Source organism: Populus alba, chromosome 3 (genome assembly GCF_005239225.2).
Source record: "Populus alba chromosome 3, ASM523922v2, whole genome shotgun sequence".
Classification (NCBI taxonomy): Eukaryota; Viridiplantae; Streptophyta; class Magnoliopsida; order Malpighiales; family Salicaceae; genus Populus; species Populus alba.
Window position 1 is genome coordinate 493,072 of NC_133286.1, and position 118,719 is coordinate 611,790.

Here is a 118,719-nt window from a genome sequence, read left to right on the forward strand (position 1 = left end):
AGGTGAGGAACTTGAGTCAACATTGTGAAATATTACATTATAGATGAAATATACAAGATAGTGAAATATTACATTATAGCTGAATAGACAAGATAGAGATTTGACTTTGAATGGAAAATTGTTTAAATTGAAGATACTGTGTTTGAATTATGTTTTTTAACCATGAAATATGGTTGGGGAATGACTATGTTATGAACTTTACAAAAGAAAATATGAAATTGAAACTGAATTTAATGTTAAAGAGAAACAATGAAATTAACTATGGTTTGATTTGGTCGAACAATTAGTTAAATCAAGGTGAACTGGTTGATGATTATAACTAATAGTGAACTAGCATCATTACAAAAGAAAATTGAATTGAGTTTGTAATTATGTTCATATTGTAATAATAATGATATCAACTTAGATTATATTATGTAAACTAAACATTGAATGAAAAATAATAGAATATACATATTGATACATGAGAGGTCGTATGAGCTGTACATAAACAAAGAGGTGTATTTAGAACTCACATAGCAGGGAGGTGTATATCACCTAAATACTATAGGATGAAGATAAATAATTTTAATTTCACCGAACATGCTTTGTTTTTATCTTAGTATTGCTATGAACGGAACTAGTTTCCTAGCAATAGAAATGGTGCCTCGTAATGAGTGAAGGAATTAGTTTCTCGATAATGAAATTAATACCTGGTAATAGGTGGAGAAATTAGTTTTTTGATAATAAAACTAGTACCTAATAATAAGTAAAGGAATTAGCTTTTCAGTGTTGGGGCTAGATCTTAACAATGAACTAAACACCTAAAAAATAAAAAGATTATGTTTGGTGGGATGACCAAGACATGTGATAAAACATAAAGAGAAAATTAATAGAAAATAATCTATTAATATCAAATGTACTATTATAATTGTTATATTAATTTGATGATTCATGATGCAGCTATATTTATAATGCGTGATAAATTAATTTTATATATCTCACAATCTCGTATAGAATGAGTAGATGCATAAGAAATTATTTATTTCTGCCTTTAATTATCTATTAATTGTGGAATTTGAATAATGAGACATGAGATAAGTCGAGAATATTTAAATTGTAATCATAGTGAAAAAATAAGATGTAGTGTGATGGAAATTAAGAATAGCAATCCTTGATAAAATTCCAAGGGAAAAGGACAATCTAAGTAAGATTTGGATGGTAATACTGTAAAATCAAGAAATTAAGTACCATGTTGAAAGTTAATAGCTGAATACAGGTTCAAAAACAAAAAGTATGAATTTTACCTAAGCCGGTGGACCATCTGGTTTGACAAAATAAACCGATCGATTGTTTGGTTAATTAAACAATAGATTTCGTAATCGTCTCAATCGGTCGATGAAACCGGTCGATCAACCGGCAACGAAAACATTAGATTACAGAATAAACCAGTAGACCGGAAAATGTAATCAAAGACGCATCTGTGTTAAGCTTGAAGTCCAGTCAAACATAGCAGTCTAACAAGTAACTGTGTAACTAGAAAATTCGTTTTCAAAAAGTTCCCAGTCAAACATGAACCTAAAGTCGCAACACAGCCACTAGACAAGGAACGTATTTTAGAATTTTGCTAAATATTCAAGCTCTAAGACTCGAAGAAGTAGCCAGGAATGTCCATTGCAAGACTCGATCGAGCAAGCTCAGAAACACAATATCCAAAACGATCATTAGCCATTAATGGCAGATGCATTCTCATGTGTATAGTGTCCTGGGGTTGGAAAGCCTGCCGACTGAATTTTTTGGAAGGCAACTTGAGGTCGAAACTTGGCAAGCATGATCGCGTTGATAGAGACAGTACTAGTCATGCTACGACTTTTTGTGCTCTTACCAAAATGAGTTTACTTTGAATCAACTCCAAGTGAATTCAACCCTTGCGAGTGCATATATGGTCGCAGAACCACCTTCCCACCCACCCACGAAGGTTCAAGCCTGTTTACAAATCCCGACCATAATACCTTCAATGATATATATAAGACATGCTGTGATCTCAAGAATCAAGAAGCTCTACTCCTCATATTTCATTGTTTTCTTGAATAATCTTCTTCCTTGTCAGCGTGATTCTTGGTTTCATGGAGTGTGTGGGGATCACTGTAGAGGAAGAGCAGAGAGATGAATCCCAGGAGTTGCTTCAACACCTCCCAACAGAAATAGGCATGGGAGGTAATCTTCTCTATCTATACCAAGGATTCTGGTGTCCACAGGTATCAATCAAGGGCATGATGCTGTTTCAACAACACTTCAAGGCACAAGAAACTGACCTCATACTTGCCAGCATTCCAAAATCAGGTACCACTTGGTTAAAGGCCTTGACTTATACTATAGTTAATCGCTCCCGTCACTCACTTGAAAAGAGCCCTTTGCTCACCAATGGCCCTCATGGGGTCGTGCCCTTTCTTGAGTTTGATATCAGCTCCAGAAACCAGTTTCTGGAACAAGACAAGCTTCCCGAGCCTAGGATCTTCGGAACCCACTCGCCTTACTCGGCACTCCCGTGTTCGGTCAAAGATTCCGGTGCTAAGATTGTATATGTGTGTCGGAATCCTCTGGACATGTTCATTTCCTATTGGAAATTCAGTGTCAATATCCCAAAGGAGAATGAGAAACACCTTTCACTAGAAGATGCTTTTGACAAGTTCTGTCAGGGACTTCATGGCTACGGTCCATTTTGGGATCATTTATTAGGGTATTGGAAGGCAAGCTTGGAGAGACCTGATAGGGTCTTGTTTCTGAAATACGAGGACATGAAAAAGAACAGCGTCCCTTGCATCAAGAAGCTGGCTAAATTTCTGGGGCTTCCTTTCTCTGTGGAGGAAGAGCAGCAAGGTTTGATAGAGGAAACATCAAGGCTATGCAGCGTTGAAAGCATGAAGAACCATGAAGCAACCATGACAGGCACAGGCCCTCTTGGGATCCCAGCTAGTGCCTTCCTCAGGAAAGGAAAGGTGGGAGATTCACTGAATTATCTAACACCATCAATGGTGAGCCGTGTCGAGAATCTGATTCAAGAGAAGCTCCAAGATTCTGGTCTCAGCTTCTGTCTTTCTAGCGCTTTCCAAAATAGTGCTTGACTTGAGTTCAGATATCCAGCATTAATGTTATTGCTGTATTGATCTGTATTTAATGATTGAAAAAAATAGAATAAGTGATGAAAGAATTGAAATGAGAGGAGAGAAAGTCAAATCAACGATTTCTTGTTTTATTTTCTGGATATGCATGTGGAAGGAACCTATGGAGAGAATGGAATTAACTTTCCGTCACTCAAAGAACTTTCATTTGTTTTAATTTGCATGGTTATCAAGCCTAGCCAAATTCATGATTAGATCAATTCAAAACAGCATAATTTCTAAAAGAATTAAAAGTAGAAATGACTTCATTTTATTTTATTTTAAAAGACAAACATGTTTTTATTTGGGTTTTGATTAGATCATGACTACATCTATTAGATTGACCAAATCAATTCTACCAACTTATTTTGATATAAAATCCTATTTGGATCAAATCTCAAGTTCACAAGTCACTGAATTAACCTATTAGGTTAGGTTTTATAATTATGTATTTTTGTGGTAACTATATTTTTCGCTTAAATTCATAAATTTCTGAAATTTAATCTTTTATAGATTAGAACTAGATAGGTGGCTCACACTTTATTGTAGGCAGGCTGTTTTTTTTTATAATGTTAAAAAAACAATTCTCAAGCATTACAAACATGTTTAAAAGAAGAAGAAAAAATTAATATTTATTCAATTATATGATATATAAAACAATAACAATAAACGAACTGAATCTTAAAAGAAAACATGGTAATGATAACCAGAAGAAAAATGACCTTTCTTCATGGGGGAAAAATCACAAAGCCGAATTCCAAGATAACCCTTAAAGGACAAAATAAGAAATGACAAAATAAAGTGCAGTCAGTCCAAGGTGGCATCTTAAACTCGTAACTCTGGTCTTGAGATCTCTCTAGCCTTAAAGAAAACAAATTGAAAAAAAAAATGAAAAGAAATCTAAAAAAAATAAAACATTTGCAAAACTGGGTAAAGTAGACAAAGCTTGCGAGCTGGATCATGCGATTGAGTTAGCCTAATAGAAGGCAAAACAAGAAAATGATGAAGCTTAATTTTAAATTGAACCCAATTTTAAAGGACAAAGTCGAAAAAAGATTAAAAGAAACTCCAAAAAAATAGTTGGGTTAATGACACGACCAAAAGATTGATGTCTTCTCCCAAGTGCAGGAGTGTCGAAGTAATAAATAACCCGGCAAGACCGGGGTTGAACCACAGAGAGGTTAATTGTATAAATTATAAATAACAAGAAAACAACAACAACAAACAACAACAACAAACAACAACAACAACAACAATAATAATACTCAGTACGTGGCGTTGTTATACCTGAGAATGATCTAAAAGATCGGGTCACAGGTTTCCAGCCTATATACTGAGTTTATGAAAAGATCAAAGAGATATATTATATAATATAAACAGAATGTAAATAATAATAATAATAATAATAATAATAATAATATAGTAGTAGTAGTAGTAGTAGTAGTAGTAGTAGTAGTAATAATAATAATAATAATAATAAAAGAAGAAGATGAAGAAATTAATGAGAACTTTGAGATGAAAGATTAATGTAAGGATTAAACAATGATAAAAACAAATGTCAAGGTTAGAGGATCCACTAATGGTATTTCAAACAAGTATAGTATAAACTCTTATTATTCAACTGGAAACCACACACAAAGGAGGTTCCAATCGAATGATTTGTCATTAATAGCTCATTATAAATTATTAACATGAGCATATTAATTATCTTATTTACATAACACCAAACTTTTAAATATTATCAGGAATTCATGATGTTAACAACAAATCAAGTTCCTTTCATAGCCCAGGTGTAGGTAATACCATACGGTTAGGCTATGAGAGTGCCAAGCATTTGTTGTACCAAGTATTATACAACACAAATCTAGATTAACCATTTAACAAGCAAGGTATTAAGAATTAGTAAGATAAAAAGATAAGACATGTTAATATTAAACATTAAGGTCCATGTTGAGCTTACACCATACTTGTTCTTACACCATTAGTGTAACCTTTTCCCCTTGACATAATAAACTTAGCTAAACATAATGAAGAAGAGAAACATAAATAAACAAAACAAGAATATAAATAAGATACAAGTTAACTAAGGAAAGGAAAGGAAATGAAAAGCATAAACAAGAAATTAATGAAAGCAAAACTTAAGAATTACAAAAAATATAAAGAGAGAAATAAAGAGCATGAAATTGATCTGAACAACCAAGCTCCCAAATACATGGAAAATACCTCCTTTTATAGACCAAAATTCAGAATTATTGATTTGATGACTAATTGTTGAGTGGGTGGCCAACTTTTGACTTGGTGAAAATCTTTATCTTCTTGTCTGAATAAAACAAAAATGCTACCATCCAAAATGGGTCCACTTGAAAACATGAAAGTTGTGGGAAATTGTCTTAGCTTTTCAGGAAAAAAAAATGGAGGTCATTTGGACTTCTAGAACTCCAGATATGGGCCAAACACTGAACAGTGTTCGGGTTGCAGGACAGATTCAGACTTCTCCATTGTTGCTATAATTTGGACTTGAAAAATGACTTCTTAGATCTTTATGAAAACATGAAAGTTGTAGGCCTATGTCTTATTGAATCTATGTTAAAAATTGAGGTTATTTGAACTTCTAGAACTCGAGATATGACCTAATTACTGAACAGTGTTCCAGTTTGGACTGCACCAACATCTCTTTTCTAAGCTTCACCCTCTCTTTGTCCTTTTAATTTCCATACTTGAACTCATCAATCAATCCTTTGATTTATATGATAGGCTTGCATTTAAGATGAATATTTACCATATATTAAGGCATTTTATAGTATTAGACTTGTTATTATAAAACATGCTTTAGTTAAGGAGTTATTGATACTTTAAGTGCAAAATGATGATATAAAACCTTGATAAATATACACTTTTAAGTACTAATCACACCCCCTAACCAGCTTATTACTAGTCCCTAGTAATCAAAGTGTTAAAATAGAAAAACAATTTGCAAATTCCATAAAGCAAGGCATTCATCATTCCACTTACTGTAATTTATCCAGATAAACAAACTCTCATTAAATTCATATATCTGCCCCATACCTCTTAAACAAGATATTACTAAACCTTTCTTTTGTGCTTAAAATATCAACATATAGTTATGGGACTTTACTTGGAAGAAAAACAAATTTTTGTTCTAATGTTTAAGGCTAACTTCCTTAGGTTAGGATTATTATTTTTTTTTTCTTTTTCTTTATTTATTTATTTATTTATATACACATACAACTTGAAACACAATGCATCTTTAACTCATGTAACGAGTTTTAGGCTAATGACTCCCAGACCAGTTGGTCTTAGGGCATTAGGTATTGAGACACCCCTACGAGTTTAGCAACTCGGGTTGCAGATACTGATACGTAGATAGTGCAATGTTTGATTCCCTTAAGCTTTTCTCCTCAACCCATGTAACAAGTGTTGGGCCAATAACTCCCAAGTCAGTTGACTTTAGGGTATTAAGTGTCAAAACACCCATTCGGGCTTAATTGCTTAGGTTAGGGAGGCTACGAAACCAAACTTATCTACCTTTTTATTATCATTATTTTTTATTTTTTTTTGCAAATTATGTACTATCCCTTTCCCTTAGTTGTTACCTTTAACAAAAGAACATAAATAATGTAATAATCCAATATGCAACCCACAATCATATGTTAAAGTGTGTGTGTGAAAATGAAGATTTAAAAATACTTGTTAAATGAGCATATGAGCAGAATCAAGTGCTACCAATACAAGAGTTTGTAAACCTGAATATTTCAAGAAGTATTCTGATAGACCTTGTTAAGAATGTTTACTAAGATGCGTCTCAAGAGTCACTTTAACAAAAAAACTCCTTTTACTCTGCCATCCTAGTAACAACAGTTTTGCAAATAGTTTATGAAATAAAAAAACATAGTTTTTTTTTTTTTAAATATCAACTACTACCCTTTCCCTCCAACCAAAATGAGACATTGTCCTCAATGTCTTAAGGTAGAAAGATAGAGTATAGAAGACATCACCTGAAATAACGAACACTGACAAACCTGAAACACACTTAAACAAATATAAGAAACAACAAAACACAATAATAAAACCAAAAGACGCAAAGTTTTTACAAACAAAGGCTCAAATCCAATCTAAGCTTTTTACGGCTTTCCTTAGTTGACCAATTTATGCGACTCATGGAGGGATTAATTACAGGGATGAAAGATTGTAATTGGTCAATCAATTGTTCAGCAGTAGCAATAGAGATTATGATGTGTCGTGCTGAAGATGTTAAAAATTCTTGTTCCACAGCATGATCAAGAAAAGACAACAACTTATCATAAAAACCATTAACATTTAACAAACATATGGGTTTATGGTGAATGTGCAGTTGGGCCCAAGAGGAAATATGAAAGATCTCTTCTAATGTGCCCAGACCACCTGGTAAGGCAATGAAGGTATCAACATGGTTAAACATTGCATTCAGTCGATCAGACATTGTAGGGACTTGTAATTCCTCTCCAATTGTTTTTTCAATGATATCTCCTTATGCTAAAGCTTTGGGGACAACCCCCAAAACTTGATTACCTCCTCCTAAAAATGCAGCTTTTGACACTCCTCCCATTAACCGAAGGCTGCCTCCTCCATACACTAAATGAATCTTTCGCTTAGCTAGTACCTGACCAAGATGATTTGCTGATTCTAAAATCTCTTTTTCTTTCCCAGGACTGGATCCACCAAAAACACAAATATTGTTTATGTGATGACTTGAGGAACCTGTCATTTCTACACACTTCTGTATTTGATGAATGTATGGGTTAAGTAGAAATGAAGGGAAGAAGAAGAAGGTTTTATAGATGAGAAAAAAAAAATGCAATCATATCACGTATATGGAAGCCAGTTGGAGTCTCTCTCTCTTTCTCCCTTTTTTTTTTTAAAAAAAAAAACATGTGGATGTACAGGTAGTTGTGATTGTGGCTCACATCTTTCCTTGGTTTTACATCCAATAACGGCTTAAACGCCCTCTATGGGTCGGGGATAGGCTTCCCATCCAATTTTCTTAAAAATTGGCAAACAGGGTCTTTTTTATATAGTCAGATTCCCAAGACTATGATGAGCTTGTTCTTTATGAAAATGGGGTCATAAATCATGAATTGTCCGATGCACATCTCCACTATAATGAGACTTAAGAGTCAATAGAAGATTATCTAAAGACTCTCTATGTTTTGAAATAAATCCTACCTTTTGACAATTTTCACAGGTTTTGCAGAATGCATATGAGTCCTTGAACATGGTGGGCCAGTAAAATCCACTTTGTAAGATTTTTGCAGTCGTCTTTTTTTACGAGAAATGATCCTTACATGCTTCAGAGTGACAAAATTAATGACACTACTTACCTCATTGTCGGGAATGCATCTTTGAAATATTTGATCAGGACAATATTTGAATAAGTAAGGGTCATCCCAATAAAGGTTTTGCACGTCGCTTAAAAACTTTCTTTTATCTTGGTTATCCAAATGAGCTGGCAAAAATCCTGAAGTAAGAAAATTGTTATTTTTAGCAAACCAAGGCATTGAACTAAGAGAAAGTAAAGATTCATCAGGAACGTAATCATTGATTGGTGTGATGTCAAATGTCGAATCTATTGTCAAATTTGACAAATGATCCGCGACAACATTTTCGGTGCCTTTTTCATCATCGATTGCTTCCTGTTTGGTCATGGCATGAAGAAATGGAAGTGCTGGTGGGAAATCAGTCTTTTCTTTGTAATGTTCAGATTCAACCCCTTCCTTTCCCTCAGAGATTTATTCATCATCTTTCTCACAAGGTTCAAAAGTGGGTTTTTCAATAACCTTACAACTGCGAAGAGTGATGTCTGATTTGACTTGATCCATGTGTTGACTTCTGGAACTACTTGCATTTACATTGTATTTCTCCTTTGGATTTTGTTGTGGTTGAGATGGAAACTTACCGTTCTCTTGAAAACTAAGAGCAGATGTTAACTTTGCAAAAGTATCTTTAAAACCTGTCATGCTTTGAGCAAGTTGAGTGTTGATTATCTCTTGCTTTTCAATGAATGAATGCAATGTTTCCTCAAGATTTCTTCTAGGAGGTGGAGTATAAAGAGGTGCAAATCCATGTGAATTTTGAAAATTATGGTGTGCTTGAAACGATGGCTGTGAAGTTTGTGCATTATTGTTATCACTCTTCGAACTAAAATTTAGGTGATTTCTCCAACCATGATTGTATGTTTGCGAGTATAGGTTATGATTGGGCCTTTGAAAACTGTTTAAAGCATGGGCTTGTTCATGGAGGCATTCCTTGAAAGAAGGCAAAGTTGAACAATCATTGGTTGCATGTTCATTTGTTTCACAGATTTGACACACAATGTCTTGAACAAATTTTAATTGACCACTCCTTTTCAATTCTAGTGCCTCGACTTTTCTAACTAAAGATGCAAACTTAGATTGGAGGTCATGATCTTCTTTAAGGTTATACATACCTCCATTAGATGTATGAAGTTAAGTTTTACCCGGTGCCTCATAAATGCCCGTAGTGTCCCAATTTTGAGCATTTTCAGCCAGCAAGTCTAGGTACTCCATTGCTTCATCAGGGTCTTTATCTTCAAAAGTTCCATTGCACATCAATTCCATCATTTGCCTATATTTAGGTGTTAATCCTTTATAAAAATGTGAAACCAATCTCCATGTTTCAAAACCATGATGAGGGCAAGTATTAATCAAGTCTCAATACCTATCCCAACATTGGTAAAATGTTTCTCCTTGTTTTTGAGTGAAAGTGGTGATTTGTCTTTTGAAAGAGTTTGTTCTGTGAGATGAAAAAAACTTCTTTAAAAATTGTTGTTGCATTTCATCCCAAGCACGAAAGGATCCTGGTCTCAAATTCTGTAGCCATGCTTTAGCTTTATCTTTTAAAGAAAAAGGAAAAAGCTTTAATCTGATGGTGTTCATGCTACAATTTGAGTCATTATAAGCGTTACAAACTTCTTCAAATTCTCTCAAATGCAAGTATAGATTTTCTAGATCTAAGCCATGAAAAGAAGGTAAAAGTTGAATAATGTCTGGCTTAAAATTAAAATGAGATGCATCAAGAGGAAAAAATATACATGATCGAGCAATTGTTCTTGTTGGATTTATGTAGTCTCTAAGTGTTCTAACCCGATTATTCTCATTATAAAGCGATTAATTATCCTCTTCATCCATGTTTTCTAAAGAAGATAAGGATACCCTACAAAGTTTATCATTTAATGTACGTGACCAAACTCTCATGCACGTGCAAAAAAAAGAAGAAAAGGAAGAAGAAAAGAAAAGAAAAAGAAACAAAACAAAAGAAACAAAGTTAGATACAAGAAAAGTGAAAAGAAAAAAATAAAATAAATATTATAATTTATACAAGAATTTACCTCCCCGGCAACGGCGCCAAAAACTTGACATAACCAAAAGATTGATGTCTTCTCCCAAGTGCAGGAGTGTCGAAGTAATAAATAACCCGACAACACCGGGGTCGAACCACAGAGAGGTTAATTGCATAAATTATAAATAACAAGACAACAACAACAACAACAACAACAATAATAATAATAATACTCAGTACGTGGCGTTATTATACCTGAGAATAATCTAAAAGATCGGGTCACAGGTTTCCAGCCTATATACTGAGTTTATGAAAAGATCAAAGAGATATATTATATAATATAAACAGAATGTAAATAATAATAATAATAATAATAATAATAATAATAATAATAATAAAAGAAGAAGATGAAGAAATTAATGAGAACTTTGAGATGAAAGATTAATGTAAGGATCAAACAATGATAAAAACAAATGTCAAGGTTAGAGGATCCACTAATGGTATTTCAAACAAGTATAGTACAAACTCTTATTATTCAACTGGAAACCACACACAAAAGAGGTTCCAATTGGATGATTTGTCATTAATAGCTCATTATAAATTATTAACATGATCATATTAATTATCTTATTTACATAACATTAAAAATTTTAAATATTGTCAGGAATTCATGATGTTAACTGATGTTAACAACAAATCAAGTTCCTTTCATAGCCCAGGTGTAGGTAATACCATACGGTTGGGCTATGAGAGTGCCATGCATTTGTTGTACCAAGTATTATACAACACAAATCTAGATTAACCATTTAACAAGCAAGGTATTAAGAATTAGTAAGATAAAAAGATAAGAGATGTTAATATTAAACATTAAGGTCCATGTTGTGTTTACACTATACTTGTTCTTATACCATTAGTGTAACCTTTTCGCCTTGACATAATAAATTTAGCTAAACATAATGAACAAGAGAAACATAAATAAACAAAACAAGAACATAAATAAGATACAAGTTAACTAAGGAAAGGAAAGGAAATGAAAAGCATAAATAAGAAATTAATGAAAGCAAAGCTTAAGAATTCCAAAAAATATAAAGAGAGAAATAAAGAGCATGAACTTGATCTGAACAACCAAGCTCCCAAATACATGGCAAATGCCTCCTTTTATAGACCAAAATTTGAAATTATTGATTTGATGACTAATTGTTAAGTGGGTGGCCAACTTTTGACTTGGTGAAAATCCTTATCTTTTTATCTGAATAAAACAAAAATGCTATCATTCGAACTGAGTCCACTTAAAAACATGAAAGTTGTAGGAAATTGTCTTAGCTTTCCAGAAGGTAAAAATGGAGGTCATTTGGACTTCTAGAACTCCAGATATGGGCCAAACACTGAACAGTGTTCGGGCTGCAGGACAGATTCGGACTTCTCCATTGTTGCTATAATTTGGACTTGAAAAATGACTTCTTAGATCTTTATGAAAACATGAAAGTTGTAGGCCTATGTCTTACTGAATCTATGTTAAAATTTGAGGTTATTTGAACTTCTAGAACTCGAGATATGACCCAATTACTGAACAGTGTTCCAGTTTGGACTGCACCAACATCTCTTTTCTAAGCTTCACCCTCTCTTTGTCCTTTTAATTTCCATACTTGAACTCATCAATCAATCCTTTGATTTATATGATAGGCTTGCATTTAAGATGAACATTTACCATATATTAAGGCATTTTATAGTATTAGACTTGTTATTATAAAATATGCTTTAGTTAAGGAGTTATTGATACTTTAAGTGCAAAATGATGATATAAAACCTTGATAAATATGCACTTTTAAGTACTAATTAGTTAATCAGCTAAACCTGTTGCCCGGATCATGAGATCAAGATAACTTGATTGAAAGAAAACCAAATAAAATCATGAGGTCCATTTATATATATATATATATATAAACAACGTCGAATGATGAAATTGAAAAAAAAGAGGTGAAAAAGATGTTGCCGATCCAAGTTAAATTTTTAAACACGTGACTTAAATCACTAAACCAGAAGCACCCCATTTGAAAAATTAATCATGAAGCCTAATTTTTAATAAATAAAATATAGAAGGTTAACATATCTTAATTAAAAAAAACTCAATTTTGAAAAATAAAATTGAAAAATGATATAAAAAGCTATTCTAAAGAAATTATCGGGTTAACCGACTAAACTTACTAACCAGGTCATGAGACTAGGATAATGTGATTGAAAGAAAAATCAAAGAAGATCATGAAGCCCATGTTTCAAAATAAGCAACTTTAAAGGATAAATTTTAAAAAAAAAAAATGAGTGAAAAAAATGATGGCATCCCGTGATGACCTTTCAAACCTGTGACCCAGCTCACTAATAAATCAAATGTTGAAGGATGGGAAAGCTTAATTTTTAAAAAAAATCCAATTTTTAAGGGGAAATAAAAAGAAACATATAAAAAAATGACTCCAAAAATATGATTAATTTAACCAGCCAAACGTGCTACTTAGTTCATAAAATCAGGAAAACTTGATTGAAATAAAACTGAAGAAAATAATGAAGCCTATTTTTAAAAATAAATAACGTCTAATGATGAAATTAAAAATTAAATTCAAAAACTCCATGTTAACTTTTCAAATTCGTAACACAAGTCGTTAAACCAAAAGCAATAATTGAAAAACCATAAAATCTAATTCTCAATAAATCAAATGTCAAAAGATGAAATTTTAAAACAAAAAAAAAATATCCAAAAACAAAAAACAACAATTAAGATAATGAAGATCAAATGTGAAATAAAAAACAAATAAGATGACAACTTAAAATTTTGAATTGAATGGTAAAATAAAATAAAAAAAAAAGTCCAATTCATAAAAAAAAATCAAAATTAAAAGAATAAGGATCGATCAGATTTAAAAAAATAAAAAATCACAATTATAAATTTAATGATAAAATTAAAAATAATTTGAGATTTGATGAAAAAACTAAGAACAAGAAATAAAAAAAAAACAATAAAAGTTGAAATATCAGTAAATGAAATAACAATTTTGAAATTTTGAATGAAAAAACTATTCAGGGAGAAGAGAACAATAATAATAAGTTCTTGAAATACACCATCGCCTAAACCACCACAATATCGCCATATGTTAAAGAAGCCATGGCGCTTCCACCGTCATTGCAGAAAGCGATGTTAGACGACACCATAAGCCCAGAGGGCAAGGACATTCCCTCACGCCACCTTTGTTTTAATTGTATTTATACTTGTTAAACTACTAAAATGCCCCTCGATTATAGCCATTATAACAAAAAACAATTATAGAATAAAGAGATTTTGTTTTCAGGAATAATTTAGCCATTGTAACTAAAATGCCCCTCGATAAGCTAGCAAAGTGATTTTTTTTTCTTTTAAGGAGGTAATACACTGATTATATTTAACCAGAACAAGTCCCTGGTCGGAGATGTCTCCGGCCGAGCAAAGGGCCTTGTTAATAAATACCTAAAATGGCGTGTTCCTAGTCTCGCCAAGATTGCCCATTCCCTGTCCTTCAAGTTGCGCTACGGGCCCCCCCTTAAGATTCAAGAAATAACCGATAGGAACAGCAGAGGGAACTTCACGCTGCTATTGATGTTTTTTTTTTTTTTTAATAATTATTAATAGCTAGACAGAGAGCTTCCTACTAGAAATTTGGATAGGACTAACAGCAGCTGGGAAACGAGAGAGAAGATGCAGCCATCTTCTTAGGATCTTGATATGGTAAATAACTTTCATATATTCTTGCATGGCTATCATGATCTATGCTACAGCGGGTTAGAGAGCGTTTGGGAACACGGTGCAAACCGTCTTCCCAATAAAATTCAATTTTTTTTTGTTAAAATTTAATACGGTTTGTATGTTTTGAATCATTTTGATGTGCTGATGTCAAAATGATTTTTAAAAAATAAAAAAACATCATTAGCATACATTTCAACATGAAAAATTATTTGAAAAGCAACCGCTACTACACTGCCAAACATATTTTTAGTCCAAGACGATTCATGATTGATCGACATGATTAACTCTTGGAGTGCGTTTGGTATTGTGGTAGCTATTGTGGTTGTGATTTGAAAAAAGTAGTTTCATAAAAAATGCTTTTAGTTGTGGTTGATCTGAAAAAATAGGTGTTTGGTTAAAATTGTGGTTCAAATTGAGGTTGAAAAAAAAGTTGTTTAATGTGTTTGGTTACAAATTGTGGTTCAATTTCATTTTATTGTATAATTACCTAAATGGACTTAATTCATAATATCAATGAAGTAACATTACAACCAATAAATTTTTGCAAATAGACCTAAACATATTAGAACAATAATTTATAATTATGTAATTAAACTTGCAGCAATCCCATCACGTACATAATCTATTCGCGAAGGCCTTTGGTGTCCTTGACTTTGTGAATGTGGAGCCACATCAGTTATAAAATCATCGGGCACAAAATCAGGATGGCGATCGAACTCCATAAATGCCACATCTTGCATTGAAGTTCTTCTAATGTAATTATGAATTGCCATGGATGCGACAACAATTTGAACTTGTGCCTTGTAATTATAAGATGGCATATTCTGTAGGATTCACCATCTTTTTTTCCAAACTCCAAATGTTCGTTCTATCACACAACGTAATGAAGAGTGCATACTGTTGAAAATTTCTTCAAGAGTTTGTGGTTGTCCTCGCCTCCTAAACTCTTGCAAATGATATCTCTGACCTCTATATGGACCTAAAAATCCATATTCATTAGGATATCCCGAATCAACCAAGTAGTATTTCCCTGAAAAAACATATAATTGTTTTAAACTAAAAATTGCAAAAAAAAATAAAAATAAATAACATTAATTATCATATATACACACACACATACACATATTTCTACCTTCCGGTGGCTTAGGAAATTTTATACGTGGATTGTCAATTGCCTCGAGAAAAATTCGTGTATCATGTGCACTTCCTTCCCAACCCGCCCAAACAAATGTGAATTGCATGTCAAAGCTACATGCAGCCATAACATTCTGGGTCGACACACCTTTTTGGCCGATAAATGGGATTTGCTTTTCAAAAGAAACACATGCATGGACATGTGTACCGTTAATAGTTCCAACACAATTCTAATATATGATAACCCAGCAAAATAACATCAATTCAAGCTGACAAAAAAATTAAATTTCATAAATTCATGAAATACGAATCACCATTAACAAATATGATTAATGACATTACGTTAGAATGTGGCATATACGTCGGATTGTTCATAATTTCCCTCGGTGTGTTTACAAACCCGGGATCTGCAGGTTGAATTAAATTTGTAGCGAGCAAAAAAATTGATCTAAGAACCTCATTAAAGTACCTACTAATTGTTTTTCCTGAATGTTGGAATCTCTCTTAAACTTCCCTGTTGGAAGCACCCAAAACTATTGTATAAAGAAATATTCCAACTTTTTCAAAAACACACATTCTTCTAGATGCCTTTAACTCATATTGGTTTTCAAGTTTAATGCACAGACTCTGAAATGTTGTTGCATCCATCATAAACATGTTTACACTGCGCGTCCAATGTCCATGTAATATTTCTATCAACCATTGCATTCCAGTGTTGTACGAATCCATACAATGCTCCTTATATATATAAGTATTATAATATAAAGCTACGGCACCTGCCGTGCATAAAATCAATTTCTCATCATCGAACTCCCTTTCCCAAAACAACTCACCTTCTTCATTTGAATCGTCGTCGTCGTCAATACCAGAATTGTGATTACCACTGCAATCTCCATCGTTTACAGAAGAATTACCATAATTAACATATTCAGCAACGTTATTCAGTACGTCATCATAATCCCTTCAAAAAGTGATGAAAACCAATGCGAATCCATATCTATCATGCCATACAGATTGTTTTATGAATAATTGGAAATTGTATGACTTGTTACCAAAAAAAACAAATGGATAATGCATTCTTGCAAATAAGTGTTATTTTTCACTTTCTCCACGTTTAATGAAATTTTGCTCGGCTTGTAAAATTTACAAGGCTATATTTATTTGCAATTCAGTTATTTACCTCCTTTGAAAGTGAAAATGAATTTCTTTTTCCAAAATGCCTATTATCTCTAATCAAAATTTATAATTCCACTTGTTATACACAACATAAAAAATAGAATTTCAACATATCAAAATTGGAATTCCAGAAACAATGAACAAATCACAGACAAATTGTTTTTCCTTTTCATTTCCTGCTTCCACTATTTATTTCTTGTGCTAACTATAATATGTCAACTGTACCATACATCACTTAAAATTGCATTTCCAAAACTGAGCCATACGATTAACTATAATATTTTCATTTCCCTCTTGCTTGATTCAATAAATAATAACCATGTTTGCCACCTTCCCCCAAGATTCAAATCAGTTCTACTTATGGAATGTTGCTTCAGCATATTGAACAAGACAGTGATGACATTATATAGAAGAATATACAATGATAGAGGTCTCTAACAAAGCTAACGATTTTCTACCCTTCACTATCCCAATGCACACCATAAACAAACATTTAAAAACCTAAGAAACTAAACTGACTTGTAATGCATGCCATAACATTAACCAATCGGCTGCAACCTAATGAATTAAATGGAACTTACCTATTATAGATGTATAAATAGAAGCAATCAGCAACACCAGCAATTAGAAACAACCACTCTTCTGCAGGTACTAACACATTCGGTTTCTACCCAAAGAAATTGACAGCATGCAAACCCATAACTTCCCATACTTACTAGTTTTTATATACAAATACATAGGAATGGAAGTAATATTCTAAAAACTGTTACCTAACTTGCAAAAACTACCATTCAAGAGCAAGATACCAAACATTCAAATGTGGCATACACCAACTGAAAATTTCAAAATTAGCAACCTAGACCTACCATTCAAGATCAACTAACCAAACATTCAAGGTATAATACAAACAAGCAGTAGTCTCGGTTGCGTAACTTATTATCACCAACCATTCAACTTCAAAGTAACCGAAATGCAAAGGAATACTTTAACAAGCTAAACATAACATTCAAAGTTAAGCATTCACATATTTAAGGTACCATTGAAAGATAAGCATCCACATAATTAAGGTCTACAATTAAGAAATTAACATCCATGAAATTCCAACTCAACATCACTATTTAGTCATACATATATAAGAAAACATACATGGTAGTGGGTTCCAAAAACTTAGAAATGGAAATACACCAAAACATGGGCAACTCTTTTTAATTCCAGCAACATTTACAGCACAGGAAATCTGCAAAACCAGTGAAAAATATTTCACAAAACTAAACATGTTACTTGTCTACATAATTCAACATAAATACAAAGACATGAATAGGGTAAAAAGTTAAAAAACTGACCTTGTCCATCTAAGTTTTTCTGTGTTGGTCAAACATTATTTTCAACCATGATATTTTTCTGTTAATACAATCCATTGCAGCCCACATCTCCCTCTTGCTCCTCATACAGAACAATTTAGTTGCAAAGGTATGCAGTATACTACCAAAGGCAACTCCATCAATAGAGTGCAGTTCTTCCATTACCTCTTCAATGCTACAGCCTTTTTTATCTCTACAAGGAGCTGTGATCCCTCTAGGCATGGAGACGGTCTCAAAAATGTTATCCAGACGTGCAACTAGTGCTGCTCCCATTCCAGTTCCCTTTTTTTTTTTTTTTTCTGCAATTCAGGTGTAGTTTGATGAGGACTCTTTCTCTTTAAATTGCTGGGGTTGCTGCTACTGTTTGTGACATTGCTTCCACCAACCATGTTGCTAACATCCCGACTAAAATCAGGGATTGCATCCTCTTCAGAGTTGCCACTTCCTTCTTCCATGTTAGTATCCTTATTGGTTGTATTTCTCATTCTAGTCGCCATATTATCTTTATCTGATAAAAGTCCTTGTAAGGGAGTCCAAGCATATTCTCCCGTGGCCACTATGTTAGTAAACACGATATCGTACTTGGCACACATCGAGGGCTCTATGCCGACATGCCTAAACTTCTTTGCTCCTCTCATTTCCTGTGCAATGACAGTTGGATGTAATTAGGAATGCTAATTGATTAGTACTTAAAAGTGCATACTTATCAAGGTTTTATATCATCATTTTGCACTTAAAGTATCAATAACTCCTTAACTAAAGCATGTTTTATAATAACAAGTCTAATACTATAAAATACCCTAATATATGGTAAATGTTCATCTTAAATGCAGGTCTATCACATAAATCAAAGTATTGATTGATGAATTCAACTACTGAAATTTGTGAAGATAAAGAGAGGGTGAAACTTGGAAAAGAGATGTTGGTGCAGTCCAAACTGGAACATTGTTCGGTAATTGGGTCATATCTCGAGTTCTAGATGTCCAAATGACCTCAAATGTTTACACAAATTCAGTAAGATATAGGCCTACAACTTTCATCTGGACATCAAGATCTAAGAAGGCCGTTTTCAAGTCCAAATTATAGCAACAACGGAGAAGTCCGAATCTGTCCTGCAGCCCAGACACTGTTCAGTGTTCAGCCCATATATTGAGTTCTAGAAGTCCAAATGACCTCATCTTTTTTTTTCCTGGAAAGCTAAGAGAATTTCCTAGAACTTTCATTTGGACATCTGGACCCAGTTCTGATGCTAGCATTTTTGTTTTATTAAGACAAGAAGATAAGAATTTTCACCAAGTCAAAAGTTGGCCACCCACTCAACAATTAGTCATCAAATCAATAATTCTGAATTTTGGCCTATAAAAGGAGGCATTTGCCATGTATTTAGGGGCTTGGTTGTTCAGATCAAGTTCATGCTCTTTATTTTCTCTCTTTATATTTTTGTAATTCTTAAGTTTTGCTTTCATTAATTTCTTGTTTATGCTTTTCATTTCCTTTCCTTTCCTTAGTTAACTTGTATTTTATTTATGTTCTTGTTTTGTTTATTTATGTTTCTCTTCTTCATTATGTTTGGCTAAATTTATTATGTCAAGGTGAAAAGGTTACACTAATGGTGTAAGAACAAGTATGGTATAAACTCAATATGAACCTTAATGTTTAATATTAACATGTCTTATCTTTTTATCTTACTAATTCTTAATACCTTGCTTGTTAAATGGTTAATCTAAATTTGTGTTGTATAATACTTGGTACAACAAATGCTTGGCACTCTCATAGCCCAACCGTATGGTATTACCTACACCTGGGCTATGAAAGGTACTTGATTTGTTGTTAACATCAATTAACATCATGAATTCCTGATAATATTTAAAAGTTTGGTGTTATGTAAATGAGATAATTAATATGATCATGTTAATAATTTATAATGAGCTATTAATGACAAATCATCCGAATGGAACCTCCTTCGTGTGTGGTTTTCAAATTGAGTAATAAGAGTTTATACTATACTTGTTTGAAATACCATTGGTGGATCCTCTAACCTTGACATTTATTTTTATCATTGTTTAATCCTTACATTAATCTTCCATCTCAAAGTTCTCATTAATTTCTTCCTCCTCTTCTTTTTATTGTTATTACTACTACTACTACTACTACTACTACTACTATTATTATTATTATTATTAATATTATTATTTACATTCTTGTTATATTTTATGTATGTTAAGTATGCTCTGTGTTTGATCAAGGATCCTGACATTGTTGGTCTTGCCTTGTTCATTCGCATCAGAAATCTGTTTATATTATATAATATATCTCTTTGATCTTTCCATAAACTCAGTATATAGGCTGGAAACCTGTGACCCGATCTTTTAGATCATTCTCAGGTATAACAACGCCACGTACTGAGTATTATTATTATTATTATTATTATTATTACTATTACTGTTATTGTTATTATTATTGTTGTTATTGTTGCTATTATTGTTATTGTTATTATTGCTGTTGTTATTGTTGCTATTATTGTTATTGTTGTGTTGTTATTTATAATTTATACAATTAACCTCTCTGTGATTCGACCCCGGTCTTGCCGGGTTATTTATTACTTCGACACTCCTGCACTTGGGAGAAGACATCAATCTTTTGGTCGTGTCAAGTTTTTGGCGCCGTTGCCGGGGAGGTAAATTCTTGTACAAATTTTAGTATTTATTTATTTATTTTTTATTTTCACTTTTCTTGTATCCAACTTTGCTTCTTTTGTGTTGTTTCTTTTTCTTTTGTTTTCTTCTTCCTTTTATTCTCTTTCTACACGTGCATGAGTGTTTGGTCACGTACATTAAGTGGTAGACTTTATAGGGTATCCTCATCATTTTCAGAAAATATGGCCGAAGAAGATAACCAGTCACTTCATAATGAGAATAATGAGAATAGCCGTGTTAAGACCCTTAGAGACCACATGAATCCCACAAGAACAAGTGCACCCTCATGCATAGTTTTCCCTCCTGATGCATCCCATTTTAATTTTAAGCCAGGCATTATTCAACTTTTACCTTCTTTTCATGGCTTAGATCTAGAAAATTCATACTTGCATTTGAGAGAATTTGAAGAAGTTTGTGACACCTATAATGACTTAAATTGTAGCATGAACACCATTCGATTAAAGCTTTTTCCTTTTTCATTAAAAGATAAAGCTAAAACATGGCTACAAAATCTTAGGTCAGGATCCATTCGTGCTTGGGATGAAATGCAACAACAATTTTTAAAGAAGTTTTTTCCATCTTACAGAACCAACTCTTTCAAAAGACAAATCACCACTTTCACCCAAAAACCAAGTGAAACATTTTACCAATGTTGGGATAGGTATCGAGACTTGCTTAATACTTGCCCTCATCATGGTTTTGAAACATGGAGATTGGTTTCACAATTTTATAAAGGATTAACACCTAAAGATAGGCAAATGGTTGAATTGATGTGCAATGGAACTTTTGAAGATAAAGACCCTAATGAAGCAATGGAGTACCTAGACTTGCTAGCTGAAAATGCGCAAAATTGGGACACTAAAGGCACTTATGAGGCACCAAGTAAAACCCAACCTCATACATCTAGTGGAGGTATGTATAACCTTAGGGAAGATCATGACCTCCAAGCCAAGTTTACATCTTTAGCTAGAAAAGTCGAGGCACTAGAATTGAAAAAGAGTGGTCAATTAAAATCTGTTCAAGACATTGTGTGTCAAATCTGTGAAACAAATGAACATGCAACCAATGACTGTCCAACTTTGCCTTCTTTCAAGGAATGTCTCCATGAACAAGCCCATGTTTTAAACAGTTTCCAAAGGCCCAATCATAACCCATACTCGCAAACATACAATCCTGGTTGGAGAAATCACCCAAATTTCAGTTGGAAGAGTGATAACAATAATGCACAAACTTCACAGCCACCGTTTCAAGCACACCATAATTTCCAAAATTCTCATGGATATGAACCTCCTTATGCTCCACCTCCTAGAAGAAATCTTGAGGAAACATTGCATGCATTCATTGAAAAGCAAGAGACAATCAACACTCAACTTACTCAAAGCATGACAAATTTTAAAGATGCTCTTACAAAATTCACATCTGCTCTCAGTTTTCAAGAGAAAGGTAAGTTTCCATCTCAACCACAGCAAAATCCAAAGGGGCAATACAATGCAAATGCAAGTAGTTCCGAAAGCCAACACATGGATCAAGTCAAATCAGTCATCACTCTTCGCAGTGGTAAGGTTATTGAAAAACCCACTCTTGAACCTTGTGAGAAAGATGATGAGTCAATCTCTGAGGGTAAGGAAGGGGTTGAATTTGAACATTGTGAAGAAAAGACTGATTCTCCGCCAGCACTTCCATTTCCTCATGCCATGACCAAACAAAGGAAAGTCAATCACAATTCTGAAATCCTTGAAATTTTCAAACAAGTAAGGATCAATATACCTTTGTTGGATGTTATTAAACAGGTACCTTCCTATGCTAAATTTTTGAAAGATCTATGCACTGTGAAGAGAAAACTGAATGTGAAAAAGAAAGCCTTTTTAGCCGAACAAGTAAGTGCTATTCTTCAAAACAATAATGCTTTGAAATATAAAGACCCTGGTTGTCCTACCATTTCTTGCTTTATTGGAGAACATAAAATTGAAAGAGCTTTACTTGATCTTGGAGCTAGTGTGAATTTACTTCCATATTCGGTTTTTCAAAGTCTCAATCTAGGTGAGTTAAAACCAACTTCTATAACTCTTTTACTTGCTGGTAGATCTGTAAAAGTGCCTAGAGGAATAGTTGAGGATGTGTTAGTACAAGTTGATAAATTCATTTACCCTGTAGATTTTATTGTCTTGGATACACAACCTGTTGAAGCATGTAATTCAATTCCTGTTATTTTAGGACGTCCATTTCTTGCAACTTCTAATGCATTGATTAATTGTAGGAATGGACTGATGAAACTATCATTTGGAAACATGACATTGGAGATGAATATTTTCAACATTTGCAAGCAACCTGGAGATGATAATGATTTACAGGAAGTGGACTTTATTGAAAAATTAGTTCATGATCAATTTCAAACCACTTCTAGTGAAACTGAGATTGATGAACCTGACGAGTTGCAAATGGTTTATTTTCAGGAAGAAGCAAAGGCATGTAATTGGAGACCACAAATTGAAGAATTGCCACCACAATCAATTGAGTCCATACCTTCAAGTGTTCAACCACCAAAACTTGATTTGAAGCCGTTACCAGTCAACCTCAAATACTCATTTTTGGGAGAAAATGAAACTTTTCCGGTAATAATCTCTTTCAAACTTAATACACATCAAGAAGGTAAGTTACTACAGACTCTGAAAATGCACAAAAATGCATTAGGATGGACCATAGCTGACATAAAAGGAATTAGTCCTTTGATTTGCACACACAAGATTTATTTGGAGGAAAATGCTAAACCATCTAGAGAAATGCAACGAAGACTTAATCCTAATATGAAAGAAGTAGTGAAAAATAAATTCATTAAGCTTCTAGATAATGGAATCATTTATCCTATTTCTGACAGCAAATGGTAAGTCCTACCCAAGTTGTACCCAAAAAGTCTGGAGTCACTATGATAACAAATGAGAAAAATGAGTTAATTCCAACTCGAACTATTATTGGTTGGCGCATGTGCATTGACTATAGGAAACTTAATTTAATGACTAGAAAAGATCATTTTCCTTTACCTTTCATGGATCAAATCCTAGAAAGAGTTGCAGGTCATGAATTTTATTGTTTCCTAGATGGCTATTCAGGTTACAATCAAATTGAAATTGCATTAGAAGATCAAGAGAAGACTACTTTCACATGTCCATTTGGTACTTTTGCATATCGAAGAATGCCTTTTGGGTTATGTAATGCACCAGCTACGTTTCAAAGATGCATGCTTAGCATATTCAGTGATATGGTTGAACGTTTTCTTGAGATTTTTATGGATGATTTTTCTGTTTTTGGTGATTCATTTGATGATTGCTTAACTAACTTGGAAAAGGTTTTGAACAGGTGTGAAGAGAAGAATCTTGTACTGAATTGGGAAAAATGTCACTTTATGGTAACAAACGGCATTATACTTGGTCACATTGTTTCATCGACAGGAATTGAGGTTGACAAATCTAAAATCGAGTTAATTGCCAACTTACCAACACCAAAATTTGTTAAAGATGTTAGATCATTCTTAGGACATGCTGGTTTTTATAGAAGGTTCATCAAAGATTTTAGTGTAATATCTAAACCATTGTGTAATCTTCTATCAAAGGAAACTGTTTTTGAATGGACTAAACAATGTGAAAAAGGCTTTGTTAAACTTAAAAGCTTGCTTACTTCTGCTCCTGTCATTCAACCTCCTGATTGGTCATTACCTTTTGAAATAATGTGTGATGCTAGTGATTACGCCGTGGGTGCTGTCTTGGGACAAAAAAAAGATAAGAAACCTTATGTGATTTACTATGCAAGTAAAACTTTAAATAGTGCTCAAATGAATTACACTACCACTAAAAAAGAATTACTTGCAGTAGTATTTGCATGTGACAAGTTCAGATCTTATCTTGTTGGCTCACATGTTGTTGTTTTTAGTGATCATGCAGCATTGAAATATCTTCTCTAAGAAAGATTCTAAGGCTAGATTGGTGCGGTGGATTTTGTTACTTCAAGAATTTGATATCACAATCAAAGACAAGAAAGGCACCGAAAATGTTGTCGCAGATCATTTGTCAAGATTGACAACCGATTCGAGATCTGACATCACACCAATCAATGACTACTTTCCTGATGAATCTTTATTTTTTGTCTCTATGATGCCTTGGTTTGCTAATATTGTTAATTTTCTTGTTTCAGGACAATTGCCAGCTTATTGGAGTACCCAAGACAAAAGAAAGTTCTTGAACGAAGTGAAGAACTTTTATTGGGATGACCCTTATTTATTCAAATATTATCCTGATCAAATATTTCGAAGATGCATTCCTGACAATGAGGTAAGTAGTGTCATTAAATTTTGTCATTTTAAGGCATGTGGGGGTCATTTCTCATCAAGAAAGACAACTGCAAAAATCTTACAAAGTGGATTTTACTGGCCCACCATGTTCAAAGACTCACATGCATTCTGCAAGACTTGTGAAAATTGTCAAAAGTTGGGATCTATTTCAAAACGTCACATGATGCCTTTAAATCCTATTCTTGTCATTGAGATCTTTGATTGTTGGGGTATAGATTTTATGGGTCCATTTCCTCCATCATTTGGTTTCTTGTATATATTGGTCGCAGTAGATTATGTTTTAAAATGGATAGAGGCAATTCCAAGTAGAACCAATGATCACAAAACAGTGATAAAATTTTTGAAAGAAAACATTTTAAGTCGATTTGGAATCCCTCGAGCCATGATAAGTGATGGTGGAACACATTTCTGCAACAAGCCATTTGAATCTTTAATGAAGAAATATGGAATCACACACAAAGTTGCCACCCCTTATCACCCTCAAACGAGTGGACAGGTAGAACTTGCTAATAGGGAGATCAAACAAATCTTGAAGAAAACGGTGAACCCTAATCAGAAAGACTGGTCTTTAAGACTTAATGATGCACTTTGGGCTTATCGAACTGCATATAAAACATCATTAGGTATGTCACCTTATAGACTAGTCTATGGAAAACCTTGTCACTTGCCTGTGGAAATTGAACATAAAGCTTATTGGGCTATTAAAGCTTTCAATTCAAACATTGATGATGCTAGTCAGCTGCGAAAATTATAAATAAATGAGCTTGAGGAAATAAGAAATGATGCATATGACAATTCAAGAATTCATAAAGCAAGAATCAAAGAGTTTCATGACAAGAAAATACTGAGAAAAACATTCAATGTTGGTCAAAAAGTCTTGCTTTATAATTCTCGACTCCATTTATTTCCTGGAAAACTAAGATCAAGATGGAGTGGTCCTTTTATTGTGAAATATGTGTATCCATATGGGGCCTGTGATATCGAAAATCCAAAGAATGGCAATGTTTTCAAGGTAAATGGGCATCGGTTGAAAGTTTATTTTGATAATTTTTCAGTTGAAAATGACTCTATTGAATTGAGTGATCCTATATATAAAGATTGATTCTTTTTCTCACATTTTTTTGTGTTTGTTTTGGTATGTATTTTGTTTTGCTAGTTTCTCTCACCCCGGTCAAATGGCGGATAACGGTACTCCGTGACTTTTAAGTCGGTTCTTTCAGTTTCCCATGATAACTGATATCTGTGTATATAATTGTGCAATTCTCTGCTCTTTCTTCTTTCTTTGAATCTCTCCCCCAATTCTCAGTTGAAAATGGACACCACTCTTGAAAAATTGAAAAAGTATTTTCCCGCCCTGCCTCAGAATGCGATTACAAAAATTTACCGTGCTAGATGTGCAAGATTGAGGTTGTTAATGAACCATGGAATTCCTGAAGATATTCGCTGGCTGATTGAAGCAAAGGTCCGATTATCAGGTGAGTCCTTCAATTCTTTCATTTCATACATGCCTGGAACAGGTAAAAGCACTTTTGTGAAGAAATGTCGTGCAAAACGACTGAAAGTCTGTCACCGATGTGCCAGATGGACTTGTAATATGACATGTCGTTCTTTAGGAATGGTATCTGTAAACCGTGAAGATAAAATACAATTCATTAAGGATGGCCTGAGTAAGGGGTCTTTAGATAATCTTCTATTGACTCTTGAGACGCACCCTAGTGGAGATGTGCATCGTGCAATTTATGATTTATGGCCCCAATTCTATAAAGAACATGCTCGACTTAGTCTTGGGAATCTGACTAAAAAAGACCATGTTTGCCAGTTTTTAAGAAAACTGGATGGGAAGCCTATCCCCGACCCATAGAGGGCGTTTAAGCCGTTCTTGGATGTAAAACCAAGGGAAGATGTGAGCCACAATCATAACTACCTGTACATACACATGCCTTTTCAAAATAAATAAAGAGAGAGAGAAAAAAGAGAGTGAGACTACGGCTGGCCTACATATAGGTGGTATGATTGCATTTTCAATTTCTCATCTATAAATTCTTCTCTTCCTTCCCTTCATTTCTACTCAACCCATACTTTCATCAAATATAGAAGTGTGTAGAAATGGCAGGTTCCTCAAGTCATAACATAAACAGTATTTGTGTTTTCGGTGGATCAAGTCCTGGGAAAGAAAAAGAGTTTTTAGAATCAGCAAATCATCTTGGTCAGGTACTAGCTGAGCGAAAGATTCATTTAGTGTATGGAGGAGGCAGCCTTGGGTTAATGGGGGGGAGTGTCAATAGCTGCATCTTTAGGAGGTAGTCAAGTTTTGGGGGTTGTCCCCAAAGCTTTAGCACAAGGGGACATCATTGGAAAAACAATTGGAGAGGAATTACAGGTCCCACAATGTATGATCGACTGAATGCAATGTTTAACCATGTTGATGCCTTCATTGCCTTACCAGGTGGTCTGGGCACATTGGAAGAGATCTTTCATATTTCCTCTTAGGCCCAACTGCACATTCACCATAAACCCATAGGTTTGTTAAATGTTAATGGTTTTTATGATAAGTTGTTGTCTTTTCTTGATCATGTTGTGGAACAGGAATTTCTAACATCTTCAGCACGACAAATCATAATCTCTGCTGCTACTGCTGAACAATTGATTGACCAACTACAATCTTTCATCCCTGTAAGTAATCCCTCCATGAGTCACATAAATTGGTCAGCTAAGGAAAGCTGTAAAAAGCTTAGATTGGATTTGAGCCTTCGTTTGTAAAAACTTTGTGTCTTTTGGTTTTATTATTGTCTTTTGTTGTTTCTTATATTTGTGTAAGTGTGTTTCAGGTTTGTCAGTGTTCGCTATTTCAGGTGATGTCTTCTATACTCTATCTTTCTACCTTAAGACATTGAGGACAATGTCTCATTTTGGTTGGGGGGGAAAGGGTAGTTGTTAAAAAAAAAAAACTGTGTTTTCTATTTCATAAACTATTTGCAAAACTGTTGTTACTAGGATGGCAGAGTAAAAGGAGTTCTTTTGTTAAAGTGACTCTTGAGACGCATCTTAGTAAACATTTTTAACAAGGTCTATCAGAATACTTCTTGAAATATCTAAGTTTACAAACTCTCATATTGTTAACACTTGATTCTGCTCATATGCTCATTTAACAAGTATTCTTAAATCTTCATTTTCACACACACATACTTTAACATATAATTGTGGGTTGCACATTGGATTATTACATTATTTATGTTCTTTTGTTAAAGGTAACAACTAAGGGAAAGGGATAGTACATAATTTGCATAAAAAAAAAACAAAAAAAAAAACAAAATTTTTTTTTATAATAATGATGAATAAAAACGTAGATAAGTTTGGTTTCGTAGCCTCCCTAACCTAAGCAATTAAGCCCGAAGGGGTGTTTTAACACTTAATACCCTAGATGCCTTTAACTCATATTAGTTTTCAAGTTTAATGCACAGACTCTGAAATGTTGTTGCATCCATCATAAACATGTTTACACTGCGCGTCCAATGTCCATGTAATATTTCTATCAACCATTGCATTCCAGTGTTGTACGAATCCATACAATGCTCCTTATATATATAAGTATTATAATATAAAGCTACGGCACCTGCCGTGCATAAAATCAATTTCTCATCATCGAACTCCCTTTCCCAAAACAACTCACCTTCTTCATTTGAATCATCGTCGTCGTCGTCGTCAATACCAGAATTGTGATTACCACTGCAATCTCCATCGTTTACAGAAGAATTACCATAATTAACATATTCAGCAACGTTATTCAGTACGTCATCATAATCCCTTCAAAAAGTGATGAAAACCAATGTGAATCCATATCTATCATGCCATACAGATTGTTTTATGAATAATTGGAAATTGTATGACTTGTTACCAAAAAAAACAAATGGATAATGCATTCTTGCAAATAAGTGTTATTTTTCACTTTCTCCACGTTTAATGAAATTTTGCTCGGCTTGTAAAATTTACAAGGCTATATTTATTTGCAATTCAGTTATTTACCTCCTTTGAAAGTGAAAATGAATTTCTTTTTCCAAAATGCCTATTATCTCTAATCAAAATTTATAATTCCACTTGTTATACACAACATAAAAAATAGAATTTCAACATATCAAAATTGGAATTCCAGAAACAATGAACAAATCACAGACAAATTGTTTTTCCTTTTCATTTCCTGCTTCCACTATTTATTTCTTGTGCTAACTATAATATGTCAACTGTACCATACATCACTTAAAATTGCATTTCCAAAACTGAGCCATACGATTAACTATAATATTTTCATTTCCCTCTTGCTTGATTCAATAAATAATAACCATGTTTGCCACCTTCCCCCAAGATTCAAATCAGTTCTACTTATGGAATGTTGCTTCAGCATATTGAACAAGACAGTGATGACATTATATAGAAGAATATACAATGATAGAGGTCTCTAACAAAGCTAATGATTTTCTACCCTTCACTATCCCAATGCACACCATAAACAAACATTTAAAAACCTAAGAAACTAAACTGACTTGTAATGCATGCCATAACATTAACCAATCGGCTGCAACCTAATGAATTAAATGGAACTTACCTATTATAGATGTATAAATAGAAGCAATCAGCAACACCAGCAATTAGAAACAACCACTCTTCTGCAGGTACTAACACATTCGGTTTCTACCCAAAGAAATTGACAGCATGCAAACCCATAACTTCCCATACTTACTAGTTTTTATATACAAATACATAGGAATGGAAGTAATATTCTAAAAACTGTTACCTAACTTGCAAAAACTACCATTCAAGAGCAAGATACCAAACATTCAAATGTGGCATACACCAACTGAAAATTTCAAAATTAGCAACCTAGACCTACCATTCAAGATCAACTAACCAAACATTCAAGGTATAATACAAACAAGCAGTAGTCTCGGTTGCGTAACTTATTATCACCAACCATTCAACTTCAAAGTAACCGAAATGCAAAGGAATACTTTAACAAGCTAAACATAACATTCAAAGTTAAGCATTCACATATTTAAGGTACCATTGAAAGATAAGCATCCACATAATTAAGGTCTACAATTAAGAAATTAACATCCATGAAATTCCAACTCAACATCACTATTTAGTCATACATATATAAGAAAACATACATGGTAGTGGGTTCCAAAAACTTAGAAATGGAAATACACCAAAACATGGGCAACTCTTTTTAATTCCAGCAACATTTACAGCACAGGAAATCTGCAAAACCAGTGAAAAATATTTCAGACAACTAAACATGTTACTTGTCTACATAATTCAACATAAATACAAAGACATGAATAGGGTAAAAAGTTAAAAAACTGACCTTGTCCATCTAAGTTTTTCTGTGTTGGTCAAACATTATTTTCAACCATGATATTTTTCTGTTAATAAAATCCATTGCAGCCCACATCTCCCTCTTGCTCCTCATACAGAACAATTTAGTTGCAAAGGTATGCAGTATACTACCAAAGGCAACTCCATCAATAGAGTGCAGTTCTTCCATTACCTCTTCAATGCTACAGCCTTTTTTATCTCTACAAGGAGCTGTGATCCCTCTAGGCATGGAGACAGTCTCAAAAATGTTATCCAGACGTGCAACTAGTGCTGCTCCCATTCCAGTTCCCCTTTTTTTCTGCAATTGAGGTGTAGTTTGATGAGGACTCTTTCTCTTTAAATTGCTGGGGTTGCTGCTACTGTTTGTGACATTGCTTCCACCAACCATGTTGCTAACATCCCGACTAAAATCAGGGATTGCATCCTCTTCAGAGTTGCCACTTCCTTCTTCCATGTTAGTATCCTTATTGGTTGTATTTCTCATTCTAGTCGCCATATTATCTTTATCTGATAAAAGTCCTTGTAAGGGAGTCCAAGCATATTCTCCCGTGGCCACTATGTTAGTAAACACGATATCGTACTTGGCACACATCGAGGGCTCTATGCCGACATGCCTAAACTTCTTTGCTCCTCTCATTTCCTGTGCAATGACAGTTGGATGTAATTAGGAATGCTAATTGATTAGTACTTAAAAGTGCATACTTATCAAGGTTTTATATCATCATTTTGCACTTAAAGTATCAATAACTCCTTAACTAAAGCATGTTTTATAATAACAAGTCTAATACTATAAAATACCCTAATATATGGTAAATGTTCATCTTAAATGCAGGTCTATCACATAAATCAAAGTATTGATTGATGAATTCAACTACTGAAATTTGTGAAGATAAAGAGAGGGTGAAACTTGGAAAAGAGATGTTGGTGCAGTCCAAACTGGAACATTGTTCGGTAATTGGGTCATATCTCGAGTTCTAGATGTCCAAATGACCTCAAATGTTTACACAAATTCAGTAAGATATAGGCCTACAACTTTCATCTGGACATCAAGATCTAAGAAGGCCGTTTTCAAGTCCAAAATTATAGCAACAACGGAGAAGTCCGAATCTGTCCTGCAGCCCAGACACTGTTCAGTGTTCAGCCCATATATTGAGTTCTAGAAGTCCAAATGACCTCATCTTTTTTTTTCCTGGAAAGCTAAGAGAATTTCCTAGAACTTTCATTTGGACATCTGGACCCAGTTCTGATGCTAGCATTTTTGTTTTATTAAGACAAGAAGATAAGAATTTTCACCAAGTCAAAAGTTGGCCACCCACTCAACAATTAGTCATCAAATCAATAATTCTGAATTTTGGCCTATAAAAGGAGGCATTTGCCATGTATTTAGGGGCTTGGTTGTTCAGATCAAGTTCATGCTCTTTATTTTCTCTCTTTATATTTTTGTAATTCTTAAGTTTTGCTTTCATTAATTTCTTGTTTATGCTTTTCATTTCCTTTCCTTTCCTTAGTTAACTTGTATTTTATTTATGTTCTTGTTTTGTTTATTTATGTTTCTCTTCTTCATTATGTTTGGCTAAATTTATTATGTCAAGGTGAAAAGGTTACACTAATGGTGTAAGAACAAGTATGGTATAAACTCAATATGAACCTTAATGTTTAATATTAACATGTCTTATCTTTTTATCTTACTAATTCTTAATACCTTGCTTGTTAAATGGTTAATCTAAATTTGTGTTGTATAATACTTGGTACAACAAATGCTTGGCACTCTCATAGCCCAACCGTATGGTATTACCTACACCTGGGCTATGAAAGGTACTTGATTTGTTGTTAACATCAATTAACATCATGAATTCCTGATAATATTTAAAAGTTTGGTGTTATGTAAATGAGATAATTAATATGATCATGTTAATAATTTATAATGAGCTATTAATGACAAATCATCCGAATGGAACCTCCTTCGTGTGTGGTTTTCAAATTGAGTAATAAGAGTTTATACTATACTTGTTTGAAATACCATTGGTGGATCCTCTAACCTTGACATTTATTTTTATCATTGTTTAATCCTTACATTAATCTTCCATCTCAAAGTTCTCATTAATTTCTTCCTCCTCTTCTTTTTATTGTTATTACTACTACTACTACTACTACTATTATTATTATTATTATTATTATTATTATTATTTACATTCTTGTTATATTTTATGTATGTTAAGTATGCTCTGTGTTTGATCAAGGATCCTGACATTGTTGGTCTTGCCTTGTTCATTCGCATCAGAAATCTGTTTATATTATATAATATATCTCTTTGATCTTTCCATAAACTCAATATATAGGCTGGAAACCTGTGACCCGATCTTTTAGATCATTCTCAGGTATAACAACGCCACGTACTGAGTATTATTATTATTATTATTATTATTATTATTATTATTATTATTATTATTATTACTATTACTGTTATTGTTATTATTATTGTTGTTATTGTTGCTATTATTGTTATTGTTATTATTGTTGTTGTTATTGTTGCTATTATTGTTATTGTTGTGTTGTTATTTATAATTTATACAATTAACCTCTCTGTGGTTCGACCCCGGTCTTGCCGGGTTATTTATTACTTCGACACTCCTGCACTTGGGAGAAGACATCAATCTTTTGGTCGTGTCACTAATACATGAATAAATAATACAACATGACAAAAAAATTATGATGCTATTGCAAATCAGCAACTTAACCTGAATTTTTGATTGTTACCATTCATAAGTTGCTGAGATGGTCCCAAGTTCAGAAGACCAACCAACTCCAGTTTCAGTTATTAATTTTTTCCATACCCTTCAGTCCTTTTTAATCCCATCCCATTTGTTTTTAAGCTGAGATTTTGATAATGAAAGGCCTGTCTGATCTTTGAATGACTATACGATAAATTTCCAGCCAGCTTTGTCAAAATGTGTGTTTGGTCTCATGGCTCTCTCAATAGCTGTAATGCAAATGTCGCAAAATGTGTGCAACATTGCCTTGCTTCAAGAAGCTTTATCATGTGTGTCAGACCATCCATTGCTTATGGTTGACAATGCAATGAAAATTTAAACAAACAATTAACTAATGAACAAGAGATTGAATGCTGATAAGGCCATAATACAATAGTAACAGAACAGTAAATTACATGTGCAGCAAAAGGTATACCAAAGAATAACAAAAGGTTGAATGTTGACAAGGAATGAAAACATAAATAAAGAAATTATATATAGCAGCTTGGCTGACAATGCAAGAAAGAATTCAAAGCACAATTCACTATAGCTGACAATAGCTTTAATGCTGAGAAGGGATGAAAAAAAAACTAAAGAACTAATTCAAAAAAATATTGAATGATGTGAAGTGTGAACTAAGAAACTTGAAAAGGGAAAGAACATAAAAACCTACTCACAGTGGAATAAACCTATTGCTGTTTTTCATCAATTAGCAAAGGATGTTTTAATTAGCAACTGAAATTATTTGTTTAATTTACTATTTTAGAAATCAACAGCACACAAGAACAGTTTAACATAGCAAGCAGGAGATGTTTTGTGTAATATGATTTTAACATAAAAAAACTATATATATATTGTTAATCACAGTGGCAGATATATGTCCCAACAATCTTCAACCATAAAAAACAACATTGATTCCCCAGTCCATTTCCTACTACTCTGTTGATAATATCAGCTTTAACTTTCTTTCTTTATATCCTTTTTCTTTTACGAGCCAAAAGGCTAGGGTTACTCAACTAATTTCTTGTACTAGCCCTCATTCAAATATGGGAAAAGTGAAAAATAAAAACTCTTTTATTTTGTTGATAAATGAAAACAGCTCTTTTGCCTAAATGGATGACAATTAGAATCTGAAACAACAAAGTTTAAAAGTTTCTGTCAAAAATAAACAACACATATCTCCAGCATTCTACTATAACTCCACTTAAATCGTTCTAAATAAAAAAATCTAAACATTGAAATCAAATTTTCTCAAATCACCAATAAATTAAAGAATGGTTACAAATTGAAAGAACAAAAAGAAATACAAGTGAATTAACTATTTTAGCAGTAATGGTTGACGAGAGTAAAATACAAGTGAATTAAAAAGGACATAAACACGTCAATTTCATTGCAATGAACAAAAATAAAATTAAAATTGCTAAGGGGACCAGTGAAGTAAGCACAGTACCCGTTGGAAATTACAGCTGAGGTGTTTGAATGAAGCACGATGTTGATATATGTGGTGGGGTTGTTGCTTGCAAGAACACGGGTTGCTCGTCGTCTTCTTTTTCTTTTAATAAGGAGAAACGAAGGAAAAATTAACATATAAACAAGTGATTAAATAAAAAGGAATAAAACAGATTTGTGCTGGAATAAACAAGAAATAACTTAAAATTTCTATAAGAACAGACCAGTGAACTAACCCTTTGGAAATTTGAGCTCTGGTGCTTGAATCACACTTGATCTATATACATGTTTCGGGGTTGTTGCAAGTTGTTCTTCATTTCCTTTTGTTAAAGAGAAATGAATGATAATTGAACGTGTAGAAATAGAAGGAGCCATTAGTTAATGTTTTGGGTTCTGCAGCAGTAATGGTTACTGTGGAGTTGTTGTGATGTGCCGTGAATGATTTGAAAATCGGCAACAATGATTATAATGAAAATGGATGAAGGATGGGTCTGGTTGTGTTGTCTTTCTTTTGGTATTTAGGCTGGATTGTAGTGATTTAAGGTAAATAAGATGGAGATAGACTAGAATGATACTTTGATAAGTCGATCTGGACGCCACAAAGATCAATCTAGGATTTCGACGCCACACTCTTTGTGATTGAAGAGTGATAAGTCAGGTAGGGTTCTTCACAAAACGAATTTGGAAGAACAGCTCTTAATTCTCTGAATTAAGTTTTCAAATCTTGGCCAAAAGTGTTTTCTTCATATTCTGATACATATTTATCTTTGGAACATCCCTCCAAAGTTAGGTGAATTCAACATGACAGAAGTCAAGCCTAAAAACTAGACTTTTAATAAAGCAAGTAGACAAATTTAACTAACAGACGTTTTTTTTTGACATTTCTAAAACATATGCAGACTAAATTTAAAACAGCCATAACTTTTGACACAAAAGTCCAATGCTATCATGGTTGGACAATATAGAAAGATCACGTTCTGAACTTGAATTTTACCTACATAAATCTTGTTTTCACATGCATTGGATGACTTCAAATTCGGGTTCAAATCCATCTACTGTTCTGACAGTAAACAGCATCAATTCCTTCACTTGCATTATCAATCCAAATACAAGTAGCCCAGCATGAAAAGAACCATTAAGGGCTTTTCCCATCTCCAAGTTCCAATTGTAGGTAAATAAGCACCCTTGAACCAATTTCAAACTGATTGCTAATTTTTAACTCCGACGCAGCTTCAATCATTGCAATTTGATTCGTCAAGGCCCGTTGTAGTTGTTTCGCTCTCGCTCTTGTCATTGGACCATATGAATCCTCTTGCATATTAGATTCAGCTTTACGAGATGGATTATAATTCCCATGATGCACATCATCAGCCCCGGGTTGAAAATGATTTGTCCTCAAATCAGAATCGTCATCATCATCCAAGTACGGAGATAAGTCTTTCACATTAAAAGTAGCTGATACGTTGTAATCACCAGGAAGATCTACCTTATACGCATTGTCATTCACCTTCTCTATAATACGAAATGGACCGTCAGCTCTTGGCATCAACTTGGACTTACGTTTGCTTGGAAATCTGCCCTTGCTAATATGAATCCAAACAAGATCTCCAGGTTCAAACCTGACCATCTTTCGCCCCTTGTTAGCTTGTTTAGCATACTTTGTTGTTTTCTCCTCAATATGTAGTCGAACCTGCTCATGTAGTTTCTTCATCAATTCTGCCTTTCTAATTCCATCCATAGATGTCCTCTCATCAATTGGAATATGAACAAGATCAATAGGAACACAAGGATTAAAGCCATAGACAACCTCAAATGGTGAAAAATTTTGTAGCCCCATACACACTACGATTATATGCAAACTCCACAATCGGCAAACAAGTATCCCAACTCTTCAAATTCTTATGTATAACAGCTCGTAACAAAGAAGATAAAGTTCGGTTTACTACCTCAGTTTGTCCATCAGTTTGTGGATGACATGCCGTACTGAAAAGTAACTTTGTTCCAAGTTTCCTCCAAATAGTCTTCCAAAAGTGGCTTAAGAACTTTGTATCACAATCAGAGACAATGCTTTTAGGAATTCTATGCAAACGAACAATCTCTTGAAAGAACAAATCAGCAACATGTACTGCATCGTCAGTTTTCATACAAGGAATGAAATGGGAAATTTTGGAGAATCGATCAGCCACCACCATTATTAAATCCTTCCCACGTTGTGTTCTTGGTAATCCAAGTACGATTTGAAAATCGACTTTAGAAAACAATACAGCACCATGCAACTCATCAAGCAAATCATCAAGTCTGGGTATAGAAAATCGATACTTAACTGTTATTTTGTTGATAGCACGGCTGTCCATACACATCCTCATGGTACCATCTTTCTTCGGAACAAGCAAAGTAGGTACGGAACATGGACTAAGTGATTCTCGCACATAGCCCTTCTCTAAGAGCTCACCGACCTGCCTTTGAATCTCTTTCGCTTCCTCTGGATTACATCTGTATGCTAGTCTATTAGTAAGTGAAGCTCCCGGCACCAAATCAATTTGATGCTCAATACCACGAATAGGTGGTAATCCTTTAGGTAATTCATCTGGAAACACATCTTTAAATTCTTCAAGTAATTCCTTAATCTGTCTTGGTAAGTCCAATCCTTCTACTTGTAGTAGTTGCTTTGCCCAGACCATGAAAACAATCCCTGTTGCGGCTAATGCTTGTTTGATGTCTCCTTTTTTGGCTAACAACAGCCCCTTTCGTGATGTCACCTCCTTTTGTTGGCTTCGTAACTGATCCTCTCTAACTTGTTGAGAACTCAGTGGTAACAAGTTCACCTTCTTTCCATTCAGCATAAAAGAATAAGTGTTCTTTCGTCCATTGTAGGTCACATCCTTATCAAACTGCCATGGACGACCCCAGCAACAAATGGCTAGCTGACATTGGTGCAACATCACATAAAACCTCGTCATGATAGGTTTTAATGGAAAAAGGTACACGAACTTGCTTTGTCACCCGAATCTCCCCATTCTCATTCAGCCATCGCAAACTATAGGGTCTGGGATGTGGAAGGGTATTTAAACCCAATTTCTCCACCAAGGTAGTTGACGCAACATTAGTGCAACTTCCATTATCAATGATCATCCCGCACACCTTATCTCGAATCTGACATCGAGTATGAAAGATGTTCTCGCGTTGCTCATCACTAACGTCAATTTGTGCATTCAGAACCCGTTGAACAACCAACAAATCTCCCTTCACTGGTTCGAAATCCTCTTCTTGTTCAGCCACTTGTACCTCATCTTCGTCTTCAGTTTCAACCTCATCTCCACTAATCAGCTCTCCATGATCCCCATGCAAAATCATCACCCTTTTATTTGGACATTCAGAAGCAATATGCCCATGTCCCAAGCACTTGAAGCACTTAATGTCCCGAGACCTCCTAGGGTGTTGAGGTTCTGTCACCTTCTCCTTTCCCTTCAAAGAATCAGAACTGGTATTCCCCTTGCTAAACTCCACCTTCTCATCTCGTTTAGGTGTGCTCCATGTTTGTGTAGGCGTAGAAACAGCCCTTGTCGCGCTTGACGTAGTTCCACCAGTTCGGACACCTCCTCGTCTCTGCTGCCTCTCTACTCGGGTTGCAAGCTTTATAACATCCTCAAGGAAGATGTACGGCTGTAACTCAACAACATTAGCTATATCCTTCCTCAACCCTCCAAGAAATCTAGCTATTGTTTGCTCTTGAGGTTCCATCAATTCACATCGAATCAGCAGCAGCTCAAACTCTTTCACATACTCTTCCACAGTCAAAGATCCCTGTCGCAAAAGTTTGAAGTCTGATGTATAGCTCCTGTTTATAGTAATCAGGAACAAATCTCTTCTTCATCACTCTTTTCATAGTTGCCCATGTTGCAATCTCCTCCTCTGCATCCCTTCTCCTCTGAATCTTTAAGTTTTCCCACCATAAAAGAGCATAATCTGTAAACTCAAGTGCTGCCACCTTGCACTTCCTTTCTTCAGAATATTCATACCATTCAAACACCTTTTCAACCTTCTGAATCCACTCCAAGTATTCCTCAGGTGAACTACTTCCTCTAAACGGTGGAATCTTAAGTTTGAGACCATTAGGAGGATTATAATTCTGCCTTCTTGGTCTGACCCTATCATCAGCCTCATCATCCCCATTTGGATCTTCGTCAGCTTCTATAATATCATTTCGTGGCACCCTAAGTGCTTGCCTCGGTTGGGGTTGCAAATTATTTCTTTGCATCCTTTGTATAAGGGTATTCAACTGTTCACGAATTCCCGTCATCTCATCCCGGATCTCAGCATGAGATCGTTGTAAGCCCATAACCTGTGTCTGTTCCAAACTTAACCCTCTTGGCAAATCTTCTTTATCTCCAGCCATAGTTAAGTTTATCAACCTCAATTCCAGCAAACCTTTTTTTTTTTTTTTTTTTTTTGGCTCCCGCCTAAGATCGCAACTGATGCTCTGATACCAGATGATGTGCCGTGAATGATTTGAAAATCGGCAACAATGATTATAATGAAAATGGATGAAGGATGGGTCTGGTTGTGTTGTCTTTCTTTTGGTATTTAGGCTGGATTGTAGTGATTTAAGGTAAATAAGATGGAGATAGACTAGAATGATACTTTGATAAGTCGATCTGGACGCCACAAAGATCAATCTAGGATTTCGACGCCACACTCTTTGTGATTGAAGAGTGATAAGTCAGGTAGGGTTCTTCACAAAACGAATTTGGAAGAACAGCTCTTAATTCTCTGAATTAAGTTTTCAAATCTTGGCCAAAAGTGTTTTCTTCATATTCTGATACATATTTATCTTTGGAACATCCCTCCAAAGTTAGGTGAATTCAACATGACAGAAGTCAAGCCTAAAAACTAGACTTTTAATAAAGCAAGTAGACAAATTTAACTAACAGACGTTTTTTTTGACATTTCTAAAACATATGCAGACTAAATTTAAAACAGCCATAACTTTTGACACAAAAGTCCAATGCTATCATGGTTGGACAATATAGAAAGATCACGTTCTGAACTTGAATTTTACCTACATAAATCTTGTTTTCACATGCATTGGATGACTTCAAATTCGGGTTCAAATCCATCTACTGTTCTGACAGTAAACAGCATCAATTCCTTCACTTGCATTATCAATCCAAATACAAGTAGCCCAGCATGAAAAGAACCATTAAGGGCTTTTCCCATCTCCAAGTTCCAATTGTAGGTAAATAAGCACCCTTGAACCAATTTCAAACTGATTGCTAACTTTTAACTCCGACGCAGCTTCAATCATTGCAATTTGATTCGTCAAGGCCCGTTGTAGTTGTTTCGCTCTCGCTCTTGTCATTGGACCATATGAATCCTCTTGCATATTAGATTCAGCTTTACGAGATGGATTATAATTCCCATGATGCACATCATGTTGTGTGCAATTAGGGCTGATGTGAAGGGAAATCAATGCAAATGGAAAAACAAGAATGAGAATGAGATGAGAAATGAGAACCGAACGATGAACAGTTGTGTGTTTTTGGTAATTCCCACGTTACTATCTTTAGAAAGTTCAACCACAGGTTGAATCTCAAGAGAAAAAAAAAAAACAGTATTTTACTGCTTCCAAAAAATTGTGGTCCTGTCGCATTTAAATGGTGGGACCCACGTTTTTAATTTTCAAATAATTTGTAACCAAACACATAATTAGTACGTCTTGAAAGAAACATGAACTCTAACGCATTGCTAAACGGATTCTTAATCAAGTTCGATGTAAAACTTAAGTTTTGAATCAGCAAATTATTATATTAACTTGCTGGGCCGAGGTTAAATTCTATAACAATGTATTTTTGTGATAAATTATATATTTGCTTACATATATAGATTAAAAAAAGGTTCAAGATTTGATCTCTTATATATAGATTACAAAAAGGTTCAAGATTTGATCTCTTATATATATATATATTAGAATAAGTTGTCGATATTAATTTTGTTTAGGGCGCAACTTGGCAAGCCTTGTTCGTGCTGATAGAGACAGTAGCAGTCATGCTACGACTTTTTGTGCTCTTACCAAAATGAGTTTACTTTGAATCAACTCCAAGTGAATTCAACCCTTGCTCATGATTGCAGGACCACCTTCCCACCCACGCACGAAGGTTCAAGCCTGTTTACAAATCCCGACCATAATACCCTTCAATGATACATATAAGACATGCTGTGATCTCAAGAATCAAGAAACTCTACTCCTCATATTTCATTGTTTTCTTGAATAATCTTCTTCCTTGTCAGCGTGATTCTTGGTTTGATGGAGTGTGTGGAAATAATTGTAGAGGAAGAGCAGGGAGATGAATCCCAGGAGTTTCTTCAACACCTCCCAACAGAAATAGGCATGGGAGGTAATCTTCTCTATCTATACCAAGGATTCTGGTGTCCGCAGGTATCAATCAAGGGCATGATGCTGTTTCAACAACACTTCAAGGCACAAGAAACTGACCTCATACTTGCCAGCATTCCAAAATCAGGTACCACTTGGTTAAAGGCCTTGACTTATACTATAGTTAATCGCTCCCGTCACTCACTTGAAAAGAGCCCTTTGCTCACCAATGGCCCTCATGGGGTCGTGCCCTTTCTTGAGTTTGATGTCAGCTCCAGAAACCAGTTTCAGGAACAAGACAAGCTTCCCGGGCCTAGGATCTTCGGAACCCACTCACCTTACACGGCACTCCCGTGTTCGGTCAAAGATTCTGCTACTAAGGTTGTGTATGTGTGTCGGAATCCTCTGGACATGTTCATTTCCTATTGGAAATTCAGTGTCAATATCCCAAAGGAGAATGAGGAACACCTTTCACTTGGAGATGCCTTTGACAAGTTCTGTCAGGGACTTCATGGCTACGGTCCATTTTGGGATCATTTATTAGGGTATTGGAAGGCAAGCTTGGAGAGACCTGATAAGGTCTTGTTTCTGAAATACGAGGACATTAAAAAGAACAATGTCCTCTACATCAAGAAGCTAGCTAACTTTCTGGGGCTTCCTTTCTCTGTGGAGGAAGAGGAGCAAGGTTTGATAGAGGAAACATCGAGGCTATGCAGCTTTGAAAGCATGAAGAACCATGAAGCAACCAGGACAGGCACAGGCCCTCTCGGGATCCCAGCTAGTGCCTTCCTCAGGAAAGGAAAGGTGGGAGATTCACTGAATTATCTAACACCCTCAATGGTGAGCCGTGTGGAGAATCTGATTCAAGAGAAGCTCCAAGATTCTGGTCTCAGCTTCTGTCTGTCCAGCGCATTCCAAAATAATTCTTGAGCTTTGCTTTTTCTTTTTTAATCTTTGATGTATTGATGATCTATATTAATGATTGAATCTATAAAGAATAAGTGATGAAAGAAATGGGATTAGATGGGAGACAGGCAAATTAATGATTACAGATTTTATTTCTTGGATATGCATGTAGAAGGAACCCACAGGGAGAATAAAATTAGCTTTCCTTTGTTTCTTTCTCTTTTTTTTCTTTTTTTTCCTTGCATAGTTATAAAATCCGGCTAAATTTATTATCGAAACTCCAAGTTAAACTCCAAGTTACTCCACAGCAATGCCTTTTCAAGATTCATCTTAACCGGCAGTAGATTGGCTCACTTGGTTGATATGATCATCGATATAAAATTCAATCCAGGTAAACTCTAAATCGGCAAATTATTGAGTTAACTTGTTGATCTTTGTTATAGTTAACGATGTATTTTTGGGATAAACTATATTTTTCTTACATTTATAAATTCAAGAATGTTCAAAATTTGGTCTGTTATATATCAGATTGATCAGTTGTCAATATTTGACCGGTGCGAATGGATCCCGGCTACTCAAGATGTTAAACATGATCGATGTCTGTAGACAGCCATGGTTACCCTAGCTCCGAGATGCAGAGCATGAGGGGAAGAGGGTGAGCCGTTCGACCCCAGCTATCGAGGCTGCTAGGGAACACAGGAGGGACCTACCTAGTCACTTGGTGTGCAGCTAGGCTCGTTAGGTCACCTGGGATTCGAGCTGTACAGCCGGGGTTACAGGTTGCCTCCTCCCCAAGTCTTAAAACGTAGAAACGGACAGACATCAATTTATGGAATTGCTGAATGATTTCCTTTGGAGTCTTGCTGATAATGGTGTCTTGGTGAGATGGGTCCCCGCCACGAGCAACAGCTTGCGTCCACTCATTTTGCTCTACTTTGGTGGCTTTGTAGGCAGGACAAATTAAATTTTAAAAAATAATAATAGTCAAAAGATGCTATTCTAGTCTCCGTTATCGACGACCCGAGTTTGATTTTAAAACTATGGAGGCTCTAGTTTGGTCAGACTGGAGGCATGTTTCTGGTTTCCATGGCTACTTTTTGGTGAAATGGGTGCTTGAGTACGTGCACTGCTTGCATGCTTGCTTTCAGCTCCTTCTTTCTTCTTCCCTGTCGCTTCCTTCTTCCACCATTGAAGTGTCTCTTGCTTCATAGAACCACCACTGCAACAACTTGAGCCGCTGCTGTCATCATCGTTGGTTTTTGAACCACCACCGCTCATGCACACAATATACACGAAACGCTTCTGTTTAATTACAAAACAATATCTATCTATTAGCTCGACATATTTGTACGCACGCAGTATATGCCACGGGGGGGCTAATTTCTTTTTCAAACATAAAAAATAAAAATAAAAATTTTATTTTTTTAATAATTTCTTGATATTGTTATTAAATTTGTAATTAAATATATTTTTTATATTTTTTAAAAAGATAAAAAAAATTATCAACATATCTCTTATTTATTTTAGCTAACATAATATATATTCTTACCTGCAAGCATTATTTTTGTTTCTTTTAAAAAAATATAATTGTTAAAATAAGTTTTTTTAAAAAATAAATATCAAGATAGCATGTCCATATATTTGTATGATTGAAAGATTAAAATTTTTAAAAAATAATAAAATCATGTTTCAAATCTATTAAAATATTTTAATAATAAACAGATGATTTCAATCAAATTATTTTTATAAAAAATTTATTATAACATTTTAGGTAGGTGACTCGCTGATGTAGAGCCGGAATCGAGCTAGGTTTTAGTTTGCATTGAATGGAACCAAAACAACTTTTTTTTATTAAAAAAAAAAAAACCTCATTATTTTGATTTATCATTTATTTATTTTTTCTATCAAATGGGTTTGTTTGCTGTACTTCTCAAAATATCAACATCCCTATCACCCCTTGAAATTAATAATAAAAAAAAAACCACCATTATTTAATTAAATATGTTATGGCCGGACAAGTTTAATAAGAGGGAAATGTAGTAGAACTCTCACAATGGGCCGTTTGGTACTGCGGTCCAAACGGCTTTTTGCATAATTTTAATTTTTTTTTTTTATTAAAATTGAGTTCGGTTTGTACTTTCTAGATCGTTTTGATGTGCTGATATCAAAAATGATTTTTAAAAAATAAAAAAATATTATTAGCATACTTTTTCGGCACGAAAAGCTATTTGAAAAACAACAGCTACCACACTCTCAAACACCCTCAAAGACGGAGTAGCTTGCACCACACCCTTCAAGATGACAGCCACCGTCGCAGCAACAGCAGCCGCCACCACAGTCTTCGATATCAAGGATATAATGCTCATTGCCTGTTTGTAATAAAATAAAATTATATATATGTGTGTGTAAGAAAAGTACTGTAGAAGAAAGGGAAGAGAGACACAAATAAATAAATATATAAATCAACTATGATCTATACTATTTTTTCTCTAATCTGATGGATTATCTTGGATTATTTATAAATGAGAAGATTCTATGTTATTTGTGATTTTTGCGGTATTTAAATATAAAATAAAATTAAATAACTTTTGAGAATTTATATTTAATATTTTCATTATTTGTTTTTATTAATGTAGATGTTTTGTGTGAATCTTGATTAATTTTATGGGTCCTGAAATTAACGACCATGTAAGCGTCTAGTAGCTCTGAAGTTTGTAAAACTCGAACTGATATATTTTTTTATAATAAAGGTGAGGAGAGATTTAAGTATTTCTATATGTTATAATATTATAATTGTATTAATATGATGGGGCTATTTTATTTTTATGGGGATTTGAAGCACAAAATATTTGAAAAAACCAAACAAGTTATACAATTTGAAAGAACAAAACTCAAGATTTGTACGCAATATTTGAAGCTTGCCCGAAAGTCAGATCTCTTTGTTCTCTTATCTTCAAGGTTTTGCTAGAGAGATCCCAAATTTATATAGAGGACTCCAGCTCTATTTATAACTTAATCATAATTAATGATCTTCATACGAGGAGTAATTAGTATTCAATCCCAGACTTCAATTTTATTAATTGTAGAATATTAATGACATGATTTTCTTAGGTAAAATAATTAATTGAATTTAAGGAAAAAATAAATATGGATTCCTCATTCATTTGTGGTGAGTCAACCTTTTAAATCACGAGTTATCTTTTTATTTATATATATTAACTTTAAATCACGAGTTTATTAGAGGGATAAAACCAATTTAATAACTATGACATTGTTGTCTTAAAAAATATTATACATTTCATATATAAGATAAGGAGTTAAAAAATTCCAAGAACTGTCCTCAAAAACTATAAAACCCTTGAGTTAAAATAATCGACTAGATAGTTTATAAAATTTAGATTGACATGATATACATGTCAACCCGAGGCTCGAACCATTTCAAATTAAAAACATTAAAAAAAAATTGAAAGATTAGTTAAAAATCCAAATTGATATGCTAATTTGATCATTTATTTAAAACTTTATGCTTAATTTATTAACTTAAAAAAATTATTAAAATATTGTAATTTTCATTGTTAATTTTTTTTATAAAAAATAACCATCTAATATATAATCCAGCCTTTTTTTGGGTCAGGTTTTACAACAAGATGTGCTTGTTCACTTGGCGTATTTGATATTGTGGTAACTGTTGTGGTTGTGGTTTGAAAAAAAATTATTTTATAAAAAGTACTTTTAGTTGAGGTTGATTTGAAAAATATATATGTTTGGTTAAAATGTGGTTGAAATTGAGGTTGAATAAAAAGTAGTTTAATGTGTTTAGTTAAGAATACTTTTGAAATTGAGGTTATAATATATATATATATATATATATATATTGATGGTTTTTAATTTAAATATTATAGATTTAATTATTGCTATTATATCTTAAACTAAATAATACTTTATATAAAATATTTTTTATTGTTCCATTAAACTATCTACAATTCCATCACATATAAAATACATCCGACAAATACTACATTTTTCACAAATTTCTTAAGATCATAACAACATCAGGTAAAATATAATCTTGAAAAAAATTGGGATTGTAATCAAATTTTGCAAATGCTACATTATCAAGAGATCTCCATCTAATTTATATAGTGTCATTAAATAATATTTAACACTAGTTTTTTTTTAATAAACATAATTAAAAATAAAAAAATAATTTTTATATAAAGTAAACAAGAAAAATTGTTGTTACGGGTAAACTTCGTCCGCAGCTACAATACCAAATAATCACTTCCTCTCTACGAAGTTGGACAAAGGCTTCATGCTCATTTGAAAGATGTGATAAACTAGATTTTTATGAAAATTTAAATTGTTTTTTATTATAATTAAATTTTAGTATTTTTTTTTAATTATTTTAATATGTTAATATTAAATGATTATAAAAAATAATATATATATATATATATATATATATATATATATATATATATTATTTTAATAAATCTTTAAAAACAACACTAATATAAAAAAAATTAAAAATAATCTTAATATATTTATAAAAACAATCGTCACCCCAACTTGGTAACACCCCTTTCTTCTTTCATTCATTAGAATTATTAACAGTTGACACCCAATTTTGCACACTTCGCTTTGAGGCAGGGAGGCAGAAAGAGAGATATGAGTGGATTTTTAAGAAGAAGAAACAGATCTTCTTTACTTTTCTCGTTGTTCTTCCTCTCTGTTCGTCTTCCTTTCTTTTCAGGTTTGTTTCTCTCGGATCTCTCCTTCTCCCTCTCCCCTCTCCTTTTTTCTTTCTTCTTTACCATATTTACTCAAATCTTTTATCACCAAACGAAAAATAAATGCTTCTATTTCTCTTAATTGGGCATGATTTATTTATCCTTTTAAAATAAATGATAACGCTTCATTTTCCCATAGAACCCATTGAAAAGGGGGGAAAATGAAAAGGCAATGCATGTAACTTTCACGGAATTCTATCAGGTTTTCAGGTTTTTTTTTTTTCATGTTTGCAGTTATAGCCGATGACTCTTCTGGGGCAAAAAATGGCACTATGAAGTCTGATAAGCATGCTGCTTCTACAAACAATACTGGGATCCCCAAGATTGCCATCATTTTTGTTTCCATGGTGGCAATAGGGTTTCTCGCTTTTTTCCTTTTCAAGTTTTGGCAAAAGAAGAAAAGAGAAGAGCAGTATGCCCGTCTTTTGAAGTTGTTTGAAGAGGATGATGAGCTTGAAGTTGAACTTGGCCTTCGAGACTGACTCTTTTATTGTACTTAAAGGTGTCTCTATTATTAAAGCTTGATTTTTTTGGTTCCCAGTTGGGGAGATTTTACTGCTTTTTTCCTAGGTTTCGACTGATTGCTTAATGTTTAAAATGTTGCTCAAAGTTCACATCAAAACATTAAGCTATTTAGCTAGCACTTGCTTTGGATGATAGTATTTGTCTTGATGTTGGGTGCCCATCAACCTTATGTTCTGACCTTGGTAATGTTGTGCAGGCTTGAAAGAAATTTGTTCGGAGGAAAAGTTGCTCCTCTGTTGCCAAGATTGGGCTGTGGTGATCCCTGTGTAGAGGTTAGATGATCTTCCAATTGAATTGCGTAATATTTGTCACTTTTCATGAATTTGAATTCTTTGATTACTTAGAGAAGATTAGATTCTTCTTTGAATAAGTTCCGAGGGTCTCATTCCCAGTTTGTAAAAATGATTCTTTGTTCTGATGGACATTGAAGTGTGTAAGAATCATGCATTTTGATGCAAAGCATCTTGAATGCATATATTCAATGTTACTAGAAAGGATGAGTGGATGTAACTTCTTCGATTCTAGCTGCTATTTCGAGCTATTTTTTCTCCCATAATGGATGTGTGTGCCTGCTGCTCTCTGGCTCTGGACTTATTTAGTTTCTCTTATCAAAAACAATGAAGAAATATGCTTCAAATGTTACAGCCTTAGATGCTTGCTGTGAATGAATATAAACTGTGCCAGTGCTGTTCATATACAGGGATATGCTTCTAATGAGCTTGAAACTTCATAGATTCTGAACTTTTTTGAATGAATTTGTTTTGTATTTACTTCCTTTTCCTTTTCCATTTCTTCATGATCTTGGAACTTCATGGATTCTGAAAGTTCTCAGGTGAGAATGAAAATGCTTGTTGGCTACATGCATTGTCGGTCTGGTAGTGAACTTGTTCTGTGGTTGAAATTTCCCCTGTACACATTTTGTGTCTCCCATCAGCTGCTGAGCAAATTTTTATGAATTTACTGGGCAGCATTTGGTTGCTGAATTTTTTTAAAAAAATTCAACCTTTGAAGCTTTTTTCTGCTTTGCATCCAATCCAAGAAAATTACTTGGATATTCTTGGCCTTGTTTGCAACTAGGGACAGATTGAAAAGGTGGGCATAACTTTTTTGGTAAACTGTATTTTTTTTCCCTGTAGACTCATCAATTCCTAATTTATTTCCTTATAATTTAAAAATTCTAGTTGTTAGATTAAAATTTTGAAAAAAACTCCATTGTTTTCCTTTACCATTTTACTTAAGTTTTAAGCAGAGGGAATGAAGGTGAGCAAGTCCATATTTTTTTTAATTGGTTTGATTTTATTTTTTTTAGGTCTTGAGCATTTTGTTGTTAGATATTATCTCATAGTTCAAAAGAATTAAAAGATACGAGAAAATAAGAGAAAAGGAATGAAAAAAAAGGAGCTTTTCCGTAGATTTGTTAGAAATTTCATATTTAGGGATTAGAATTCCACATGTTTCACAAAATAATAAATGTGGTCTGTTTTCTTTAGAAGTTTCTCAGTCATGAACAAAAAGCTTACTCCATTGTTAACCCTTGAAAGAGAATTTTTCAACACATGAACCCTCAAAAACCTTCCTCCCCCTAAATTGTGATACACATGGTTCATTTTCTTAAAAAAAAATAAAAAAAATGCAAGTTGGTTGCAACCCCAGAGGGGGTGGTGTTAGTTGTGCTTATAGTTGTCAGATTTATTCGAGAACTGACTTGAAAAAAGGATGAAGTTACCTAGTTACTTGGTCACAAGGTCAGTTTTCTAGCATGTTAATCAGATTTGAATCTAATTAGGTTTGACCAATAGTACATTCCTTTGTCAAACAGCAAAGATTTAAATGTTGTATGCGCCATCAGCATAGATTTAAAAAAAATATATTTTATAAAAAATATTTTTAATTAAGGTTGGTTTGGTATTTATATATATTTAGTTATGAATGCTTTTCAAATTAAAATTATAAAATAATTAAAATATATATATATATATTAATATTGATGGTTTTTAATTTAAACATTGTAGATTTAACTATTCTTATTAGATCATGAAATAAATAATACTTTATATAAATTCATTTGATAAAAACTACAGTTTTCATGGATTTTTGAGCGAACAATAAAATCAAGTAAAATATTTATTATGAATAAAATTAAAATTACAATCAAATTTTGTAAATACTATGTTATCATGTGATATTTTTTTTTTTAATTGATGGAGTGTCGTTGAATAATATTAAATATTAGTTTTTCAAATAAAACATAATTAAAAATTAAAAAAAAATGGTTTTCTTACTGGATTCGTCCCATCTAATATATTTAGATTTAGGCTAAATTCGATTCGACCATTAACAATAAATCCAGCCTAACTATGCAAAGGAAATTAAAAACTCACTTACTGCAATTATAATTCACTCTGCACATAGAGACAGAACGCTGACAATGAAGCAGCAATTTTTCGCTTTTGTTAAAACCTAAGACACAGCCACGAGTATGGTGGTTCCACCAACAAAAAAGAACTCCATTTTTTAACTTAACCAGACATACAATCAACCTCACTCGCAGCTGCATTGCTAACGGTCACGTAATTGTCATCCTACATGCAAGAATATCATCAGCTATTGCAGCATCGGGTGAAGAAATAGGTCAATTTGGAAAAGTTATTCCTTTTGCTATAGATGTTAAAGTACTCTTCATTTTGCTGAGAATTTAATGACCTGTTAAGATTTAAAAGCTTATTCACCAAGATATAAGGGTGGAAAGGAACAAGCACTTAGTTTGTCTCGGCAAGACAAGAAACGGGTAAAATAAATAAATAAAATCCCTCAAGATTGATCATATTCTTCAATCTAAGGAAGAAAAGGACCTGTGAAATCAATGGATTCCTCTGATAATTCATTCAACCAAGCATAGCCAAAGATTGATATTTATGCCATTGTAAAAGTGTAAAGATGCCTGCTTTAAACACTGTCATTCAACTGGAATCTTGTTGAGAAATTGAAAGAAAATAAAATAAAAAATATTCTATCACTGGAAATTTAAAACCTTTCACCGTTTCTCTTTCTTGGTTTGCTTCTTTTAAATTCATTAGATTATAATCAAGAATATATTATCTATAGATTATTTCCTTAGAATTTCAAAAGGAATAGCCCGGGATAAAGGTAAAAAATACTGCAGTAACATAGAACTACAAGCAATTGTTATGATATAGATGTTACTTGTGCAGAAAGTCTTTCCAAGTAAATTTAAAGTTACATGACTTGAAATAACCTAACTGAATTGCTGATTATTAGTTTATTTAACTAATGAAATAGATAATTCCATGCTCAAATGAATAATACATGAAAAGAATAGAGATTATTTGATATATGCTAGAGCACATTGAGCAAAACTAGTGAAAAAAGACAACCTATGGAGGATTCCAAGCAATCGTGCCCAGAAGAGAGGAGCTCGTTTGCTGACGTTCAAATGCTCAGCCTCCAAAGTTCCTCCCAGCTTTCTGGGTATAATGCATCAAGAAGCCATTAGGGCTCCCAATCAATCAGTTGCTGTCATCAAGCAATGAATAAACATGGTTTATCCTCCTGTCTTGGCTCGTTTCATTCCTGCAGTGTTGAAGGGTGACATGCTTGGGCTCATGCTAGGGCTCATGCTAGGGCTTTCCTCCCTTAGTGTACCATTTAGCAAAGCTAGTTCCCTTAATTGTTGTTTCTTATAGTTATCAAAGGATTCATCCTGCAGAGAGAAAGCATAACAGTCAGAAAAATCAGAAAGCTGTGGCGGGGCCAAGAATTTAACAGCAAAATCAATTAGTCATTCGTGTCCATACCACAGGCTTTAGGAGGCTTTCTAATATTGTTATTGCATGGTCCAAGCGGGCATTCATTATATCCTCTGGAAATTCAGCCTCCACCAACACATGCAGTGGTTCATTAAGGTGCTCATATCCAGGTTTATCTTTAAGTTTTTCTTCCTGGACAAAACTCACAGTCAATCATTGGACTTCCTTGTGCAGTCAACAAATCATTTATCAAAGGAAACCATGACTACTACGAAACAAAAGCTTTATCTTTTAAGAGAGTTGAGAAATATTAACTGAAGTTCCCTTCTGTAACACATCAAATAAATGGTATGCTTCTAGGCCTTCAAAAAGTGACTACATTAAATATTATGATTCCTAAATACGAGTAGAATATCTTTACCAAAGAACACAGAAGAATTAAAAAAAAAAAAAACATTTGAAGCTGAATCATGGAAGCTCCATCTCGTTTATATTCACATTTCTGATCAGCTCATTTATAGTCAGATTACCACTCCTGGCCATCAACATAAAATACCAACTCTCCTAAATGAGAAGTGAAATCCTGAATACAGATGACACACACTCGAGCATGCACAAAGCTCAGAGTAGTAGTATTAGATATTCTTTAATGGAAACTGGACCTGTATACAGCTTTAACCCAAACAAAACCAAAAGCAGGAACCAGTTCAGCCCATAGGCTCAACCTTCCAGCCTTTGGACCAAGTTACCAGCAGAAACTGAGGTGTAACAAGATAAACATCGCATTTATATCTTCCTGGTTTGAACAAATTTCAGTACTGAAGTGGCCAATTTACCATACTCGGGCATCAAAAACCAGCAATCAACCATCATATCAATTCATCATAAAGTAAAGCACAGATTGTCATTGTGGTAGTTTACGGTGCAAAATGGAAGAGAATACGAGTAAGAAACCAAATTAAGTCTCCTTAATATAATTTCAACAATCCATACATAATGAAATGTGAAGGGGGAAAACAAGACAGAACAGCCATGATCAAAATAGAAATGCAGGCTAGGTATTATACCAGGAAAAAAAAAATTGTGTTTTATGACTCCTTCCATGTACACTAACACGAATACCAAAACCAACCACAAACAACATCAATATCCAGTTACGGTGCAAAATGGAAGAGAATACGAGTAAGAAACCAAATTAAGTCTCCCTAATATAATTTCAACAATCCATGCATAATGAAATGTGAAGGGGGGAAACAAGACAGAACAGCCATGATCAAAATAGAAATGCAGGCTAGGTATTATACCAGGAAAAAAAAATTGTGTTTTATGACTCCTTCCATGTACACTAACACGAATACCAAAACCAACCACAAACAACATCAATATCCAGTTACAGTTAGATGTGTCGCATTTCTGTCATGGGAACCATGGCTTGACGTAGTAAAAACTATGACTAAGGAGCAAATACTGATCAAAACTTTCATAAATAGGAATACGAATATAAATATTCAAAGTGAAAAAGACATCACTATTAAACAAACTTCGCAAAGAGCTATTAGTTGGATTGCTACAAATTAACATGTCCCTTTCAGAAAAAATCCATTGAGAGAAAAATAGGATAATAAGACACGGCTACCCATCTCAGTAAGAAAACATGGAAATCAATGTTACTTGAAACACAAACAGCAAACAGAAATTTCGATTTCAAACATGATATAGTACATGCAAGTAGCAGCTATACAGTCATCCACCAAGAGTTCACTTCTGATTCTCCGTGAAGTGCGACCTAACTATCTAATTAATGTAAAACATACTTCTTTGTCAATTGAATTGAAAAGGGAAAAAAACCATAGTCAATCATACCTTTAGAGAATCCTTTACAGAGCCCTTGCCTCTTATATACACCCTACATTCTGTCAAGGCTTCAACTCTTTTTAAGGAGTTCCCTCGTGGTCCCAAGATTCGGCCAACAAAATTATACTGCCAAATTTGGGTTAGCTAGAAATTATAATTAATTCAATCTCCATTACTTCAAGAAACATCTTTGACTTACATTTGGATATTTGTCAACGGGAACATCGAGTCTAATTACTCTCTTCACAACTGGCGTACTTGAAATTCCAGGGACCCCAGGCCAACCCATTGAAGCAGCTGGTAATGAGGCCATTCTTTGAAGATGCCCATTCTCCTGTAGTAACACATGACATGTTGGTTGAAGTATCAATTATTTTGTTTCAGAAATTACAGCTGAGATGTCTTAGTTCGCCTGAAGTGAGATAATTTGGGGCATGGGGAGAGGAGAACTGTTTTTCTCAAGTAAACAACAGAAGGGTTTTGTTCAAGATGGGGCATGGAAGTTAATCCAATCCTAAACAACTCCCTCCCCTCAATGAAATACCATGTTTCTTTTCTTATAACAGGTGGTAACACCATAAGTCAAACAAAATTTCCTCAGGAGATGCACTTAGACAACCAAAAAGGGTAGTCCAGGACATTTTCCAAGTGATCCAGATATCTGGAAAAAGCAGACAATCATTGAGTTGCTAATGATATTCATTTGCAGAAAAAATATGATGGGGGTTCAGGTTATCATCCTTAGGATGACACAGACATCAGTTTTATAATTTTATCCAACATGGGCACCCCCAGTAGAAGTCACCTACTCATTCGATGGAACTTCATAGAATTTTCTTGCAAGTTCAGACAATTTATAGTTTCTCACGGACATATGTCTGAAAGAAACAATATAGTACACTGCTTAAAGAATCAGGAGAGGGTAAGAAGTAGTTGAATACCATTCACACATTGATAAATTTCAAGCTTATTGCTTTTATGTCAAGCACTCAAGGTCAACAAACCATCCCATGTGATCAAAAGATGGATCAAGTAGTTAAGATTTGCTTCCTAGAGGGTTTTTCTAATTCCCATAGATCTTCAACAATTTCTGGTTCATTGAAGATGACTTGGTGGTATTACCTTCTGTACAGTCTTATGTTTGCACATTTTCTTCAGTTTCTCAAGGAGAAATGCACGTTAGAGAAATAATGAAAGGTCAAACTACCAATGTCCAATAAAATTGGAGGTAATATGATAGCCAAATAATTGATATATTAGAACGTTTGAAAGAATGACACAATCGATAATTGATATGGGCAAATATTTACAGGAATGAGTTAAATTGAATGGCTTGGAAGCAGAACATCTCGAGCACTTTTTGTAAGATTGGATTCAATAATGCCAAGTGTTATGCTCCCAACAAAGTTAACACATACTGCTAACAACCCCTGCAGTAATAGGTAGTAAAAAACACAAGAATGCCAGATAGCAGGATCATCACATGGCAGTTAAAAAGCAAGTCAGGTAAAATTTATTTCCTGTATAGCATACCAGGAGTATCCAAGTCAGGCACTAAACCACAAACTCGCATTACCTCTTTTGGCATAGCAGACCATCCCTCCAAATCCATCGGCCTTCCATTTGGATGCTGACCTAATGATCTAAATGGACTCTCATGTTCATATCTTTCATGATCTACAAAACCTTGATTGTAAGCTGATGCCCGTCTGATTTCTGAAGTGACATTAAAGTATAGCAACTAAGTGTGTAGTTTAAGAATTTCTAGCAGATCAACTATGGAACTATGATGTATCACTCAAACATACACTTGATGTTTCCAACAGACAAGAACAAGCGTGTGCTATAATAAACACCATAAGACAAAGCTATGAATGAGGTCTGATGTGTTCCTTAAAAACTGATAGTTCAAGAATTTCCAGCAGATCAACCACGGGCATCGTGATTTATAATTCAAACATGTACCGAAAATTCCAAGCAGACAAGAACAGGCAAGCTGATAAACCAAAACCACCAACTTCAAGGTAACTATATATGTACCAAAAATCCATTATGCAATGGCCTCCGTGAGACAGTATTCAGTTTTTCATCAATTGACAGTTGCAAGATTTCCCTTCCCATTTGTGTGTAAAGAACCTAATCTAGGCCCATCCATGTAACAAAACAAATATCCAGCATGCAATCATCTACTTAAAAATCATAAAACAAACAAATAAATGATGATTTCATGTACCAGTATAGCATGCGCATCCACATGCAGGTATGTATGCAAACCATGCACATTGATATAGAAATTGCCAAATTCAAAAGATAAGAACACCTGTGATGCTACCAACAAGAAATCATGCATATACAGCATGTATCATGTAAGATAAGTTTGATTCTTTACCTTGGTAAAGAAGTCTGCAACAAATTGGTAAAACTTGCACAAATGGCCCCAACTTATGCTTCTCTGCTAACAACTCGGCCAAATATCTGCTCAATATACTACTCAAATCACATATGGAAAAACTTGCAAAAAAAATGGTCATGGAAAGAAAATAAGCATCCGAGTATTTACAGCAAGATTAGCATTGTGGGTACGAGCAAACTTGTCATGAAAGACATAACACGATTCACAATGAACATAACAACAGCTATTTAGATAGTAGTTTTTTTCACATTTGAACTGCAGTAGTTGATGTATATTTCAATGGCATGCAGACAGATACTCGTACAATCATTCACAAGCATGACTCTGTGCAAGGAAGCAGGAACAGATATAACAATTCTAATACAATCTCAGCAATCATGGTTTTAAATATCAGCCATTACATTACGCAACCAGCAAATAATTAACAGAAAATCTACATTAGTGGTTTTCAGTGTTAATACTCATACACACTGCATCACATACTTGGTGGCCTATATCCACCGGCTGATATATTGAAATATTCTGAGACCAGCTGGTATCCAATTATTCCAACACCTATTTTGTCAGTTTATGTTCCCATCATCCTCTTTTTTAGTTTTTTCACCTCTTAGCTCCACACTGGGGTCTCCATCCAATTATTTCACCAAAATTTGTTATTCTAGGTCTAAATCAAGTTTGAACCTTGAAATATTAGCTGAAAAGGTCAAAATATAACTTCATTTTGTTTCTTTCTTTTCTTGAGTTGAAGATTTGAAGACTTCTTCATTGGTAAAAAGTTGTTCGGAACTCGCATTTTTTGGCACACTTCATAACTATATGATTATAAATGAAATTGTTAAGAAGTTGATTTCCAGCAGCGATGGCCATGGCAGTTATTTATGCCCAACAAAGGCATCTTCAGCGACTGTCCCTAATTTAACCATGCTACTAACAGCTTCATATTGTTTTGCTTTGGTCATGGACAAATTTAACCAAGCACTATGCTATGATTTTACTTAAATCTATAGCTCCTAGTTTCAATCTCTTCACTGCACTCGAGCACCGAAGCACCCTGCAAATTTAGGGTTGTAATTATTTTCTGTAATTTACTCAAATCTCTAGCTCCTATTTTCAATTTCTTCACTGCATCTGGAGCACCCTGCAAATTTAGGGCCTTTATTTGGACTGTGATACATATAAGGATGATTGTATATCCTAATGGCCACATAAGATCTTGTCCCCTGTAACTGTTTCATGTGTAGTAATGACGGAGAGATAAAAGTATCTTTTGTTCGACCATTTAGTAGCTTTATATATCTGGAATAGGTTTTTCACTTAATCAAGACCAATAACAGGTGGAGTGGAGGATTTTTCCATTGTTCAATGATTAAGGGAGGATCTTCTTCTTCTGTGGAAGGATTCTTATCCTGATTATCTCTATAAAAATTACGTTCTTGCATCATTCTTTCTCTCTTCTAATAATATATTCTTCTCTTTACCTGACAAATAGCTTGAAGAAGTTTAGTCATATTAGGAAATAAAGGTCCATAGAATGAGCCTAGCTAGAACATAAAATGATACTTTATTCAGTTCAGTTGAGTAATTTGATTCCAAGGAAAGCAGGCAACTCAACTCAATCTAAACAAATAACAATGGACTTTTCTTTTAAGCCCAAAAATGATGAAAACGATTATTGTTTTCATACGAAGCAAAGTAATGTGAGGAGAAGAATAGCACCATAATGACATGCAGATGCTTGCAACTTAAACACCAAAATGAAAAGAAAAAAAATCAACTTTTAAGAAAGAAAGGCGAGACATGTCAATTAGAACAAAAGGAAGAACAAGACATTTTCTCAAGAGCAACATAAAACACAGAAAACGTAAGAAGAAACATTTGAAAAAACATCAATGTATGGTGATCCTTTTGACAAGAGAGAGTGAAACACCACGACAAGAAATATTCCCCTAAATCCCCTAATCAACATGTGGTTTTGCAGTAAAAAATAAATATTTACTAAAGTTCACTCTCAAAAGAGAACAAAAGAAGGAATTTTTCTTCAATTTTGATAACAGAACTTTTTCAAAATAGAATTTCCAATAAACAAGAATCAAAGACAATCTCTTTCTCTTAAATACCAGCATGATAGTTTAAAAAACCATAAAACTCCTTCATTTCTGTTCCTTCTTTCCAATCCCATTATCAGATACCCGCAAAATGAACAAAAACACCTAGAAGAAAGAACCCTGAGCACAATACCAACACCATGATCCACATAAAATAAGTCAAAAATTAAAAAAACACTAATTATAGCAAAACCCATATAAAGGAGGACTCAAAAGTCCATGTATGCAAGCAAAGGAAAACAAGCAAAAGAAACAACCAATAACAACAAGAGAACAAAGATCAATTAGCACGACAATTAAACATGAGGCGTGAAAAAGCCAAAAGGGCTTAAAAAACTAACCTTTCAAGATCTGAAGGAAGAGAACTGGACCTCTGAGGAGTAGCATGGTGGACTCCAGAGGGAGGGTACTGAAAGTAACTCCCGGATGGAATTCTCTCTCCCATCGCACAACCACGCACACATACAGAGAAGGAACAATATTACAAAGTGTGTAGCTGTTTAAATGCGAGAAAAAAAAAAATCAGGACAACTGTGACACTGTGATAACAAGTCAAGACATAAATGAAACAAAAAATAAAACAGAACCAAGAAATGAAAAGAAGAGAGAGGGCTTACTGGATGTGGATGGGAGCAGAGACGCAGCTAGAAAATGAGTGTTTTGCTTTCAGCCTCTCTCCCCTCTTGCCTTTTTATTGTATTGTTGGTAGTTGGGGATGAGACGGATGAGAGTATGAAAGGGCTACAGTTTTTTTTTTAATATATTAAAATATTTTTTTTATTTTTCATATTAATTTATTATAATCATTGGAAAAATACTAATTTTATATTTTAAAAAAAATAAATATACTTTTAAAAATATTTAAAGACATAAACTAAAGCACTTTTCAATGGTTTTTATTAAATTATATTTTGATTTATGATAATTTTATAATTATGATTTAGAGAAGCAAGTTTAAAACATAACTAAAATTTATGATTTATACAAAATTATAGTATATATTAATTAATTAAATATTTCTAAAATTATAATTAAATAATAATAATTTCGATCCATGCCTGTTTGAGAATATGATTGCAGTTGTTTTTTAAAGTGCTTTTTACTTAGAAATATATCAAAATAATATTTTTTATTTTTTTATATTAAGCACATTAAAATAATTTAAAAATACCAAAATAATATTAATTTGAAACAAAAAAAAATCAAATCAAATAAAATTTTTTTAAAAAACAATTTTAAAACACAAAATCAAACAAGAATACGTCAAATGGATCCGTTTTGTTGTGTTTGTTGATAGATCCTTCCACATGCAATGGATTTTTTTTTTCAAGGAAAAAATATTTTATTTTCTATAAAAATACAAATATATATATATAATATATATCCTATCATTTTTATAAATTAATAAGTTGATATAAGTCGATATGTAGGTGTAATATTAATGTTATATTAATATAATATAATCAGTGTATAAAATGCATGAATATAGATGTTATTATAAAACAATGTGTCAATATATCGATGGAAGAAAATTCGAGCCGTGTTGATGTTATTGGAAAACATACTATAAATATATACAATGGAAAATAACATATCAGTAAGATAATATGAAGTATAGAAAAGGAGTATTTTTTTAAAGCATTAAACGATGGAGAGTAATATAACATAGTGTTGGGTAGATATAGAGGGCTTGTTTGAAAATATAATTATGATTGTTTTTTTAAAATATTTTTTTATATTGGCTGAAATATATTAAAATAATATTTTTTATTTTTTAAAAAATTAATATATCTAAATAATTCAAAACTTATAACAAATTAATTTTTAATAAAAATAGATAATTTTTTAAAAAAAAAACACAATATATCCACGATTCCAAATTTGGAACGCTCACAAACCTGTTCAACTATCATCGGTCTCTCCCCTTTCACTGGGCAGCTCAATCCATGAACATGTCTGACTATAAAGGTTGTAAATTTCGTTACTGTTGATGCTTTGTTTTTTTAATTTAAATGATAAATTTTAATTTTAAATTATAAGTTGTACTGTTTATATATATATATATATATATATATATATATATATATATAATTTGATCTTCAAATACCAATGTTGATTATCTAAACTTAATTTTAAAATTTAAGCATTTTTATTTGGTAACTAATAGATTCCTGGCATGTGTTACACTTTAGGTTGGATTAATTTTTTTAACGTAAAAAAATTTATCTAGGTGTAGCTGATATTGTCTAGTGTAAAAAATATTAAATTATGTAAGAATTGATTTAATGTGACCTGATTAATTCAACAGATTAAAAAACAATATGGACGATTAATAAAAATATAATTTCACTAAAAAAATATAAAATAACATTATTTTTAAAGATATTGAGATGATATCAAACTAAATTGATCTAAGTTGACTTTTTAAATTCATGACCTGAATTACTAGATCATAAAAATCCTAGATCAATCAAATCGAAATAAATTATATAGTTTAAATCTTAATAAACTCATTATTAAGTGATGAAATTGAAAAGATAATTAATCTATCAAAAGGACATGATAAAATGATTCAGATCTACCCAAGTTAACTCGCAAAATCTATTATCTAGATCATGAGACCGATATAACTTCATAAAAAACAAACAAGAACAAATGGCAAGGCTTAACTCATATTCAACCTGATGTTGAATGATAATATTAAAAAATAAATAAAAGTAGATAAAAAAAAGACTATAGTCAACTGGATTAATCTATTAAATTCATAACACGAGATAAAGTAACAAGACTGCGATAATTACAAAAAAAAAAAAAACCATGATACAATTTAAACTTTAATTTTCAATAAATTAAGTGTTGAATGATGAAATTAAATAAAAAGCAATGATTTTTTTTTCTAAAAAAATAAGGTAAAAAAATAAAAAAAACAAGCGAAATAAAACTGAAACATTCTGGATAAAATCTGAATGGTAAATCCATAATATACCAAGATCCAAAACAAGATTACATTTGTTAAAAATTGTTCTTTTTAAAAAAAAATGGTATAAGATATATGATTGAACTAACAACCATGTTAATTATACTATGCATCTAAAAAATTGATATGGCACCCTACATTAACAATGCCATTTTATTTTTATTTTTCTAGCACTTAACTTTTATGTTTGTTAGTTTTATCATTCTACGATATTTTATTTTCTTTGCATATTTTCAACGAATCAAGGAAATGATCATAGTTTATAATTTAATTAGAGGCCATTGTAATAAAATAGAATTTAAATTTGTAGTGTAAAAAATAACTAAAAAAAAAAGAGACCGCCATAACAATAAAACAAGGCTTTTTTTTTTTTCAATTTTAAGTGAAAAAATTTATTTTCATAAAAAAAATCTTCGTTCTTTAATTTATTTTGCATTCAAGTCATATTTTTTTTTTAACTTCAATTAAATTTATTGATCACATAAACACAATAAAAAACAGATTTTAATAAAGAATCACTATCAGGGTATTTTTGTGATTTACATGAACACTGAAATTATTTTTTATTATTTAATTGGATTAGTTTCATCCAGAGATAAATATATTAAATAGGACCGATTCAATAAAATAAAATAAAAATAAATTTTATTTTTTATTTTTATAATTATGATTTCTTAAAAATAAATAAATTAGTTTTTATGATCCAGTCCAGAGCTAAATTCATGATCCGATCCAATCCAATAAAATAAAAATAATAATTTACTAACCACACAAAACAATAAAAAACCAATCTTAATGAAGAATCACTATCAAGGTGTTTTTAAACTCACTTCAGGACTGAGATTTTTTTATTTGATTTAATTTAAATTTTTGTACTAGTGTTTTGAAGTTATAAATCCACAAACCAGACTAACCCAACAAATAAACAACCCGAATATTAGACCAGACCAGACCGGACCAGCCCCGGACCGGGTCGGTTAACTATGCACCCAACAAGGAAATTTTGCGTGAAATATATATAGACACACCAACCCCTCCCTCCCATCTCTCTCTCTCAAATTCTCAATCCCCACACAACACGCGGACGACAGTCTTTCTCTACCTCTTTACCAGTCCTACTGCATGGCGATTAGGGCTCGATCTCAAAATCAGGGCACGTAACCCCCCTCGATCGATGCGATTTCAACTCGATTAAGATGTAATCTCACACTAATTTACGACCTTTTTAAACCAATTTGCAAGCCAACTGAGTTTTTTCCATTTTCGATTCGGTGATTTTAGATTTCTAGGGTTTGTTTCTGTTCCTTTGGTTTTCTTTTCGTCATGAAGGTTGGTCAGTCTGACAAGACCAAAGTGGTGGTACGCCACTTGCCACCGGGGGTTTCTCAGCCGATGTTCGTCGAGCAAATCGACCTTGCTTTCTCTGGCCGCTACAACTGGCTCTCCTTTCGTCCTGGCAAGAGCAGGTTAGGGTTTTCTTGTTTTTATTTTATTTTACCTGATTTAGGGTTTTATCTGACATTTTAGTTTCATGTAGTGTGGTCTAGGGTTTTCTGTGCGTGTAGAGCTTAGATTAAATCAGGGTTTCTGTGTGCGTGAGGCAGTTCTGCTCATGTTTTGTTATATTAACCATGATCCGTGTAAGTTAGGGTTTGATGGTTACTTTGAATGAAGGTGGATAAACTTGATATTATAAAATGGGCTGCTGCTTTATGAATCTTAGGCAACTGTTGTGGATGGGGGAGTTGGAAACTTGAATGGGTGCGAATTTGGAATTAAAGACACTGTTATGGCTCAGAATTACATCCAATTACAAGAGTTATTGCTGGCTTGAATCGAAGTTGTTTCCAGAAGCTCGGGGAATCTGAAATGACGGAATGGGTTGGGGCCTTAATGGACAATCAACTGATTTGTAGAACAAGACGCTTCTGGGTGTTTGTTTTAATGTTTTAGAATTTCAGAGTTGATTGTCTTTGTTTAATTAAACCAGGAAAAACAGAGAATGCTAGGTTTTTTTTGCCAATCCTTTAACTGATGTCTTTCTCTGGTTGTTGGTCGTTCATACTCTTTAACTGGTGTTTCCTTTGTTTGATTGTGATGTCTGGATTATCTTAGCATGGAGGAGTTTGTTTTTCTCCTAACAGTAGAATGTGGTGCAAGTAGCTATTTTTTTTTTCTTATTCTGTCTAAAGATAGTTTCGAATTGAATATAGGCTGTAACTTTTTTTTGTATTCCCTCTTCATGGGTAACCAGCATTGGAGAATTAATGGAACATTTTGATTCACGAATGTAATTTTAGTTATGGCATTTCTCCTTTTGACTGTTTTATAGCTTCCTTTTCAAAATCTTGTTTGATTTTAGACAGAATTGCAGTACTGCTTTTCTAATGAGTTGATTCCTGTGGAAAGTATCCCCTTCTTCAAGTTACTAATCTCTATGATCAAATTATGACATGTGAAGATAGATGGTTTCAACCCAAATTCGTGTTTTCAGTGAAGTGTGTGATTGATAGTATTTCCTTCTGATTGTTTCTTAAAATTGTTTCCCAGCCAGAAGCATCAATCCTTTTCTAGAGCCTATATTGACTTTAAAAGGCCTGAAGATGTTATTGACTTTGCCGAGTTCTTTAACGGCCACCTATTTGTTAACGAGAAAGGTAAATCTTGAATACTTAAATCTTGCTTCCATATATAAATATCTTTGTATTTAAACCATGGCTTGTCATTGCAGGATCCGATGTCAGATAAACTTTTCCTAACTTATTATTCCATCTATTGTTTAGGCACTCAATTTAAAGCTATTGTTGAGTATGCTCCTTCACAGCATGTCCCAAAGCAGTGGTCTAAGAAAGATGGTCGTGAAGGCACCATATTGAAAGGTATTTGATTGTTTTTTTTTTTTTTTTTTTGTGGAATGAAATTGAAGAATATTTGTTCTAAGTGAACTTAATATGTCATCACTTTGATATCTGTAAATACAATCATTTCCTTGTTGACATATAGATCCTGAGTATTTGGAGTTCCTTGAATTTATTGCAAAGCCTGTCGAGAATCTTCCAAGTGCTGAAATACAATTGGAGAGAAGAGAAGCTGAAAGATCTGGTTAGTCACAAAGATCTTGGAATGCAGCATTTTGAAATTATAGTACTAGAAATAGGGAAAAAATGAATAATTGCATTGTTTTAATTTGAGATAATTTTTCATTTAATCTTGCTTGATGTTTTTCCATTTAACTGGGGAAAAATGAATTATTTGACTGTTTGAATTGAATATTATTTTTTTATGTAATCTTGCTTGATATTAGTGAGTCACAAAGATCTTGGAATGCAGCACTTTGAAATTATAGTACTAGAAATAGGGGGGAAATGAATGATTGGATTGTTTGCATTGGATATCATTTTTCATTTAATCTTGCTTTATGTTTTCCCATGATGTATCTACAGGTGTTGCAAAAGATGCTCCCATTGTTACCCCTTTAATGGACTTTATTCGACAGAAAAGAGCTGCTAAGAGTGGACCTCGGGTATTGTTTGAAATTGAATATTTATGACTGATGTGAACATCATCAATTAATTTTAAGCTGCATTTTTTTATCTCAATTTATGTGCTATTGTGAAAGCTGTAGTTTAAGTGAATTTAGAACAATGTTTTGTTAATTACTATAAATTAATTTGCAATGGATTCATTTGGCATGTATGATTGCTTCAATTGGACAATTTCTTTCTTGGATTCTAGTAGCAATGACTTTATTTCAGAAAAAAAAGACAACTGTAATGCAAAACTCAAAAAATGCCATAGCTTAAACTTGGGGTTGGCTAATTTTCATTGTATTCACACTGGGAAATTAGCCTGTTAGCTAAGAGTTTAGTCCTTGTGTTAGTTCAGATGCTAATGTCTAAAAATTATGTACCATTTATACTCCTTGCTGCAGTTTTAAATAAAGGCATGGTGAAAGTAGCTGAAATCTGGAATTAGCATTGCTGTAAGAATATCTTTTCATAGAGTGATGCACACAGGTCTTTGCTCTTGTTTCATGGTTTCAGATGAGTTTAAATTTGTGAAACTGATTTGATTTGATGTGTTTTTCCTGATTGTGTGGCTGTTTGCTTTGCATAATTTTTCTTTGTTCTACTGGTTATCTTATTTGTAACCATAACAATATAAAGTAATTCTGATTTTGGTGACAGAGGATTTTGTCCAATGGGAAACCGAGCAGAAGGGCTGGTGGCAGTGGAAGTCGGAGCTCTTCCTCATCAAAACGAGGTTCTGAGAAGAAGAGAGCTTCAACAACAATGGTACATGTTTATAATGATGTTTTATTCCTGAAGCCACATAGGGGAATGCTTTTCTGAAGTTATTTTACTAGCTTGGATGCTGTCTGTGATTTACATGATTTTCTTTCAATAGAACTTTGAGCCTGGTACATTCTGCATCCCTTAGCAACACTTGATAAGTTATTAAATGGGCCATGATGATTTAAACAAGCTTTGCTAGTGGATGAAGCTTAAATTAGTCATTGTTGTGGTGTTTAAAAGATGATGAACATCTGATGTCTTGTTTCTTTGGTATTTGCTGAGCTACTGTTCTGAAATGCTCTGCTAGTTGAAGATAGTGCCTTGAACCTGTCTTGAGGTTATTGTGCATTTTGGGATCATGTGTTCACCAGAAATTGTAAAATGCGAGGAATGAAGAAAACACTTTGCAGAAAATTGAACATGGAAAGGTGGAAATGTTGCTCTATGTGCTTGTTTTCTCGATCCAAACCACGAATTGTATGTGAATGTTTATGTTTTCTATTAGAAAATATCTTGGTATTAATTACCTGTAAATATGAAAATACAAGCCCAGTAGAATTTTGCTGGTTGTTTCTTGCTTGGAACTTGTTGCTTTATTTGTTGAAGGATTCCATTCCATTTTTCTGTCCTTTGATCCTCACATGCATGTTTTTAGATGTCCTAATTTAAGTTTGTGTAATCATCTAGAAGCCATAGTTAGTGAATATTGAGATGTTATAGTTTTTAAATTATTAATACTTTCCCTTGTCTGAGGGCAGTATGTTTTAAGGGACACTGCGAAAGGCACAAGTGGAAAAGAGAAATCAATTTATGCGCAGGTTCCCAAGCTAGATGATCGGCAACTATCTAAAGCTGTAACTTTAGGTTCTGGATCTGGGACTGAAGTATCAGAAGAGGAAACTGGTATGATGTGAAACTGAATTTTTAGGTTTTCAATGATGCTTAGACTGGCTACTAAGCTCTTGCCTGTTTTATGGTTTTAAACATGTATGCTATTACAAGTTGCATTCAGCTTCTTCACAATTTGAGGGAATGCATTAACACCCGTTTTATTTTTTTGGGTTAAGCACTCCTCATTCTCTTTCATATAAAATTGTAATTTTTGGTTCTTGATCTTTCTGAGTATCTTGTTTTCTTTTTGGAAGACAAAGCTGCTGGTTATCATACAATTCTTCATGGAAGAGAACATGTTCCCTACTTGTCTGAGATTGTTGGCTTTTACCTTGCTCTGTTATTCATATTTCAAAAATCTGCCTTTAATAATCATTAGATATTTAAATGAGTCTTTTCTCTTAGATTACATGTGTTTTTTATGCTTCGTTCCTTTTATTTTAATATACTTTTATTCTCAGTCCTGTCATTAAGCATGGTTTGTTATCAATTTTTTATTCCAGCAGTTTCTGGAATTACTGATACCGGGAAGAAGAAAATCCTGCTTCTGAAAGGGAAAGAGAAGGAAATTTCACTGGTGAGCCTTCCATTTCTCTTCTCCTCCCTCTTTAGTGATTCAATTGGCGTATAACACGCTATGGATGGAGAAAGCATGCTTAATGTTTGCAATGCCCCTCAGAAATGCATCACAAGAGGGAAAGTTGCAGGATAAGGGAAATGTAAGAGAGGAATTGCAATATGCAACTGAATAGTACTTTCCCTTGCCCCCTTGTCCTGGAAAATGGTGCAAGAGAGGAAGGATGTTTTTTTTTTTAAATAGAGGGCACAAAAAATAAGCTAATGCAAGAGATCCTTCTTGGATGGATGTTCTACAACTAATTTGGCTGCTGTTGGATTGTGTCAAATGAAGTGGCCCAGAATGATTCCGGGTTGCTCTTGATTGAAATAACAATACTTATCCAATGCTGACCAAAATGACGTGAACTGATTTTTTTTCCCCGAATCCTGACTGAGTAGTTTTTGAATGTATTTATTTTCTGTTTCCTGCACTAATTCATGCATGGTTGTGTTTGATTGTTAAATGACTCTTTGCCTCTTTGCCCCTTCTGTCATTTGTTTTATCATGATTACCATGACAGGCTTTAGTTATTTTTGAAACAATGTTTCTCATGGTTATTAATTCTCCATGTTACTGGCATCACATCCCAGCAACAGAGCATATCACCATCTGATAGAAATATCATTAGTTCGACCACTTTAAAGAGCCAGCGTCATGAATCCTCTGGAAGGGCAATCAAAAGCATACTCTTACACAAGGATTCGCGTCGAATTCAATCCTCTGGAGTCCAGTCTGAGCCACAGATGCAAACCTCAAATCTAGAAAAGGACAAACGTCCTCCTCGGCCCCCACATGCATTGGTTTTGAAGGATGCAAATGGAACACCAGATGACAAGGTTGTTGGGAATGATTTGCATGGTTTTCCAAATGAGAAGCAGGAAAGGCGAACCAGAAATAAAGATAGACCTGATCGTGTAGTGTGGACTCTCCGCAGATCAGAGGGATCCTATGCAAGTGATGAATCCTTGTCATCATCTGCATCTCTATCTACACAGTCAGGGTTGGATTCTTCACAAGGTAAGCTATTATTGATCTTCAGCCTAAATATGTTCAGAGTAGTGATATTGGGCTCATCTGGGTTCCCTGCAATTGCATTAACAATTTCAAATGATTGTTTATTGCTCTCTCACAATACAAGATAACATATGGCAACATTTGCCAAAAAACCTCAGCCATTTGAAGAAGAAACAGCTTTCAGCAGCAGGATATTTTACAGTTGAATGATTTGTTTTAATAACTCTTCTGTTTTTTTTTTTTTTTTTTTTTATCTTGTAGTAAACCATGGAGATGTTAAAGCGGACACCTTAAATTTAAGGAGCGGAGAAGTAAAAGCACTTGGAAGCGGGCGTAGTAATCATTCTTCTTTAGATAATGGTTAGAATTTTTATTTTATTTTTTTGGTTTGGACATTCAACTTACATGTTGCTTCAACATCTATTTGCCAATGCACATTTGTTAATCATTAATACGAGTTGCATGTTTCAACTCAGATGCTTGATTTTATGCAGGATCACATAAACATTCTGGTCGTCGGGGACCTCCACATCCTGTGAGGGATGCTGATGGCTCCACTGTTGAGGGGAAGACTCTTAAAAGAGGTGGTGCTTCTGGTTACGGGTCCCATGAGGTGCTTACACTTGATTTTTGGATGCTAAACCTCGTTGCCATTTTCTGCATTTCTTTCTTGTTTACTGATATGTTGAAGGTCTGCTCACTGAATTTACAGAAGCAAGTGTGGGTTCAGAAGTCCAGTTCTGGTTCTTAGTGTTTTTGAAATGGTAAGTCAATTCTTTTTCCGCTTAAATATTTGGTATGTCTTCTTTTAACTCGAAAACACTCATGATGACACCGCTAGAATCTTCTTTACCATAAATCTCGTGGCCTCTCTGCTGCTGTTATATAAGCTGAGAATGAAACTGGTTGGAGGAACCTGGAAGGAGGGTGAAGGAACAGGTGTGGTTGGAATTTGGTTGTTGTTCTTGTTTGTTTGTTTGAGAGGAAGAAACGGGATGTTAAAGTCTGAAGCAAGATAAAGGGATTGTGAATGTGTAATAGCAATTTTAATCTTCTTCCTTCCTTCCTAAGAACAAAAAAAATCCTTCCAAGAAAAAGAACTGGTATCTCTTCCTCTTCTCATCTCGTCCCTTTCTCTTCCCTCTTTTGAGTCTGTATCTTCCTAGTTCCTATTGACATGCTTGGCCATTAAGACCAATGATTATCAACATTTGGTTGGTTTGATAATTGGTACTCTTGACATATGAAGGGATGGATGTTGGGGATCTAAAATCATGTTGGATTTGCATTAAGGTTGTCACGGGCAATTAAGCCTGTTGAATGTGTTGACATAGAAATCTGCAAGCATTTTGATTATGGTTTTATACATTAGATAATAGATGTAAAATTCATCACCGTCCTATATTTAAATTCAGTGGTCTTCTGCATCTGTTTCTTTCATTACAAAGCAGCCTTTTGCTTTAGCTGGTGGACATCACGTCTATTCCTGCGTAGGCCTTTTGCTGAGTTGATGATGTCTTACTGTCTTGCATTACTTCTGCAGTGGAATGCTTAGTATCAGTGAAATTTTGGAGGATGCAGTTGCTGTATGCTGGAGGCTGTCCCTTTCTGTTAGACAGATGATCAGGTGTGAAGTATCAGCAGTGGAGAAGGTTTTTCTTTTGGAAACCTAGAAGAAAATTCAAAGTGGACATCAATGATGCAGGTATTGATGTAATTAATACTTGGGTTGATGAAATCCCGATCTCAGGTCAAAGACGGCTCGGAATGGGAGAAAAGGAGAGAAAGATATCATTGTTACTATCGTACATAAGACCACAGTTTTTGCCAGGGTGCCCCCTTACTGGGTTCTACTCAACAAAGCAGCCATTTGTGTCCTCATTCTTGCCATTGATTGGATATCGGGATATTCTCTACTTCTATAGGTGGATCCCTAAGTTAAACTGTATATATATCCACTGCAAATAGTTGCAACCAGGATTCCTTTAGTTGTTATATGTCTCATTAAGCAGTCTGCTATACGCTTTTCGTGAGCATTTGTGTATCGCCCCTGTTATTTTGTAGGGCTTCCTATACTCCGGATCTTGTAGAAGAGAAGCAAATGTGGGTCTTTTGCAAAAAGCTTGGTATGTTGTGAATGGATTTGACCGATCGGTTAAAAGCGTGGATGAATATTGTAACTGGTAGGAACTCATTGGTGTATGTTATGGCTGTGTTGATGACGGTGTTATTCGGCCGAAATAGAAGATTGCCTTCTTACAACATGATGGCTTATGATGGTTTTCTCATACCCGTAGTGAATATGCTGTATGCCTTCATGTTTGTTTAAGTTTCAACAGGTCACTGCTCATTGCCTGATCAACAAGAGGTCCTGTGTGGCGATCGCACACCGGGGGGGGATATGAGGCGGTAAATGGAGGCACAGTGCACTGGGATTTTGATCTGAAACTTCTTGTAAATCTCCTGTTCATGTGCTCTTTCATTATCTGATCACAATGTCTGCATTTTTTCAGAGTTTCTCAAGCAATGGATTACTGTATTTGAAGATGCCTCTTCATGTCTTCGGTTCTCTCTTCAGGGCTGAGAGTAAAACCGAAATGGAGAGCTTTTTTTCAAGTTCACTTTTCAAATCTTACTCTTCGGTCCTAACATGTTTGAAACTTCATGGAAAACAATTCTTGTTTTGAAAAAAAAAACCTAAATCACTAACCTAACCTGGAGGATGTTTAACATGTTTTTATTTTTATGGAAATTGGATTAATTCTATTATTATTTCAAAGAGATAAATATGTGTTTTCTTAATTTAATGATCTTTATTTTTCATCCAGCACAAAAGAATATTTTTGAACTAGTTTGTATTGTATTAGTCCCTAAAAAAGAAATCATGCCTTTTTAACTAGTAAAGTTATCGAGGGCGGGTCAAGTCAAAATTGTATTTCAAATATTGTTGTTTTTTTTTTAATTAATTAATTTAGGTTTTTGGATTATTTTAGTATGTGAGGATAAAAATAATTTAAAAAAATAAAAAAAAATATTAATTTAATATTTTTTATATAAAAACTTTTTAAAATATAATTATTATTATATTTGAAAAAATTATCGACCATTATATTTTATATTTTGTAGACATTAAAATTTATCAAATTATACTGCCTTTACTTCTATTATTTAATTCACTTCTATTTTAAAACTTTAGCATGGATTAAGGGTTGTTTAAGAGTACAATAAAAGATATTTTTTGAAGTGTTTTTTTTAAAATATATTAAAATAATATATATTTTTAACTTTTTAAGATTTTTTTTGACATCATGAGAAATAATTAAAATTTAAAAAAGATGGTTGGACTACGGTCTAAATTAAATCAACAACTCACCACGGGCAGAAGAAGAGAGCGGGCGTCCAGTTGAGAAAGCAATCCTTTAATTTGCGCACCACCAGATATTGAGAGATGGGAACAGGTTAGTGACGTGGATAGTCTCAAATTCAAGAAAAGAGAGCCTTAGAAAAGGATTGATGGATTTTCCTCTGTATGGCCAGAGACAGACAGGGAGAGAGGTTCTTTAGTTTAAGGACAATGGCTTATTATTGATCAGTCCAATTCTATCCTTAGAGAGCTCCCGAAATGACATTCTCTGTCTTCCCCAACCGATCCCACTTTCTCTCCTTCAACTCTGAATCCCCTCCTACTCTCAAGAAACCTGTTTTCGCGCGAACAAGCTCCAACGCTCAAAGCCCCTCTTCCGCCGGCTCTGTCCTTGTTAATGATTACAAACCCTTCCCAGGTCTCTCTCTCTCTCTCTCTCTCACGCTCACAGTACAGCTCTATTTCTTCTTGGCACTTGCTTTTGTGGTTTCTTCCGTTTTTTGGTAGCTGTGTTTCTTGTGACTTACGCTATGACGCCTACTCAAGGATTAACAGACTCTGACTTTATCATTTAGAATTCAGCAAACAATTTAATATCCAACCCACTACTTTGTGCTGCCAGTATGCACTATGATCATCTGGTTGATAGCTTTATAGCTTGAAATGATTCATCAATGGCTGTCTTTTGGGTTTCCGAACCTAGGAGGTAGGGGATTTGAAATAGAAGAAAAGGAGTGAAAAAGCATATTATACATGAAAGCTTTTCTCTATGCATCGTCATTTTCATTCATCTCTACCATGTTCTTGGACAAAGAGACTCATTTGCGCTCATTCGCTGCCTTGACTCAGGTTCTTGTGGTCCCTTCCTCTTGTTCTTTTGAAGTGGTTGGTTTCAGATTACATGTAATTATCACATTCTTTGTTTGCATATATATACTCACGGGAAAGAATCTCATTGATCCTTTTAGCATAATTAGACTACATTTGAAGTTATAACACATTGCACGAACTTTTGTTCGTTTTACCTTTTCTGGATGCTTGAACTTCTGCTACAATTGCAAAATGCTGTGCAGGGAAGCCAGAGGCCGATGTTGTTGTTATTGGGAGTGGTATTGGTGGGCTTTGTTGTGCAGGACTTCTAGCTAGATACCAGCAGGATGTTCTTGTATTGGAAAGTCATGATCGCCCTGGGGGTGCCGCTCATTCTTTTGAGATAAAAGGCTATAAGTTTGATTCTGGTCCATCATTGTTTTCTGGTTTTCAATCAAGAGGTCCTCAGGCAAATCCCCTTGCACAGGTGTTTCTTCTTTCCGTTTTTCTTTGTTGTTATTTACGTTTTCCTGTTGCTAGTAAATTGATCATGCTGCTGCTTCATGATAAATACTGTTGCCGGATTCCAAGCACTATGTTCACATAAAATCATAGAGTTGACAAGGAGAAATATGCATGAACTTTGAGTCATATTAATTACTAGATATGATCTGATTTTATCAAATGATTCAGTCACTTTTTTTTGAAGTAGTTAATGATTTATTATAATCCTGACTTCAGTGTTGGAATTTTCCTCTAGGCAAGAATTGATTACTGCTTGCTCTAGCTTGTAGAGTCCATGCAAATTGTTTGTTTACTGGTTCTATTATTTAATTCTTTGCTGACTTCAGGTATCAAGCCACTTTCTCTGATGTTCTTACTGATAAAGATCGTTTTTCTTGAATGGTGCTACCTTTTATCTTCTTGAAAAACAATAGTAATCATCTTTGTTTAATGCATATCTTTATATGGTTTTCAGGTTTTGGATGCTCTGGGTGAATCAATTCCATGTGTGAATTATGACTCTTGGATGGTTTACGTACCTGAAGGTGAATTCCTATCACGCATCGGCCCCACAGAATTTTACAAGGTAGGTTTTGATCATTACCATGTTAAGATTGCAGTCCCATTTCAGGTATCTCATGTGTCCTGTTTCTTTATGAGTTGCATCTTTGATCTGTTTTGTGCATGCTACTAGTGCAACTTGTTTAAAATATGCACACTGTCGATTCAATATAAGAACAGGAGAGAGGTGGGGGAATATAAATTATGCGAAACAACCAATCCATCCAGAAACAAATGGAACCTGACATTACTCAGCGGCATCTTTAATCAATTACGGATGATAGCTACTGAAATTTGGCTGTAGTTTCGGTGCGTTTGACATTGTATCAGATCAGGATGACATGGGTATTGATTACATTTGCGTGGAACTTTGATTCTGCGTATTTGGTTGACTGAACTCAATCACCATTCTTTTCTTTATGTTGCATTGAAGGCCTTAATGATTGCACATTGACGGCCATTGTTTCTGACATGGTATTGTCCAACATGACATCAAAATAAATGAATAAACGAGAGAAAAACCTCAGCAAACATGTAGATATTGGTGTCAGAACAAGGATGGTGAGAGTTGGTTTTTCGTTATGCTATAAGTTGAAGATTTGACCATGCAATAAATGGCCATGACAAAGGATGTTAGTTATATGTAAATGTTATGGATGATCCCACCTTTTTTATGTTCTTCGAATGATCTTTCCTAGTAAGTCATATACCATAAAGCATTCCCCTTGGGTAGCTGTTTTTGGTTACTGAATCTGCCTTGTATCATTCCAACTGACCTTTTTAAGTGTTTAAAGAAACTAAATTAAGTAGGGATGTACAGTTGCGGTCGAAGTTTTTCTTCAAGAAATAGACAAAAACAAATTACATAAATCCCGATTGATGCTTTGATGCCATAGCTGAAATGTGAAGAAACTATTCCTGGCTTGCCGTATACACTCGTCAAATGATTGAATTATTGCGTTCATGAAACCAATTTTTGTGAAGATGGACATAAAAATATAAATAACAGCAATTAATCTGACTAGCAACTCATCATCCATGTACATTTGCATTCTGATTGGCACTCCTCAAGTTCTGTGCTCTTCTCACATCTCATATTTCTATGATGATTTCACTTTGGGTAAGTACCAAGTACTCTCTATTCATTCAAACAAGTTTTTGCTCAATGGGACTCTTTTACCTTTTCCTCCAGGACCTTGAGAAGTATGCAGGTCCCAATGCCGTGCAAGAGTGGAAAAAGCTTCTTGTGAGTTTTGCCAGTTTTCCTCCCCTTAATGAATACATGTTCCATTACTAAGATTTATGTTGCTAAGATTTCATACTATATAGTATGTGCGTATACCAGTATTTTTTGCTCTCAAGAATTAACCATCAAGCTGAATGCATTCTTTGACGATATCAGTCATTCATGGCTCTTAACTTATCTTGAAAATGTAATGTAAAAGATCAGAAAGGAAGAAAGAAATACATTTGTAACACTATTTTCCCGAAGTTTCCAAACTTCAAAACCATTTTTTATGCCATTGTGTAGTTTGGGACCTGTGACTCTTGGGAGCATGTTTCTTCCTTCAGAGCAGCTACTTCATGCATTGCTCAAAGTAGGGTTTTTTTTTTTTTTTTATGTAGTTTTTCTCCAAGGATTTTGCGCTCTGGAACCATATATCTAGTACATGATATTTTTGTCTGATCACTGCATGAAACCAATTATTATTACTGCATTTTTTTTTGAAACCAATTATTCAGAGATGATCATTATCTAGCCATCTAGCCATCTGTTGTTGATCATTATCTTTAAATGCTAAATGCAATTCTATCGCAGGATGCAATACTTCCACTTTCTTCTGCTGCAATGGCTCTTCCTCCTTTATCTATTCGAGGTGATTTTGGTGTTCTTTCCACTGCTGCAGCTAGATATGCACCCTCTCTATTGAAATCCTTTCTACAGATGGGACCTCAGGGAGCTTTAGGTGCTACAAAGCTTCTTAGGCCTTTCTCAGAAATCATTGACTCATTGGAGCTGAAAGACCCTTTTATACGAAACTGGGTGGACCTTCTGGCATTCCTTCTTGCAGGGGTGAAATCTAATGGTATACTCTCAGCAGAGATGGTAACTATTTCATAATTTAATTTCTGATATTTTCCACAGAAATTTTTTTAGACTTCTTCTAGATGGGATGCAGAAAAAACCATGGAATACTCTCAGCAGAGATGGTAACTAATCATTTACTTCATGATTTCCTGTGGGAGATTGTACCATTCATTTGAATATGTACATGTCACCAATAGCTCTAACTTGAAGCAAAAATGCTAGTGGCGTCGAGCATGTGCCCTACCTTCACAGAGAATATCTTTCCTCTGCAAAAGACTGTTTTCCCATTGATTTTCAATTCAGTGTGGTAGAACAGTTATTCGGGGAGCAATTGCGCACGCTTGGGTGACATGATACAAATTCTTGTGTCGCAACTGCACATACGAAGTTATATGATCTTGATGTGTGATTTTCTGGATGAATTCAGCAAATATGCAGGATATCTTTTAAGAGTCTAGGACCATTAACAGCTCAACTGTTTATTTGGAAATTAAAAATTGGTCATCTCCCTCATTTCTTTTTATTAAATCTTAACAAATTCATAATAGATTTGCTCTTTTTATAATTAATAACATGTTCATTTTCCTTTTCCAATTTTTCAAGGCTTGAGTCTGTAGAAAAAAGTTTTGATATACTCATTCTTTTCCAATCTGATATGACGATAACTTGCCTTTCTTTCCCTCTTTGTTTCAGATTTACATGTTTGCAGAATGGTATAAGCCAGGTTGCAGTCTTGAGTACCCTCTTCATGGAACTGGGGCCTTAGTTGATGCCCTTGTCAGAGGACTGCAAAAGTTTGGTGGACGGCTTTCTCTAAGAAGTCATGTAGAAGAGATTGTTGTCGAAAACAATAGAGCCACTGGAGTCAAGCTAAGAAGCGGTCAAGTGAGTAGATTGAACTCTTACGTGAATTGGTTGCTAAACAAGAACCTATCATATCAACACCTCTATACTTGTATGCTGCAGTTTATACGTGCTAAAAAGGCTGTAATCAGCAATGCATCCATGTGGGACACTTCAAATCTGTTGCCCAAGGAAGTTCTTCCAAAGTCATATCTGGACAGGATCAACACAACACCTCAGTGTGAATCATTCATGCATCTCCATTTGGGTTTTGATGCAGAGGTGAGGATATAAATTTTTTATTTTTCAAACTCTATTTTTATTCATATTTCCATTCTTTTCTAGTTACAGCTTTAGCTGCAATACTTGTATCTTCATCTTTCATCTTGCATTTTCAAATTGCTTTACTGATCAGTGTATACAAAAAGACTTGGGGATTCATCACATCGTTGTTAATGATTGGAGTGGAGGAGTCGATGCAGATCAAAATGTTGTCTTGATATCTGTTCCTAGTGTGCTTAGTCCAGATTTAGCACCCCCTGGAAAACATCTATTACATGCTTACACACCAGGAACCGAGCCATTTGAACTGTGGGAAGGACTCGATCGTAGAAGTGCCGAGTACAAACAACTCAAAGCTGAGCGGTCAGAGGTATGCATGCAGTAACTGACTTATCCCATCATTGACTGCTTATGCTGCCTTTTCATGATGATCTCATAATATGCTCGTTGAGGGTGAACAGCACTTGGAGCCATTAATTTAGTTGGAGCCATTAATTTAGTTGATTAATAGTAACATGTTTTCACTTTATCATGTTTGGTTTCACTGATTGATTCATCACTAGACTTCTTCAAAAACAAAACTTGAGCCAAGCTATTGTTTGAGATCAATGAAAAGTGAAGTTACACCCGCTGCTGATGATCTTATATTCCTGCTGTTTAAATCAGTTTATAATAGAGAAGGAGAAGTTGTGATCTTAAATTCCTACTGCTGTTTTGTTGGTTGCGAGACAGGTTATGTGGAGGGCAGTGGAGCGTGCCCTTGGTCCAGGCTTCAGCCGTGAGAAATGCGAGGTGAAGTTAGTTGGAACTCCATTGACACATAAGAGATTTCTTCGAAGGAACAGAGGAACTTATGGACCAGCTATTGAAGCTGGGAAAAATACCTTTCCTGGCCATTCAACTCCCATATCCCAGCTTTATTGTTGTGGAGATTCTACTTTTCCTGGCATTGGAGTCCCGGCAGTTGCTGCTAGTGGCGCCATTGTTGCTAACTCACTAGTTTCGGTGTCTCAACATTCCCAGCTTCTCGACGCGATTGGGATTTAAATGCTTTGGTGAGTTCATTTTTCTCCTTTACAAAATTTTATTGATTTTGAACTTGAATGTTCTTGCTTTAAGCATATCAATGTATACGTTGTATCGCAACTTAATTTCTGTGCAAAAAAAGTCCCTTTGAACACTGAATGTAGCAACAGAAGAAACATAAACATAAACAGGACTACGTTATCTTTATGAAAAGTTGTTTCCAATGGGAGCCTCGACTGATAATTTCCCAGGACACAAGAGACAACAGATATAGAAAGGACAAAAATATATTTGGTCACAGATAATTTCCAAGTAAATTTCTGTTCTCAAAACAGGAGATACAAGGAGATCCGCCTCTTCTATCTCAATACAGCGACCAAACCAGGGTTTTGTTTTAGTAAACATAAAAAATAAATTACCCTGACAACTTGTAGATTGACTCGGATGCCAGCGAGATATTATATCTATATTTTACGGTGCCTGTGGATGCAGGTACTCATGCAAGCGCTCACACCAATGCACGCATGGAGAGAGGAGGAGGGGTTGGTTACTCAAGAGCACAATTGCCCCATGAAGGTGACTCTTGTGGGATCTATTCAAAAGTCTTAAAGTTGGTGTTAAAAGCTTGCCTAGACATGTTGTAGTCTTTTTAGCCCCATTAATTAAAATCCCTTTTGCTTTTCCACTTCACATTTTATCATATCATTACTGTCCCCACTAGGTTTTGAATTCTATGGAACTGTAAATGAATGGAGGACCCTCCCAGTTCTCCCACTCATGACAAGAAGGAAAGATAAAAAACTTGTGCGCTTTAGGCTCCAAAGTCCAACCAGTAATGCACATGAAGCAGACAAATAAGAAAGGTAAAAAGGGCAGCCAATATTCAACAGGAGTGCTCCTGTCTCCATCGACGCTAACGACAGATCATGAGATAAAAGGTCTGTAAAAATATCAATCAATCCTATTATTGTTCTTGAGTTGTATCTTGTTGGTATTTTAAAGCAGAAGGGATCTATTATTTCAAGATCAAAACAAGAACATGCTGTCTTTTAATCTTTTTATTTCTTCGCACATCCTCCCAGGGCCCATAGCAGCTAACACTGGCACTTATCATGATGCATTTATAACCCTAATCAAAAGGGAAAAAAAAAAGATGAGACATTTGTCTACACAGAGTGTGACCAATTGAAACGATGACCAAATGCTTGAGAGAGAATTGCATGCAGAGAAGAGCATATGACCAAATGGCAGGAGATTGTTTTGCATATGAAGCTTTCTTAATGTTTGGATGAAAGACAGCCGACAACTTGCTCATATTAAATGTATTTATTATTGGTTTGTTTTTGTTTTTTAAATTTTTTTTTTAATTTAATTTTTTTATATTAATTTTTTTTTTTATTTTCAAATTGTTTTGATTTGCTAGTATAAAAAATAATTTTAAAAAATAAAAATAAAATATTATTTTAGTAAATAAAAAATACTTAAAAAAACAACTATTATTATACTTATAAACACACCTTGTTAAAATTCCACTCACTTGATTGGCCACTTAAAATAATAATAATAATAATAATAATATATATATATATTTTTTAAATTTATTTTTAATATTAGCATTTCATATTATTTAAAAATATAAAAAATATTAATTTAAAAAGTAAAAATAATGGGTGTTTAATGAAGAAAAGGAAAGTGAAAATCGATGTATAATTAATTATTATACGAAAGAAAAAATAGCAGAGAAGTATATAACATATAGGTTAGATATATAATATAATTATTGTATTATTCAAGAGCCGCCAGATTGAGAAAAAAAAAAAAAAAAAAAAAACTCTGCTGAACTTATTTATTTATTGAATTTTTTTAAAATTTTCTTCTTCACTTTTGATTTTTTTTTTTAAAAAAATTAAAATAGTTCTGATGAACCTCCTGATCCGTTTTTACTCTAAATTGACCACGGGTCGGGTTTTAGAAGCGTCAAGGTGTCATGCACCTAAATTATGTAACAAAAGCAAATAATAACAAAAGCAAATAATAATAATAAAAATAATAATAATAAACAGAAGCAGCAGATAATATTTAATGTCAGAATCAGGAGGAAGCAGAAGAGGTTATTGAACATGGTCAGGTGACTGTAAAAACAAAAATTCCAAAACCCAAAAACAAAAGCATTAATTAATTAATTTGAGTAGAAAACCCTTATTGTACTAGTAAGAATTTGAATCAATAAAGCAATTTTTTTTTGTTTTTTTTTTTTAATTCTCACTTGAACCCTGCAAGGCAAGAAATGCCCCCTCTCTTGAAACGTTTCCAGGTTAGTTTGATTATCATCTATTGATTCTTTACTTCATGATCTGGTTTGAATTTATGGAAAAGATGCTGTAATTAAGCTTCAATCAAATGTTCTTTTTTTCTGGAGTTACAATTTTGGGCTTAGATCTGATCAGTCTTGTCTCAGTTAGTTTCAGTGTTTAATGATTTTCCTTTTCTTTTCCCTTTTCATCTCATTTAAATTGTGGGTTTTGTTTTTTATTTCTAGATCATGATAAGAAGCATTGGTTTTCAGTTGAAGTTTCAATCTTGAACTTTTTGTTGGAACATTGTTTTGATAGAAGCACAGTAAGTCTAAGCATCTGGGCAGATTTTGTTTGTGGTGCTATGTATAATTCTGGGCTGTTTTTATCATGTAAGTAGTTGTATCCTGGATATTGAGCATTTGTTTGAAGGAATTTATGCAGTTTCCAAGTTCACGTTACAAGCCTTGATTGCTTTTATTGATTATGTTAACTATTCAAGTTGTTTGTGGATTGTATGATGTGAAATCTAGCATGAAAAATTATTTGAGTTGATCAATAAATGATGTTATGTGAAATTAACTCTTCCTTGGCCTGGCATCTCTCTCTTTCTCTGCTCCCCCCCCCCCCCTGAATGTTTAGTTTCTGTGTCTGACTTGGAATTTTGTAATTCTATTAGGAAGATAGGTGGGTGGATTGCAGAACTACAAGGTGTCATGAGGGTAGGGAATACTAGCAAGTGGAATACTTGTCACGTGTACTCATGTCGTCTGCCAGCTTAGGAAATGGGGGGGTTGGAAGTTCCAGGTCCGTTAATGGTTTCAAAAGTTCGTCTAGTTCTGTGGATTGGCTGGGCAGAGAGATGCTTGAGATGAGATTGAGAGACAAGGTGGACCATGATGAGGGCAGAGTAAGTTGCCATGTTATAGAAGCTTTTGTTTTATATTATTATGAGGTGTTCTTTTTCTGTTGTTAGATATCCAATGATTGGCCTCATCCTTCAAGTATCTCCAGTCATTGAAACTCTCTGCAAAGTGGTTGCGAAATGATTTGATCCCTTATGTGGGAGGTTCACTCAATCTAGAAACCACAGCTCAATTTCCATAACCAGCTGAGCTTACCTAGCTTCACAATTTTTTCTGTACCTGCTTAGTCCTTTCTCTTCCATTGCAGGATAGTGAACCCGATATAATTGATGGTGTTGGTGCAGAAGCGGGACATGTCATCAGGACTACTATTGGTGGCCGAAATGGTCAATCTAGGCAGGTGGGAAACTCATTAATGCAATACACAAATCTCATCCTGTACTTGATCCTAATTGGTGAAACCTTTACATCCTATGTAACTTCTGCTTTGTTTGGGTTGACAGACCGTCAGTTATATAGCAGAACATGTGGTTGGAACTGGTTCTTTTGGTGTTGTCGTTCAAGTAAGCATATTTGTCCATTGAATTGATTGCTAACTATTTTCCATTAAATTACATTTCTTTAAACTCTATCTGAACTACCTTTGCAGGCGAAATGTAGGGAAACTGGAGAAATCGTCGCCATCAAGAAAGTTCTTCAAGACAAGCGCTACAAGAACAGGGAGTTACAGATTATGCAGATGTTGGACCATCCAAATATTGTAGCTCTTAAACACTGCTTCTTTTCTACAACAGACAAGGAAGAGCTCTACCTAAATCTTGTTCTTGAATATGTTCCTGAAACTGTTAATCGTATTGCTAGGACCTACAGCAGGAGCAACCAACGAATGCCTCTAATATATGTTAAACTCTACACCTATCAGGTACATAGCAATTTGGCTAGTTCCTTCGCATGTCCTATTTTGGCATCTTACCTTTCTAGTCTCTAGTTTAGAACTATTTTCAGTCCCATGGATTTTGCAATTGAGTGTGGGGGAATAAAGCTTTTGTGTTCTTAATGAACAATGATTAGAATTCAATCCACAAGGGTTAGCACAAGTGCTTAAGAATTGATCTGGGATATGGGGAGGTTCCTGGTTCAAGTCTTACCCTTGGATATCTTGTGCATTTCTAGTTCTTGTGGGCCACCAGGCATGAGGCCTGTTTCCTAAAAGACAAGGTTGAGGAATCCCACTTCATGTAAAATATAAAAATGAACAAAGGGATAGGAATTCTATAGAAACAAAGACAGTTTTTTTTTTTTTTTTTTTTTTTTTTCTAATTGTGTTTTCGAAAGGTGCTAGGGATTTTCTCGTGCCATCTAAGACATGCTTTAAGTATGTAATTTGAACAGATTAAATGTTAGATCTCACCAAGCAGCTATATGGGTAGCCATTTAAACTAAAAGCTATTCTTTTCTCATAATTTTGTTCTTTTATTTTTCCAACCATGTATTGGGGATTAAGATTTTGGCACTATTTTTGTACATCTACATTAGTTTAAGATCTAAATCTATGTTCATACCTTTGGCTTTCTCATGTGGGTTAGTGTTTGCAAAATAGTGGATTTTTGCTGGCCGGTGGCTTGATGAATGATATGGTGGCTTATTGGTTGCCACCAATTTGGGTTGAATGACATGGTGGTTTGTGTAGGAGCATTTAGTTAAATAGCCTGCTCACCAATTTCATACATGGAGCAGAGTTCTCAGGATATTTTTGATGGGTTTAGTTTGGTTTGAGAGAGTATTCTTTTTTTATACTGGTTTAAGTTGAAAAGGAAACTTTGAAGTTTGAATGGCTCTTGTTGAGGGTTTTGGAAATTGAATTTGGTAGCAGGAAAAAGAAGTCATAAAGGTAGGAGTTAGTTTTGGAAATCCACTTTAGGTTTGTGAGAAATCATGCGCTGACCACTGTTCTGTACAGATGGCTAGGCTAGAATGAGGTATGGAGGTGCATGATTCTTCATCAATTTCTCTCTTCATAACACCGAGGGTAAAAGTCTTTGGTATAGGCAAATGACCTACTGATTAGCAACTTCTTCCTGTATTTTTGTAATAGCTGGGATTATCTAAATTCTCCTACCAGTGGCTATTTTGTAATATAAGATGGTATCTCCCAATTGTGGAGCAATTCCTCTCAAGTCGTGAAATCCTCCTGCTAGGTGGCATAAAGGGATGCCATTAAAATCATCTATCTTTTCTATTCTAGCATTTGGTTTATTAGGAGAAAGTAAAGACTAGCTTTTTGAAGCCCTCAATTAAAGCTAGCTTACCTTTTAACTTCATATATTCTCTATCTCTGTGGAAACACCTGTACATGAGATTTTTAGAAACTTTTAAGACAAAAACAGCTAAAAACTCTGAAATGGAGCTGATTGAATCAACTTCAACTTGGTTGCAAAGTTTCAAACCTTCTTCTAACATGACAATTGTAAAGCCATGAAGGGATGGTTGCAAAGTCAAACCTTCTTCTAACATGATGAATGTAAAGCCATTTATGCATACTTCCTGTTTCTGAAATAGCTGAGAAAATTTCTGAAGCACAGCCTGCCAATGCCATGAAACTTCTTGAAGTGCAAGGCTTAATACTGGCATCACAACATAGGTGTTTATGAGGAAAAAGCAGGCTCCTGTGTTAACCCTGACACTATCTGCTTTCATTATTTTGTTTTTCCCATTTTTCTCTCCATTGGAGTGGAGAGGGGGATAGAGAACAGTGCTTCACTAGAGAGAGGACTGCATGGCATGCATGAATAAGCCTTTTTTTTTTGCGGGAGAATGATTTTGTTTTCAACCAGTGGTTATGTTTTCCGCTTATAAAATGGTCTTGCAATATCATATCTAATGTATAAGCCTTTATGCTTGTCCTAAATAACTACAGCTGTATGATGAAAAGCACAGAAAAGTAGTATAGGTCATACATGGATCAACTATATTAAAGTTTACCAAGGCTCAAATCCTTGTAATGTGTGTAAATCTTCATTAATTCTTATTGTCTTTTTCCCTCCCTTTTTTGAGTGCAGATATGTAGGGCGCTTGCCTATATACACAACTGCATTGGTATCTGTCACCGTGACATCAAGCCTCAAAACTTACTGGTAAGATGTTCTGTTTAAGGATTTAGGTCTTGTTTGATGAAACCCTTGTACATGTAGAATGAGATTTATAGTAACATTTGGTATGCAAGTTGGGGGTTACCTAACCAATTCAGTTACAAGCATGGTTGTCCATGTTTTGGTGTCTCTTGTAACATTTTGATGAAGCTTCCCTTTCAACATATGTATTGAGCACTAAATAGTTTGAAATTTCCAAGCAACTAAAGTTTCCTATGCTCTGTGGATATTTAGATAGTGTGGCTTCTATGGAACAAATTAATGAAGTATATGAAAAAAACCTTTCTTTGTTGGAGGCCAGGAGTTTGCAGTTTTAAGTTGGTTAACACAGCTCAATTTCAGTGGCATCTATTTGTGGTCAGTGTAGCTGAAATGGAATAGGGTCATCCTGATTTTAAGCCAATCCGCAACTTGCATTTGCTTGGCTTATCAAATTAGTTTTTCTATTTGATACTGATACTCAAATGTTTCTGTCTCTGTTAGTTTTAATAGTAAACTGTCCATTATCCAGGTGAATCCATCCACACATCAGCTGAAACTTTGTGATTTTGGGAGTGCTAAAGTGCTGGTAAGCTTTCATATGACACTGGGTATTTATGCTTGCCTCTTCTTTCCTTGCTTGAGTGTGCTTACTTTGTCATTTTATCAGGTGAAAGGTGAGCCAAATGTATCTTACATCTGCTCAAGATACTATCGTGCTCCAGAGCTGATTTTTGGTGCTACTGAGTACACAACTGCTATTGATATATGGTCTACTGGTTGCGTGATGGCCGAGTTGCTACTTGGGCAGGTAGCTTTATACTCGGCTTCCTATACTTATTACCATTTCTCTTTTACTTCTTCTGATTAACTGATGATTTATGACTTACTGTAGCCTTTGTTTCCGGGAGAAAGTGGAGTTGACCAGCTAGTTGAGATCATTAAGGTAGTAAAAGCTATTGATTCTCTTTTTTTTTTTCTGGATATTTTTCCTTTTGATATGTGATTGCTGAATTAGATTTGATTAGTTCCCCATGCTGAATAAGGCTGCCCAAGTTATATAACAGAACTAAAGTGAAGCTCAAAGTTTTGGAATTGGGAAGATACTTTTGGACTATTTTTTGGTTGAATCCAATCATCCTGGAAAGGAATTCAATTCTGAATAGCCATTATCTTTTCTGGATGACTTCGTACTTGATAGAAATGGGTAAATGTTGAAGAATAACATTGCATTTTGTAACATTAGCTTATTGTCTCCTTGCCAATTCATGGCAAACAGAAAATCAAAGATGGAGAAGAAAAACTTCAATTTTCTAGAAACATACAATTTAAACTTTGGAGATTAAGAATGGAATTCAAGAGACAGAATACTTGTCTTTCTCACATGCCATCATTTGTGTTTCTGATTGCACCAAGTTGAAATTGTCAACTTCCATGAAGGAAGTGTTAACGATTCTGTGTTTTTCCAGGTTTTGGGAACACCAACCAGGGAGGAGATAAAGTGCATGAACCCAAACTACACAGAATTTAAGTTCCCACAGATTAAGCCTCATCCATGGCACAAAGTATGTGTTATTCCTTCCCTATACTGGCTGATTTTTATTAAGTTATGAATTAGATTATAGAATGGCTTGCATAGTTCAGCAAATTTTCTATCTTTGATACATATAGAAGTCAACAAATGAGTAAGTTTATGGAATTACGTTGTGAAGAATTCTTCAGGTTTGCTAACTTGGGTTTGGCGATTTTTAGAATCAGTCAATTGTATATAGTTAATAAACCGCGAGTTTAAATTTCTTATGTTGGGAAAGGCTTGATTTAACTGTCACAGAAGCCTTGGAACCTCGTATGTTTTCTTTAGATCATTCATCTAAGAGCTCGTTCCTTTGTATCCATATTCTGTTAGCATATAATGCAGTTTTGTTGAACCTTTGATGCTGCATCCCTACCATGGCTGTATGAATATCTTTGGAGGCCAGCTAAACTAGTGGAAGCTCAATATACGAATCTCAATCTTCTCAAAAGTCAACCACTGATAATTTGTGGAAGTGATTACTGGCAGTCTTTTAACCTTTTTTTTTTTTTTTTTAAAGAATTAGTCTGGAAGAGTTGAGTTTAGTGGTTTTTTTTTCCGTGACTTGAAGTAATCATTAGTTTGGTCCATTAAACAGTTTACTTATTTTTATGTAAAGAAAAGTCTTACCTTTTTGAAACTGAAGCTAGCGAGTGTATCCAACAGTGAATCAAAATCATATCTTAAACAACGAAGATGTCATGCAAGTCCAACATATGGCAAATAAATCTCATTTCTGACCATTATGAGAAAATACAATAATGGGGTGGTATCCAAACTATCTCTTTACATGTCTAAGATACCAAAACAGCTAAAACCATAGTTTATAAATTCGTGTTCTTTTGTGTTCTTTCTTAACAAAAAAAAAAAAGAAAAAGTAGTTAGAAACTTGAGACTCAATGGTTAGATTTTCATGTAGTAAATAGGAAATTAGGATTATGTTGTTTAATTGCCGAGAGGAGATATGAAAGTGAACCAGAGCTAATGATATTTTTGTCTTCTGTTCTACCTCATCTTTTTTTTTTTTTTTTAAAGATGGGTTCCATATTGTAAAAAACAATAAAGGTTCCCCCAAGTCTTTGTCCATGAGTTCATCCTGTTCCTTCCATAGTTGCCTAAATCTTGGAAATGATTGCATCAAAACATTGAATATTTAGTAAAAATCTCAAAGCAACCTGTTATTCTTCATGTAATTTCCTTTTGTAAGAGACTAATAGGCTGCTGAAACATTTTTATTATTTGCACAACTTTCTTCTCGAAGGACTATCATCTTATCATGGCTGTATGCTTGCATCATGAAATATCTCCTATCTTTATCACTAGCATCCTGTATCTGCACTGCATGTTATTTATAATCTGATTAGTAATAAATTCTGTTACGAGAATTAATTTTTCTGCGGAGATTTTGTCTGAAATTCTCAATCACCAGGTCTTCCAAAAGCGCTTACCCCCAGAAGCAGTGGACCTTGTCTGTAGATTTTTCCAGTACTCTCCTAATCTGCGATGCACTGCAGTAAGTTTTATTATGTTTTCAAGTTATTTGCATGAGTGGTAAACTTCATTTATTGATCAATTTGAGTTGTTTTTTTGGTGGTACTGCAGCTGGAAGCTTGCATTCACCCGTTCTTTGATGAATTGAGAGATCCAGCCACCCGCCTTCCAAATGGCCGCCCTCTTCCTCCACTATTTAATTTTAAACCTCAAGGTAAGTTTCAACCTAATTGCTGCTTCATGGTGCTGCCATGTTTATTTGGAGACATACAAGAAACTAGACCTAGTCCTTGAATGTCTTCCAATTTCTGCGGCAGCTTTTCCTGCCACGGATAAAATTTTCCTCAATCATGTTGTTTTCTTACCTGTGTTCTGTTGGAATTGTTTTTCAGTTTCTTTTTGCCTCAGCTTTCATGCCTTATATAATTTATAAACCTGTTCTGTTACCGCAGAGCTCTCAGGCATACCAACTGATATTGTCAATAGGCTCATTCCGGATTATGCTCGTAAACAGAACTTATTCATGGCTTTGCACACCTAGGAATCGATACAACAACACGCCATTGTCCTGCTCAACTTCCACGCCATTGTCTTGTATCGAACTTTGTAAAAATTTTCTCCCTTGCCATCCTCTACTTGATGTGAGAAAGGGTGCCGCCAAAGGAGCTCGGATAATTTGTGAAACCTGAGGCGCTTTAAGTTTGCATGTTGGTGAAGGTGTATTTTTGTTATTATATGAAGACAACTACAATTTGTGATGTATATTTATGACATGCCCTCCGTTATAGAGGATTTTAGTGCTGGATTAGAAGGTGGAGAATGCATGGTTTTTAGTTTATTCTCTCACCCTTTTGCCTTGACGTTGATCTTTCTCAACATTTTTCTTCTGTCATTCACATCATTTGATCAGAATTATGAAATTAGGGTTTGTCTTTGCTGCTCCATGTCATCTCCGACCTAATGTCCTACTTTGATTGCTGTGAAGTTAGGGCTTGGCTACTGCAAAAAACAAAGACGGGACAGTAAACATTTATCTGTCCCGTGTTCTTGTCTCCTCACCATCTTCTAGCATGTTTTTCAGGACCGTGAATTAGTTCGCCATGCAAGCGTATCGTATTTATATACGTTTGAATTTTATATAAAGTTTATTTACTTTTAATTTTATGAAATACAGATTGCACTTAGAGACATGAAACTTAATGCAGTCTAAGTGTGAATGTCCAGATGAAATGGATTTAATGGTGTTAAATGTGATGTTTAATAGGCATGAATTTTAAAAAATGTTTTGATTCCATGTTATTAGTAAGATCTAACATTATGATACATAGAGTATTTTAGATTAGATTACGTGTAACAAACCAATTCTTTACGTGTAGAATTAACTTTTATACAAAGTGAAGCCTTGTATAACGTCAAAAAATTTAATGGTAGCTAGGAGGATTTGAAATTAAAAGACTTGGAAGGAAGCAAACCTCTAAAATCGCGAGTATCTAAAATTATGAGTATTTGAAAATATAATTGTATTTGTATTTTTTAAAAAATTTAAATTTTTTTATTAAAAAATAATTTTTTATATTTTGAATTGTTTTAATGTGCTGATTTTAAAAATAATTTTTAAAAATTAAAAAAATTATTTTAATATAAAAAATATTTTAAAAAATAATTACAACCATACTTTAACTTTAACGTTTGATCAAAAATGTTGACTTAGACGATGTCGTTAAATTCAAGAAAATGCCATCTGTGGCTTAGACTTTATATATATGCCATGATGAGACCGCCCTCTCTTCCTTGCATTTATGGATCGCCGGTTAAGTACACGAACGACAATTAAATTAATTGTTACGCCAACTTATATTTATAGATATTTTTTTATCTTTTAGTTGACGCAAATAGTCTCTCTTTCATAAAAAAAAAACTAAAAAAACAATTAAATCAAGAAAATTAAAAAAAATTAAAAAAATCAAACCACAAAAAAAAACTGATTAATTTTTATTTTAAAATAACCGATTTAGTTTAGTTTTGGTTTTCTTAAACCTGAAACTGAAAAAACAAAATCAAATCCAAACAAAAAAAAAAAAAATCCGAGCCAAACCTTAAAAAAACCGAGCCAAACCTGTTTGAACCATTTTTTATCCTAAAAACTGAACCGAACCGAACCGGTCGGTTTGAACCAGTTTCAGTTTATTTTTAAATTTTAATTTGGTTATTTTTTTTAATAAAAACTGAGCAGAACTCGAAAATAATCACCTTTACCCTCTCATATACATATCAAAATTATTTTTGGATATGGCTTTTATCTTCAAAAATATATTTCTTTTATATAATTATACTTTAAACCTTGAATATATTCAGTTCTACTCATGAAAAATAAATCAACAAATGCAAAGCTATTGAAAAATATAAATTTCTTAACCATATCTTCCTAATTAAATTAAATAAAATATTGATTTGATAGAATAAAAAAAAATATTATTATTTTAATAAAAGTAGTTGAACCGAGTTAACTTAATAACTTAATAATTCATAAAAATTTCAATTCAATACTTGACCAGAATACATTAATATGATTATAATAAGTTAGTAGTTCATGACTTTTTATAAACATTATAGAAAGGAAAAATATTCTTTTTCATCCATTTTTTTCGGCTTGTATTATTTTATGTTACCTTCTTTAGTATCTTGAAAATTATGGATTTGAGGTCTAATCCATATTAAATTTAGAGTTAAATGGGATAGGATATTTACCTGTGAGATATAATTTAAATTTAAGACTTTTATTTTGATAATAAGATAAATCAATAATTCAAGTAATTTTGTAATTAATTCTCCAATTAAATTTAGTGAGAAAATTAACTTAATTGATTAGATTTTAAGTTTATTATTCAATAATTACAAATTCAAATTTTTTAGAATCACTAAAAATTTATATAATTATTAATTTTAAATTTTATAAAATTAATTAAAATTTTTGAATAATTATATCCCATCTAGAAAGGAGTAAAGTCACATCCGAGCACAGGAAAGTTCAATGATTTCATTCTAACAATCTATACCAAAAAAACAAATAAATCTTCACGGACAGCCTCATAGTCAACCAGCAAATCTTCTCTGCCACCCCAAGATGGAAAACACCTTACTATGCTCAGTAATCCTATTCGATTTGGTCCTCGTTCTTTCCATCAACTTGCTGCTACGAACAAGAAAGCAACGCAAGAATCTCCCACCAAGCCCACTTTCTCTTCCGATTATAGGACATTTTCATCTTCTCAAGCAGCCCATCCACCGAACCCTTGAAGCTCTCTCGCAAAAATACGGTCCAGTCTTCTCTCTCAAATTCGGATCCCGCCTTGCCATCATCGTGTCATCCCCTTCAGGCGTGGAAGAATGCTTAATCAAGAAGGACGTAGTTTTTGCCAACCGCCCCCATGTTTTGATTGGAAGAATCTTGAACTACAACAACACTACCATGGGCACAGCTGACTATGGTGATCACTGGCGCAACCTTCGCCGCATAAGTGCTATAGAGATCTTCTCGTCAACTCGTCTCAACGCTTTTCTGGGCATGCGAAAAGATGAAGTCAAGCTCTTGCTGAGCAGACTGTACCGCGTTTCAATTCATGGCTTTGCCAAGGTAGAGCTAAGGCCCCTGCTTTTTGACCTGACGAGTAATATAATGATGAGAATGATTGCAGGGAAGAGATATTATGGTGAAGGAGTGCACGAAGTAGACAAGGCAAGGGAATTTAGAGAGATGATGGAAGAGTTTATTCATTATAGCGGGGCGGCAACTGCTGGGGATTTTCTTCCCTTCTTGCAATGGCTTGATTTGAATGGATATGTGAACAAGTTGGATAGACTTAGTAAAAGGATGGATGCGTTCTTCCAAGGACTGATTGATGAGCATCGAGTTGACAGGAACAGAAACACCATGATAAGTCATTTTCTTACCTTGCAGGAATCGCAACCTGAATACTACACAGACGAAATCATCAAAGGTCATGTTCTGGTAAACAAATTCTCATTCTGTCTTTAATTTGCTTAAACCTAGAAATCCTGAATGTTGGATAGAGATCCTTACAGCGAGCTGATCTCCAACCGAGCCTATATATTCTCCTGATTAAATCTGAGCTTGGTTTAACTTTTTTTGTCTATTTATTAATCTATTGTAGACGTTGTTGGTCGCGGGGATAGAATCAACTGCTACATCGTTGGAATGGGCAATGGCGAATCTGCTAAACCAACCAGAAGTGTTGAAGAAAGCTAAAGATGAATTAGACACTCAGGTTGGCCAAGATGAGTTGATAGACGAGTCAGATCTTCCAAAACTACATTATCTTCATGATATCATCTCCGAGAACTTGCGTTTATATCCAGTAGCTCCACTGCTAGTGCCTCATATGTCATCCGCAGACTCCACTGTTGGAGGTTACGACGTGCCTGCTCGTACAGTGTTGTTTATAAATGCATGGGCCATTCATAGAGACCTTACGTTGTGGGATGAGCCAACAAGTTTTAAGCCTGAAAGATTTGAAAATGGAAGAGTTGATCAAGCATACAAGCTCATGCCCTTTGGTCTGGGAAGGAGAGCTTGTCCTGGGGATGGCCTTGCAAACCGAGTGATGGCTTTAACTTTGGGCTCTTTGATTCAGTGCTTCGAGTGGAAGAGAGTGAGTGAAAAGGAAATCGACATGGCTGAGTTCACTACGATAACTATATGCAAAGCTGAACCTTTAGTGGTGATGTGCAAAGCTCGCCCAATTCTAGACAATGCTCTCTCTCGAGCTTGACTTTTACTGTAATATATTTGACGATGTACGTACCCATAATCTTGAAGATCAAGACAAATGCTCCCTTAAGATGCCAGATTTTATAGTGTTTGGTTGCTCTATCCACCGGAACAGAAAATATGGATGCATTTAGGATAAGGAGGATATGTCTCCTTATTCTTTACATTTTAAAATAATAAAAATATTCACTCTAGAATATCTATTATCATAAAAGCAAATTTCTTTTTACATCTTCGTCTTCATTTTTCTAATCATACATGTTTTTATTTTGTTGTCTTCAATTTTGTTTCCAAAAAGTATATGAGTACATGAGAGAGCTTCTATTTATAACTTATAAAAGCATCATATTGATGTTTATTTTATTGTTTTTTTTTTTTTAATGATTTTGATGTGCTTATATTATTGGTACTCAATTTTTGATCTATTTTTGTGAAATTTTTTGAAAAAAACAACAAATAGAAAAAAAAAAAAAAAAAAAAAAACAACAAAAACCCCAAAAATATGTTCTTGATGTATTTGTATAATTTTCAGTATTTTTTTTCAAAGAATTTTTTTTAAAAAAATCTACTTTTAGTGCGTTCAGTTATTAACGCGCCTTTTGAGTTAATGTTGATGCTGCCTTTTTTTTAAAAAAAAACAAAATATAAAAAAATAAGAAAAATTAAAATATAATAAATGAGCAAAGGGACCACAAGTGAAAATAAAGAAAATGAGAGACAAAAAAAAAAATATAGATTACTTGAGGACGAAGCAATTGAGGAGAATAAGGCAAAAGATTTTACCTATAAATAGATGATTACACACACAAAAGATGGGGAATGTTGAGTAGAGAGTATATAAAAAAAAATCCAAAAAAAAAAGAGAACTCTCTTCAATTCACACACTCTAAAAAAGAAACACAAAAAACTCTAGACCTCTTTTTTACAACATTGTAGAAATAAATTTAATTTTATATCTTCATCTCCATCTTAATTTCTCATCAAGCATGTTTTTATTTTGTTTATCTTTAGTTTTGTTCCTAGAGAGTATCTGAGAGAGCTTCTACTTTTGGCTTAAAAAAACATCAAATTGATGCTTCTTTCAATGTGCTTATATTGTTGCCACCCAATTTTTAACTCTTTTATTTGAAATTTTTTGAAAAAGACAACAAATAGAAAAAAAAAAATAAAGAATATGTTCTTGACGTATTTGCATCATTTTCAGTCTTTTTCAAAGATTTTTTTTTTAAAACAAATCTACTTTCAACGCGTTCAATTGTTAACATAATTTTTTTTTTTTTTTATCAATGTTAATATTGCCTCTTCTTCTTTTATTTTTTTTTAAATGAAAATATAATAAATTGGGAAAAGGGACCAAAACTAGAAAGGAAGGAAATGAGGGACCAAAGAAAATTTAGACTGCTAGATGACCAAGCAATTGAGGGGAAGAAGGCGTAAATATTTACCTATAAATAGATCAAGAATTGAATCAAATAAGGACTTTAAGCCATTAAAATTAGATCAAGAGTGATTAGAATGCCTTACCAAGCAAGTAATTAAACTCTAAACATGAAATGACCCAACTTTTTCAAGCAAAAAACGATATTTTTTATTTATTTTTGTTCTCAATACTTCTCACAATGACATTATGTGAATTAGTAATTATGTTCCCTTCCTTATTATGGTATCATACGGATATAGTTTTCGTAAATCGACATTCCCATAATATTATATTTTCATATTCATACATTTACATTACATCCTATTGACATACTCATGAATTTATATTCATGTTCTAGTAACATTTACATTACATCCTACTGACATACTCATGAATTTATATTCTCGTTCTAGTCTTGTAAACCCCGGGAAAAATAAATAAATAAAAGTGAAAAAATTCATGCATACGGTTAAATAAAAACATGAATTCATGAATTTTTTAATATAAATTTCTGGGCGAAATAATTCAGGACATTATAATAAACCCGGTATTGTTAAGGGTTGTATTTAATTGAAGAGAATAATACACTCAAAGGAAAAGGGGGGGTCTAAATGCAAATAAGGAAAAATATAGAATATAAATACTCTCTCCTCGCCAGAAATCTGTAGGAACCCTAAGGAGAAAAACTAGGGAGTTTTATACCCATTCTTGAGAAATCAAGAGAGAAACACTAAAATATCAAGAACTCGTCCAAGATTAAGAGTTTATAGATGGGATAAACATTTGAGAGCAAAGGATTACCAAGAGATTGAACAAGAAGAAAAGAAAGGAGGGGGTTGAAAATCTTCAACTGGTTGAAGATCAAAATCTTAATTTGTATTGGGTAAGGTGTTCGAAACATGATCTCAAAAAAATTCATTTCAAATTTGATAAAGAATTGATGCCTTGATATTGAATCATAGGTTAGGGTTCTTAGATATAAATTGAGGAAAAAGTACTTATTGTTAAGATTAAGTTAATTGATGTATGTGGTATGTAGTTTATGAAAGTATTGTGTGAAGGGAAGGGGGAGACGAATCTGGACAAACTTGTCTCCTGACTTTCAGTGAGATTTCGAGTAGGAGAATGAGGGAATTAGGATCGAGTTCCTCATAGAAATTGTTGATTTGAATGTTAGCTAACCAAGGAAACTGGTCTTGTTCAATTTGGAGATGTAGAACTCCAGTTATGGGATACGAAGTGAGACTGAGTCGTGATTGATTATGTAGGGCAATTGGACTAATTAGTTAATGAGAAATTTTGACTATCTTGGAGGCAAAACTGAGTTCTCCTTCTTTCAAAGAACTTGTAGTCTCGTGTCTTAGCTTTCTAACAAGATCAATCTCACTTAAAATGGAGTTTTAGAACTTTAGATATAATTAAAATCTGATGAGTGGATACTAATAGTTGAAAATTGGATAGTAACAATTCAAAGGTAGACAGTAATAGTTCAATGTTGGACAGTAACGGTTGGACAATAACAGTTGAAAATTAAACAGTAACAGTTAGACAGTAACAGTTAGACAATAAACAATAACAATTGGACAATAACAATTGAAAATTTATCAGTAACAGTTCAAAGTTAGACAGTAACAATAGACTTTCACGTGAATACTATATATAAGAATATAAAAGAATTGGGTCATACTAACACTTGCATATTGAGATACTAACTCTGAAAATATACATGATATATGTATGTATGTTATTATGAGGAAATGAACATGCATATAAAGTAACATATGAGTAATGGATGAATATGAATTCTCTATAATATCAACTTGAAGGAATCATAACAAAAAAACCTCATGATTTAAGAGGAGCAACCAGGATTGGATCTTCTATAAGGGGAGGTCGCGAGACAGGCGAAGCAGGTGCGTGATTTTCCTTCTATTTGCACTTATACAATTTAAAATTCTTCTAGTGAATGCAATTACAATAAATATCGTGTGATATGATTGTAAGCTTCGGTTAATGACATTTGTGATATGATTGTCGGGATATGAATTACAAGATTAGCTTTGGCTAATGGCATCTGTGATAGGATTGCCAGGATATGAATAACAAGATTAGCTTCGGCTAATGGCATCTGTGATAGGATTTCAAAATTAGACATTGCAAGGTCACCCAGTTCATGCAAGTAAATAAGAGTATTCAAATGAAGAATATACAAATGAGTGTTAATTGAGTTTTAAGGATTTATAAGCAAAATATAAGTTCTCTATTAGAATTCTTATGGATCTGATAAAAAATTTATACTTCATTCGTATTCATTACATGAGCATATATATATTTTTATCAACATAATGGTATGTTTATTTATGTAACAGGTCTATCAAATATCTAGGGAGATCATTAGTTTAGGACCTTACTTTGTGAAGCTTATGTAAATATTTAACTTAAACAAAAGAGAATTAACACGTTTATGTAGTATACTTTTGTGTAAACCTTGATGTATTTATAAAAGTTCAGCTTAGCATGTAGTATTTTAGTTATCTTGTAAGTAACCCTTTTGAAATATTTAAGAACACTTATTATGTTGTAAATGTTTTCTTTGCATGTTAGTATTCCTTTTCTTTTAAATTTTATGATATGATGTTTGGACTATATTTGAATTGAACTTACTCGTAGGATACATATATTGTGTGGATTGTATGAGGTGTGGAATTATGGGACCTTGTGATGATGGGTTGATTGAGTAAATTGATAGTAGTCGATAACTTGGGATGACCTAAAAGCAAACAAAACTCTGCCGAATTTTTCTTAATAAAAAAAATAAAAAATAAAATAAAACTTACCCTCAAATAAAGAGGATATGTTGGGAACTTTTAACTTTGATTGAGTTGTACAGTCAGAACGTTACAAGTCTCGTTATCAACACGAGTTTATACAAGAGTGCCGAACGATAATCTTACACAATTAATACCTCATTTCATATGATCCTCATGTGATTTCTCAACACGACATCCTCACAAATGAAAATACCATATAAATATATTCATAACATCATATCTACATGTTTGGACATCCACATCCATGTTCCATTACAATTTTTCATTTCATTACAAGTCTTTACAAAAGTGCCAAAAGACAAATATGCAACATAACACTTAAGACTTACTGTTATTACACATTTTTAGGCCCCACGTGCTGGAGATGGTGTGTACCTCTTTTGAACCAAATGTAGGAGTTTAGTTCATGATTATTAAGGAATTGACAGAAACAGAGAAGAAAGAAATATTTTTCGAACCCTGTTGTAGCTGTTTTCTACTCTCTTTATCCTACCCCATTTGCTGCCAAAATCATCAGGATTCTTAGGCTAATTAGGAGTCTTCATAATGCTAAATTCGTTCCTTCTTTATCTAGTCTTTAAGATTAGATAAATCCCTTAGAATTTGCACTAAAAAATTTTATTATGTTGTTGTCGCAATTTTTTTTGTAATACCAACTTTTGTTCCAACTTAGGCTTTGGTTCTGACTTAGTTTCATGCAATATCTAACCATCCCAGCTATATTATATCATTCATAACATGTTAAAGAATTGACCTGCACCTTTATTGGTCCTAGAACTCACTGTTCTTATGTCAGACTCTCAGTCAGATTGGGATGCTTGGTATTGTCAGTTTTCGAATCAAATCATGAGATCTTTTTGACCAACTAGGTTACGGTCATATTCTATTCTTCAAAACAAATCTATCTAACTTTGAATTCTTTATAAAAGTTGTATACCTGTACGTGTAGATGAATTTGGTTTTTTTAATCTCCTGATTTCTATATCAAAAGCTCAAGATATTTCCATTTGAATATCTAATGTGAAAGCATACAATCCTATTGAAAGAAGGATTCTAGCCCGAGTTTTTTGCAATTTTGTTCCTCAAAACGATTTTATCTAATGTTTAATCCTTCATAAAAGTTGTAGTCATGTACGTGTAGATGAATTTGATTTTTTTGAATCACCTGATTTCGATATCAAAAGTCCAAGATATTCCCGTTTAAATATTTAGTGTGAAAGTATGGAATCCTGCTGCGAAAATAGTTCTAGCCAGCAGGTCTGATTCGAGGGATTACAGGCTGATTTGGATGACCTTTTTTTTTATCAAGGAATGAATTGAAAAGTATTAAAATTAGGGATTTAATTGAAGATTGAAATTAGAAGGAACCTAAAATTAATTATGTTGCATGCAGAACAAACTAATGTTCTAAATGTAACGAACCCTGTAACAAGCCCCGCCAGCTTGTTTCATCTTTGGTCCAAAGGCAATGGTTTTGAACACTTATGCCAGCTGTGGAAGAACGCAGATGAGAGCCACACCATCATTTGATGGATGGGATTCTACACGAGGAGAATAATTACCGAGATCATAGAATCAACCAGAATATTTTGCTTTCTAATTTTCTTCATTTGATTGCAAGCGACCCGCAATTGTGTCCCTAGATTTTGTTTTTTAAATAGACCTGCATTTTAAGCTATATAAACCTCCTCTGCTGGGAGAAGATAAATGAAAAAAAGGAGAAAAAAAAAGGGCTTATCTGCTGACCTAGAGAAGAGAAATGAGAGAAGCAAACAACAAGAGAAAAAAAATGAGACAGAGGCAGGTAAGACGAGGAGAGAAAGAAAGGAGGCGAGGGAGGAGATGAAAAAAGAGCATAGAAATGAAAGAAAAAAGAGAAGGAGAGGGGAGAGAAAACACAAAGATCAGAGGAAAACATATGGAGTTTTTTTCATTTATCCTTTCGTTACTGTGAGACAAGGAAAGCAGAACAGAGGAGAGGGAGAGAAGAGAAGTCGAAGCAAAACAAACCAAAAAGGAGAGAATACACAAGGACAAGGGGAACCAAACAAGGACAACGGCGGGGAACAGCAATCCACACAGAAGAAGATACAGGAAAACAGAGGTTGGAGCTTATGCACAAGGAAGACGAAGAATAGTCATTGCCACAACAGCCCTCATCATTTTGTTTAGCCACCTTAAGCCACAGCCAATGACAGCGAGTGCACTCATTCACTCCAGGTAATCCTATTTCCTTCCCTGATTTGTCTTGTTGTTTTGTTTCATTTGCATGTAAAACATGAGAAATTCATGTTCTGCAGCAAATGAGGATATAATTAGCCAGTTACTTTGCTGCGCACAGTAACCTGCCATCTGCTCGAGCTGGACTTTAGTAGTCCAGCCCATACGGCTAGGCCGAGCCCAGCCTCGTAGAAAGAATGTTTTCTTTTTGGGCTAGGTCCGATCGATTTAAAAAATTCAAAAAAAATATATTGTCAAGAAATTTGTAATTCTGTCATATTTTGATTAACTTTGGCTTGTACTGCTTATACCGTAAAGATACAAAATCTAGTTTTCATCAAAGAATTGCAAAAATTATAAAGCAAAAAATCTTGTTTTCATGCATACGGCCAATACCCTAACATGTTTTGAATATTCCTTTTTTTTTTTTCTAAAAAAAAAAAATATTCCAAGTTTAAAAAAAAAAAGTGTTTTAGCATGGATTTCTTAAACACAAAAATTATTTTCTTGCATTTTTTTTTTATTTTAGAACATGTTTGTAAATTCCAAAGGGTGTTGGCCAATATTTCAAAAAATACAAAAAATCTTATTTTTAGGGAATTCGACTTTATTTACTATTATTATTTGGATAAAGAAATCCCAAAATAGTTAATATCCAAAATATTATTGGGAATAATTTGATATTATTCACTGTTAGTATTTGGATAAAGAAACCCCAAGTGGTTAATATCCAAAATATTTTTTTTAGCAATAATAAGTCATTATCTTTTAATAATATAAGGACAAAGAAAACTATGAAAGGTAAATGACAGAAATATTGTTGAGTAATACAACTTGTTTATTTTTAACATCAAGGCATATTTGTGCCAAAATGTTACTTAGAACAATTTAATTGCACATCCTTGAAAGAAGCCTTGAATCTTCTTAGATTTCTATCTTAGCTATCTCTTAATTCATAGGTAGTAAATATAGTTTGAATGAAACACAGATTTCAAGAAATCTATATCGATTCTCCTTAGCACTCTATAGACATATCTAAAGGTATAATAGATATTGGCTAAGGGTTCTTTCTTTTAGACTCTGAGCCCAAGTTTATTCATCATAGTAGACTTATTATAGGAAAATTCATGGGATTAGAGAACATCAACACTATGACAATTATAAGGCAAACCAAACATCAAGAAATTTACCTTAGGTAGGGCGTAGTAGGGGAATTAAAACCTTTCATTTACGCAACCAGTCTCTTGCCTTAGAATCTCTGAAAGACCAGTTAGGATTTCTAGTGACCATAATACTAAGTGGCGACTCTTTTATTCACAAAAACAAAAATCCCAAAATTAATTCTCCTCTCTCGGGAAGGGTCACCGCGACGTTGAGCTCTCGCAAAGGTGCGACACATACTATTACATAGCGCCTTTCAAAATATGAGAACCCATAGAACAATTTTCCTACACACCTTAATTGTATAATGTCCCTGTTATAAAAACAACATGGATACAAAAATTATAAATAATCTAAATATAATAACAATAATAATTAGGACATTATCGTTATTTTTTGTTATCAACTGAAGGTGGTTATACACACAAAAAATAGGAGAACATTAAGGAGAGAGGATAAAAAAAAACTAACAAAAAAATACCAATAAAAACTCTATGTAGTTCACACACTCTAAAAAAGACACAATAAACCCTAGACCTCATTTTTACACCAATATCTCTTCATACAACCCAGCAGTCAGTCTAAACAGAAAACATCTCTACATTGTCATTAGCCAACTTTCCCTGGATCCTTACGATATTCCTTCTTCCCCAACATGAGCAGCTCTTAACAAAACCAAGCTCAACAACCTTTTCTCCTATTTATTCCAACCACGATATATAACACCTCTTTCATCGAACCAACACAACCTCTCTCCTTTCACCTATCGCCGACCACTCTACTATATCTCAACAACAACATGCCATTTCTCTTCCAACGTAAAAGTGCATTTAGTCTCCATTAAAGTTATGAGCAGTAGCAGTAGTAATCCAAGATCCAAAAGCCTTGCATCTTGTTTTTCTAATCGAGAGCAACAGAGGAGCACAACTAACAGCAGCAAAATGTTTCCCTTTCAGCACCTAAGAGTCTTTTGACTAAATTGAAGTCATGAGCAATAACAACAATCCAAGATACAATAGCCTTGCATCTCATTTTCTATTTGGGACTAGCAAGCTAGTAGAATCAGGCTAAAAGCAACAAATGAGTGCAACTATCACTAGAAACACATCTCTTTTCTAGCAATGTCTTTTATCCCCATTAAAGCAACTACATCATTACCTCTTACCTGCATAAGCTGAATTGATTGCCTCAACCTCTATAATTCCAGAATAGTAGCTCTCATTTGTGGCAGAGAAAGAGTGAAGTAGACCTGAAAATAAAAAGAAGAAAAAAAGAGCTTCCAAGTGACTGGATATCCCTCCTTGGAGAGCGTGAAGGAGTATCATCGATGTAAGAGCAAAGAGGAGACCAAGAAGCATCATATCCACCAACCTGGTCTCTACCAACAGTGGTGACGTGTGAATCCACGCCACGATAGAGTTGGTGGCATAAGGTACATCCATCGTCACTGTTCCAGCGGTTCTCCAGCCTCAATTCCAATGGATCCTAGACACGCCAAACACATTAGAAGGTCAATTCATAACCTCAAAACATTTGTTTGGATAAATTGCTAAAATATTATGAAATTTGGGGCAAAATCGTTTATTATTTTGTATAATATTTGGATTGTTTGGACTATTAATTTGGTTTGATTTGTGTTTGGATTTTGAAATAATTTGATTGTTTATGTTGAATTATGGATTTATTTTTCAAGGGTTGTGATTGTTTTGTGGACGCTAAATCTGGGCGCATGAGTTATGTTCAGTTCAATTTGATTTATTTGGATTAACAAGAAATTTGAGCCAAGTAGGTGACTCTAATAATTTTTGTGTGGATGTTTGGCGTTGTTCGGTTTTGAGTTGATGTATAATAATTTGTTTTGAATTGATATTGTGGTTTAAATAGCCTTGATAAAAACATTTTATTTGCATTTTGTCAAACATAGTCTTCGTCTAATTCTTAATAAATTTTTAATTGTTGGAAGATCATTTTGTAATTAATTTTGAATTACCCACTTTTTTCTACCCTCACAAATTTAATATTTGAAATTGTGACCCACACATGAGGTGTTTTTCGGTATTAAATGAATCAATTCCCTTCCACAAAAACAACAACAACAAAAAACTTTCTTTTATTTTAAATTGCATATAGCCAAAAATCCTAAAAGTTATTTGAGCATTATTTAAAAATCTAAAGTATTTTGGTATTTAAAAAAAATATTGCATGAATTTTACAACAAGTTATTAAAATTCCAAATGATTTTGGCCAATATTTCAGTAACCCTAGAAATTTTAATTACTGAAAATTAATGATCAACATTCTAGTATAAACATGAGACCTACAAATAGGTTGGTATTTAAATATTAAGAGTTGACTAAAAAATTCTTATAATTATTTTGGATATTCATCAATTTTAATTGGGAAGTATTTTTTACCATAATATATAAGTTGTGGAAAACACTTTCATCTTCCAAGATGAGTGAACCCTGTTAAGGCACATACATGAATTCTTCCTTTAAGGATTTATCTGGGCATACGAGCTCATAATAATTTAAATATTAAATTTATTTATGAGTATAAATCTTTATTCTGGGTCATAGATAGATAATTGGTTAAGAACCCATTAAAACCTTGAAACCATATCTAGACCATACAATGCAGCTTATTTCGGATAAGGTGTGTTAAGGGTGTTAATATCTTCTCTAACTACAATCAGTCTTTTTCTCTTAGAATTTATAATAAGACCATTACACTCAAGTCTCTTAATAATCCTGAATAAAAAAAATAATAAAGTTCATTTAATCATATTACATTACAATCTCAAACATTTCTTTTCAAAATTTTTAACCTCGTACCAAACATAATTTTAATTTTAATCATTACACGTACATACAATATAATTATTAAATTTGAGTTGATGAGGCATTGGTTTAGTGAAATGAGATTGGCATATCCGAATTTTTAGTGACTTAAATGACCTGATTAAAAGACGAAACTGAGTCGGGTCAATAATAATAATATTTTTAAAAAATAAATAATATTATTTTAATAAAAATAATGAAGTACAGATCAATTGATGGATTCCATTATCCAGTAACATCAAGTACTCCTTGTATTATTGGAAGGCATTCTAACCAGTTATGTCCCATCCTTTTGAACTGATCTCCAGGCCCACTTTCGAGACCTTCCTCGTTCCCTTGGCGTATATACCTCCCTCCACCCTAGCTCTAGCCCCACAACAATGGCAAAGTCTGTATCGTCCATAGCTCCACCTACCTTCTGATAAGCTAGCTAGCTAGTCCAGCAATCAAAATGAAAGGTTATTCCAAGATCAAAATCTTTGGCACTGCCAGATCAAGATCCATGGACTTTTCAGATCTTTCATTAGCATTTCCTGAGCCCACAAAATCCAACACAGAGCCCCATGAAACCAACAAGATCGCAGGCGACCACGGCAATACAAAGAAGAACATGGTTAGCACAGACACCACCACCCAAGACTCACTCTCGGTGCTTGAAGAAGATGAAGAAAACAATGTTGTAGAGGGGTTCGGCGAGAAGCTGAGGAGGAGCTCCTCCGTTTCTTCATCAGCTTCTGCACTTCAGTCTGCAGTGAAGAAAGCATTCTCCGTGAGAAGATCCTCTTCGGTGTCGGAGAGGTATTGCAGGATCCATGACCAGTCTACAACACTATCATCACCCATCCATGATGAAGATGGTACTTTGGACACGATGGAGTCAACAAGATCTGTGACGAAAAAACATGGCAGATCAGGCAGGTTCCTGAAGGTCTGTAAGAAACTTTTTGGACTTTAGTGCACTTCTGCCATTTGTTTAATCCCAGTTACTTGCCTCATCATATCATTATTCACTTTGCTGCTGCTGCTGCTGCCTTTTTCTTTTTTCAAGTATTGTTAAACTACTTTCACTGTTATTGTAATAGCTCTCTCTCAACAATATATTTTTGTGAGGATTTCAAGTTAATTTCTACCACAGTAGAAAAACCGAGGGCGTATTTTCATGTTTCATAAGTTTTGTTAGATTATGCGTTGTAAAATAAATTAAACAAATACATAAATTTAAAAAATATTAATACTAATTAAGTATTAAAATGAAATGCTAATATTTATAATAAAAATTATATTTTCCTCAACTTTTCATCCACATTTCTTAATTATCAAAATTTCACATCCCATCACAATATTATTTCTTAATAATTAATTTGCACATATATAATTATAAATTTAAGCAATTCAATATTACATATCATACTTAAATGCAATCAATGAATTACTCCACTAATAACAATTTAATTACATTACACAATCATGAGTTTTGCAAATAAGAACAATTAATGAAATCACTAATAAAATAAATACATAATTAAATAAAAATTCATAATTTAAAATTTTGTTGCTGCATTAAAATTTCGATAAACTATTAAAACATTAAATTCAAAATTTATTTTACATAACAAAATAACGAATTCATTAATTACAAGGTGGTTTCTAAAAAAATATAAGGAATTATTCTACGGTTGATGTTGAGCCTGATATGGAGATGTACTTAAAGATTTATTTAAAGAAATTAATTTTCAAGAATAACAATTTAAAGATATCAATTTTCAAGCAAGAAGAAATTAATTCTTGACATTGCACATTAATCAAAAATATAATTTCTTTCATTGCCTATTAGCCAGTGCACTAATTTCACTCATAAGAAATTATTTTTACATTCGTTCATTTACCAGGTCATTAATTTCAATAATCTAGAAATTAATCCATCAATTTGTCCATTTACCATGGCGCTAATTCCATTAATTTAAGAATTAGTTCATTGCATCGCATATTTATTTTCCTCAAGAAACAATATAACTAATTGCTAATTAACCATAATTCATTAGAATTAAAATAAAAATACAATTTAACCATTAATAAATTTGAGGTTTCGCGTATATACCCGATTACTGAGCTCATGTTGAAGTCTTCTGTTGTGGTAATGGTCTAGCAGTCTCTCTTGCATCGGCAAGAACATCACATTATTTCTTCTTCTTCTTCTTTTTTTATCATTAATACTAATTAAATATTAAAACAAAAGGCTAATCTTTATACATATATAAATATTTTACATTGCAATTCCTTTTATTTTATATGTTTTTATTTATTTTTTCTTAGAGGCTAATTGTAGTTGCTGATCATAACAATGAATTTATGTTTTTATGAATGCGCTATACAAATACAACTAATTTAAATAAAATATAAAAAGAAAAAATTAGAGATAAATTATATTAATTTTTTGAAGTATTATGAAACTAGAAAAAACATGTAAAAAGTTAATATACATTTAAAAATAAATTTAAACCCAAAAGTTTAAAAAATAAGATAAATGACATTATCAATATTTAAATAGAAAAGATTAATGTAAAAAAAAAAAAAAAGGCTAGGTGTTGATAGGTCTAACAGGCTAAACCCAAGCATTTGGCCTATCATTAAAAAAAAAAAAAAAAAAAAAAAAAAAAAAAAACCTTGTTGCTTAGGTCTAGAAATCCAAGCCTATATACCTGAGAGTTTTTTTTTTCTTATATTTTTAGGAGTGGACGTTGTCCTCTCAAGTTTTTTCTTATATATAATTGAGTGATATATCGTTTAATTAACTTGTTGCTTGATAGATTGTTTTTTGTCAATTAAAAAATGATCTTAAGTATTTAGATCCTCAAAACATATTTTTCAACTTGTTTAACCTAAAAACACCTTGAAAAAACTATATGAACCTCAGTAAATTCATTTTCAATTCTTAAACACACTCTAATTACTAAAAAAAAAACCTTAACAGATACTACTGTACTTTTTTCTGACATGGTCATAGAAAACACTACCTCCACTAAATTTCTCTCGAAAAGACACATCAACACACATAGATAAGCTTTTTTTAGTAGTTGGAATATGATAATCCGATCATTTTTCTCTCTTCCTAAGATTTTTTAGTGAATTTCTCTCTCCACTTTAAACACACAAGGACTAGAACATTAAGAAAAAAAAAAAGTTTGGTATTGGAACATCAATAGCTAAAAAAACAAGGATCAGATTGAATTTATCAATGCCACAAGTCTAAATGAGGCTTTTTCGTTTTTTTTATAAAATCTAATCCGTATTATTATAATTTTTATTTCCAATCCCAATTAAATTTTGTTTTCACAAAGTTAAAAAGCAAACTATCTTGAAGCAATATCTCTTAAAACTCAGCACATGCGAGATAATGTGAGTTGAAAAAAATGAAAACAAATTAAAAAAAAAATCACGGTATTGTGATTTTAAAGATGAAGTTGCGAAGCTTGAAAGTTTGATGGTTGAAATGAAAAACAAAATGGAGTTCTATTCAAAACGAACTCTTTATTATATTTTTGTCCTCAACAAAATTCCATTTGAAGGACCAATAATTTTCCTTTACTGCTAATTAAGAACCACATTATTTGATGCTTCCAACAGCCTAATATATATACGCCACAGCAAAACAGGAATTGAGAAAGGACCAGAGGTCGAATCACGTCCTCACAATTCTTCAAGCAACAATCCCATCGGGCATCCTCTTAACATTATTTACTTTTAACAGCTAATAATGCTGCTTGATCTTCATCACTAACATGACATGAAAGAATTCTGTTCGTACTTCTGAAAAGGAGCTACTATATATCTTGTTTCCTTGGCTACTAGATTTAGGAATATTTTAGTCATGAAAAATAATTAAAAAAAAAAAAACAGTTAAAAATCCAAGCTGTTCATCATTTTATTACTCTCGAATCGGATTTTAAGACTCCCGAATCGGATAAAGGCAAGGACATTTCGTAGTTGCAGTGTGTCTTTTTGTGCTGACAAGCCATGTTGTGTGGGAGAAGCTTGGAGGTGAGAAGGGCAAATCAATATCCAAACAGAGAAATGTCCAAGATCGATATTGGCAATACACTGCATCGTCCCTGTATATCTTTTGGACTGCATTAGTTTCCCTCGCATAGGATGCCCTTTCAGGCACGAAAAGCATCAGAGACGATTTGTCTGTTCCCAGATCTGCATGCAGCGTGACGAGATCTCACTGCTCTACACGTTTTGGACGAAAATTCAACCATGATCCCGATTCACAGCAGACAGAACTTGTATTATTCAGATTTCAGCCCATGAATGTTATGGAATTGGATTCTCTCTGCTATTGCAAGCATAAGGTTCCTGTCCGTAGCTCTAACACCGAGGATTTGAGATTCAGATATGGCTTCTGTGGTTGCGGATAAGAAAAATATAGCTAGATTTAAGAAATCTATATTTAGCTGTGGCTTGATGAACCAGAATCAATATTTAATCAGCTATAAACTTAATCGAGGTTAGGTTTCAGTCATGAATTTTCTAGATTAACCTATCAAATCGGATCGGATTTAACAGCCTCCGGGAGGGATCATGAAAGCCTAAAGCTAGTAATGAAAGACTAACAGCAGCACTCTCAAAAAGCCAAATATTCCTCTAATAATGGGGGTTTTTATTTCCTGTTTTGCAGTCTTTATCGTTTCTATATATATAATTGGTCTCACCCTTCAAGATCCCACCACCGTCTCCGGCTGTTGTTATGCATGTCGTCCTCCTTGGAAGCTGCCAATGAGGCGGACATGGAGTGGTTGGAGCCCAAGAATGTATGGACGAGATCAAAGCAAAAGGAAGATTATCGATCGATATATGACCTGAACCGACAACGAGAGGACGTGAAGGAATTAACAGAATAAAACGTTGAGGGAGGACATGATCGATCAAACTATTCGAGGACATGAAGAAACTGCATGACACTCGGCAGGAGGGGAACCATCTTCTTTAATTTCTGAGAAGTATATATTCTGTAAGTAGTCGTTTAGTAACTGTTTTTTTCATGTTTTAAAAAATATTTTTAAAAAAATTTAAATTTTTTTATTTTTTATTTATTTTAAATTAATATTTTTTAGTGTTTTGATTTAATGTTAAAAATAATTTTTAATAAATAAAAAAACATTATTAATATATATATTTTAAAATAAAAAATTATTTAAAAAAAATAATACTGATTTAATAATTTAATTAAGATAGTTCAGCAGCAAAATACTACTCCAAGCCAATGCTTCCCTAATATCGTTAGAGGAATATTGACGTTCATGAAGGCTCCGTTCCTCAAACATCCATGGCCTCGTCTTATTAATTGTTATAGAAATTCTTAACATACGTGGGCCGTGGGGTGCTATTAAGGAAATTAAGGATCAAATTGTAAGTTTTGACCTCCCTCTATTTAATATATTTGAAATTAAAAAAGATTTTTTTAAAATATTATATGCTTCTAAAACTAACAAAATAACCCAAATATTAATGTCCTTGACTTTAATAAACCTTTAATCTAACTCATCGAAATTGAATTTCTTGGATAGATTTAATTTTAAGTTTTAAAGGGCATTTTAGCTACTAGTTTTTTTAAAAAAAAAATTGAAAATAAAAAATCGTGAACGGAGAATTAAAATCATGATATTAAATATTAAAGTTATTTATTTTATTATAAAATTAATTCTATAAAAAATTTAAAATAATCAACTAAATTGAAGATTATTAAATTTGGGAATATTTATTATGGAATCCTACATGTCAAGTATGGTTTAATAACATTGTATATATCCATAGATACTTTTGAAAGCTCGGGTGATTATTTTTTATTTGATTTGATTTTTATTAAAAAAAAATAACTAAACTTAATTTTTTTTTAAAAAAATAACTGAAATCAATTCAAACTAACTAGTTTTAATTCAGTTTTTTTTAAAAAAAAAATCGATTCAAACTAGTTTAACTTGATTTTTTTTGGCTAGCCTCGATTTTTAAGTTTGACTTGATTTTTTTCATGTTTTTTTTTGTTCGGTTCGGTTTTTAGGCTTATAAAATCAAACCAGCCGTTTTTTTAAAATTTTAATCTGATTTTTTTTAAAATTTTAATCAGTTTAATTAGTTTTTTTTTAAGGTTTAGTTTTTTCAATTATTTTTTTCTAATTTTCTCGATTTAATAATTTTTTTACTCATAATTTTTTTAATTTTCATTTGAGAAAAAAATAACAAGTATGATAGCTGGGCCAGATGAGCTAAGCGGCCCATGAGCCCCATTCTCCCAGCAGTGGGTCCCTGTTTTCTCCAGCTTTGAACCCTTTCCTGCTTTTCTGCCACGTCATCAGGAATAAAGGTCCGTGGGGCCCACACAGGCCCCAGAGGAGGCCCAGAACTAGAGGGACCATGGGCTGTGGACCCAGTCTGAAACTGTTGAGTCTATATCTGCTAGACACGTTTCCATGAGAAAAAAATAACAAGTATGATAGCTGGGCCAGATGAGCTAAGCGGCCCATGGACCCCATTCTCCCAGCAGTGGGTCCCTGTTTTCTCCAGCTTTAAACCCTTTCCGGCTTTTCTGCACGTCATCGGGAAATAAAGGTCCGAGGGGGGCCACTCACATGCCCCAGAGGAGGCCCAGAACGAGAGGGACCATGGGCTGTGGACCCAATCTGAAACTGTTGAGTCTATATCTGCTAGACACGTGTCCTGCCGTTTGGGGGTTTTCACATTCCGCCGTATGTAACTGATAGGACATGGGAGGATGTGTTCGTCCTCAGCCATTGACGTATTACTATTTTTGTGCTCTCCTAAATTACGTCACTGTCCTTTTTTATTTTATCTCTACTTAATTGTTTTTGAAAAAAACAAATACATAAACTGTGGAGAAAAGAGTTAAGTTACAGTTCAATATATGACCCGGGTCAGAAACCGAGCCGAGTCCTTGACTATGCTATAACGAAAGAGGGAGGAGGGCATATAGGTAACAATCTCAAAGAGAATATCCGAAAAAACCCTGGAGAAACGGCTAACAAAATGGAGAAAAGAGTCTGCTTTCTCATCCTTTCAAATTAAAGAAAAATACAGCACTGGTGGAGAAAATTCGCCTGACAAAGAAGAGAAAAGATCACAAATAAAAAAGAAAGGCCTGAGAGAGAGAGAGAGGCAGACCTTTGGTGAGTGGTGAAGAAACATAAATCACAAATAGACCTCTCGCTTTCTCTCTTCATTTTCCTTTCTAATTATTATTATTTTTAATTTTGTTAGGATTAGTTCCGTTTTTTAATTTTATCAAATAAGCGAAAATAATGATTTTTAATTTGTCTTAGATTCAAAGGAATTGAATTGGAATGAAGGAATCGTATTTTTATGGGTACTGAGTTAATGCGAACTCGGTGGAAGGAATAAAAAGACATGGCGGAGGAAGCTGGTTTTACTACGTCGTCGCCGAGGAACAGAGTGAAGTTCTTGTGTAGCTATGGCGGAAAAATCTTGCCGAGAGCCGTTGATGGCCACCTCAAGTACATCGGCGGTGAGACGCGTGTCATTGCCATTCCTCGCGACATCACCTTCTCAGGTTTCATACTCGTCCTCTTCTCTTCTTTTATTTCATTTTTAAAATTTTTTGAAGTAAAATAAATAAATTAATGCACTGTAATTAAAGAGCCATGCTTAGTGACACGTGTCACGTGATAACATTAGCATCCTCCGTATGATACACGATGTAGCACGGTGGAATTGTACCTGCTGTGTAGATAATTACAAGAAAAGCAATACTCTTTGCAAATTGAGATGCCACACGATGGACATTCATCCTAACCGACTGATATTCTTCGTAACTGATTTAGATGGTGATAGAGAATTATAGGGGTTTTTTATATTTTGCTTGTAAATATATTAAAATAATATTTTATTTTATTTTTTAAAATTTATTTTTAACATATTATATTAAAATAATTAAAAAAAATTAAAAAAATTAATTTAAAATAAAAAATTTAGATTTTTATGAAAATTAGTTGCACTTAAATACTTGTGTTTTATTGCTTCATATCAAACATGTATATCCAAAATTATTATCCAATGACTAATAAATAAAGTATAGATTGATCGATACATAACCTAACCTAAATCAGAGTTAAAATATATAGCGTGCTAATGATGTTTTAAAATCCAAAATATTTAGTACCAGGGTTCAATTATATGCTAAACAATATTAAATTCTAAAATAAATATTATTTGTTCTTGTTTTGTTTTGATATGAAATGAATGAGATGTAAAAAAATGATATATGTAAATTTGAGCATGAAAATTGTGAATTTTTTACCTCGATGGTTCAGGGAATATTTATATATAATGCTTCTTATCCTTTTGCTTGGGGAGGGGATGTAAAATCATTCTATCATTGTAGTATTAATAAGAGATAAATATCTCTTAAACATGCATTAATAAGGAATAGATATATTTGACATAAACATTAATGAGAAACAAATATCTCTTACACGTGATTAATGAGAGATAAATATCCCTGACATAAAATTTAATAAGGAACAGATAAAAATGATAGGTTATAGAAGACTTTTGTGCACATTGAGTAGAATCCTAGCAAAATGATAAAAATTTGACAAAAAAAACACTTTCAAGGAGAAAAGTGTTGAGCTCGTGCCATAAAGTCAGGCCTAAAAGGAGTTAGGGCGCTTTTCAAGCCCAATAACATTTAGCAACGTGCTTAGGCTCAAGTGCAAGGTTGAAGCTCATATGCGTTGGGCAAGACGCCCAAGCCCATGGGGGCACTCAAGCACCACACCCGACCCACGAGGGCGTTGGGTGTGGGCTCAATGTTTGGGCTCAAGCATGTTGCTCTAAATCCCGGGGTGTTGAGTTTAGGCATGTTGTTCAAGCCTATTGGACATTGAGCACACCTAGTGCTAGTGCCTGAGCTCACATGAGTGTTGGGCACGGGCCTATCAATTGGACCCATGATTATGATGTGAGTCCAAACCATGTTTTCAAAGTCCATTGAGGGTTTGGGTTGTTATTAAAACAGGGTTCAACCAATTAAAATTTTTTTCTAAAAATACTAATATATGTGTGTGAATACAGGAGGAGCAATACACTAAGGTGGAGTAAGCTTAGAAAATATTTCCGCTTTAACTGTTTCTGTTAATTTCTGTCAGAGTACATTGTTTGGTACGGTGACTTCTTTTGCATATTCTTCTGCTTATCTTATAGATGATCATGATATGGCTCTCTTAATATTGTCCTGTTTGTAACGTGCAGAGTTTACAAAGAAGCTTAGTGCAGAGTTCGAAGGAGACGTGGTCCTGAAGTACCAGGTTCTACCTGAAGAACTTGACGTTTTGGTGTCTGTAAAAAGTGACGAGGATCTGAAGCATATGCTTGATGAATATAACCGTCATGAAAGCGCAGGAACTCCAAAGTTCCGGGCCTTCTTGTTCCCTTCAAATCCTGCTGCAGTAGAAAAAACCACTCCCATGGATCCCTGTGCACCAGAACAACGTTATCTGGATTCTATCAATGGTATGTTTCGTACAACTGCCAATTTTAAACTCCCCCCTATCAACGCAAACTGGTCCTCCTCCAGCGTCTCTGCTAGCTCCTCTCCGAAATGTATTTCTCCAGAAGGCAACACTTTTGATTCCGCGCCTCATGAACCCACCTGTGTGAATAACCATCTTGTTAGTAGAAAGCTTATGACTAGAGTCCATAGCTCTCCAAGTCTATGCAATCTGAACTCCCCCCACCACCAAAGCAATAACCTGAACAATCATCATCTTTATCAGCACCATCACCATTACTATCCACACAACCAGCAACACCATCCTCATGGTCACCAACCTTCAAGACCACCTCATGAACCTAACAGGCTATCACCATCATCACTGGGACGGCCTGAATTTGGGAGAGCTCCTACCGGTATTGGCCTCCATCAATACTACTTCAGTAGACACAATTTTGGGGGTGGAAACTCCAGCAAAAAAGGGCACTATGATGAGAACCCTTCTTATGGGCTTAGGACAGCTGATAGATCAGGCAGTCTTCCCCAGAGCCCCGGTAATAGAATTGTGGAGTAGAGCATCCATGGAACATCAGGTTTGCTATAACGACTTGCTGTTTTGAGCTCAAAGATGATGCAAAATACTTTTTTTTTCTTTTTTTTTCTTTATACATCAAATGTTAAAGACAACACACAACTTTTGTTTCGGTGCTGTAATGGCTGTGCAACTGTTACTGTCTGTAAAAATTCCAGAAATCTTTTCAGGAAATGAATCTATAGTTACATATAAAGGGATGTTCTGTGGTACATTTCAAAGTAACACAGAGGAACTTGTGATTTCTGCTGTAAACCAGAGGAGCTGTATAAGTATAGCTCATATACGTTGCTATAATGCAACTGGAGTAATTTAAATTATTTCATTTTGTTTTTTTTTTTTTTCCATTCAAACCATTAGAGTAGTAGATATGTAATGCCTTCGATGCATATTAATCAAACTTGTATAGTTTGTATAGTTTATTGGTTTACCTGATAAAATTATAATTTAAAGTGAATTGATTTTAATATTGACTCCGTGGTTTTAATTTCAAGTTTAATTTAAATTACATTTTAATTTGAATTGATTTTAATATAAACTTAGTCAAATTTATCAAATCATACAATATTGTGTAAATGTGTATGGTAGATTAAAATTAGAAAGCATGTTAGGACTTTATAAGCTATGATTATTATTTGTGCTATTATTATTATTTTACCCGTTCATGTAGACTTAGGGCAGCGTTTGACCTATCTCAAAACAATATCATTGTAGTCTTTTTTAGTATTAAACAAATAAAGAAAATCTAAAATATCTTTTGAAATTATTGATTTGTCGAGTCATCAACCACCGACTTAGATTAGATTTCAGATCAATTGCCATGCTGATTGGGACATTTTTTTTTACAAGCAATGAGATTGTCAAACTGGAATTCCTTTACCATCAAGTTGCAAAAATAAAGTTAAAAGGGGCTAAAAAACTTTGACCAGCATCTAAATCCAGATATCAGGAGACTTGAACAACTGCATGCACACGTAGACCAACAATTTGTTACACTAAATCTGGGCAATCATTAATAAACAAAAGTGCAGGGTCTATGCACCCAAAATTTCTGGCTAGTAAAACATTGCTGTTGGTGTTTAATCCTCTATACTACTAGAAACAATCTGTTCTCAGTTCGATGTAGCAAAAATGTCTGGAAACTAGACTGCCTTTGCACCAGACCCAATCCCCACAAAATCAATTTATTATACACATTTCAATGACATAGAAGGGGAGAAAAAACAGCCAACAGTTCTGCCGTCTCATTTGCTGTCTGTGAAATCTGCATCAATGACATCTCCATCAGGTCCCTTGCTTGATGAATCTGTGGGTCCAGCTTCACTGCCAGGGGCAGGGCCGGCACCGGGCGCTGCACCTGGTTGGTTGTAAAGGGATTGGCCAAGTTGCATGACTTCTTGATTGAGGGCAGTCATGGCATCTTTCATCACTTGAGTTGATCCACCTGCAATTGCATCCTTGAGCTCTTGGAGCTTCGCCTCAACCTTCTCTTTGACAGGGGCTGGAACCTTCTCCCCTAGCTCCTTAAGCTGCTTCTCAGTCTGGTAGACAACAGAATCTGCCTGGTTCTTTGTGTCAATGGCATCTCTCTTCTCCTTGTCTTCCTTTGCAAACCTCTCAGCTTCGCTGACCATCCTCTCAACCTGCATAAAATTCACAAGTCAATATACCCTGTTCTACCATGAGAGCAATTGATCAGCTCTGATACTGCATTGGCTAAAGAGCCTGTTAGATATTAGTTGGCGCACTTGTCCTATAAACAAGAGTATCATAGCATTCAGGCGTGTCTATAAACAAGAGTATCCTAGCAAGCACATTAACCTTGAAATTCCAATTTTAAAGAGCAGGTAGAATACGGAAGTAGCCAGCACCACAGCTCAAAACATGAAATGATATTCCTATTTTTAACCAGAAGTTTATATGCACTCGTTAATGCAAGTATCAAATGCTATCCAGATTGAATAGTTCAGGGACAGACATACCTCATCACTAGGTAAGGTGCTAGCACCAGTAATGGTGATGTCTTGCTTCTTCCCTGTGCCTTTGTCGATGGCAGTGACGGAGAGAATACCATTGGCATCAATGTCAAACTTCACTTCAATCTGAGGAACCCCTCTCGGAGCTGGTGGGATACCATCCAGGCGGAAGCTGCCAAGAGATTTGTTGTCCCTCACAAACTCTCTTTCACCCTGGAGAACATTGATTTCTACACTAGTCTGTCCATCAGCAGCAGTTGAGAACACCTCTGACTTGGAGGTTGGAAGAGTGGTGTTTCTTGGGATGATTTTTGTCATAACACCTCCTAGAGTTTCCAGACCAATAGATAATGGAGTCACATCCAGCAGCACAATGTCACTGACATCTCCAGCCAAGACACCAGCCTAGAGATGAACCAGAGCAAAGATCAGTTCACAAGAAAATTTACCATGACTGCAGAGATTTTGCCCTTTGCAACTATATACTGTCAATTTTAACAGTGTAATTGAGACAGTAATCTTAAAAGGACAGCATGTTTTGTTTAAGATTAGGGAAGTAGCCTCACCTGAACTGCAGCACCTAGGGCAACAACTTCATCTGGATTGACAGTGACATTGGGGTCCTTCCCGGTTAACTTCTTTACAAGCCCCTGTACAGCTGGAATTCGTGTTGATCCACCAACAAGGATCACTTCATCTAGATCCTTAAAGGACAGTTTGGCATCCCTCAAGGAGTTCTCAACTGGGGTTTTAAGCCTGGTAGAAAGAACAAAATCAGTAGCTTAGGATGCCACATTTCTTACAGCCATGAGCTCGCACCACCAAAGCATTCAAAGCAAAGACAAAAATGCAGATGATGGCTGGATGCACACAAGCTGATTCCAACAGCTAAATAAAATACCTGTCAAGCAAATCAGAGCATAGCTCCTCAAACTTGGCCCTTGTCAGGGTGGTCTCAATGTGCTTGGGGCCATCTGCAGTAGCAGTGATGAAAGGCAAACTGCAGAAGAAGTGAATGCTTTATCGATTTGAAATTTATAGAATTTCAGAGAAAGAGAGAGAAGTCTACAGGCACAAAACAAGTACCTGATGTTTGTCTGAGTCAAAGAAGACAGCTCCATCTTAGCTTTCTCAGCTGTCTCAGTTAGCCGCTGAAGTGCTTGTTTATCTTTCAAGAGATCAATACCTTCATCTCTCTTAAAGTCACCAGCAAGCCAATCAACAACTCTCTGCATAGAAAAATCAAACAGCTAACTCACTTAGAACTAAATCAACAAAAGTGTAATGAACTTTTGCAATAAAGAAGAGCAGGTCCAACCTTGTCAAAATCATCACCACCCAAATGTGTATCTCCTGAAGTAGAAAGCACTTCGAAGACTCCATCACCAACCTCCAGCACTACACGGAAAAAAGAGGATGTTCAGTTTGTGTCTTCGATGTTCCCTCTTCTTTTTTTTGACAGGGGCAGAAAACAAAAAAAAATAGCTTTCATATTCTTCTATTTCACAATCACAACAATACCACTAACGTATTTTGCACTTTGCAATTAATGACCTGCAACAATAAAATACCTGAAACATCAAAAGTACCACCACCAAGGTCAAATACTAGAATGGTTTCATTGTTCTTCCTTTCAAATCCATATGCTAATGATGCAGCAGTCGGTTCATTGATGATTCGAAGAACCTCCAGCCCAGCAATGCGGCCAGCATCCTTTGTTGCTGTCCTTTGGGAATCGTTGAAGTAAGCAGGCACAGTAACAACTGCTTTGGTCACTTTGTCATTCAAAAACTTTGAAGCATCATCCACAAGCTTTCTCAAAACCTAAATTTACACAGGTAAAAACACAATATAAGATAATTGAAACAACCAACGATGACAATGTGGAAAGAAAATACTTGAGCTAGGAGCTCATTATAAAAAACCTAACAAGCATGGAACATCAATATTAAATTTTATTCCGCCATGTATCCCCGAAGATACAAAGAGGGCCAAACATTTAGTTGCAACTAAACCCTAACACCAACATAGCATACAGCTAGAGTAAAGGTTAAAGACTAATGCAATTACACTTTGAAGCATTCAAGCTTCCACAAACACAAAAAACCTCCTATTTTCCAACCCCAAATCAACTAAAACCAAACACAAATACACCAAAAGCCAACCCAACTTATACCCATCAAAGAAACATTCCTAAGCACCAAAAATTCAACCAAAAAAACTACCATTCAAGTATCAGGAAAAACAACAGACCCACAATTCCAAATTCAATAAAAAAGGAGTCGAAGAAAGCAATCTCAATATACCTGAGCTGAAATCTCCTCAGCAGCAAACTGTTTCCCAATAGCAGGACACTCCAATTTCACATTTCCATTCTCATCCCTCACAACCCTATAAGAAACTTGTTTAGACTCCTCATCTACTTCACTCATCTTCCTCCCAATAAACCTCTTCACCGAAAAGAAGGTGTTTTCCGGGTTCACCACCGCCTGCCTTTTAGCAATCTGCCCCACGAGCCTATCCCCATTTTTTGTATACGCCACAACCGATGGCGTAGTCCTCTGCCCCTCCGCGTTCGTAACTATCGTGGGTTTCCCTCCTTCCATCGCCGCCACCGCCGAATTGGTGGTCCCCAGATCAATCCCAACTACTTTCTCATTCACTACCCTAACTGGGCCTGTACTATACCTTCTTCTTGAAGTGTTATTTGTATGTTTTAAGGAAGTAGCTGTGGTTCCTCTAAGGTTCTGACCAAAGAATACTGATGATCTTGGCGCAAAAGAAAACCTCGGTTTTATCGAAGATGTTCCACCAATTCGGCCGCCGCCGCCAAGAACGTGAATCTGGGCAGTTGAAGAAGCCATTTTACTCTGATTATCTCTTGGAAATGAACCGAAAAGGTTGAAAGAGAAGGAGAGGCAAAACCCTAAGGAGGTGTTGATATGTGTGGTTTGCAGAGGATAAGGAGAGGGGAGAGGAGGGGAGGGTTTTGGGCTTATAGAGAAAGCAGGGCCGGGGTTAGGTGGTGACACGTGGCATGTTCTATAATGATCTAGGGCTGCCCGTTTGGGTGTTCAAGGGCAGTGATGATGGTCGTTGAATTGAGGGTCTAGCATTGGACCCTGATGCCCCTGCCCGGATAATCATTGAGGTAGTTCGTCAGTGTTTGTTTTTTTTATTTCATCTTATGTTCTTTAAAAACTTTAAATTTTATTTTATTTTTAATTATTTTGGATTAATTTAATTAGAATTTTAAACACTTTACTTAGTTGGTGAACTTTCTCTAGCTCAGTATATTAATTAGAAATATACAAAAACTTTTAGGATTTTTATTGCAGCAATTTACAGTTTTTTTTTAAATTGTTTTTTAATTAAAAAATTGTTTTTTTATATTTTTGTTTTTTATGCCTTTTAGTTTTTTTCTTCTTTTCTTTGTTTTTTTTTTAATAATTTTTTTTTAATTTAGTTTGTTAATATTAATTTTTTTTATTTAGTTATCAAATTTTCATGACATTGATCCTGGGTTTAACAAGTTAACTTGATTTCACGAAGTTAACCTAGATTTTTTTTTTTTGCTTTTTTTAATTAATTTTTTTCATTTACTTTAGTTTCTTAATATTACATTTCTTTCTATTTAGTTATCAGACTTTCATAACACATATCACAGGTTTCACGGGTTTACCCAGTTAATTCTGGGTTAACCCGTCCATTTTTTTTTTTGTTAATGTTAATTTTATTTATTTAGTTATCATATTTTCATGACACGGATCCTAAGTTTAACAAGTTAACCTAATTTGATGAGTTAACCCAGAGTTTTTTTTTTGTTTTTTTCTTTTTAATTAATTTTTTTTTATTTAGTTTAGTTTGTGAATATTAAATTTTTTTCTATTTAGTTATCAGACTTTCATGACACATATCTCAGGTTTTACGGGTTAACTTAGTTAATTTTGGGTTAACCCATTCATTTTTTTTATTTTTTTTTGTTAATACTAAAAAAAAAATTTATTTAGCTATCAAACTTTCATAACACGAATCCCGGGTTTAACGAGTTAACCTGGTTTGACAAGGTAACCCGAAGTTTTTTTTTTTTTTTTTGCTTTTTTTTCCTTATAATTATTTTTTTTTTGTTTAGTTTAGTTTGTTAATGTTAAATTTCTTTCTATTTAGTTATCAGACTTTCATGACACATATCCCGAGTTTGACGGGTTAATCTTAACCGAGTTAATTCTGGGTTAATCCATCAATTTTTTTTTTCTATTTAGTTAGCCTTTCATTGTAGCAATCCATAGTGAAAGGCTAAGCTGTATTTTTTTTTTCTTTTTTTTAGTTGTCCTTTTCTTAAAAAACTATTTTTTTTTATTTTTTTGTTTTCTATGCCTTTCAGTTTTTTTTTTCTTCTTTCTTTGTTTTTTTTTTTTTTAAATTTTTTAATTTAGTTTGTTAATGTTAATTTTTTTTATTTAGTTATCAAATTTTCATAATACTAATCCTAGGTTTAACAGGTTAACTTGGTTTCACGATTTAATCTATATTTTTTTTTTTCTTTTTAATTAATTTTTTTCATTTACTTTAATTTGTTAATGTTAAATTTCCTTGTATTTAGTTATCAGACTTTCATGACACATATCTCAGGTTTTACGGGTTAACCCAGTTAATTCTGGGTTAACCCGTCCATTTTTTTTTTGTCAATGTTAATTTTTTTATTTATTTATCATATTTTCATGACACGGATCCCAGGTTAACCTAGTTTGACGAGTTAACCTGAAGTTTTTTTTTTCTTTTTAATTAAATTTTTTTTGTTTAGTTTAGTTTGTGAATATTAATTTTTTTTTCTATTTAGTTATCAGACTTTCATTACACATATCCCAGTTTTTATAGGTTAACCTGGTTTTACGGGTTAACTCAGTTAATTTTGGGTTAACCCCTTCATTTTTTTTTTTGTATTTTTTGATTTGTTAATACTAAAAAAATTTTATTTAGTTATCAAACTTTCATAACACGAATCTCGGGTTTAACGAGTTAACCTGGTTTGACAAGGTAACCCGGAGTTTTTTTTTTTTTTGCTTTTTTTTTCTTTTTAATTTTTTTTTTGTTTTAGTTTGTTAATGTTAAATTTCTTTCTATTTAGTTATTAGAATTTCATGACACATATCCCGAGTTTGACGGGTTAATCTTAACCGAGTTAATTCTGGGTTAATCTGCTAATTTTTTTTTTCTATTTAGTTATCAAACTTTCACGACACGAATCCAATGTTTGACAGGTTAACGTGGTTTGAATGGTTAACCTAGTTAATTCAATTTTTTTTTCTTTTTCTTCATTAGTTATTTTCTTCATGTTTGTGATGTTTTGTATTAAAAGGAATGAGAAAAGGCAACAAAGCCCTTGGAGGCTTAAAGAGAGGGTATAAATGATTGAGGGGTAGTGTGGTAATTGACTAATAGTTGATAAATATAAATAAGA

General features: G+C 33.9%; 9 protein-coding genes and 1 pseudogene across 16 annotated transcripts; 7 read left to right on the top strand and 3 right to left on the bottom strand.

Annotated features, from left to right (window-relative positions):
• The first annotated feature begins 2,105 nt into the window (after nucleotides 1–2,105).
• Nucleotides 2,106–3,104, top strand: LOC118035414 (cytosolic sulfotransferase 15). The gene has a single exon (XM_035040969.1). It carries the CDS (start codon nucleotides 2,106–2,108, stop codon nucleotides 3,102–3,104), a length of 999 nt encoding a protein of 332 aa, XP_034896860.1.
• A 27,241-nt stretch (nucleotides 3,105–30,345) lies between these two features.
• LOC118035413 (uncharacterized) lies at nucleotides 30,346–33,803 on the bottom strand (annotated as a pseudogene).
• A 7,047-nt stretch (nucleotides 33,804–40,850) lies between these two features.
• On the top strand, nucleotides 40,851–41,849 carry LOC118035412 (cytosolic sulfotransferase 15). Its single transcript, XM_035040968.1, has one exon. The coding sequence runs from the start codon at nucleotides 40,851–40,853 to the stop codon at nucleotides 41,847–41,849; it is 999 nt and encodes a 332-aa protein (XP_034896859.1).
• An 8,433-nt stretch (nucleotides 41,850–50,282) lies between these two features.
• LOC118035416 (KH domain-containing protein At1g09660/At1g09670) lies at nucleotides 50,283–58,008 on the bottom strand. 2 transcript variants are annotated; one of them, XM_035040972.2, is made up of 8 exons: nucleotides 57,897–58,008; nucleotides 57,621–57,775; nucleotides 55,151–55,236; nucleotides 54,338–54,477; nucleotides 52,961–53,095; nucleotides 52,771–52,887; nucleotides 50,956–51,099; nucleotides 50,283–50,861 (listed from the first exon to the last, which is right to left on the bottom strand). In XM_035040972.2, the coding sequence occupies exons 2-8, from the start codon at nucleotides 57,722–57,724 to the stop codon at nucleotides 50,703–50,705; spliced, it is 885 nt and encodes a 294-aa protein (XP_034896863.1). In that variant the 5' UTR covers nucleotides 57,725–57,775; nucleotides 57,897–58,008; the 3' UTR covers nucleotides 50,283–50,702. The 2 variants fall into 2 exon arrangements, with proteins under 2 accessions (XP_034896863.1, XP_034896862.1); XM_035040971.2 differs by having other exon boundaries at nucleotides 55,151–55,248.
• Nucleotides 58,009–61,291: 3,283 nt separating this feature from the next.
• LOC118035417 (regulator of nonsense transcripts UPF3) lies at nucleotides 61,292–69,337 on the top strand. 5 transcript variants are annotated; one of them, XM_035040973.2, is made up of 13 exons: nucleotides 61,292–61,722; nucleotides 62,807–62,913; nucleotides 63,040–63,135; nucleotides 63,260–63,358; nucleotides 63,700–63,779; nucleotides 64,444–64,551; nucleotides 65,310–65,454; nucleotides 65,946–66,019; nucleotides 66,652–67,078; nucleotides 67,337–67,435; nucleotides 67,570–67,688; nucleotides 67,788–67,839; nucleotides 68,619–69,337. In XM_035040973.2, exons 1-12 carry the CDS (start codon nucleotides 61,580–61,582, stop codon nucleotides 67,824–67,826), a joined length of 1,536 nt encoding a protein of 511 aa, XP_034896864.1. In that variant the 5' UTR covers nucleotides 61,292–61,579; the 3' UTR covers nucleotides 67,827–67,839; nucleotides 68,619–69,337. The 5 variants fall into 5 exon arrangements, with proteins under 5 accessions (XP_034896864.1, XP_034896866.1, XP_034896865.1 ...); XM_035040975.2 differs by having other exon boundaries at nucleotides 66,658–67,078; XM_035040974.2 differs by having other exon boundaries at nucleotides 65,949–66,019.
• A 1,044-nt stretch (nucleotides 69,338–70,381) lies between these two features.
• LOC118035424 (prolycopene isomerase, chloroplastic) lies at nucleotides 70,382–77,627 on the top strand. Of its 2 annotated transcripts, none has more exons than XR_004685183.2 (11): nucleotides 70,382–70,857; nucleotides 71,513–71,736; nucleotides 72,229–72,339; nucleotides 73,507–73,560; nucleotides 74,134–74,421; nucleotides 75,097–75,288; nucleotides 75,370–75,528; nucleotides 75,662–75,898; nucleotides 76,261–76,583; nucleotides 77,047–77,130; nucleotides 77,276–77,627. XR_004685183.2 is itself a non-coding variant. In XM_035040987.2 (11 exons), the coding sequence occupies exons 2-10, from the start codon at nucleotides 70,698–70,700 to the stop codon at nucleotides 76,573–76,575; spliced, it is 1,740 nt and encodes a 579-aa protein (XP_034896878.1). In that variant the 5' UTR covers nucleotides 70,383–70,533; nucleotides 70,613–70,697; the 3' UTR covers nucleotides 76,576–76,583; nucleotides 77,047–77,627. The 2 variants fall into 2 exon arrangements, 1 of the variants encoding a protein (XP_034896878.1); XM_035040987.2 differs by having other exon boundaries at nucleotides 70,383–70,533; nucleotides 70,613–70,857; nucleotides 77,047–77,627.
• A 1,008-nt stretch (nucleotides 77,628–78,635) lies between these two features.
• On the top strand, nucleotides 78,636–86,752 carry LOC118035404 (shaggy-related protein kinase kappa). The gene is made up of 13 exons (XM_035040960.2): nucleotides 78,636–78,868; nucleotides 79,528–79,758; nucleotides 80,022–80,114; nucleotides 80,218–80,277; nucleotides 80,364–80,636; nucleotides 82,774–82,848; nucleotides 83,375–83,431; nucleotides 83,513–83,653; nucleotides 83,738–83,788; nucleotides 84,312–84,407; nucleotides 85,845–85,928; nucleotides 86,018–86,120; nucleotides 86,359–86,752. Exons 2-13 carry the CDS (start codon nucleotides 79,612–79,614, stop codon nucleotides 86,445–86,447), a joined length of 1,269 nt encoding a protein of 422 aa, XP_034896851.1. The 5' UTR covers nucleotides 78,636–78,868; nucleotides 79,528–79,611; the 3' UTR covers nucleotides 86,448–86,752.
• Nucleotides 86,753–88,969: 2,217 nt separating this feature from the next.
• Nucleotides 88,970–90,906, top strand: LOC118035432 (cytochrome P450 81Q32). Its single transcript, XM_035040995.2, has 2 exons — nucleotides 88,970–89,915; nucleotides 90,079–90,906. The coding sequence occupies exons 1-2, from the start codon at nucleotides 89,031–89,033 to the stop codon at nucleotides 90,694–90,696; spliced, it is 1,503 nt and encodes a 500-aa protein (XP_034896886.1). The 5' UTR covers nucleotides 88,970–89,030; the 3' UTR covers nucleotides 90,697–90,906.
• A 17,280-nt stretch (nucleotides 90,907–108,186) lies between these two features.
• LOC118035435 (uncharacterized) lies at nucleotides 108,187–111,619 on the top strand. Of its 2 annotated transcripts, XM_035040998.2 has the most exons (3): nucleotides 108,187–108,348; nucleotides 108,502–108,749; nucleotides 110,450–111,619. In XM_035040998.2, the coding sequence occupies exons 2-3, from the start codon at nucleotides 108,587–108,589 to the stop codon at nucleotides 111,262–111,264; spliced, it is 978 nt and encodes a 325-aa protein (XP_034896889.1). In that variant the 5' UTR covers nucleotides 108,187–108,348; nucleotides 108,502–108,586; the 3' UTR covers nucleotides 111,265–111,619. The 2 variants fall into 2 exon arrangements, with proteins under 2 accessions (XP_034896889.1, XP_073264375.1); XM_073408274.1 differs by lacking the exon at nucleotides 108,187–108,348 and having other exon boundaries at nucleotides 108,355–108,749.
• Nucleotides 111,620–112,257: 638 nt separating this feature from the next.
• Nucleotides 112,258–116,231, bottom strand: LOC118035434 (stromal 70 kDa heat shock-related protein, chloroplastic). The gene is made up of 8 exons (XM_035040997.2): nucleotides 115,565–116,231; nucleotides 114,830–115,082; nucleotides 114,577–114,656; nucleotides 114,345–114,487; nucleotides 114,160–114,258; nucleotides 113,825–114,014; nucleotides 113,265–113,663; nucleotides 112,258–112,925 (listed from the first exon to the last, which is right to left on the bottom strand). The coding sequence occupies exons 1-8, from the start codon at nucleotides 116,120–116,122 to the stop codon at nucleotides 112,527–112,529; spliced, it is 2,121 nt and encodes a 706-aa protein (XP_034896888.1). The 5' UTR covers nucleotides 116,123–116,231; the 3' UTR covers nucleotides 112,258–112,526.
• Nucleotides 116,232–118,719: the final 2,488 nt, after the last annotated feature.

What these genes read in the sequence shown, in the direction of transcription:
- LOC118035414 (XM_035040969.1), top strand. Translation starts at nt 2,106, where the DNA reads ATGGAGTGTGTGGGGATCACTGTAGAGGAAGAGCAGAGAGATGAATCC.
- LOC118035412 (XM_035040968.1), top strand. Translation starts at nt 40,851, where the DNA reads ATGGAGTGTGTGGAAATAATTGTAGAGGAAGAGCAGGGAGATGAATCC.
- LOC118035416 (XM_035040971.2), bottom strand. Translation starts at nt 57,724, where the DNA reads ATGGGAGAGAGAATTCCATCCGGGAGTTACTTTCAGTACCCTCCCTCT. An exon ending in CTTCCTTCAGATCTTGAAAG is followed by an intron (nt 55,249 to 57,620) that starts GTTAGTTTTTTA and finishes TGATTTGAGTAG; the next exon opens with TATATTGAGCAGATATTTGG. An exon ending in GGTCTGCTATGCCAAAAGAG is followed by an intron (nt 53,096 to 54,337) that starts GTAATGCGAGTT and finishes GTGTTACTACAG; the next exon opens with GAGAATGGGCATCTTCAAAG.
- LOC118035417 (XM_035040973.2), top strand. Translation starts at nt 61,580, where the DNA reads ATGAAGGTTGGTCAGTCTGACAAGACCAAAGTGGTGGTACGCCACTTG. An exon ending in TGAAGGCACCATATTGAAAG is followed by an intron (nt 63,136 to 63,259) that starts GTATTTGATTGT and finishes GTTGACATATAG; the next exon opens with ATCCTGAGTATTTGGAGTTC. An exon ending in TCATTCTTCTTTAGATAATG is followed by an intron (nt 67,436 to 67,569) that starts GTTAGAATTTTT and finishes GATTTTATGCAG; the next exon opens with GATCACATAAACATTCTGGT.
- LOC118035424 (XM_035040987.2), top strand. Translation starts at nt 70,698, where the DNA reads ATGACATTCTCTGTCTTCCCCAACCGATCCCACTTTCTCTCCTTCAAC. An exon ending in TGATTACAAACCCTTCCCAG is followed by an intron (nt 70,858 to 71,512) that starts GTCTCTCTCTCT and finishes AATGCTGTGCAG; the next exon opens with GGAAGCCAGAGGCCGATGTT. An exon ending in GTATACTCTCAGCAGAGATG is followed by an intron (nt 74,422 to 75,096) that starts GTAACTATTTCA and finishes TCTTTGTTTCAG; the next exon opens with ATTTACATGTTTGCAGAATG.
- LOC118035404 (XM_035040960.2), top strand. Translation starts at nt 79,612, where the DNA reads ATGTCGTCTGCCAGCTTAGGAAATGGGGGGGTTGGAAGTTCCAGGTCC. An exon ending in TGGACCATGATGAGGGCAGA is followed by an intron (nt 79,759 to 80,021) that starts GTAAGTTGCCAT and finishes CTTCCATTGCAG; the next exon opens with GATAGTGAACCCGATATAAT. An exon ending in AGCCTCATCCATGGCACAAA is followed by an intron (nt 84,408 to 85,844) that starts GTATGTGTTATT and finishes CTCAATCACCAG; the next exon opens with GTCTTCCAAAAGCGCTTACC.
- LOC118035432 (XM_035040995.2), top strand. Translation starts at nt 89,031, where the DNA reads ATGGAAAACACCTTACTATGCTCAGTAATCCTATTCGATTTGGTCCTC. An exon ending in TCATCAAAGGTCATGTTCTG is followed by an intron (nt 89,916 to 90,078) that starts GTAAACAAATTC and finishes AATCTATTGTAG; the next exon opens with ACGTTGTTGGTCGCGGGGAT.
- LOC118035435 (XM_035040998.2), top strand. Translation starts at nt 108,587, where the DNA reads ATGGCGGAGGAAGCTGGTTTTACTACGTCGTCGCCGAGGAACAGAGTG. An exon ending in TCGCGACATCACCTTCTCAG is followed by an intron (nt 108,750 to 110,449) that starts GTTTCATACTCG and finishes TGTAACGTGCAG; the next exon opens with AGTTTACAAAGAAGCTTAGT.
- LOC118035434 (XM_035040997.2), bottom strand. Translation starts at nt 116,122, where the DNA reads ATGGCTTCTTCAACTGCCCAGATTCACGTTCTTGGCGGCGGCGGCCGA. An exon ending in CTGAGGAGATTTCAGCTCAG is followed by an intron (nt 115,083 to 115,564) that starts GTATATTGAGAT and finishes GTGTAAATTTAG; the next exon opens with GTTTTGAGAAAGCTTGTGGA. An exon ending in CCCTAGGTGCTGCAGTTCAG is followed by an intron (nt 113,664 to 113,824) that starts GTGAGGCTACTT and finishes GTTCATCTCTAG; the next exon opens with GCTGGTGTCTTGGCTGGAGA.